This window comes from Fundulus heteroclitus, unplaced genomic scaffold (assembly GCF_011125445.2).
Source record: "Fundulus heteroclitus isolate FHET01 unplaced genomic scaffold, MU-UCD_Fhet_4.1 scaffold_46, whole genome shotgun sequence".
In the NCBI taxonomy this organism is placed as follows: Eukaryota; Metazoa; Chordata; class Actinopteri; order Cyprinodontiformes; family Fundulidae; genus Fundulus; species Fundulus heteroclitus.
The window spans coordinates 2,220,235-2,326,463 of record NW_023396879.1 but is presented as its reverse complement, the minus strand read 5'-3'; the positions used below and the strand labels follow the sequence as shown (position 1 = coordinate 2,326,463).

Below are 106,229 nucleotides of genomic sequence, written 5' to 3'. Positions count from 1 at the left end.
TAAAACGTCCCTGAAGTGACAGTTTTAGGTGTGGCTGAATATTGTTTAACCACCGTACTGTAGACGCACAAAAAGGGAAACTGAAAAACAACACGTGAGTCACAGTTCAAAATATTTTCTTTATTGATCGTGTGAATGTCGTTAAAAAAACAAACAAAAACACAAAAAAAAAAAAAAAATATATGGTACCTTAACTGAAGTACAATCGTGGTAATGCGCTACACAACAAATTCAAACAAATACATTTATTTAAAAATATTTGGGCTCATTTTGTCCATGTTATGTTTTTTTAAAGCAACTGAATAATATGTAAAAAAACAAACAAAAAAAAAAACACGTTGACCGACTTCCAGTGTTAATTAGTTGGAAAACTAATTCAACTACACCACAGACCACAATTACTGAGTGTGGTGTAGATTATCTAATTGAATGTGTGCCTCTCTTGTCTTTGAAAGAGTGCATGGCTAAGAGAAACTGGTCACAGGGAAACAAGAAGTCAAAGTATGCCAATTAAACATTTCTAGACACCAATCAATTCAAAAAGGTGCAAAAAAAGGATTAAATGACATTAATTGCAGGTTGGTGGGTGATGTTTTTGAAAAATATTTCCTTTTGAATGAATGTATTCAGATTGAAGTAATTTTAATAAAACATTTTCAGTTTTACTGCAACAAAATAGATTTATTTGTGTGATTTTTATTCAACATCTTTACCAAGCATACCAAAAAATGTGGCGGTACAAATATGCAAAAACACAACATTATGCCACAGTAACCGCATAGAGGATTATTGGTTAATACCAAAGCAACACTTGTTAAAGAACAATAGGTAGTAGATTTACAGTGAGTTAACTGCACAATGTATAAAAAGGTTAATTGTGCATTCAGTAATGATAATGCATCCATAGAGAATTATTAACTTCACATCTCATCTGAGTGGCAGTTTTAAAACGTTCCTTTAGTCTGAACTTAAGTATGCTGCTGAAGAAAATGTTTCATTCTTTCCCTCACTACAGAGCTAAAGTAGCAGAAAAAAAAACAAATATTTGACCCAATACAACAACTGAGCGAGCTTGTACAACCAGATCGCAACAAACAAAGCAAACGGCATGAAACGTCACGGATGCATGGACGACCCGCTTCGTCCATCTTAGACTTCCCTGGACAGGTGCCGCCGCAACTTTCTCAGCTTTGTAATCTTTAACAGACGGGCTTCTTGTTTGGGGTGGACGCAGAGAGGCGTGGTCTTGTTCTTTACAAACACTCTGCAAACCCAGAAGAAGGTGAATGGCAGCTCAGTTTAAAGGGAAAATACAAGCTGTCTACCGATAGCATTTAAAGTCTGTAGTAGACTTACAGACGGAAAGAGGGCAAACTTGATAAAAGCAATAGACCCCACTTAAAGGCCCTTAAATGGCCATGGCTTGCAAGTAACAGGCAATAAAAAGCATAAAACACATGATGCCTGCAAAGATGCCTTAGCTTATGTCCTTTTTTACGAAATCTTTCTGCTGGTGGCTCACTTGCTGTACTTACATCAGTGCATCGATGTCACAGGCTCCGTTGCTGTACTGCCGCTCCCATCGTTCAACTTTCATCCTCGGATCTATTGGATTCTTTTTTATCCGGATGCAGCATTTTGGGATGCCAGCTGCCAAATTAGAAGACAAGGTGTTCAATGAAAAACAGCATAAAATAACTTCACATTGTGCAGGATGAAGAAGAAGAACACAATATAAAACAAGAAATTCTGAATATAGCCTAAGAGTAGATGTTTCCGATAAACTTTCATCTTGCTCTGGATAAAAAAAAAAAAAAAAAAAAAAGCATAATGATCCCAATTAGACTGAAAGCTTTATATTGCGCAACCGATGCCTGCAGGTTGTAATTAAACGGACCTGAAGTACCAGTCGAATGTTGCGTGCTGTAACGAGTATTTTATTCAAAAGGTTTGCAAAAGTGTGCTAGTTTCGACTTCGAAAGGCCAAAACTGCATGCAGGAAAGCAAATCACAAAAGATTTAAATCCACGCTTAATTAAGAAAATGCACCTAATTATTAAACCGGGTTATCAAGGAGCTGTTTCCTTTTTTTTGTTTTGAGTGCTGATCAAAACAAAAACGCTTACCGTGAGTGAAGGTGATGGCCAAAGCACTCAGGAGGACAAACGCAAACACCACCTTCAGATTGATAGCCGAGCAACGAAAGAAGAAACTCTCTGTCTTCACAGCAGAAACACTCAGTATATATATATACTGACATGCACGTACAGTGCAAAACTACTCCAACCCCCCCACCCCACACACACACAAACACGCGCTCAACACCACCCAGTAAGTCTTTCAATTTGCTGCTGAAACAACAAAAGACTGCATAGCAGAGATGATATGCGGAGGGTGGATCTTTGATCAGGACGAACCCTATAATTTCTGAGCTGGAATAGATAAACTGCTGACACATCACTGATGTGACAGGCTTGGGACAAGTTGGATTCTCATGCCAAATGACATCCTGACAAATGCCACACCTGCAGCAACAAAAGAAATGGAAGAAAAAAAAAAAGTCATTTAGTTTAAACCGAAACTGAGTGAGGTCGTTTTCCCAGCTGTGGGTTTTCATTTGAATATTAAAAGCAGCTTTTGCAACTAAATGCTGCTCAGTTTAGAGAAAATTAATCAGTCTGAGTTCCCAGTTACGTTTTATTTCCTCTGAAAATGTTGACCTCTGCGCTGCTTCTGTGATGAATCGTCGCTGAATCGCTGTTCATCCTGTCCGTTGTTCCTAGAAGTTTTCTTATCTTTTCATTTAGATCAATGCACTAATTAATGCAGCAACAGTGCATTTACATGACTGCTGTTAATGGTATTTATAATGTCATTCATGTATGATGTAATACTTTTAAATTGTGCATGACTCCAATTGGCAAAGAAGGGATGAAAAACAATTTAAATGTGTTTTTGACCTCAAATCTTTCATTAGTTTTTTTTAAAAGACTTATTACAAATTGTGATATAACATTTCTTGCAGTTTCGCCCACCGAAGGTACAAAACATTATTCCGTGCTGCGATGTATTGTACCATGATTTATTGCAAAAAAAAAAAAAAAAAATACAATATAAAACAGTGAGATAGACACAATATGGTACGGCACAATGAAATGTGATCTGACAAACCACAATAAAATTCAAATACACAGTTCAATCTTCAAAAACATGTTACTGATTTGGAGACTTGCTCAACAGAGCAGAAAACAACACGAATCTCATTTTAAAAATACTTTCTTTATGCAGGTTGTAATAATGCCACAGTACGATACAAATATACGCTGCCTAAACTCAAGCAGAAACAGTAATATCCTATACTACATATACACAGAACAACAATTTAACTGTATTCAGGGTTACAGGTTGATATATATGGTAATTAGTTAAAGTACAAGGGCTGAAAGGTTAAGCATGATGATGCATCCCAATGTTTACATCATCTTGCATCTTTATCTTGGAAAGCCATCAGAGAAATGTAGTGAAGTCATTGGTATAAAGTTGATATACATTGTAGTTCCTAAATATTTCCTCTATAATAAAATTAAGTATGCTGATATTGTATCAACAATGTTATTATCACTCATAGAGTTGAAGTAGAAGAAGAACCCGAATATTATATATTATTCACATAAAACAACTGAGAGAGTCTGGAACACCAAAACTCTTAAACATCAAGAAACATCATGCACAAACAGAAAAAAAAGTAAAAACAACTTAGGATTTCTCATTGTGCCGTTTCTGCGATTTGTTCATGTGCCATTTCAGGAACTTCTCGTGTTTGATGTGAAGACATGACGGCGTCTTCTCGCCCTTCATAAAACACTCTGTAAACCAAGAAACAAGGATGATGTACAGGTGAGTTTGTTTTCAATAAATCTGTCGTTCCAGACACAATCTTGAGCAGTTAGCAGTGTAGTCAGATGCCCCTGAAAGACAGCCGCTCGCTGAATAGTCGCCTTAAAGCAGAGCGCATAATGCATGCGTGCTTTTGTGTGAATAATCTCGGCGCGTTGGTGCTATCATCTGAACTTTTCTGTGAGCGGGTCATTGCTGCACTAGACACGAGAGCGTCGATGTCACAAGCTCCGCTGCTGTACTGCCGATCCAATCGCTGTATCTTCCAAAGCTTTCTAGGGTTCAACTGTCTTGTTCGGATGCAGCATTTTGGGATGCCAGCTGAGAAAAAGGACACAGTAATGACTGAAACACATCACAAACTAGCTTAATACTAAGCATGATTGAAAAGAATAACAGGAAAACAAAGAAAGAAGCAAACCAACTTTGTGCTTAATACAAAAAAAACTAGTTGAAAACCTATGAAAATCCTGATCCTGTTGGGAGAGTTGCCACCCACGGTTGTAGCCTGGAGGGTCTACTTAATTGGACCAAAAGCATCAGTTAAATCTTGCCATGTCGTAACCGCAAGAAAAACTTCACAAGCGCTCTTTTTTAACTCTATAAAAAAAAATGCAAGCGCCTCAGTCTACACTCATTCAAGAGAAGCATGTTATTGCTAATCAGATAAATGGGACTTGTCATCGGATACTGGTCTGACTTTGCATTAAAGTGCGCGTCTTACCGTCAGTTGGAGGTGGCGGCCAAAAGCTCAGGCAGACAACCAGGAGATGACCTTCGATCCATGATGGCAGAGCTACTGTGGGCAGATACTCTTCACAGCCCTATATATGCACATCACAACTTGCACGCGCATGTGCACAACATCCCCACGGGCCACCCAATAAGCCTGTTTCGTTTAGAGCAGCAGCTGTGAAACTATAAAAAGCTGTAGAGCGGTGACGATGTAGTGGAGTTTAAGTCTTTTATTAGCCCAAATCCTTCCACTTCTCAGTTGGATAATAAAAATGTTGATGCTGGATTGATGCATATCTAGGGAATGCTCCACAGGCTTGGAAAGTTTATTGGACAGCACCCAACGGACTGTCTTTGATTGAAACGATGGCGCATGACAGCCCAACAAAAGCCACACAGCAGCAACAAAACAAAGGGTGGAGGAATAATGGACAGCCGTGAATCATTTTGTTTTAACAAAAGCACGGAAGAGGTAAAGGGAGCCAAAGGATCCGTTGCAAGGAGGCAGAAGAGAACGTAAATGGGAAATCGCCAATATCCAGTCTGTCCTGTGTCCGTCCATCCCTGTGTGGTTTTGCTTATCTGCATAATAGGACAGGTCCGAATTACAACAATCGGGTCTGCAGGGAGGATCAGCGGGGCTGACCTTCTCTCCATCCAGGACCCATACAGGGCTAGGGTGAAGGAAAAGGGCAGCTAACCTCTCTGCAGACCCCACCCATCCTGCACACAAATTACAAACTCACAACCTCCCTTTTTTTCTTTTCTTTACAAATTACAAGAAAAAAAAAAACCATTGACTAAGAAAAACCACATACCAGATGTCATATTTTATGGCAAACATCTGCACGCAGTGAGCCTCTAACCTGTGGAGTCAAAGTCCTTCATTGTGCACACAGTCATGGCCAAATAAAGCTGATTCTGAATATTTTAGGTCGGTAGGCAGTGTGTGTATGCGGTTTCCCTCTTTGGAAAAAAACTGCTGTCTTAGCTCCCACATAATCTGTTTTTCCCTTTAAACATTTCTGTAAAAAACGGCAACAACTAAAGTGTCGGGATACTATGGAGATTAGGGATTTACTGTCTGCCCGGGCGACTGAAAAAACTTAGCATTTCCTTTGCATCGCTTTGAAGGATGCTGTAAGTGGTGAATCAAAACGCTCAGCCTCAGTCTATATAAAAGAAGAGAAGATATTCAGAAATGTTCGCAGGTACTTCTCACCAAAGGGGAAGGCGACAGCAAAAATGACGGCTTGAGCCCAAACAACTAGAAACACATGTTAGAGCATACAGAACAGAGGAATTAAAGACAGGGCACACAAGGCAAAGGACTGGGATTGAAGACAGAGCAGAGACACAGAAAGCACAGAAGCTCACACTGACCCAGGAGTACTTTCTATGTTAGAGAGACAGAGCAGAGACACAGAAAGCTCAGAAGCTCACATTGACCCAGGAGTACTTTCTATGTTAGAGAAGACAGAGCAGAGACACAGAAAGCTCAGAAGCTCACATTGACCCAGGAGTACTTTCTATGTTAGATGGTAATAGAGGATGATCTGCCTCCCCTGATGATGTCACAGCTAACAGAACGCCAGACCAGGTGTACCTTCTATGAAGAGAAAATGACAGAGAACTAAAAGCTGAATTAACAACAAGCAATGCAGAATGGAGAACATCTGTGCTGAAATCCGGCAGAACTTGGAGTTGAGGAGTTGCTTTGGGGTCCGGTTCGCTGAGGTTCCGGTTCTGGTTCCGAGCTCCGTTCTAGTTTGATCACAACTGACCACCTTCATCTTCATCAGCTGTTCATCCAATGAGCTGCAACTACCCGTCCACCAATCAGGGGGTCCGCTGCTCTGCAAACAGGAAGTAACCGCAGCCGATTGGACAGAAAAACAGAGATAACTTTAAAATAAAATATTCTAATTATTTAAATTAAAACAAAACAGCTAAAAAAAAGTTTTCAAGGAATTTAATTCAGCAGTTCAGGAAAAATAAGCATAAAATGGTTTCAAAGGAAAAATTCACCTGAAATGAAACCAGACAGGAAGTAAACTGATGATTTTAGATCAACATGTTTGAGTCCACATGTGATTCTGGACCGGAACCAGAACCAGAACCAGAACATTTCAGTTCTGCTCAGAACTCCCAGGAAGCCTCTGGTTCTGCCGGGTTTCACTGACAGGGACGGGCCGGGAGACGAGGGAAGACGTGGAGGAGCCGGGAATTGAACCGCAGACCCGCAGCGCCTCCTCCTGGCTGAGGTTCCTTTCCCAACGTTCCAGTTCTCCTGCTGCGGTTCTCCCTCACATCAATTATCACGCCGCCTCTTCTGGCTCCGCTCCCTCTTGGCACCGGTCCGGTTCCGTGTTTGGAGCGTTCTTGGCACGGAGCCGCATCCCAGCGAGGTCTTGGAGACAGATGGGGGAGAGGTGTCTTCCTAAGACTATTCTCCTTCCTCCTCCTCACTCAATCGAATTCATCAGACTTCTTCCTTCTCCAAGAAGAAGAGGAAGAAGAAGGAAATCTTCTCCTCCTCCTCCTCCTCCTCGAGGAAGCTCCGAAGAAGAGGTACTCCTCCTCGGAAGAAGCTCCTCTTCCTCCTCCTCCTCTCCTCCTCCTCTTCCTCCGCTCCTCCTCTTCCTCCTCATCTTCCTCCTCTTCCTCCTCCTCTTCCTCCTCCTCCTCCTCCTCCTCCTCTTCCTCCTCTTCCTCCTCCTCCGCCTCTTCCTCCTCCTCCCTCCTCCTCCTCCTCTTCCTCCTCCTCTTCCTCCTCCTCCTCTTCCTCTCTTTTATTCAGACAGGCAGAAGCAGGGAAACCCAGAACATCTGGAAGGACCCGATCTGCTCCCAGGTCTGGACCAGGAGATGTTCTGGGTCCGGCTCTCCTGCTCCTCTGACCCCCTGGTGGCGGCTGGCCCGGTTCTGGCCCGGTTCTGGTTCGGTTCTGCTGGCTGCCCTCCAGCCTGGCAGCAGCTCGGTGGGAGCAGGTTGAGAACCCCCCCTCCTGATTCTGAGCCCAAACCCACATGGTCTCCATGGCGATGTCCAAGCAGAATTTTTGGGTTTCTGCTCACGCGTGATTGGCCGGCTGCTCTTGTTGTTCAGTGGAACCAGAACCCGGTGGAACCAGAACCAGGTGGAACCAGAACCCGGGTCACGCGTGATTGGCCGGCTGCTCTTGTTGTTCGGTGGAACCAGAACCCGGTGGAACCAGAACCCGGGTCTTGTGTGGATCCTGAGGTGACGGTGTTCTGATTAGAACATGCTTCACTACACAGAACTGATCTGACCCGTTTCCTCTCTGAATGCTGGTGAAGGTTCTGGTTCTAGGTGAGAGGTTCTGGTTCTGGAGTCCAGCTGCTGCCGCAGGGTGAGGTTGTGTTCTGTTTGGTCTCAGGCTGAAAATGGACCCGACCCAGTTCAATCGCAGCTTAAGGTTCCCCCAGAATGTTGGGCTGACAGTGTGAAGGTGGTTCTGACCCGGAGAACATCAGAACCTTTTGGATCAAGTCTCCTCAGCTTCACATGTAGACAGCAGAAGGTTCTGACCCGCTGCTCTCCTGGGAACCAGGTTTCTGGACTCAGGAGCCCTCTCCTGGTTCTGGATGTTCCTCCGTGGTTCTGCTGGAGCCCAGTTTCTGGGTTCTGGATGTTCCTTGTGGTTCATCTTCAGGGCAGGATGCAGTTCCAGCCCAGAGGCTCTAGATGGCGCCGTGAGCTGCTGTTCTCCGCGGTCCGCAGCGCCCTGAGGTCTCCTGCAGCTCGTTCCTCATGTTCTCATGTTCCACACATTTCTTATGTTCCTCATGTTCCTCATGTTCTCATGTTCCTCACGTTTCTCAAGTTCCTCATCATGTCTTCACGTTCCTCATGTTCTCATGTTCCACACATTTCTCATGTTCCTCATGTTCTTCATGTTCTCATGTTCCACACATTTCTCATGTTCCTCATGTTCTTCATGTTCTCATGTTCCACACATTTCTTATGTTCTCATGTTCCACACATTTCTTATGTTCTCATGTTCCTCACATTTCTCAAGTTCCTCATGTCTTCACGTTCCTCATGTTCTCATGTTCCTCACTCTTCTCATGTTCCTTATGTTCCTCACATTTCTCATGTTCTCACATTTCTCATGTTCTCATGTTCCTCACGTTTCTCATGTTCCTCATGTCTTCACGTTCCTCATGTTCACATGTTCCTTATGTTCCTCACATTTCTCATGTTCTCACATTTCTCATGTTCTCATGTTCCACACATTTCTTATGTTCCTCATGTTCTCATGTTCTCATGTTCCTCACATTTCTCATGTTCCTCATGTTCTCATGTTCCTCATGTTCTCATGTTCCTCACATTTCTCATGTTCCTCATGTTCTTATGTTCTATGTTCCTCACATTCCTCATGTTCTCATGTTCCACACGTTCCTTACATTCCTCACGTCCTCATGTTCCTCATGTTCTCCATGATTCTCGGCCATGTTCACCTGAACCCAGGTGTTCATAGTGACCCTACCTCCTCCTGGTGGTTCCGTCTGGAACCAGAACTCTCCTCCGGAACCAGAACTCTCCTTTGGAACCAGAACCTTCTGAGAAGCGCCACACTACGCCTGAAGCGGGAGAGCTGCTGCAGTTCTGTGGGCCACAGCAGAACCCAGGCCCGGTTTCAGGTTCTGGTTTCTGGCAGCTTCACCTGGAGCTCCACAGGTGGAAATGAATCAGAACCATTAATGGGTTCTGATGAAGATTAAGGCCCGTTTAATGGCTGTAATCTGGCTCAGTTCTTCTGACCCAGAACCAGGAGCAGCAGAACCATCTACCACTGCAGGTCCATAACAGAGGTTCTGCTCACCGGCTGGACCGACCTGCTGGTCAGTTCTGCAGCACCGGCTCATTTCTGAGGAACCGGGCCGGATCTGCAAAGGTTGAACCGATTCTGGAGGACCGGATCAGACCTACTGGACAGAGTGGGTTCTGCGGTACCATTTGGTTCTGTTCTGATTACCTCCATATGGATGCAAACAGCAGAACTCAGTTTGGTTCTGCAGAGAACTGGGATGGTTTGATTTAAACAGGAAATCTGGACCGGGTCGGTTCTGTAAGACTGAGATGAAACAAGGTTCACGTGACATCAACCCAAAGGTTCTGCTGAGCCCAGTTTGTCAGCAGCAGAACAAACCCTGGTTCTGTGCAGGAGGACTCCGGTGGTCTCCATCGGTACCGGCTCTGACCCGTCAGCTGGAAGCAGAACCCGGCCCAGAACCCAGTCACTGCGCTCCATCCAGCCTGCAGCTGACCCAAAGCTGCTGAAACGGACTCTAACCGGGTCCAACTGGGTTTTAGTTCTGGTTAGCCTGATGGTTCCAGCCAATCAGGGAAAGGCGTCGTGGTTCTGATGGACCAATGATGACCCGGTTGATTCTGACCCTAACATCCTGTTCTGATCCAGATTGACATCTGGTTCTGATGGTGCTGTGGTTCTGATGGTGTCGTGGTTCTGATGATGCTGTGGTTCTGATGGTGTCGTGGTTCTGATGGTGCTGTGGTTCTGATGGTGTCGTGGTTCTGATGGTGTTGTGGTTCTGCTGGTGTTGTGGTTCTGATGGTTGTGTGGTTCTGATGGTGCTGTGGTTCTGATGGTGTCGTGGTTCTGATGGTGCTGTGGTTCTGATGGTGTCGTGGTTCTGATGGTGTCGTGGTTCTGATGGTGCCGTGGTTCTGATGGTTGTGTGGTTCTGATGGTGCTGTGGTTCTGATGGTGTCGTGGTTCTGATGGTGCTGTGGTTCTGATGGTGTCGTGGTTCTGATGGTGCTGTGGTTCTGATGGTGTTGTGGTTCTGCTGGTGTCGTGGTTCTGTGTGGCCCGCTGGACTCTCCTGTTGGAGCCCCAGAGGAAGAACCAGCTGGACCTCGGGTCCAAACTCTGGTTCTCTCAGGTCCGGTTCTGATAAAAATCTGGAGGGTTAAGGTGGTCCAGACGGAACCGGCAGAACCTGCATGTGGAGCTGCTGCTGTGGCCCCTGGTGGCCCCTGGAATAAGCTCCGCCTCCACCCTCACAGCCAGACGCTGATTGGTCCAGAACCCCCGAACTGTCCCGAACCACTAATTTAGATATCAGCCCAGGTTCGGCCGGCGATGACTAACTTTGTGGAGTTCTGGGATTCCCTCTGCACGCCGTGGTGGTTCTGTTCCACCCAACTGGACCGGAACCGGTTCTGATCCAGTTTTCTCACCCACTTCACGCGTGGTTCGGCTTTTGTCCGCTTCGCTGCTCCTCCAGCCGGACCCGGTCCGACCAGAACCCCAGCAGCCGGTCCTCCCGGGCCGCGTGTGCGCGTGGTGGAGGAGGAGGGGGGGCACGCTGGAACGCTCGTGCACGCGCGCGCACACAGCAGCAGGATACTTGTGGCAGCGCGCGCGGAGATCGATGCTCTTCGCGATCGATCCGCGGCGCGTGTGATCAGTCTGTGGCCGCACGCGGAGCGACGCAGTCCGCGGAGGAGCAGCGGAGGAGTCCGGCGTTGGAGCAGGAGGAGCAGGAGGAGCAGGAGGAGCAGGAGGAGCAGGAGGAGCAGCAGCGTCCCGGACCGTCTTCCCCTGCTGGACGCGCTCTCACGGAAAGCAGCTCCCGGCTCGTCCGGTCGTCTCTCCCCGCTCCCGGCAGCGCTTGTCCCGGGAAGGACTCCGCCGCTGCGCCGCTGTCTCCGGAGCAGCGGGGAGCTGCGGCGCCCCACGCCCGCCGCGGCGCACCGCCGGGCGGCCACAGAAGTTCTGGGGCCCGCCTCTGTACGCGGTTCTCTGGCTCAGTGACATGCAGTTCGGAACCGTTGTGGATCTTTGTGCTGTCCGTCAGAACCTCCGGTCCGTCTCTCTGCGGCTCTAACGGGACTTTAGCGGCGTGGCCGGAGATGAGGTTGGATCGTGGGCGGAAAGTTGTGCGCTCCCCGGCGGAGGGCCTCCACAGGTCCGGACTGTGACCCGGGGCGGGTCCGAAGTTCAGCTCTGCCCGGAAATGTGAAGCGAAGCGGGCAGAAGGAGGGCTCCGCTTCCCCCCCACTCTCACTGTCTCACACTTTCTTTTTCAGTTCTTCACGCGCACACGCGCACTCACACACACACACACACACACACACACACACACACACACACACACACACACACACACACACACACACACACACACACACACTGGAGTTACAGTAAACCCCCCCCCCCCCTCCACCCCCCACAGCCGCCGGGTCTCTGCGCGCCGCGGACAGATATGTATTCTCCGCTATGCCTGACCCAGGTGAGTCCCTCTACCTGCTCCCCGGCGGAGCTCCGCGGCTCCGCTCCCCGGCGGAGGCTGCGCTCAGGCCGGCGGGGAGCGGCCAGCCTGCCGGGGCTGCGTAGCGCCCAGTGGCTCCAAACTTCTCCGGCTTCTGACGCGTTCTGGTTGGGTTTATTTCACCGGGTGTCCCGGTGCGCGGTGACCCGGGACTCCCCCCCAGGTTCGCGGCTATAATTAGGGGGACGCTGGTCTGAGCAGAACCGTGATTTGGACTCTTACGGCGCGGGTTCTCTGGTGTCTTTGGTCTCTGTTGATTTCAGGAAGCAGGGAACCCGGGATTGTTTATTCCGGGTCAGTTTCCGGCTCCGGCGGTTGTTGTGCGGTAGGATGCGGGTTTGCCAGCTTTGCGGCTCTGGATGTTAAATCTGTGTTTGGGCCTTGAGGCCTGAAAGAGAAAGTGAGAAATGGCAGAAATGATTGTTTGTGTGAGAGGAGCTGAGGTGACTCCCACACTTCATCCTGAATTTAAACTGCAGGGTTGCATTCAGGGTCAGACGTTAAAACCCGCACTGAGAGCCGCGGAGGTTTTATTCTGCGGCCTGGTTCTGCTCAGAGAAACGGGACCAGCTGGAAATTAAATCCTCACAGAGAGCCATTCAGTCTGATTTTATTTTTATTTACAGCATCAGACGCAAAGATTTAAATTGATCCACTTCTGTGGATTCATTTCTAATGTGAGCGCCGGCTTTAATAACTGCAGGAGTAAATTTACTCCTTAAATCCCAAATAATTACTCCATGTGGATTTCTAATAATTTGCAGGGATCAGGTTTATGGATGGAAGCGGTGATAATTCAGGACGCCTGAGGAACGCCTGAATAAATCTGCCCGCATGGGTTTTCCTCTCGGCAGCAGCAAACAGGAGCATTAATCAGATTATCAGCCTGTTAAACCAATAATCTGACTGACTCTTAGTTCCTGCTAATCCTCCTCAGCAGCCGTCACCAGCAGACAGCATTCAGCGCAGAACGTTTTATTCAGCCGCTGGATGGTTTACAAGTGGTTCTGATGGGAACCGTCACCTTTAAACCTTTTAGTCTTTGGCTTTTACCACTACTTTACATTTAGATTTGTTTCTATTATTTCTTTTAAGTGTTTTGATGCATTATCGTTTTTATTTTATCTTTTTAATGGATGTGTTTTAGTTTGTTTCAGCTGCTGGCTGTTTTTAAGTGCTTTATTGATAAAGGATGTTATTTAAATTAAAAGTAAACCTGACAGGAATTTTTTTTTCCAGATTAGTTTAAATTCTTCATTTAAATTAATATTAAATTAGCAGGCCTATTCATCCACCAGGATTTAAAGTGAGAATAAAATCAAGTGTTGATCTTTGGTTGTATGGAGGTGACGTAATCAGTTCCTGTGCTGCCACTAGGGGGCGCCATCGCCCCGTCGCTTCTGTGAAAAACGTAAACTTTCTTCGCAGCAGGTTCTACCTTTTGTTCTGTTAAACAAAACGCTAAATTCAGCAGGTTCAACGTGGCAAATATTCGGTATTTCTGTGGTTCTGCTGGTTTACCCGAGAAAACCGAGGAACGTCCTGCATGAGGCTGAAGTCTGCAGCAGCCTGCAGACCTGCGGCGGTCCGGTACCGGACGCTAACCCCCTGTGACCCGCTGTGACCTGCTGACATCTGGGGCTCAGAACCCTGCAGCTGTGGCGGGTCCTTGGGGTTCTGCGGTGTCAGTGGGAGGAGGATCAGTGATGGCGCTGCTGCTCCGGACCGCTCACAGCGGCTCGTTAGAGAGGGAACATAGAACCCCTGAGCCCGGTTCTAAAACCGTCATCTACAGAACCAGAACCACCTCCTGCCTGCGCTCCAGCATCCCCACAAACTCTTCACAGAACCAACAGGGCCCAATGATGCTCAGAACCATTAAATTGGATCTAAAGTCATCCAGTGTGCTGCAGGAATTAAAGCCTGATTTCCTGCTGGTTCTCAGAGGTTTTTAATTTGATCTGAAGCCGTTTGAATAATAATCTGTGATTTTATTAATAGATTCCTGAAATAGTTTTCCTGCAGTTGTTTTTCCAGAAGCCCTAATTGGGTTTTTCCTGCCCCGACCAGAACCACTGAATGATGTGAGAGAAAAGCCGGCGGTGATGAAATGTCAGGTTTTCCAGAGGATTCCAGCTTCTCGGCGGTTTCCTGGCAGCGGCGGGGAACATGTGCGTGGGGATGGGTGAACGTGAGGCGCAGCCACGGATCCTGTGGGATCTGGGCGGCAGCGGACAGGCGGGGTGTGAAACGGCGCAGAGAGCAGGTCAGGAATGCAGGAATGTGGCTCCGGTGAGCACCGGGGCCCGCGGAGCGCTGAGGGACGAGCTGAGCTCATCGCTGCCGCCCCAGGACTCGCACACATGAGCAGGACGAGGAGCGCCGGCGCCTCGGTCCTGCGCAGAGGTTGGAGAGCTCAGAGAGAAGCTGCTGAGCTGCTGGAGGCACTTTTGGAGAGAAAGCCGTTCTCCTGGAGCGGCTCCAAGAAGAAACAATGTGCCGTATTCAGGCCCAGAACGGGGGGCGGGGTGCAGCGCTGCAGCTGGCGCTCCTACCAACGGCCCCCAGATATCTGAGCTCCCAGCTCAAAACTCACTCAACATCCTGCTTTTGTTAGTGGAAACTGAACCCGCTGCAGAACCCGGGCCCGGTTCCTCTTTCACCTGCTTTCAGCGGAGAACCCGCTTTGGGTTCTGCTGGCTGCTCTGCTGCTGATCGGCAGCGTCCTCCTGGATGAATCAGTCTGGACGGATTTCTGAGCTCATCCAGGATGCCGAGCCGCGGTTCTAACCGAAGGTTCTGGTCCGTTAAAGTCCGCTGACGAAATCATCAGTTAGAGATGGTCGGCCTCACAGAACCTGCTGATTCAGCACAAATATGCCCACATTTACTCATTCAGGAGAAAAATAAATCTGTTTAGATCAAGATCAAAGACGATTTATTCTCCTTAAAGTTTAATTTAAAACGGTGAGAAATCCACGATGATGCAGTACCGCTGCTGCCCACCAGGGTCAGCTGCAGGCGCCGCTGCTCACCTGGTTGTGTAGGACAGGTGTGTGTAATAATTCTAACAATTATTATTGATTTGGAAACAACCAAACACCAACGTTAGGTTTTATAGTGAAGGTGAAGAAATTGTTTCTATTTCTGGGAAGTGAGTGAAAACGGTTCAATAAAGATCAAATCAGACGTTTAGCCTCATTCAACCTGTGGCGGGTCGGCGTGTTCTGGACCTTTGGGTCAGAGCAGCTCGCCGCCTGCAGGATCACCACGGTAACAGCGTGACGCTTCAGAACCGACCCCCAAACCCGAGCAGTTTTCTGTAGATTAGCTCCGTCTAACCGGGCCTGTGCGGCCGACCTGGAGCTGCCGGTTCTGTTCCCTTTCATCCATCCTCACCTCTGTTTTCAGTCCAGTCAGCTGCAGATGTTGGAGCCGGACCTTTAGGAGAATCTTTAAGGAAATGTTTGAACGGTTTTCCTCAGACTGAACCTATAATCCAGGATATTCCAGGGTAATCTAGGCTATTCCAGCATATTCTGACGTTTCTCCCCCATCAGTCAGGGTGGACGCCCGGGTCACAGGAAGCTGCCGTTCTTCCTGTTTCACCCAACCTCCTGACCAATCAGATTAGACTCTGTGTGTCTCTGTGACCAATCCCAGCTGCCGCTGTCCCTCTCACTGTCCCTCTCTCCGTCCCTCTCTCCGTCCCGCAGGATGAATTCCATCCTTTCATCGAAGCGCTGCTGCCCCACGTCCGGGCCTTCGCCTACACCTGGTTCAACCTGCAGGCCCGCAAGAGGAAGTACTTCAAGAAGCACGAGAAGCGCATGTCCAAGGAGGAGGAGCGCGCCGTGAAGGACGAGCTGCTCAGCGAGAAGCCGGAGGTCAAGCAGAAGTGGGCGTCCCGCCTGCTGGCCAAGCTGCGTAAGGACATCCGGCCCGAGTTCAGGGAGGACTTTGTTCTGACCGTGACGGGGAAGAAGGCGCCGTGCTGCGTTCTCTCCAACCCCGACCAGAAGGGCAAGATGAGGCGGATCGACTGCCTGCGGCAGGCCGACAAGGTGTGGCGGCTGGACCTGGTCATGGTGATTTTATTCAAAGGGATTCCCCTGGAGAGCACGGACGGCGAGCGGCTGGTCAAGTCGCCGCAGTGCTCCAACCCCAGTCTGTGCGTGCAGCCGCACCACATCGGCGTGTCCGTCAAGGAGCTCGACCTCTACCTGGCCTACTTCGTGCACGCAGGTGAGTCTGCCGGGGCCGTGTGGGCGGGGCCAGAGGGACCGTGTGGGCGGGGCCAGACGGTCCGATGTGGCGGGGCCAGACGGGCCGGTGGGGCGGGGCCAGACGGGGCGTGTGGGCGGGGGTGTCCGTCCGGACCTCACGGGTCCGCCTGCTGCAGCGCGTGTGAGAGACAGCTCGGTTCTGCTACATACGCCCGTTTGGAACCAGAACCGGACCAGGCAGGCTGGATCAGGACCGGTTAGGATTTGGTTCTGAAGGTGTTCCATCTCTAGAACCCCTGTAGTGGGGTCAGAACTCGGGATCAGGACTGATGTTCTGAAGGCCGACACCTCGGACTGGATCAGTGTGTTCTGCAGGTTCTGATGGATCTTTGAGCAGGTTGTGTCTGCAGCAAGGATTCGGTTCTGGTTCCGGCTGTTTGGACAGTTTGACAGGAAAAGTCTGGATGTTTTCGTGGACCTGAACCGGGTTTAATGTCCAATTGTGGCTGATCCGGTCAGGCTCAAGAACCTTTCCAGAACACCTGATCGTCTGCACCTTATGCTGCAGGAACAGGAAAAGGGGTCAAAGGTCAGCTTCCCTAACACAATCAGGGGTCAGAGGTCAGCAGGGAACAAGTCAGTCTGTGTGAGTGTGTATTCATGTAGTCATCCGCTGCTGAAAGTAGTTCCTGCAGTTTGTCTAGGAGCCGTTTGGACTCGTGTCGCCTCAGTGGACCCGGCTGATCCCAGACTGTGTGTGTGTGTGTGTGTGTGTTATTGTGTGTGTGTGTGTGTGTGTGTGTCATTGTGTGTGTGTGTGTGTCTGAAGACCCAGTTCTCTCTGAGCTCTTAAACAGATTTGAAGCTTCGTTTCTGGACTAATCACAGAAGCTCTGACTGACCTGCAAACTCACACCTGAACTCTGTCTAACCTGCAGCACACACACATCCTGGTTTAAAATACAAAGTGAGGACCCAAACCTAACAGACACTTTAGTGAGGACCAACAAAAGGTCCTCACTTTACTAGTAAAATGGGCCAGAATGTTCTCACTCAGCTGCCAGAACAGGAACACACACACACACTGACTTTATTTTATGAACCCAAAGCTTTCCTCTTCAGGTAAAAGTCAGCAAATATTTTATCCTATGTTACATTTTTATTTTTTGCTTAAATATTTTTTCTAAATGTTTTTTTCCTCACTTTACTTGATTTTTAAACTTTTCAATTAAGCATTAAACTAAAAACTCTTTAATTACATTTTTATTTGTCTTTTTACTGCCATTATAATTTATTTTTATTAGTTATTTTAAACATGTATATTTACTCCTTTAATTATAGTTTTTTTTCCAATAATGATGCTGTTGTTTTCCATTAGAAATATATATGATTATTGTAGTTTTGTAAGTTGGGGTGTGTGTGTTCTTGCATTTGCAGATGAGTGAGAACCTTTCTAACTCGTTTTACCAGTAAAGTGAGGACCTTTTGTTGGTGCCGGCTTTTTTTCTGGGCTGGGGGTCTGGTGTAGCACAAAGGGTCTGTTAGGTTTAATTTATAGTTAGAAGAGACGGTCCTCACCATTATGCTTTGCATTAAAAACACGGATGTGTGTGTGTGGTGGAGTCAGGGGTTGATCTGCTCCTGCAGGTCCTCCTGACTCTTCTTCTCCTGCTGCTCTGCATGTGGAGCTGCTGCGGTTCCTGCGGTTCCACAGAAACACTCCCACCCCACCACCAGCCACACTCCCTTTATTCCCGTCAGACCCAGAACAAGGCAGGCTAGAGGAGATCAGAGGACCAGGCTGTCTGCTGTGAAACTTCAGCTGAAGGACGGTCCAACAGTTCACAGAACAGAACCGGTTTGGATCCTCAACCTTAATACAGATAGAAAAATAATTCATTCCATTCTCGGTACCACAACAACGTAACATGAAGGCCCACAGCTATTTCTGGCCAACAGCCAAAATAAAAAGATTATTTAACTTTAATTTCGTTAATTGGGTCAGAACTAGGGCTGAACAATTAATCGCATTTTCAATATAATCGCGATTTAAAAAAACGCAATTTCCAAATTGCAGAGTCTGCAATTTTTGGTTATGTAACAATTAGTGAATCAGACGCGTCCTTTAGGTGTTGGTAAAATGTTTAAAGTGGGTTTGCCTCCACATGGAAGGGAAGACAGTTGCAGCAGTGAGATAATCTAATTTTATTACTTGTTTTAGAGTTTATATAATCATACATAGCATTAAGTACAGATCAATCAGTTTAATACATAGACTTGCTTGTTGGTTGCACTTTATGTTCAACAAGGATTGATCAATTAAATTAAAAGCTGTTTTCTTGAATAATATTCTGATTTATAAAAACATTAAAAGTTCTTGTTTTAAATAGTCCTTGTTTACAAACATCTTTATTTAGACGCCATTTGAACAGACCACAATTGTTGCTTGTGGTTATTGCAGAAAAAAGTCAAAATTGCAATTTTTGTTGAAATATATTTTCAACCAAACGCAGAACGCAATCATTTCTGCTCCGAGTTTAGATGCTGCGGGTCTTTTAGTAACTAATCCACACGGAGAGGAAACAAATTGATTTGTTGTTTTGTATATGTTTAAAAACACATCATAAATTAAACTGGGGAAAAACAAATTGCATTAAATCGCAATATTAAGATAAAAAACTGCAATTAGATTTTTTCCAAAATCGTTCAGCCGTAGTCAGAACCGGTCCATAGAGCAGAACCCAGCCCTCGTTTAGAGAAATATTCCTGTTGGTGTCACTCCTCTGCTAAAGCAGTAGAGCAGATAAATCTAATATTATCCTACATGGAACTATGTAGCTTTGAGTCAGGCGTGTAATTTTATTATAATTACTCTTAGCGTGTAGCGTGGTTCAGCATGTTTTCCTGTCCGCCTCACAGGGAACGATCCTCTGATCTCCTCTGTGTTCGTCCTTAACGAGGCTGCCGTGGTTCTGGCTGAACCGGACCTGCTAGCAGAGCTCCAGCTTCCAGCAGCAGATCCTCGTAGTTCAGCGTCGCTGCAGCGCTGCGGTCCAAGACGGACCACGTGTATTTTCATCCAGACGCAGAAGAGTATCTTTGAATAATTCACCTTTTTAGTATCCATTATATCCAGATGTGGATTATTTTGCCGGCTGTAGCCCTCTGGGTAATGTAGTCACTTTTCTCCTTGGCTGCTGCTCACCTTTCTGTCCTGTCATGTAGTGAAAGCAGAGTTTTTAAAGCGGTTTAGTTCTGAATCAAGAAGTTCTGTGAAAGTTTGCATTTTCACTGCAAACTTGAGTGTTTGTCACCTGAAGTGATCAGATGTTTTCACTGAGCTGAGAGCTGTGTGAGGTCAACAGGTTCCTGAAGGCTTTAAACAGCCCCGCTGCTGCAGTGTGTGAAGCAGGACAGCTGCGAGCATCTGCAGGGAAACGCATCACAGATGGTGCAAACAGAGACGCTCCTGAGCGCCGTATGGCAGCAAGAACACAGGAAGGAGGAGAAGAAGAACAAACCGGGTCGCCGTTCTGAGCGCCAAGCTGTGCAACGTTAAACCTGCGCTTCAGATCAAACTTTAATGCTTTTCCAGCCGAATTAATACGAAAACCTGCTGCTCTGTTGGACATTTTCAACCCGTGGAGATCACGTTATTTTTCATAATTATGTTTTATTAATATATATTTCATAAACATTTACATTTTCTATCTTAATTTATTGTTGCATTTTCTTTGTAATTAAATATTGTTAGAATTAATGTTTTTTAATAAAGCAAAAAAAAAGGAAAAAAGCCAAATAGGTTATATAAAAAAAATAAACTTTGGATGGATAAAAAAACACATCAATGAATGAAAAATTACATAAATCAATTTTGATATTTTTAATGATTTTTCTAAACTCAGATTGTTAATTAGTTCCAAAAATAGCTCTCAGTAAAATCAAAGGAAAACGTTTTTAATGTTTAAACCTTGCGGCTCAGATTGGTGCTGAGAGGCTGGATGAGCCCATCACTGGATCCGGTCTGCATCCAGAACCCTGGACCAGAGACCTCCATCGCTGCTGGGAAGGTTCAGCAGGTTGGACCCTGAGCTGCCGGGTCAGAACCGAACCTCACGGTTTGGATCTTACTCCAGGGCCGACCTCCTCCACCGGAGGAGACCCAGACAAAGCTGGAGGAGAGGAAGAGGGAGGAGTCTTCATCAGCCTGAAACAGCTTGTTGGTGTTTGGACCGTTATCAGTTCAGCTGCTGGGCAGCACCACCACTCTGTGGTTCTGTTGGTGGCCGGGTCAGTTCTGGTGCTGAATGGTCTGGGCGGGGAAGGGGGGGGGGGGTCTTCTGGACGATGGTGCAGATGCATTTAGAGGAATTTATCATTTTCTGTGTCTTAGAGAGCAAAAGCATTCCTGCTGCGGTTTATAAAGTCCTTCTGAAGATCCTGGGTCATAAGGTTCTCCGTGGTTCTGAAGATCCTGGGTCATAAAGGTTCTCCATGGTTCTGAAGATTCTGGGTCATAAGGTGCTCCGTGGTTCTGAAGATCCTGGGTCATAAGGTGCTCCGTGGTTCTGAAGATCCTGGGTCATAAGGTGCTCCGTGGTTCTGAAGATCCTGGGTCATAAGGTTCTCCGTGGTTCTGAAGATCCTGGGTCATTAAGGTTCTCTGTGGTTCTGAAGATCCTGGGTCATAAAGGTTCTCCGTGGTTCTGAAGATCCTGGGTCATAAAGGTTCTCTGTGGTTCTGAAGATTCTGGGTCATAAGGTTCTCTGTGGTTCTGAAGATCCTGGGTCATAAAGGTTCTCCGTGGTTCTGAAGATCCTGGGTCATAAAGGTTCTCCGTGGTTCTGAAGATCCTGGGTCATAAGGTTCTCCGTGGTTCTGTTCTGGTGTCTCAGGGTCCGTGTCCTGGGACTGAGAGCTGGGTCAGAGGGCCATGAAGAGGTGATCCTGGTGCAGAACCAGAACTCACCTGGGGACACCTGGGACACCTGGGACACCTGGGGACACCTGGGACACCTGGGGACACCTGGGGACACCTGGGACACCTGGGGACACCTGGGACACCTGGGGACACCTGGGACACCTGGGGACCGTCCAGCAGAAGCTGCCCAGCATCTCTGAGGAAGGAGGTGGACCTGCCACCCTCTCACCTCCAGGGGTTGGTGTTGTGGTGCCGTGGTCCGGTTCAGATCGTTTCTCACTCACCTGTGGATCTTTGGCTCAGGTGTGAACCAAGCCTGTACCTGCTCTGATCCCCTGATACGTGCTGCTGCTGCTGCAGTGCCTTTGAGCATGGCAGCGTGACCTCCAGGCTCCTCAGGGACCGTTCACAGACTGATGATAGGAGCACAGCCTGTCCTGCTGATAGGCGGGGTTTCCAGAGGACGGCTGCAGGGGTCGGACTCTGCGGCTTCCTGCTAATTAAATCCTCTGCTGTCCGTGAGACGGAGCGAGTGACGGGCTGCTGACTCTGCACAGGTAGACCCCTCCTCTCCTCCTCCTCCTCCTCTCTCCTCCTCTCCTCTCCTCTCCTCCTCCTCCTCTCCTCTCCTCTCCTCCTCCTCCTCCTGTCCTCCTCTCCTCTCCTCCTCTCCTCCTCCTCCTCCTCTCCTCTCCTCTCCTCCTCTCCTCCTCCTCTCCTCTCCTCCTCTCCTCCTCTCTCCTCCTCTCCTCCTCTCTCCTCTCCTCCTCCTGTCCTCCTCTCCTCTCCTCCCCCTCCTCCTCCTCCTCTCCTCTCCTCCTCCTCCTCTCCTCTCCTCTCCTCCTCTCCTCCTCCTCCTCCTCCTCCTCCTCCTCCTCCTCCTCCTCTCCTCTCCTCTCCTCTCCTCCTCTCCTCTCCTCCTCTCCTCCTCCTCTCCTCCCTGCCAGGTGCGTTCCTCCTGGCCGGTCCGGTGCTGCCGGGGCACCTCGGGCCTCCTCGTGTCCAAGGAGAGCGACAGAAGTGCTGCAGAGCTTTGACTCTGAGACGGACCCTCTGCTGACAGGACGCTCTGCAGGGACAGGCCCGCATATGAACTGGACCTAAACTGATCCGGACCTGAACTGGGACCGGTTCTGGACCAGAACCCGGTATTAATCTGGACCCATCTGTTGATTCACGTCTAAGAAACAGATTTAAACCTGATTTAAAATAGTCCAGCATCTTTAACCCGCAGCTTTTACTGCAGATCAGAACTTTTCATGTTGGACCTCACCAGGCTTGATCGTCTCTGAAGTCATGAGATCATTTCTGCAGGTTCTAATGAGTTCAGGACCGTCAGAACCAGTCTGGCTGCTCTTCTCTCCAGAACCAAGATGGCAGCAGGACTTGCTTTGAGACATCTAGGACAACGTCCTCTGGACAGATGAGACCAGAGTGGAGATGTTGGACCACGATGGACAGAACCGTGTTTGGAGAAGCTACAGCCTCATACCAGCGGTGAAGCACGGTGGTGGAGGGGTGATGGTCGGGTCTCCTTCATGTCCAATCAGCTCAGCGTTTCCATGGCGACAGGACGGGATGAGGTCCGGACCGTTAAATCCGACCATGTGACCAGGCGCTGGCCGTGGTTCTGAACTCGTGGAAAAGAGTCTTTATTCTTCTGTGTGTTGATCAGGAAGCTTGATTTCACTTTTAGTTCCCTTTGCTTCTTCCTCTTCATGCCGTTTTATGGGTCCGGTTCTGGACTGAAGGTCCAGTTTGTGCCTGATGGAACAGACCAAATGAAAGAACCACGGGAAATAACAGAACCCCACTGCTGCTGAAGGTGGTTCTGGTTCTGTCTATTTCACTAGACTCAAGCTGAATGCTCAGGTTCTGGTTCAGGTTCTGGTTCAGGTTCTCCTTCCTGTGAGCAGAACAAATTGCTGCTGTTTGGCTCAGTGTTCTGGTTCTGGAATCACTGAGCCCTTAAATCCGGGCCGAGCCGCAGGATTACATGTGATGCTGGAGGCTGAAGTCGGGCCGGCGCCGCTCCGTGTTCAGCACTTATTAGAACTGGACTGTGCAGCTCTGCGTCAGAGTTCTGGTGTCTGCTCCGGCGGGTCCGACTGTAACCCGGCGCCTCGGTCCTGGTCCGGTGGGAGCCTGGATGCAGCAGGAAGTGACAGCCGATAAACAAAGACGGATGCGGGTGAAGAAGAGCTGCTGACTGGGCGCCCCCCCCCCCCCCCCCCCCCCCCGGGCCCTCTGTTCCAGGCTTGGTTCTGGTCCAGACTTCCTTTTACTTCTCCTCCCACTGACCGCCTGGGAGCCGAGGTCACGCTCTGACATCACTTCCTGCAGCTCAGACTCAGAGCAGGACGATGGCTGCGTTTGGGCCAGAACTTCTGTAGAACCGGCCCAAGGTTCTGTACAGAACAAATAAAAACGGCTCAGACACAAGAACATAGAATACAAATAAAAGGAAACATCAGCAGAACCTAGAGCCGGCAGAACCAAACATCAGCAGAACCTTAACTCCCCATCTGAGTCCAGTCTCGCTCTCAGAAGTTCTTTCAGCAGGCGGGGCGGCTCACTGGGCGACGCTCCGGATCCACCGGACCGGTTCTGATGAGCCGATGCTCCCTGCTGTGGTGTCAGGGTGGCTTTAGGTCCGACGGTGTTCAGATCTGGACCGGTCCCTGGGATGCTGCTGCAGACGGACTCAGAGGCATCGGGTCAGAACCTCCAGCTTCTAGCAGAGGCTGCAGCATCCTGTGGTCCAGATCTCCTGCTGCTAGTGGAGCTGTGAGGGGAAGGAGGAGATTGTTCTGGTTCAGAACCGACCCGGGGGGGGGGGGGGGGGGGGGGGGGTAGTCGCCTGGCCCAGCGGCCCAGTTCTGATCTGATGGGTTCTGATCTGATGGGTTCTGATCAGAGACTGGTTAATATTGTGTGTGTGTGTGTGTGTGTGTGTGATTGTGATATTGTGTGTGTGTTATTGTGTGTGTGTGTGTTATTGTGTTATTGTGTGTGTGTGTGTTATTGTGTTATTGTGTGTGTGTGTGTTATTGTGATATTGTGTGTGTGTTATTGTGTGTGTGTGTGTGTGTTATTGTGATATTGTGTGTGTGTGTGTGTGTGTGTTATTGTGATATTGTGTGTGTGTGTGTGTTATTGTGATATTGTGTGTGTGTGTGTGTTATTGTGATATTGTGTGTGTGTGTGTGTGTTATTGTGATATTGTGTGTGTGTGTGTGTGTGTTATTGTGATATTGTGTGTGTGTGTGTGTGTGTTATTGTGATATTGTGTGTGCAGATCAATGCAGTGGCTCCTCTGATAACTGAACACATGGATCCAGGTGACACATCTGTTCAGGCGCCTCGTTGATCAGGACCTGCTCTCTCTCTCAGACCCGTGAAGACGAGCGTTCTTTGACGTTCTGCTCCTTCAGACGCTTTGAACCGTTAAATGTTTATCAGGATTTTCCTTCAGGGTCAAACGTAGACCCAGAGAATCAGAACTGAAGCCCGGTCAGGCTGCTGAAACCTGGAGCGTTCTCCAGATCGACCCGGGTCCTTTCTGGGGTTCCCCAGTAAGCCTGACTGGTTCTGCTGCAGATGTTCCTCCTGGAGGTCCAGTTGGTGGAGTTTGATGGACAGATGTGGTGAATCTGGCTGAAAGAACCAGATGTGCCTCAGCTCTGGTCATGTTTCCATCCACCGGTCTGGATCAGATTAACCAGGCTAAGCGTGATGCCGTCAGAATCTGACGTTATGCATGGTTCTAATAAACAGGAGGTGAAGCTTGTAAACTAGCAGGACCACAGGTTTTAAAAAAGGAGAGAGGTTTGTAGAGGTCAGCTTGTAATTCCACGTGTGTTTTGGGAATATCTGGGAAGAAGGTGGGAACAGCTCTGAGGTAAATGTCCGCTATGTCAGAACTTAGTCGCTAAATGTGTTTCCAACAAACGAGCTTAAAAAGGTTTTAGCGAAATTAAGGAAGTTATTTCATATTTTGACATTTCCGTCAAGCTTTTCTAAAATGGGAATAAACGTTGATGGAAACACGGCTAGGGGAGGAGTCAGATCAGGACGCCTCACTTTGATTGGGTGATGGCGATCGTTTTCCAAGGTTCTGCTGAGCAACGGGTTCTCCGGGCGTCATGTGGACCAGAAATACAGAAGCTGCAGTTTGGGTGAGAACCCGTTTGGACTCCTGGTGTTTTGCATCTGGTTTTGGTGGTTCTCCATGTGGAACAACAGAGCATATCTTCATTATTCCTAATAATGGCCAATCAGCTGCATGTCGATCTAGCACGTTGTTTTCAGCCCTCAGTGCCCGCTGGTTCTGGCAGAACCTGAAGAACTGCAGGTCCATCTGGACAGCGGCAGGTTGTGTGTGTGGGACCTGGTAGAAGCTGTGGTTGTTGCAGGACCCAAACGCAGACAAGCGCTAGAAGATGCATGTTTGAGTGAATGATGATTTATTATCAACAGACTATAACAAAATAAACTCACCAACTGAACAGACAACAGGCAGGCAGAAAGAAAAAGGATCTAAGATCAAGAGTAAAATAATTAAATCCATAATGAACAGAATACTAAAGAATGACAAGATGGAACTAAACGTACAGACCAATAAACAACTAAAATGATTAAAACCTGAAAGAATGCACAATCCCCAGGAACCTAAAACTATAAATAGTCAAACACAGAGAGGTTGTGAGAGTAGCACGGGGGATTGCTGAGGAACCGGCACCTTCGTTCTCTGAGAGCAGAAAGGCAGAACCTGGAGAACGTCTGGAAATGTCCACAGACAGATGTGAGTCAGAATAAAAGAGGACTGGTGTTTGTTCTGCTCAGATGAAACGTTCCTGATAAGGTTCAGAGATGGTCAGAGACAGGTTCTAGTAGAGATCATTTTCAGCGTCACAAGAACAAACCAAGAGAGTTCAGACTGTTCCTTCAGTTTTCTGCAGATGTGAGGATCAGGACGGCCTGCAGAGGTCCGGCAGGTTGGCCGTCTGCTGGGATCAGCTCAACTCATCCTGTCAGGGTTCTCAGGTTCTGGGTTCTAGGGTGCAAACAGAACTCTGGCTCTGATGATAGAGAGCCTGCTCTGCATAATGCATGACATGAGTGTAACCACAGCTTAGTGCAGGGAGGAAGAGGAGGGTGCCAGCGCAGCGTCAGACGAAGCAGCTTCACCGATGAAGAACGGTTTATCAGAGCGTCACCACGGTGGTTCTGGTCTGAGGCTGAGCTCAGGAAGCCGATCTAAGCAGAGGAAAGTGTGAAAACTCTATTTCTTTATTTGTTTTTATTTCATCCTACGTTCTGATTGGCCAGCAGCTGCCACTGGCTCCGCCCTGTTTCTGTGTTTTGGTCCCTGCTGAGCCGGACGGTGTGCACCGCTGACGACCCCGCGCTGGTTGGTATTCCAGGCGGAGCTGTAGATACAGTATAAACACGCACACTCACACACACACACACACACACACACACACACACACACACACACACACACACACACACACACACACACACACACACACACGGCCGCCTCTGCAGTGCTGCTCTGTGAAGGGCAGACCTGAGATCAGCATTACTCTGATTGTGAGTGTGTGAGTCAGTGTGTGTGAGTGTGTGTTATTGTGTGTCAGTGTGTGTGTGTGTGTGTTATTGTGCGTCTGTGTGTGTTATTGTGCTTGTGTGTGTGTGCGTCCATGCGGCCTCATAAATAATTCCTCTCCATATTGCTTTTAAACGATAGCATCCCTCGGCCGGCCCGGTGCAGAGCGCTGCTCGTCTATAAATGATCCTGTCAGGACACAAACGCGGGGCCATTATTAAGCAGCGAGCGCCCGTCCAGCCTGCCCCATGCAGCCGCGGCCCCCTGAGTCCTGCATGGACCCCAGAGACACCCTGGGCCCTGCATGGACCCCAGAGACGCCCTGAGCCCTGCATGGACCCCAGAGACGCCCTGAGTCCTGCATGGACCCCAGAGACGCCCTGAGTCCTGCATGGACCCCAGAGACGCCCTGAGTCCTGCATGGACCCCAGAGACGCCCTGAGTCCTGCATGGACCCCAGAGACGCCCTGAGTCCTGCATGGACCCCAGAGACGCCCTGAGTCCTGCACGGACCCCAGAGACACCCTGAGCCCTGCACGGACCCCAGAGACGCCCTGAGTCCTGCACGGACCCCAGAGACGCCCTGAGTCCTGCACGGACCCCAGAGACGCCCCGAGTCCTGCACGGACCCCAGAGACACCCTGAGCCCTGCATGGACCCCAGAGACGCCCTGAGCCCTGCATGGACCCCAGAGACGCCCTGAGCCCTGCATGGACCCCAGAGACGCCCTGAGCCCTGCATGGACCCCAGAGACGCCCTGAGTCCTGCATGGACCCCAGAGACGCCCTGAGTCCTGCATGGACCCCAGAGACGCCCTGAGTCCTGCATGGACCCCCAGAGACGCCCTGAGTCCTGCACGGACCCCAGAGACACCCTGAGCCCTGCACGGACCCCAGAGACGCCCTGAGTCCTGCATGGACCCCAGAGACGCCCTGAGTCCTGCATGGACCCCAGAGACGCCCTGAGTCCTGCATGGACCCCAGAGACGCCCTGAGTCCTGCATGGACCCCAGAGACGCCCTGAGTCCTGCATGGACCCCAGAGACGCCCTGAGTCCTGCATGGACCCCAGAGACGCCCTGAGTCCTGCATGGACCCCAGAGACGCCCTGAGTCCTGCACGGACCCCAGAGACACCCTGAGCCCTGCACGGACCCCAGAGACGCCCTGAGTCCTGCATGGACCCCAGAGACGCCCTGAGCCCTGCACGGACCCCAGAGACGCCCTGAGTCCTGCACGGACCCCAGAGACGCCCTGAGCCCTGCACGGACCCCAGAGACGCCCTGAGTCCTGCACGGACCCCAGAGACACCCTGAGCCCTGCATGGACCCCAGAGACGCCCTGAGCCCTGCATGGACCCCAGAGACGCCCTGAGCCCTGCATGGACCCCAGAGACGCCCTGAGTCCTGCATGGACCCCAGAGACGCCCTGAGTCCTGCATGGACCCCAGAGACACCCTGAGCCCTGCATGGACCCCAGAGACGCCCTGAGCCCTGCATGGACCCCAGAGACGCCCTGAGTCCTGCACGGACCCCAGAGACCCCCTGAGTCCTGCATGGACCCCAGAGATGCCCTGAGTCCTGCATGGACCCCAGAGACGCCCTGAGTCCTGCATGGACCCCAGAGACGCCCTGAGTCCTGCATGGACCCCAGAGACGCCCTGAGCCCTGCACGGACCCCAGAGACGCCCTGAGTCCTGCACGGACCCCAGAGACGCCCTGAGTCCTGCATGGACCCCAGAGACGCCCTGAGTCCTGCATGGACCCCAGAGACGCCCTGAGTCCTGCACGGACCCCAGAGACGCCCTGAGTCCTGCATGGACCCCAGAGACGCCCTGAGTCCTGCACGGACCCCAGAGACGCCCTGAGTCCTGCACGGACCCCAGAGACGCCCTGAGTCCTGCACGGACCCCAGAGACGCCCTGAGCCCTGCATGGACCCCAGAGACGCCCTGAGTCCTGCATGGACCCCAGAGACGCCCTGAGCCCTGCATGGACCCCAGAGACGCCCTGAGTCCTGCATGGACCCCAGAGACGCCCTGAGTCCTGCATGGACCCCAGAGACGCCCTGAGTCCTGCATGGACCCCAGAGACGCCCTGAGTCCTGCATGGACCCCAGAGACGCCCTGAGTCCTGCACGGACCCCAGAGACGCCCCTGAGTCCTGCATGGACCCCAGAGACGCCCTGAGTCCTGCATGGACCCCAGAGACGCCCCGCTGCCCTGCATGGACCCCAGAGACGCCCTGAGTCCTGCATGGACCCCCAGAGACGCCCTGAGTCCTGCATGGACCCCAGAGACGCCCTGAGTCCTGCATGGACCCCAGAGACGCCCTGAGTCCTGCATGGACCCCAGAGACGCCCTGAGTCCTGCACGGACCCCAGAGACGCCCTGAGTCCTGCATGGACCCCAGAGACGCCCTGAGTCCTGCATGGACCCCAGAGACGCCCCGCTGCCCTGCATGGACCCCAGAGACGCCCTGAGTCCTGCATGGACCCCAGAGACGCCCTGAGTCCTGCATGGACCCCAGAGACGCCCTGAGTCCTGCATGGACCCCAGAGACGCGTCCCCAGACCCAAAGCGGGCCTGCTGAGGCCTGAAGGTCTGCTCAGTGACCCGTCTGGGGCAGTTCAGTCCACACGGGTCGGATCCACCCAGGAGGCGTTATCAGAGGAGGCAGCTGCACACCAGAGCTTTCCCACTCAGCCCCTCCTGGAACTGGGTTCTTCTCCAGATGTTTGCTATCACATCCTTCACATCCTTCCAGAAAGGATAGCGGACTTCCAACCAGTCCGCTATCTCCTGATAAACTTTAAGAGCCTCTGGACTCCAGGGCCAGAATTGTGTTCCAGGACATAGATCTCCTGCTGCTCCTGCAGAGAAGCTCCACATCGTGAGAGCATCAGAGCTGCTGGAGGTTCTGGAGACATGGAGATGACCGGGATCAGTCCTGGGACCCGAGTCCATCTGCTGGGCTTGGAGATGAAGGCTGAGAAGGTCCAGCGGTGGAGTCCTGTCAGGTGGTCGGTAGCTCAGGTCTGCTGCTGGTCTCCTTCAGAGAAGTGCTGAGAATCACTGGAGGGTTTGTTTTCTGGAGAACTTCCTGTCTCCAACCTGTTCTCCAGCTGTTCTCTGTCTCCTTAACAACCTCCATGTGGACCCAGCTCCACGCCTCCTCCTCCTCCTCCTCCTCCTCCTCCTCCTCCTCCTCCTCCTCCTGAAGCGGAGCGGCTCAGATCAGCAGCAGTGTTGTCTGTATCGCTGCGATCTGAACCGCTGCAGCCAGACCCCCCCCCCCCTCCCCCCCCGCCCCACCACACACCCTGCTTATCTCACATAGTTGTAGGAGGAGGAGGAGGAGGAGGAGGAAGAGGAGGAGGAGGAGGAGGAGCTGAGCAACATGAAGCCGTCTTTGTTGGGACGGAGTTCTGTAGGAAAATGATCGTCCCACTGAGGAGAATCAGCATCGTGTCTGCTAGCGTCCCGCCAGAGTGTGTGTGTGTTATTGTGTGTGTGTGTGTGTGTGTTATTGTGTGTGTGTGTGTGTGTGTGTCTGTGTGTGTGTGTGTTATTGTGTGTGTGTGTGTGTGTGTGAGTGAGTGCAGCTGCCGTCTCTCTCCTCCCTTCATTCCTCCAGTCGGCAGCAGTGAAGCCCCTCAGGGTGGAGGCAGTGGGGGGTCAGAGGACGGGAACATGGAGGCCTGTGGGGGAGGGGGGGGGGGAGACGGGGGGGGGGGTGTAAGCATGGCCACAGGCTCTGACAGCCACACAGGAAGGAGATCACAGGAGATCCGCCCACCACTGCTACCCCCCCCCCCCCCATGCTGATCAGCTGATTTTCTGCATCCCTTTAAACTCACAGTCTGTGTGGTTATGCCCCCCCCCCCCCTGTGTGGTTATGCCCCCCCCCCCCCCCCCCCCCTTCAGGGACCCAGGCAGTAGTCTGGACCTGAAGTCTGGGTGCTGCTTCTGTTGGTTCTGAAGAACCCGGGTTCTGGAGCAATCTGGACTTTCTGTCTCTGTGTGATGATGTCATCATCATGAGGTTCTGCCGCCTCTCCAGGCTCGTTGCGTAACTTCAGAGGAAACTTTGACACTTTTTTAATAACCAGCTGGACCTTTGGACCACCTGGACCTCTGGCTTCATCTGGTTCTGGCTTCATCTGGTCCTGGTTCTGTTCTGTTTGGACCGCTGGGTTCTGCACAGACCTCCCTGTAACGATCGCCGTCAGCCTCTGATGCTGCAGATTTATTCAGCACAGCATGGTCTGTCAGCCTGCAGAGTATTTAAAACCTTCATCAGAGGCCGTTTGATCTGCAGATTTATGGGCGACCCGGGTCAGAGCAGGTTAATTAGCCGCCATCGACCCGGAGTCAGGAGGCAGAACCGCACAGAAACACACGGAAACGCACACCTGAGCCTCTGCTCCCAGGCACACTCACCTGAAGGCCCGTCAGGAGCAGGTGGGTCTCAGGGGGGTGGCTGGTGAAATGCATCCTGGGGCTTGTAGTTTGCCCCGTCTCTGCCGATGAGACAGTCCGTCAGCGGGAAGCTGCTGCGGGTTCGGTGCTGCGTTCAGGCGCAGCGGTAAATCTGAGCGGTGCGTCTAGCGTGGAGGGAGGTGTCTGGAGCCCTGCAGCGCCTCGCTCCAAGGTGTGTGTGTGTGTGTGTGTGTGTGTGTGTGTGTGTGTGTGTGTGTGTGGGCCTGCGGTCGGCCGGTATTCATTATTTAGTGAGAGCTATTACTGGGGATAAGAGGCTGCTCTCTCCTCTCTCTCAGGAACGTATCGATCGCTTTAATTGCCCCAAAGATTGTCAACTCTTAAGATAGATATTAAAGCGCCGACGAGGCTCTGCCAGGATGCTCTGCAAATGGAGCTAACAGCCCTGAGTGTGTTGGGGGGGGGGGGGGGGGCAACACGTCCCAGACCGCCTGTCGAGCTGAGAGGTCTCACTCCGACCGATCGATAACGCGCTTGTGAACACGCAAGGCGATCAGACAGGAAGTCCGTTTTCATGTCTGAATGGAACCAAGAGCAGGGATCTGATTGGCCGGGGCTTGTCACGTGTCCTGCAGGTGGGTGAGGTCACCTGAGGCCACCGTCCCGCCGAGGTTGCTGTGACAACAGATTGAACCAATCAGCAGTAGAAGAGGGATGCAGGCCCGTTAAGGGCGCTCTTGGTTCTTGTAATCATGACTTTAACGCTTCAAGAAGGAACCGGACCGCTCCAGAACTCCTCCTGAGTCCGGTTCTTGTTTACTGCCCAGAACTCCTCCTTAGTCCGGTTCTTGTTTACTGCCCAGAACTCCTCCTTAGTCCGGTTCTGCTTTTACCGCCCAGAACTTCTCCTTAGTCCGGTTCTGATTCACCTTTCTGGTAAGAGTTGCTCAGCATTAATTTATCATGGCCTCATCAGCTGAACAGGAGAATGAATCGTTTCTATCTGACTCTCTGACTGAATCGTTTCTATCTGACTGACTGAATCGTTTCTATCTGACTCTGAATGAATCGTTTCTATCTGACTCTCTGACTGAATCGTTTCTATCTGACTCTGACTGAATCGTTTCTTTCTGACTCTGACTGAATCGTTTCTATTTGACTCTGACTGAATCGTTTCTTTCTGACTCTGACTGAATCGTTTCTATTTGACTGACTGAATCGTTTTTATCTGACTCTGACTGAATCGTTTCTATCTGACTCTCTGACTGAATCGTTTCTATCTGAGTCTGACTGAATCGTTTCTTTCTGACTCTGACTGAATCGTTTCTATCTGACTGACTGAATCGTTTTTATCTGACTCTGACTGAATCGTTTCTATCTGACTCTCTGACTGAATCGTTTCTATCTGAGTCTCTGACTGAATCGTTTCTATCTGAATTTCTGAATGAATCGTTTCTATCTGACTCTCTGACTGAATCGTTTCTATCTGACTCTGACTGAATCGTTTCTATCTGACTCTGACTGAATCGTTTCTATCTGACTGACTGAATCGTTTCTATCTGACTGAATGAATCGTTTCTATCTGACTATCTGAATGAATCGTTTCTATCTGACTCTGACTGAATCGTTTCTATCTGACTCTGACTGAATCGTTTCTATCTGACTCTAACTGAATCGTTTCTATCTGACTCTGACTGAATCGTTTCTATCTGACTCTAACTGAATCGTTTCTATCTGACTGACTGAATCGTTTCTATATGACTCTGGCTGAATTGTTTCTATCTGACTATCTGAATGAATCGTTTCTATCTGACTCTGACTGAATCGTTTCTATCTGACTCTGACTGAATCGTTTCTATCTGACTCTAACTGAATCGTTTCTATCTGACTCTGACTGAATCGTTTCTATCTGACTCTAACTGAATCGTTTCTATCTGACTGACTGAATCGTTTCTATCTGACTCTAACTGAATCGTTTCTATCTGACTCTGACTGAATCGTTTCTATCTGACTCTAACTGAATCGTTTCTATCTGACTATCTGACTGAATCGTTTCTATCTGACTCTAACTGAATCGTTTCTATCTGACTCTGACTGAATCGTTTCTATCTGACTCTAACTGAATCGTTTCTATCTGAGTCTGACTGAATCGTTTCTATCTGACTCTGACTGAATCGTTTCTATCTGACTCTAACTGAATCGTTTCTATCTGACTGACTGAATCGTTTCTATCTGACTCAGCGTCTCACATCGTCACATCATTGCTTCAGTCACTGAGGCTTCTGAGCAGCTCCCTCAGCACAATTCATCAAACTCAGGTCTGGACTTTGACTAGGCCAGTGCAGAACCTTAATTATTTTCTTTTTCAGTCGATCTTTCGTAGATCAGCACCTGTGTTTGGGACCATTGTTCTGTTTATGAAGCCGTTAGAACACGTTGGTGTACAGAGAACTTCACGGTCCACTCAGCCCACAGCATCAGAACCTTTGCTCAGATGCAGCCAGGAAGAAGAAAAGCCCAGACAAGTGGAGGTGGCGCCACCTTCAGGCTGGGAATGACTGTGGGTCATGTTTGAGGGTGGGGTGAAGCTGTGTCTACAGCCATGAAGACGCTGGACCAGTGAAGCTTGAACTTCACCAGATGATCTACATTCCACCCTCACCGCTGACTATAATTAGGAGAACCCATCAAACCTGATCCAAAGGTCGGTTCTGCTGGACTGCTGCTAGACTTGTTGTTTCCCAACCAGCGCAGGACATAACCTGCTTACACGCTGATCCTCTGCCATCACAGTTTAACCTGATTACTCTGATTCTCCGTCCTGAGTGAGTCGGAGCAGGATGAGCAGCGTTTTCCTGGAAGAATGGCTTCCCTGCCTTTCTGGTCTAAAATGGTTCTGAATCAAACTAAAAACAGAACGGCGCTCAGAGATTAACCTGCTTCTGGTCACAGGTAGCCTCCGTCTTCCTGTAGCGGCACGCCTTCAGCGCCCCCTGCTGGTTATCAGAGGAGTCAAACTGGATGATTTGGAACTTTTCTGTCCACTGGTCTCTGGTCTTTTACCTTTGATTATGAGTTTTCATGTCATTAAGAACATTTTGTTTTCATGTTAAAGAAAACAGGAATGATAAGATGATTATGAAGATAATTTTCTGATTGCAGAACGACGTGGAACCAGAGCCTCTGGTTCTCTGCAGAGGTTCAGGAGTTGTTGTTACAGCTCCACTTCCATGTGGCGTTCCCCAGGGATCCCTACTCAGTCCTGTTACCTTTCAGGACCCATCATTTAAAAACACGTTCTTTCAGTTCTATGCAGATATTAATGATAATCCTCGTTACTCATCATTGTACCACCCAGAGAACTGTTCCAGCAGTGGGCTACCACTAGGTGGCAGTCTAACGTCCTGCTGCCGTCTCCGTTTCTCTGACCTAACCCGTCTCCAGCCTCAGTTGATGCCAGACTTTCCATCTGAACTCAATTCAGGCTGAGAGCTTTGTGTTTGGATCAGCTGACTCCTTCAATCAAACCCCAGTTCTTCCTTCCAGTCTGGGTCCTGATCCATGAGACGACCAGGGGAGGTTCTCCTCCTGTTTCAGTCGGCAGAGGAACCAGGAGGAACCTGGAGGAAAATCCATGAGTTATTCAGCGGTGATGTTGGATTGAATCTGGTACCCAGGGTGCCAAGGCGCCAGCCAGCAGGGTTCTCCCTCAGATGGACCTGACCTCAGATCCTTCTGCCCTGATCTCACCTGTGTGTGTGTCAGGTGAGGCTTTCAGCAGAAGGTTCTGTTCAAGGAGAACCTTCTGCCGCTTCCCTCGGCTGACATGGACGAAGAACTGGATTTAGCTGATTTAGCTTCAGGAGGAACAAAGAGAAGACCTCAGAACTTTGCTTCACAAAGTGATTGTCAGAGGTTGGTTGAAGGAGAACCGAGGAGAACTCTGATGCAGGACCTGGTTCTGGCAAAATAAGGTTGTTTCCATTTAGAAAACAAAAAATGTGGAACAGTCGTGCTGTCCCAGGTTCAGATTTGATCTTAACGAGCACCAAAGGCTTATTAAGTTAATTACTAAGATAAAACCAGCTGTGAGAACATGAACATGAAGGCTGGACAGCAGAACCGTGGTTCTGGGATCCTGGTGCTTGGGTCCATTAAAAAGTTCTGCAGGCGTTCTGGGCTTCCCGTTAAAGCTTCGTCACAATCCGGCTAAACTTTCTCCAGCGGACCTTCAGGCGGTCTTTTCTCTGGAAACTCCTCCTGGCTGAGTCTGGGCCGTCTGGAACGTTTCAGAGTGACCTTGCAGCATTCCCCCCCCCCCCCCCCCCCCCCCCCCCCCCACACACACACACAGCCTGTAAGTGCCGAGGATAATTTATATCTAAAATGTGTGTGCTGGGGGGTGAGAAATGGCTGTTTCCATCTTTAGGTGGCCGGGGCTCTCCATTACTAAGATGGGCTGAGTCACCGCTGCAGGAATAATAATCAGCCCCCCCCCCCCCCCCCCCCCCCCCCAGCCTCTGATCTCATGATGCAGCAGATTACTCCTCTGACTGCTCCCTGCCTGCTTTATCAATGCTGCTGCTGCTGAGCGTGGGCTGGACCTGCTGCTGGCCCGGATCAGAACCAGAACCGAGCAGATGTTTGGACTCAGGCTGCTTTGGTCCGGTGCTGCAGCAGCAGAACCTCGGTTCACTTTGGTCTGATCTGAAGAACATTTATTTATTCTGACCCATCAGAGGGCAGAACCGGGCCAGTTCAACCTTTTCTGGGTTCTGTTTATTGTAATTATTCTATTCTAAATCTATCTACCCATTATTTCTGCAGTTTTTAGCCGTTTACCACCAGAACCTGTTTGTGTTTGCAATAAAAATGTTGGGCAGAACTTTAAAGGCTCCAGAGAACCGAGCCGCTCCAGATCTGCAGCTCAGAGCTGCTCTGATTGGCTGGTTGATTAAATCTGGAAGCTCGTTAGGGTCGTTTAGTCCTAACGAGTGAATCAGGTGGAGCTCAGAGGAGGTTCTGGTTCTGATGACTCGGGCCCTGATGACAGAGGATCAGCACAGTTGAACACTGGAGGAGTGAAACCAGCTGGGAGGAAGAACCCAGGAGGTTCTGGTTCTGACAGCCTGGGCCTGAATGAGGGGGTTCTCAGCCCCATTCTTTGGGTTCCGGGGGTTCTCAGGCTCCTCAGAGGAGAACATCTGGGAGGTTCCTCTGGAGAAGACCTCCACAGACCTCCTGGTTCTGATGGACTCGGCCCGTTTTAACAAGGCAGAGCTGCTTCTTCCTGTTTCTGGCAGATTTTAAAGGTTTCCCTTCGGTTCTGCTGCTGCTAACAGGCGGGCCCCGGGGCCCCTGCGGCTGTACAGATGCTGCTGCAGATGGGACCCCGCTACCTGCCTGCCCCCCCCCCCCCTCCTGCACCTACAATCCATAAATATCTCATGTGCTCAGCTGTCGGCATTAAACATGCACACCTGGAGCAGACGGCGGTGCCGTGCTCCTGCGGGTCGTTAGCGCGCCGCTGATGGAGGCTGTGGTTCTGGTTCTGGTTCTGCTTCGCCTCAGAGGAGCCCAGCTCGTGATGCGTTCACTGACACTCAGATCTACGCACTCCACCACAATCAATGGTTTGGTTTCCAGGCTGGTGACGTTTGTTTTTCACTACTTCTGGTGTCTGCATGTCTGCCGCTCTCTGCTTTGGCTTTGGATCAGTAAATATTAGCGCCGCCCCTCTAGTGACCACGCTGGACGCCGTTCTCTACTAGAACTTCCCTCATGTTCTCTCAGTTTGATTTAATGTCTCTGTTCCTGAACGGTTCTTTCTGAGGCATTCCTGCCTCTTCTAGACCCGAAGAATCACCATGAACTGTTCCACAACCTTAGTGAACCGTTCTACAACCTTAGTGAATCGTTCCACACTTCAGTGAACTGTTCCACAACCTTAGTGAATCGTTCCACACTTCAGTGAACTGTTCCACAACCTTAGTGAATCGTTCCACACTTCAGTGAACTGTTCCACAACCTTAGTGAACTGTTCCAGAACCTTAGTGAATCGTTCCACACTTCAGTGAACTGTTCCACAACCTTAATGAACTGTTCCAGAACCTTAGCGAACCGTTCTACAACCTTAGTGAACTGTTCCACAACCTCAGTGAACCGTTCCACAACCTCAGTGAACCGTTCCAGAACCTTAGTGAATCGTTCCACACTTCAGTGAACTGTTCCACAACCTTAGTGAACCGTTCTACAACCTTAGTGAATCGTTCCACACTTCAGTGAACTGTTCCAGAACCTTAGTGAACTGTTCCAGAACCTTAGTGAATCGTTCCACACTTCAGTGAACTGTTCCACAACCTTAATGAACTGTTCCAGAACCTTAGCGAACCGTTCTACAACCTTAGTGAACTGTTCCACAACCTCAGTGAACCGTTCCACAACCTCAGTGAACCGTTCCAGAACCTTAGTGAATCGTTCCACACTTCAGTGAACTGTTCCACAACCTTAGTGAACCGTTCTACAACCTTAGTGAATCGTTCCACACTTCAGTGAACTGTTCCACAACCTTAGTGAACCGTTCTACAACCTTAGTGAATCGTTCCACACTTCAGTGAACTGTTCCACAACCTTAGTGAACCGTTCTACAACCTTAGTGAATCGTTCCACACTTCAGTGAACTGTTCCAGAACCTTAGTGAACTGTTCCAGAACCTTAGTGAACCGTTCCAGAACCTTAGTGAACCGTTCCACAACTTTAGTGAACTGTTCCACACCCTTAGTGAACTGTTCCAGAACCTTAGTGAACCGTTCCACAACCTTAGTGAATTGTTCCACACCCTTAGTGAACTGTTCCACAACCTCAGTGAACCGTTCCACAACCTCAGTGAACCGTTCCAGAACCTCAGTGAACCGTTCCAGAACCTTAGTGAACTGTTCCACACCCTTAGTGAATCGTTCCACACCCTTAGTGAACTGTTCCAGAACCTTAGTGAACTGTTCCACACCCTTAGTGAATCGTTCCACACCCTTAGTGAACTGTTCCACACCCTTAGTGAACCGTTCCACAACCTTAGTGAATTGTTCCACACCCTTAGTGAACTGTTCCACAACCTCAGTGAACCGTTCCACAACCTCAGTGAACCGTTCCAGAACCTTAGTGAACCGTTCCACAACTTTAGTGAACTGTTCCACACCCTTAGTGAACTGTTCCAGAACCTTAGTGAACCGTTCCACAACCTTAGTGAATTGTTCCACACCCTTAGTGAACTGTTCCACAACCTCAGTGAACCGTTCCACAACCTCAGTGAACCGTTCCAGAACCTCAGTGAACCGTTCCAGATCCTTAGTGAACTGTTCCACAACCTTAGTGAACTGTTCCAGAACCTTAGTGAACTGTTCCACACCCTTAGTGAACCGTTCTACAACCTTAGTGAATCATTCCACACTTCAGTGAACTGTTCCAGAACCTTAGTGAACTGTTCCACACCCTTAGTGAACCGTTCTACAACCTTAGTGAATCGTTCCACACTTCAGTGAACTGTTCCAGAACCTTAGTGAACTGTTCCACACCCTTAGTGAATCGTTCTACAACCTTAGTGAATCGTTCCACACTTCAGTGAACTGTTCCAGAACCTTAGTGAACTGTTCCACACCCTTAGTGAACCGTTCTACAACCTTAGTGAATCGTTCCACACTTCAGTGAACTGTTCCAGAACCTTAGTGAACTGTTCCACACCCTTAGTGAATCGTTCTACAACCTTAGTGAATCGTTCCACACTTCAGTGAACTGTTCCAGAACCTTAGTGAACTGTTCCAGAACCTTAATGAACCATTCCAGGTTCTTTCTGAACTCTCAGACAATCCTAAATCTGTTTCTGAACAGATTCTTTTCGTCATTCTTCCAGAACCGTCCCTGATAATCGGGTTCCTTTCCGATTCCTCCGTTCGCTGTCATACAGTCCTTCGTCTATCCTCCTCCTCCCCCCCCCCCCCCCGTGTGATCAGCTGAAAGCCGTCCTGGGTGGACGTGGCTGGCTGGGTGGGTGTTCAGTGGGAGTGGGTGATGCGGCCGTGGGTTTGTGTGCTGCTGGTCGCCTCCAATCGTCTTTTTCTGCTCCTAATTCCAGCTGAAGCTTCTGCTGCTGCAAAGCCATTACCATTGATTTTCTGCAGGATGGGATTGGACTCGCGCTCTCCGACCTCCTCGTCTTCATCGGCATTGTCTTCCTCCCCGTCTTCCTCGCTCGTTTGCTTTTCCTGAGACTTTATTAAAGCGGCGCAGGCTCATCTTCATCCTGCTCGGCTGCAGAGCGGAGAAACTCTTCTTCATCGCATCAGCCGTGATTTGACTGCGTATGCGTTCGGCTTTCAGGCTCCGCCCCGCCCACACACTCTGACCTCTGACCTGTCCTCCTCGCTGCCGTTCCACTCAGAGATCCTGACGGCCGCATTCCATTCCCTGTCTCCCCCCTCCTCACCCCTCCTTCCTCTTCCTCCTTCCTTCCCAGCATGCCTCAGTGAGGAGTGAAGGAGCGATCCGTTCTGATTGTCTGAAACTCGGCTTTAGAAGACAGCTGTGGCGCGGCGCTGGGACCACGTGTTGGACACGTTGGACATATTGATGTGTTGGACGTATTGGACATGTTAAGGTGTTGGACATGTCAGACGTGTTGGACATGTTGGGGGACACGCTGGACGTGTTAACGTGTTGGACGTGTCAGACGTGTCAGACGTGTTGGACATGTTGGACACGTTGATGTGTTGGACGTGTTAACTGTTGGACATGTCAGACATGTTGGGGGACACGCTGGACGTGTTAACGTGTCAGACGTGTCAGACATGTTGGACATATTGGACGTGTGGGACATGTTAAGGTGTTGGACATGTCAGACGTGTTGGACATGTCAGACATGTCAGACGTGTCAGACATGTTGGACGTGTCAGACGTGTTGGACGTGTCAGACATGTTGGACACGTTGGACGTGTTGGACATGTTGGACGTATTGGACATGTTAACGTGTTGGACATGTCAGACGTGTTGGGGGACACGCTGGACGTGTTAACGTGTCAGACATGTTGGACATATTGGACGTGTGGGACATGTTAAGGTGTTGGACATGTCAGACGTGTTGGACATGTTGGACATGTCAGACATGTCAGACGTGTCAGACATGTTGGACACGTTGGACGTGTTGGACATGTTGGACGTATTGGACATGTTAACATGTTGGACATGTCAGACATGTTGGACACGTTGGACATGTTGGACATGTTGGACATGTTGGACATGTTGGACATGTTGGGGGACACGCTGGAATCAAAGCTGATTTCTTTCTCAGTCCTCAGCGTCAGTCAAACTCAGACAGATGTGCAGCTCCGCAGGTCGTCCCGTGTTCAGTGCTCAGACTCCAGCAGGTCCAGCTGTTGGGTCCGCCTGAACCTGCAGCAGGGCTTCACCTGGTGCAGGTGTGAGCGTGAGGTCATCTCAGGGCGGGGACCTGAGGGACGGTTAATCAGAGACAAACCCGACCAGCGCGTCTCTCCTGCTGGCAGCTCTAATAATAGTAAAGAGGACGCTGCATCCAGAAAGGATTAGCTTCTCGTTTGATGTGGTTCCACTTTCTGCGCCTCAATGCGATTCCCGTCTTGTTTGTTTCAGCAGGAGGAGGAGGAGGAGGAGGAGGAGGAGGAGGAGGAGGAGGAGGAGGAGGAGGAGGAGGTGCAGCATGTGCTTCTGGGCTTTCCTGCATGTTTTTGTCGTCTTGTTGCATTTTGAGTTGTTCGATGATCTCAGCTGAAAGCTGCAGAGATGCTGCTGCTGGTTTCTGTGAGAGTCTTCCTCTGGGAGAAAGGAGGAAGGCCGGAGCGTGATGGGGGGAGGTCTCCAGAAGGAGGGGCATCAGGAGGAGACTCCTCCTGGATCAAAGGTGGTTTACTGTAGCCGGGAACCCTGGAGTCCGGTTCTGTAGGTCAAGTTCTCTTTATGGAGATGGTCTGGATTTATCCGGCCCTGAAAGTAGAAGAAATACAGAAACAAGGCAACGATCCAGGTGTTGAGACATCAGCTGCCCCCCCCCCCCCCTGCTCCTCCAGAACCTCCTCTGAGACAGAACCCCCCCCCCCCCCCCCCCCCCCCCAGACTGAACATGATGTAGATCAGGTCTACTTCAGGTCTGGACGGCCTCATGGCCCAGAAAGGATCTTTAATGTATGTAACTGTTTCTGTGTGATGGGGCGGTTCTGGTTCTGTTATTCTGGATGTGAACTGGACGCTTCGCCTTCAGATGACTGGAGTTAAATCTGATGTTCCTCAGGTCTGAAGGTTGACCTCAGAAACACCAGGGAAACCAGAAGGTCTGCAGGCCGCCCAATGACAGCGCAGTTAGCCAGGCTCCGCCCACATGGCCCTGCAGCTGCAGGCCGCCCAATGACAGCGCAGTTAGCTAGGCTCCGCCCACATGGCCCTGCAGCTGCAGGCCGCCCAATGACAGCGCAGTTAGCCAGGCTCCGCCCACATGGCTCTGCAGCTGCAGGTCGCCCAATGACAGCGCGGTTAGCTAGGCTCCGCCCACATGGCTCTGCAGCTGCATGTCGCCCAATGACAGCGCAGTTAGCTAGGCTCCGCCCACATGTTCTAAACTGTTTCTAAATCTGAAACACTTCACCAGACCTTCAGATTTCCAGAGTAGAACCTGCAGCAACACGCGACCACAGAGCCAAGAATGACGCTGACACGATGGATCAGTGTCGGCGTGGATCATCTTGACCAGCAGGAGTTTAGAAATGTCGTGGATGTCGTGCAGATCCCGAATCTGGTGGTGTCTCCTTCATTTTGCTACTTCTGACCTGGATCTGTTGAACTAAAACCTGTTTTTATTGATTGCATAATTAAAAGCAGTTCTGCAGCTTCCGTCTGGTCCATTTAAATCAGACCCGTCACCACTGCTGCTCATTGGCTGGCAGCAATCACATGGCCACGTGGCTTCTGAGTTGAGTCTGTGTGTAAATCTCTCACCACGATGTTGTCATGGAGGCACGGTGACATAAACTGATTCTGAAAGCTGGAGTCCGGTCAGGGTCAGGGGGGAAAAAGAGACGAAAAGAGACGAAAAGAGACGAAAAGAGACGAAAAGCAAAATTTCTGTAACATCCATCATCCATCCATTCCTCCATCCATTCCTCCATCCATCCATCCATCCATCCATCCATCCATCCATCCATCCATCCATCCCTCCATCATCCATCCCTCCATCCCTCATGCCTCCATCCATCATCCCTCATCCCTCCATCCATCCCTCCATCATCCATGCAGATCTTTGAGGAAACAGTGAGAACTGCGATCTGATTGGCTGCTGGTCTGTTCTCGATATTCAGCATCTCTCAGTGATCAATAATTTATCAGCATTGATCAGACTGCAGATGAGAGAGAGAGCGAGTGAAAGAGAGGAAGAGGAGGATGATGGAGGGAGGAATAACAGGAGGAACCACCTGAGGGGAGAAGAAGTCAAGGTCACGACATGGAAGATGAAACTTTTATATTTGAGTCTTTTTAAATGTCATCAATAACTCATCGGCTCATTGATTCACAGAATGATGGCATATGACACAAGGCATTATGGGAGTTGGAGTCTGTTGAAGACCAGTTTTTTTGGGCTCTTCTAACTTAATGATTTCAAACTTCTGACCTGATGAAACTTGACTGATTATATCTTTGGTTTTGTTCTGAAGCTTTGATGAACAATGAAGGAAGACTCTGTGGTTCTGGACAGTTGATGTCAGGTAGACGTATCTTCAGCATCGGGTCGCTTTGATTCTGTCCGGGTAGAAAAGCATATTTATCCTGATTTATCCTGATCTCATGTTTTCATCCTCAACACCGGGCTTTTATCACCTTCTGGGCATTCCTGTGAGTCCCTTCGGTTCTGACCCATCAGACTCAACGGTGGAACCGCTTCAGAACCAGAGCCTGGTGGTTCTGATGGAGTCCAGCTGGTGAGCCCAGGGATGTCCAGGGTGAGCCTCCAGATAAAAAGGTTTTCTGCTGACGAAAACAAATAATAATACAAATAATATGCTAACAGTCAGTTGGGCCATGTCCGTCATGCAAAGGTCAGAGGTCAGCCACGTCCCAGCTTACAGAAGCTGCAGTAATCTGGGAGTAAACTGGGAGGTCTTTCACTGTTCACTGTTCTTTCACTGTTCTTTCACTGTTCTGGAGGGTCTGGAGAACGTGTCGGCCAACAGAACGTGTGCAGCCAGCGAAGGCGGGAGCTCCTTTGTTGTGGCAGAAACCGCCGAGTGGCTTCAAGAAAACAAACAGCGGCTCCAAAATGGTTGCCAAAGCTTTAACATGGCTGCCAGACCCCCCCCCCCCCCCCCCCCCCCCCCCCCCCACACACACACACAAAGGGGCAGAGCAGGTCCCTGGTGTTACTGTGCGACAGAAAACGCTGGTGTGTGAGACTGAAAACATGAAGATATCAGTGTGTGTGTGTGTGTTATTGTGTGTGTGTGTGTGTGTGTTATTGTGTGTGTTATTGTGTGTGTGTGTGTGTGTGTGTTATTGTGTGTGTGTGTGTGTGTGTGTGTGTGCGTTGCCGTTGGCAGCGGCTCCTTGGCAGCGGCGGCGGCTCGCCGGTCCAACAAAGATGTCGGCTGCAGGGACGAAGCGTCTCGTTGGCAGCAGCGTCTGCCGGACACAAAGCTTCGTCTGTTTCCCTCTTTTCTGTTTAAATGTAATGAACGGATTGAAACGCTCACTCTGCAACTGTCTGAGGGGGGGGGGGGGGGGGGGGGGGGCAAAATGGCGGCTGCTGATAGCGCTGAAATGGAGGCAGTAAGCATAGCGTAGCTTAGCGGTCAGATGGTGAGACGGTTGGGCCTGCAGGCCTGCCAGGAAACAGAAAACACAGGCTGGAGAACCAGAACCTGCTCCAGCTGGAGAACCAGAACCTGCTCCTGCTGGAGAACCAGAACCTGTTCCTGCTGGAGAACCAGAACCTTTTCCTGCTGGAGAACCAGAACCTGCTCCTGCTGGAGAACCAGAACCTTTTCTCCAGGCTTAGTGCATGCGCCACACGTTGGACTTGTTTCAGGAAAACGTCTGGATTGATAAAAGGTAAAACACTGAGATGGATGAAGTTCTGTAAGGTTCTTCAAAGTTTCTTTGAATGAGAGTTTTTCAGCGATGGAACAGGAACACCAGACTGAGAGAAAAGCTTTCTCTCACAAGAGAAATCATATTTCTCCAATTTTAGCTTCCCTTCATTGGCTTCCTGTTAAATCAAGAATATAATTTAAAATTCTCCTTCTAACGTATAAAGCCCTTAATAATCAAACTCCATCATATATCAGAGCTCTGATTACCCCGTATGTTCCTAACAGAGCACTTCACTCTCAGACTGCAGGTCTGCTGGTGGTTCCTAGAGTCTCTAAAAGTAGAATGGGAGGCAGATCCTTTAGCTATCAGGCTCCTCTCCTGTGGAACCAACTCCCAATTTTGGTCCGTGAGGCAGACACCCCGTCTACTTTTAAGACTAATCTTAAAACTTTCCTTTCTGACAAAGCTTCTAGTCAGAGTGGCTCATGTTACCCTGAGCTACCTCTATAGTTATGCTGCTATAGGCTTAGGCTGCTGGAGGACATCAGGGTCTATTTCTCTCTCTCTCTTTCAGGAGGAGTGAATGCTGCTTGGAGAGACTTGATGGTACCTGCTGGGTTTCCTTAGAGAGGAAACTTGGAGGATCTGTGTTGTGAACTGGAGCTATATAAATACAATTGAATTGAATTAAAATTTGAATAATTTAGTGAACCTCCTCTGTGATTAGTTGGTTTGTCTGCAGGGCTGAGACGGCAGCCAATCAGAGACGAGCGCCTGAGGCATTTTCCCGGTGCTGGTTTAATGGTTCTCCTCAGACATGGAGAACCTTCCAGGTTCTGAACCTGGTTTTCAGCACCGGGAACGGTCTGGCAGGATGAGATGATCCTTAATTGTGCCGGAACCAGAACGTGGTTGGTGTTTCTGACCACTTCAGATAAGTTCCTCAGTTTGTTTCTGGTTCTTCTCCTCATGAAGATCAGCATCACAAACTGAGACCTGCTGAGCTTTCACAGCTGCGCTCCATCAGCAACTTTCCCCTCATCCAACAACAAGAGAATTTAAAGCTATAATTGAAGCAAAACCACATGTCATGGGTCGTCTCAGTCAGATCAGGGTTCCTGATCAGGGTTCCTGAGGTTCTGCTCTGATCCATCTGGACCTGAGCTGTGCAGACTTCAGGAAAGGGATTAAACACTGATTAATTCTGCCTGTTCCGCTGGTTTTCCTGGTTAATTGGTGGAATGGACACGTGATGCCGTGTCTGCAGATGGTTGAGGGTCTGTGTTGGAAACACCAAGAACCCCCCCCCCCCCCCCCCCAGAACCCCCCCCCGCTGGTTGGGTGGTGTAGGCAGACAGTCCGGTCTGCTCCCACGCCTTATTAGCATATTTAATTAACCTGCTGACTGATGAATGAGGAGAGTGTGTGTGTGGAGTGGGTGGGGGGGTAGTGTGTGAAAATGCCCCCATCCCCCCCCCCCCCCCCCCCCCCCCCCCCCGTTGCCTTGGTTTCCGGCTGATGCTCTTTGTTTTAAGCTGCTGAAGCAGGATGACACGGTGAGCGGCATGCAAAACAAGGCTGATAAATGCTGCACTTTGTCCCTGCTGGGGGGGGGGGGGGGGGCAGAGCTGGGAGTTTAAACAAAGCACGCAGCCTGGTGGTGATCCTCTGTAATTACAGGATTAGGGACATTAAAAGTAGGGAGCAGGCCGGTTCCTCCTGGTCTGTGGGAACCAGAGACCCCCCTGCAGCTCTCAGCCCCCCCGAGTCACAGCTGCAGGAGCACCAGGGCTAATATTTCTTTCTCCTCCAGTATTTTATCTGCAGCACAGCCGATCGATGCCGCTGGAGCTGTTAAATCATTTTCAGGAGCGGAGCTGCTCGCTGCAAGCAGAGCTGATTTATCCTGCATGTTCTGCCCTGAAACTTTTCTCTGCAGAAATCCTCTTCCTGGTTCCTCTTCATGGACAAGAAAGAACCGCTGATTCTTCTTCGGACTCAGAAAGAACCGCTGAATCTTCTTCAGACTCAGAAAGAACCGCTGAATCTTCTTCAGACTCAGAAAGGAACCAGTGATTCTTCTTCAGACTCAGAAAGAACCGCTGAATCTTCTTCAGACTCAGAAAGAACCGCTGATTCTTCTTCAGACTCAGAAAGAACCGCTGAATCTTCTTCAGACTCAGAAAGGAACCAGTGATTCTTCTTCAGACTCAGAAAGGAACCGCTGAATCTTCTTCAGACTCAGAAAAGAACCGCTGAATCTTCTTCAGACTCAGAAAGGAACCGCTGAATCTTCTTCAGACTCAGATAGGAGCCGCTGATTCTTCTTCAGACTCAGAAAAGAACCGCTGAATCTTCTTCAGACTCAGAAAGGAACCGCTGATTCTTCTCAGACTCAGAAAGGAACCACTGAATCTTCTTCAGACTCAGAAAGGAACCGCTGAATCTTTTTCAGACTCAGAAAGGAACCGCTGAATCTTTTTCAGACTCAGAAAGGAACCGCTGAATCATCTTCAGACTCAGAAAGGAACCGCTGATTCTTCTTCAGACTCAGAAAGGAACCGCTGAATCTTCTTCAGACTCAGAAAGGAACTGCTGATTCTTCTTCAGACTCAGAAAAGAACCACTGAATCTTCTTCAGACTCAGAAAAGAACCGCTGAATCTTCTTCAGACTCAGAAAGGAACCGCTGAATCTTCTTCAGACTCAGAAAGGAACCGCTGAATCTTCTTCAGACTCAGTTCCTGGAATGGTTCAGGTGTGGGTCAGTGATTCTTTCCCACTGAACAAGCGGGTCGGCTGTGGTTCTGCTGATGAAGCTGCCAGTGTGCGGTCCAGAGGCTCCTGCAGAACTTCTCAGCTGTTTCGGTTCTGCTGAGAACACACTGGAACAGATCTCCTGTAGTGGGACGGTCCACTCTGGTCACCCGGTACGCCGGTCAGAACCCGGGTTCAGAAATGGACTCGCTTCATGGAGGGGTTTGGATCAGAGGGTTAAAGTGTGGAGCGCTGGGTTCCAGCTGTGGGACTTTAATCCAAGCCTCCTGTTGACTGCGTGGTTCTGGTTCTGGTTCTGGTTCTGCTGCACTGAGCTGTACTGGTTTATAACTTCAGTCTTAGCATCCCTCCACTGGCTCCTTGTTAAATTTAGAATCCGTTTTAAATTCCTTTATCTGCTTTTAAGAACCAGATGGGCCCTTCCTGTTTATCTGAGCCGCTCCATCCTTACATACCTGTGTGTGTTCTAAGATCCGCTACCAGGAGCTTTATCTGACCCAAAGTCTCTAGAAGTGCAGAGGAGACCCAGCCTGGTGAGGCTCCATCGTCTGAAAACACTTTTTTCTTTGCCTTTAACCCAGAGGGAGTTTTTTCTGTGTTTTAATTGTACTTGTAGTTTTGTTTTCTATTTGTTTACATCATGGTGAGTTTTCTGCATATATTTTATGTATTTGTTCTTGGCGCAGCTCTCTGGTCAGCTTCTCTGTTGATTTTAACGTGCTCTAGAAATAAAAGGGTGTGAAAGATGCACTAAGCTGGACCTCCCTGTCAGCCACTGGCTTCTGGTAGCGACATTAAATCTTATGGGTCTGACCTTCTGACTGACGGCTCTGCTGCACGTTTCAGCTGATTGTGTCTAAACGGTTCAATCCAAATGTTCTTGGTTTTTAATATGAATACATTTCGGTCCGATCATGAGGTGTTGTGAGGAAGAGCAGAGGAAGCTGAGGAAGAGCAGAGGAAGCTGAGGAAGAGCAGAGGAAGCTGAGGAAGAGCAGAGGAAGCTGAGGAAGAGCAGAGGAAGCTGAGGAAGAGCAGAGGAAGCTGAGGAAGAGCAGAGGAAGCTGTGTCATGCAGACCAGGTCGACACATTCAGGAAGAGTTTCAAGCTTTTTCAACAGACTGTCCACATGGACAGCCTGTCACCAACCAGTGGCAGGAGATGGGGGTTCGTCCTGCAACTGGCAGGTTGCCGGTTCGATCCCCCGCTCTGACCGCTGCAGGCGGTGGTCAGAGGGTCTGAACTGTGGCCTCCTCCGTCAGTCTGGGCCAGAGCAGCTGTGGCTGCCAGCAGAGCTCACCACCGTCAGGGGGGGAACCACTGATGCATTCTGGGTGCGGTAAACGCGATTTACCAACCACTATACTCTTTGTCAGAGGAGACTTTATCTATTTTCATCTCCTTCTAAGGACTAAATGCTGTGAAGCTCTGAGAACGAGCGTCTGTAACAGATGGAGAACAGTCTAGAGCCGGATTAAGTCGGGCTTTACGGGCTAAATCATACCATCATCGGCATAAAGAGGAGCTTTAATAAAAACGGTAAAAAGAACATTAACCAAGATGGAACCTTCATTATTTCCACAGTTGGTCAGCAGATAGTCTGTGGCCTTGGTTCTGGATCAGGTTCTGGTCCTGCTGCTGAAGATGAGAGCAGAACCAGGTTGTTGGTTCTACTGCTGCTGGTCAGAGAACTGAAACCATCCGGCTGCTGTTTGTCTCACAGCTCCTCTTGTCTCTTTCTGTTTCCCTCCAGAAACCAGCCAATCAGAAAGCCCCAATCAGGCCAGCGAATCAGACATCAAGGAGCAGCCAGAGAACGGTGAGTCACGCCACATCAGCACGCTGCTATAGACACGTGCTGCTAGATCCAGTTTACCTGCATGTTCTCTACGTTCTTAGTCTTAGTGAGGACTTCAGAACCGGGTCCATGTTCTCTACGTTCTTAGTCTTAGTGAGGACTTCAGAACCGGGTCCATGTTCTCTACGTTCTTAGTCTTAGTGGAAGGACTTCAGAACCGGGTCCATGTTCTCTACGTTCTTAGTCTTAGTGGAAGGACTTCAGAACCGGGTCCATGTTCTCTACATTCTTAGTCTTAGTGAGGACTTCAGAACCAGGTCCATGTTCTCTACGTTCTTAGTCTTAGTGAGGACTTCAGAACCGGGTCCATGTTCTCTACGTTCTTAGTCTTAGTGAGGACTTCAGAACCGGGTCCATGTTCTCTACGTTCTTAGTCTTAGTGGAAGGACTTCAGAACCGGGTCCATGTTCTCTATGATCAGTTCTACTAAAGATAAACATGGATTAGTTTCTCCAGATCCTGCTGAGACATCAGTCCTTTAATCCTGGAAATGTTCTCCAGGTTCTAGAAGGTCCACTTTGTCTTTAGATGGAGGTTCAGGTGTGAGTCCATCACTACTCCCAGGTTTCAGGCCTGATCAGTGGTTCCTAGCTGCTGACTCTGGTTCGTTCCTCTTTAGGTCCAAAGATAATAACTTCAGTTTTGTTTCTGTTCCGCTGGAGAACGTTTTGGTGCCTCCATGCATTGATTTGTTCTAAGCATCCTTTCAGTGCATGGATGGTTCAGACTCACCTGGTGATGTAGAGCTGAGCATCTTCTGCATAGTGATGGTAGATAATCTGATTACTTGTTATAATCTCAGCTAGTGGGAGCGTATAGATATAGAACAGAAGGGTTCCCAGGATGGAACCTTGGAGAACCCCACATGTGACTTTTGTCTGCTCTGATGAGAAGTTACTTACTGACACAAAGAAATCTGTATACACACGTTATTATAGACACAAATGGTAATTCAGTTCAGTTTTATTTATATTCACACATCACATCATCTCAAGGTTCTTTCCAAAGTCAGCTTCCATCAGATCCTCCAGGTTGGTGAGAAAGTTTCCTCTCTAAGGAAACCCAGCAGGTTGCATCAAGTCTCTCCAAGCAGCATTCACTCCTCCTGAAAGAGCGTAGAGCCACAGTGGACAGTCGTCTGCATTGTTGATGGCTTTGCAGCAATCCCTCATACTGAGCATGCATGAAGCGACAGTGGAGAGGAAAACTCCCCTTTAACAGGGAGGAGAACCTCCAGCAGAACCAGAACCAGGCTCAGTGTGAACGCTCATCTGCCTCCACCCACTGGGGCTTAGAGAAGACAGAGCAGAGACACAGAAAGCACAGAAGCTCACATTGACCCAGGAGTACTTTCTATGTTAGATGGTAATAGAGGATGATCTGCCTCCCCTGATGATGTCACAGCTAACAGAACACCAGACCAGGTGTACCTTCTATGAAGAGAAAATGACAGAGAACAAAAAGTTAAAAGCTGACATAACAATGCAGATACGTGTTACATGTTACTACAGACATGTTTGCCGTTCTGATCTCACATTCCTGAGCAGATCTCTGTGCGTGTGACGGATTTCCTCCTGGTTGTGTGTGTGTGTGTGTGTGTGTGTGTGTGTGTGTGTGTGTGTGTGTGCGTGTGTGTGTGTGTGCGTGTGTGTGTGTGTGTGTGTGTGTGTGCGTGTGTGTGTGTGTGTGTGTGTGGGACCTTGACCCGGGTTCAGCTACGTGCCGTCAGCCACAGCTGAGAGTGATTATGCTGCCGGGGAAAGCGAGGCTTTTTCTTCCTCGCTGCGGATCCTGGTTCTGGCTCTGCTCCTGTTCCTGTTCTCTCAGCTGTTGATGGATGGCAGTTCTGCAGAACCGTCTGTAGGATCTGCTCCCAGAAGCTCTTCAGATGAACTTCTGCTCTATCAGCGGGGAAACACGTGACCTGTAGTCCTTTACTTTGACGTTACTGGCTGATAAATATTTGTTAGTTGTCTTTGTCTTTACGTGCGTTCAATCAAAGTTCACAGCACCAATGTTCGTTTTCTCCTATAATCAGAAGAGTGATTTATTTCCTTTGCAACGTCCATTTATCTTCCACTTCCATGTAGAATAAACCTTCTAATCAGCAACAGCTTGAGCTTAAATAAGCCATACATGCCTTTGCTGTAATCAGAACATAAATGAAATTCCCCCCAGTGGTGAGAAAGGTAAGGAACCAGAACCAGGACCTACACCACCCTCCTGTTTTAGGCCAGGTGACACCACCCATCGTGATTCACGGTAAAGCTGTGAACGCGTCTGAGCCTCTGCCCACAGCAGGAATGAAGCAGCCATCTTTGCAGCTGTGACGGCACATCTGGTGCAGATGCTGGCTGCTGATTGGCTGCTCCAGCTGACATCAGCGTATTACCTGGCCCATGGCCTCACCCAGAACCGTCTGCTGCCGTTTGGGTTCTCCGGTCCTGCAGAATGAGAAACACGTTTTTCCTTGAGAGCTGGAAAAACGTGTTTCTCATTCTGCGCAGGAAGTCTCAGCAACCAGGAACCTCAGGGAACGCTGCAAAGTCAGGAAGCATCTGGACTTCATTATCAATCCACCAATCAAACTGCGTTTGTACGGCGCTTTACAGCAGCTGCCTCTGAGACGAAGCACTTTCCAGCAGTGCAAGAAATACAAAGTAGAATAAAGGAAAATAAAAGCAAAGCAGAACAGAAGTGTCAAGTTTTGGCTGCTGGTGAAGTGCAGATAATGAAACTTAGACCAGCTACGTTAAATCAGCGCTTGAACTAACCTGAGGACCGCGCCCTCACCTGAGGACCGCGCCCTCACCTGAGGACCGCGCCCTCACCTGAGGACAGCCGACCCTCACCTGAGGACCGCGCCCTCACCTGAGGACCGCTCCCTCACCTGAGGACCGCGCCCTCACCTGAGGACCGCGCCCTCACCTGAGGACCGCTCCCTCACCTGAGGACCGCGCCCTCACCTGAGGACCGCGCCCTCACCTGAGGACCGCGCCCTTACCAAGCCGTTTTCTGTGATCCACGTCGTCAGCAGCCACTTTAAGCTTTAACCCGGCCAGCAGCAGTCAGCGTCTCATAGAAACGGAGCGCGGCTGCAGGAAACCTGTTTGCTCTGTGATCTGAGACGTTAGCTTGTTAGCACCATCTGACCGTCAGCTCTTCTGACGGAGCTGGCTACTAAAACCCAGACTCCCAGATCCGTTAGGATGCAGGTCCCTGTTTCTGGGAGGGCTGCTGGTGTCGCCTCCTTTCTAAAGGTCTGAGGCGGCAGCGACAGACCCAACGCTCGTACCAAAGCTAGTACGAGCTACTCAGGCTCCGCCCCCACCAGCCGTGCTCCGGGCGGATGGCTGTATGAAAGTAGGCCTCCGTCACGTCCATCTGGTGAATCGCCTGAGTTGATGGGACTTAAAAGCTTCCTGAGCGTTAGCATTTTTTTTTCTTCAGAACGACGAGATAACGGCTGTACCAACCTTTGATTAGAGGACCGCCCTTCTAGCTTCTTTCTGCAACAAGATGATCATTTCCTCCCTCAGGCTCCGCTGCTTCAGGTCTGACCGCAGCGTTCAGGTCACCGGTAACACAGCGTGGTTTTTACCAAAACTGTAGGTGCTAACAGCGGGCTGACTGGCAGGGTTTGGGCTCCAAGCTGAGCTAAGCACATTACCTGGTAGGTCTGGATCATGGCCATGGAGCTCCAGCTCCACCTGATGGACTCTGCTTCACTCGCGATAGCGTTGTGCTGATCCAGAACCACAAAAGCCAGGCGCTAGTACTTTAAAATTAGGGCTTAGCTGACAGACACGCTCACCAGCAGCTAGCTAGCCTGACTCAGAGGCGTTCTTAGAGAGGGGAGGAGCTAAGAGTTAAGATATATGGTGTGGGCGGAGCCTACCGGTCCTCGTCATCACGTCATCTGCATAGCAGGACGCTGTTGATAAAACAGAGAACACACGGCCCAGTGGTATAAAAACCGCTTTAAACACCTTAGCAGGTATAAAGTCCAATGAAGAAAAGCTGATTTAATGCTCCGCAGCATCAGAGAGGAGAGACAGAGAAACCTGCAGGGCCACCGGTGCCACAGAAAGCCAGGAAAAGAATATAAAGATACTTTAAAACAAACGGGGGGGGGGGGGGGAAGGAACAGGTCCCAGAGTTCTAACAGAAAGCTCATGGGTGAAAAACTGAATAAATATTTCACAGGTAGTGATGGAAACATCAGAAATGCCCTGTGGAGAACTACTAACAGAGTTAATTTGGTTAACCAGTAAAGTTGTTGTGGATGAAGTTCCACAGATAATGAGATTATTTCACCGTCTTACATGATCTTCTGACTGCTTCATTTCATTGTTGATGGTTCTGAACTGTGTTTCTGGATTGCACTGTAGTGAATCCAGTCATTCAGGATGTTGATCTGTGTGCCTTTAACAGTCGTTGAGGTGACATTAGTTTTAGTTTGGTGCTGTGGAAAGAAACTAAAGGAAGGTTTTTCCTCCTGAGCTGAAGAGCCGTCAGCCGATGCGACTGGATCTCCTGCTTCCAGCTTCCCTGCTGCTCTGCCTGGTCCTGAGTCAGTGTCCTCTCCTCCTCCACAGGTCACCTGGGATTCCAGGACAGCTTCGTCACACCTGGAGTTTTCACCGTGGCCGAGCTCGTTCGGGTCTCTCAGAGTGAGTCCAGCGCTTTCCTTCTCTTCTTCACTCTCATTGGTCAGTTACTGACAGCTGATCTGATGGACGTCCTGTGATTGGTTCCAAGTTAATGACCGTACACAAATATTATTATTATTATTATTATTATTATTATTATTATTATTATTATTATTATTATTATTATCGTTATAATAATAATAATAATAATAACAATAATAATAATAATTATTATTATTATTATTATTATTATTGTTGTTGTTGTTGTTGTTGTTATTATTATTATTATTATTATTATTATTATTATTATTATTATTATTATATTATTATTATTATAATATTATTATTGTTATTATTATTATTGTTATTATATTATTATTATTGTTGTTATTATATTATTATTGTTGTTATTAATATCATAATATTATTATTGTTATTATTATTAGTAGTATTACTATTATAATTATTATTGTTGTTGTTGTTGTTGTTGTTGTTATTATTATTATTATTATTATTATTATTATTATTATTATTATTATTATTATTATTATTATTATTATTATTATTACTGTTGTTGTTGTACCTCTTCCAGCAGCCGGATGCTTCATGAAAGTCTGACATAGATAAACTGTTTTGGGCCAAATATAAAGACTAGGGTCTAGGTACACGGTCTTGAGGCACTCCGTTGTGTCTCAGAGCTGCTGACCACCAGTTGTGTTGCTTTAAAACAAGCAAAAAGTTCATGATAACTTTGTCACATTGAAGCAGCTTCAAAACTTCAGAAGCTTTCACACAGTGATCCAGTTAAACTGGAGAGGGTTTGATCACTTTAGCTCCATGTAGACAGGAGATGTCCCTGCAGCTGCTCCTGAAGCTGAGACACACAATAACACAATAACACAATAACACAATAACACACACAAACAATAACACACACACAAATGCATGGACAGCTTTTGTTTTTGTGTGTGTTGCGTGGGTCAGCACATTTGCAGCGATGCGGCTCTGAAAGAATCACTTATGGATTAGAGTGCAGGAGCCTGCATGGTGTGTGTGTGTGTGTGTGTGTGTGTCTGTGTGTGTGTGTGTGTGTCTGTGTGTGTGTGTGTGTGTGTGTGTGTGTGTGTGTGTGTGTGGGGGGGGGGGGTGACAGCGTGACAGCAGCGTCGGTGTCGCCGCTCATGAAGACGAGTAACAGAGCTCCAGTGAAACCGGGCAGCTCTGACTGCAGCGTCGTCCCTCCAGGTTCTGACTGAGGTTCTGAAGGTTCTGTTTACTCAGACCCACGGTTCTGTTCACGCTGACCCAGTTCGTGTTCACGGTTCACTCCAGGAGAACTCTGAGCTGCAGAATGGACGCCGTGTTGACGAGCTGCTGTCTCTCTGCTCACACAGAGGCTGAGGTGTGTTTGGACCTGCAGGATGCACACGTTAAAGTTCTGACTGGTACCGGCTCCTGTGGACCGGGTCAGCCCAGAGGGTCCGCACGTCTGTTCCACACCGAGGAACCAGCTGGGAGGCAGGCGTCCCCTCCTCTGCTCTGTGGGACTTTACTTCCTGCCACCTGACAGAACCGAGCCCTGACCCGGGTCCAGGTGGCGCCTCACCTGGATCAGGTCCAGCAGCAGCGTCTGATGCTGCTCCCTGAGCAGAGAACACGCGCTGAGAGGGCCTGCAGTCCAACACGCGCGCCGCCGGTGACCTTGGCGTTGTGCAGCCATTACACAATTCACTGGCAGCCAATCGAATCTCTCTCTGTCGATCAATATCCTATTAAAGCGCCACACAAAGAGCGAGCGCGTGTGAGCGGCGAGCTGCTGCTGCTCGCTCCGGGTCGGTTCTGCTGCCGGGTTCTCCCGCTCCACCATCCCTCTGCCTGCAGCTCACAGCCAGAACTTCCTGTTTCTGTCTGATGCTGAGGAACCTCCACTCAGACAGAAGGAACCGGACCAACAGAACCAACAGAACCAACGTTTCCAGGCCTGAAAAGTCTCTGGATTCTGCCCTGAGTTTTGTCTGTAAGGCGTTTCCAGCCACCCTGACCCTCCTCCTTATTATTGAATAAATGTTTTTTATTAGCAGTGTGTTTGTCACAGCAGTTAAGCCCCTCCCCTTTAATTTACTGCTGAACTAAAGCAGCGCTCCTTCTAAGCAGTCTGACTTTCCTGCGTCTGGCAGGCTTCAGCGCGTATTCTCAGGTAATCCAGAGTAGCCATTAGCAGCAGCTATCCTTCACAGCCCACTGCGCGTTTATGGCTCCTATTCCTCTATTTCACAGCCTGGTATCTGAGCTAGAAGGATTTTAGTGACTAGGAAAAATTAGTCCAAAGGTGTTGTTTAAGTTGCACCAAGGCACCTTTAAAAAGCAATAATAATAATTCACAAACCAAACACAAAGACCATGTACAACCATTAAAGAACTCAGTGATGAAAATGACTCTAATAACTGAATCTACGCACAGAATGTAGAACGTTATGTGCTTCTTTCATTAAAATGGTTTGCAGGGTTAAGTATAAACAGATAAAAATAGAGCTTATCTAGCTACACTACCTCTCCCTGTTCACTGGTACCAGTAACTCTGAGAGTTTCCTTTATGCCTATCTGGTCTGAGTCTGCCCTCACCTGGATGGGAGGCACCGGTCCTCCCTCCTGATCCAGGTGCGTCCTGCAGGCCAGCCCACCTTCCCCGTGTGACCCGTAGGAGAGGTGTGAGAACATTTTGTACCGGCAGCAGCTCATATAGGCACGTCTGGCACAGGCTGGGACCTTTTTGGTCAGGATTGTGACAGAAGCTGGTCGCTGACTGGCAGGAACAGAGCAGGCACCTGTGCAGGTAACCTTGCAGCTTTCTGACAGGAGCTTACCTGCAGGTGCAAACAGGTGTCTCAGGTGTCTGGTAGAGAAGGTCAGGGATCAGCGGCGTCTGAGGGGCAGCTGGAACCGTTAAACTGGTTTAACCCAGGTAGTGAAAGGCTTGTGGAAGAGCAAACTGTGGGACAGTCAGGCTTTTTCTGCTGATCGGCTCTTTGTCTTGAGTTGTTGGGGTTTTTTCCCCGAGTTGCTGAGGGAAGGAACCCAACCTGGAACCACAACGTTACAGGACTGACAGGTTGATGCTTTGCAGTGTGCAGCATCTGGCCATGGCTCCAGGTCCCCTCCTGCCTCCTAGCTTCTGCCTCCTACCTCCTGCCTCCTAGCTCCTGCCTCCTAGCTCCTGCCTCCTAGCTCCTGCCTCCTAGCTCCTAGCTCCTGCCTCCTAGCTTCTACCTCCTGCCTCCTAGCTTCTACCTCATGCCTCCTAGCTCCTGCCACCTAGCTCCTACCTCCTGACTCCTACCTCCTGCCTCCTAGCACTTAGCGTCGCTTAGTGACGCTTTGCAGTGTTTAGCGTCGCTTAGCATCACTTAGCGACGCTCTGCGACACTTAGCGACGCTCTGCGTCACTTAGCGACACTCTGCGTCACTTAGCGTCACTCTGCGTCACTTAGCGTCACTTAGTGTCGCTTAGCATCACTTAGCGTCGCTCAGCGTCACTTAGCGTCGCTCAGCGTCACTTAGCAACACTCTGCGTCACTTAGCGTCACTTAGTGTCGCTTAGCATCACTTAGCGTCGCTCAGCGTCACTTAGCGTCGCTCAGCGTCACTTAGCGTCGCTCAGCATCGCTTAGCATCACTTAGCACCGCTCAGCGTCGCTTAGCATCACTTAGCGTCGCTTAGTGACGCTTTGCAGTGTTTAGCGTCGCTTAGCATCACTTAGCGACGCTCTGCGACACTTAGCGACGCTCTGCGTCACTTAGCAACACTCTGCGTCACTTAGCGTCACTTAGTGTCGCTTAGCATCACTTAGCGTCGCTCAGCGTCACTTAGCGTCGCTCAGCGTCACTTAGCGTCGCTCAGCATCGCTTAGCATCACTTAGCATCGCTCAGCGTCGCTTAGCATCACTTAGCGACGCTCTGCGTCACTTAGTGTCGCTTAGTGTCGCTTAGCATTGCTTAGCGTCACTTAGCGTCGCTCAGCGTTGCTTAGTGTCGCTTAGCATCACTTAGCGACGCTCTGCGTCACTTAGCGTCGCTCAGCGTCGCTTAGCATCGCTCAGCGTCGCTTAGTGTCGCTTAGCATCACTTAGCGACGCTCTGCGTCACTTAGCATCGCTCAGCGTCGCTTAGTGTCGCTTAGCATCACTTAGCGACGCTCTGCGTCACTTAGCGTCGCTCAGCGTCGCTTAGCATCACTTAGCGACGCTCTGCGTCACTTAGTGTCGCTTAGTGTCACTTAGCGTCGCTTAGCATCACTTAGCGACGCTCTGCGTCACTTAGCGTCGCTCAGCGTCGCTTAGCATCGCTCAGCGTCGCTTAGTGTCGCTTAGCATCACTTAGCGACGCTCTGCGTCACTTAGCATCGCTCAGCGTCGCTTAGTGTCGCTTAGCATCACTTAGCGACGCTCTGCGTCACTTAGCGTCGCTTAGCATCACTTAGCGACGCTCTGCGTCACTTAGCATCACTTAGCGTCGCTCAGCGTTGCTTAGCATCACTTAGCGACGCTCTGCGTCACTTAGTGTCGCTTAGCATTGCTTAGCGTCACTTAGAAGTCGCTCAGCATCACTTAGCATCACTTAGCGTCACTTAGCGACACTTAGCGACGCTCTGCTTCACTTAGTGTCGCTTAGCATTGCTTAGTGTCACTTAGCATCGCTCAGTGTCGCTCAGTGTCGCTTATCGTCGCTTAGTGTGACGCCGCTCTAGTGTGACACCTGTAGGGATGTCATGTAAATGTGTCGCTCAGACATGTTCACGCTCAATGTACAAACCTTAAGCAAAAGAAATCCTAGAATAATCGCAGTGCTGTGAAAACAAATATGAAGGAACCCTGAGAATCGAGCCGTGCTCTACACCCTTGAATCAAACACAGTCTGCACTGCAGCGCCTGATGCCAGCTGGACCTGGAGCTGCTGGGAGCGTGCACGTAGCCAGGGGCATGCACGTTGCCAGGGGTGTGCACGTAGCCAGGGGCGTGCACGATGGCACTGACACAGATCTGACAGTCCTCTCCTGCTGGGGGTGGATGTGAACTCACGGGTGGAGCTCACTGGAAGACGGATGACCCACTTGGCTCGGAGAAGAGACGGATGAACCTCCTTCCCCCTGCACTCTGTTGCCCTGGGCAGCACACACACCTGGTCAGGTGCCAGCAGCAGATGGGCCCTGCAGCTCGACCTCAGCAGAGACGTTTGGCTGTGTTCATAATAAGCATGGCAGTAACGACCGTAGATCAGCAGCTTCACCGACACAATTTATACTAGAGCACAGAACCAGTCTGGACCCGGGACACAGAGCTGGAGAAAAGATGGAGGCCTGATGGAGATGGAGTGGTGCAGAAGAAGTGACCTGAGGCTGTGGCTGCGTTAAGCTGCTGGCAGCGTGCAGAGCGCCCTCTGCAGGTAGCAGAGGGCATCACAGAGACAAACATCTGTTCTGCAGCTGCAGCAGAGGAGCTCTGAGAGGATTCCTCTCTGCAACAAGTGATGTTCCTCAGGGAACCATCTGGAGATACAGTGATCCACTTCAGCCACTGATTGGTTCCCGCTGTTTTCAAACTACAGTTTGCTCTGAGAAGAAGAGGAGCCTCAGCACAAAACGGAGTTCTACCGCAGAATGGCTGGTTCGATTTATAAAAAACAACATAAGGAAGCGCTAAACACATAAACACAGTAATTCAGTAACCGTCCCACAGCATGAATGTTTGAAGCATCATTATTCTGATCATTCTGGTCATTTTACTGCTTCATCTACCTGGTACTGATGCGCTCTCACCTGTCAGCGTTTTACTGGCATCACCTGCTGGTATAAAGCTGGATCTGGAGAAACGACGACAGGAAATGGAGGAAAAGGTGGAGGAAGGAGCGCAGCAGCTCCTCTCAGCTCTGGGAGGAGAACAGAGGAGAGTTGAAGGTGTTCCTGGTTCTGCTGAGGCGACTCTGAAGCTCTGCTGCAGATCAGTCTTTCTCTGCTTTTACCTCCAGCCTGGAAAGTGAGGAGGAACTTTCAGCAGAACTCTCCCAGCTGATTGGACAAGGCCACCCCTAGTGCTCGCCTACCAAACGGTCGGTTTCAGCCAATCACGGTAGTAAATGAAAACGTAGCAGCAGCTGCAGTGAGAAACCACAGCAGGCTGAGCAGGTCGAGGCGCTTCCTGCTGTTCTCCCAGACGTCGTGGATTCTGACCAATCAGAGGGGAGCAGCAGCTGCGTCCTCCTGCGCCGCCATGTTGGCTCAGCCGCTCCTGCTTTCATCACAGCTGGCATGTCCCGCCTTACCGATAATCCTGCAACGTGATTGGCCCGAACCGTTGTTGGTGCAGACATAAGCAGCTGAAGCCAGAGCAGGGCTAGATGGATTCTCGTGTCTGTTAACGCGTAAATACTGCGAGGTTTCAGCTAGCAGGCGATTTTTGGATCTCGCTACACAGCAGCTAGCGCTCCATAAAGACCGTCGTTAGCAGCGGCGCTGCTTTCTTCTTTCATGCTCCGTCTCACTGCCATCTGCTCTTAATGTCGGCTCTCTTTGATCAGCAGCTTTCTAATAATAACCCCATTATTTAATTTTTCTTTTTTTTTACCAAAACTTTATTGAACTCTCCTAGAAACAGTTACATTCTCCATTGCTTCGTAAACAGCGCCCCTCTGTGACGTCTCCTGGTATCTGCGCCTGCAGAACCGTTCAGACAGAACGTAGCCTGAGGGGCTAAACGTCGTCCTCACAGCGGTCTGTAGGAGCCCAACATGCTCTGTGAATTTACCTGAACCAGGTAATCAGGAGAAATTCTCAGATTTTTATTATTTTAATCCTTCCTGTGAAGTCCAGATGAATCCGTTCAGCTCCAACCTGCAGTTTCACCGCGGAAACATGAACACGACTGCCTCCCTCACAGGAGAGCAGGCTGTGTGTGTGTGTGTGTGTGTGTGTGTGTGTGTGTTATTGTGAGTGTGTGTGTTATTGTGCGTGTGTGTGTGTGTGTGTTATTGTGTTATTGTGTGTGTGGGTCTGCAGGGCTCAGAGTGATAGATAGATGGAGTGAGCTCACGGTGCTGAGCTCAGCAGAAAATTACCCACCAGGTCCTGTCACTCCTCCTCCTTTCTTCCCATCATGCTCGGTGTCAATAAAGCAGTGGGGGGGGGGGGGGGGGGGGGGGGGGTAGACGGATGTCCGGGTTTGAAGCTGAATGCTGCCTTTGTTCAGCAGAGTTCACTAAGTGAAGCGTCTGACAGCGAGGAGACGAGTCTGTCGCTGCAGCAGGAGGAGAGCTGCAGAGATGAAGGTTCTGGTGTCAGAACTCTGGGTGAAGGCGGTACTCGATCACTTTGGTCCACATCTAGGTTCTGTGTGGTGGAGCTGAAGCTCTCTGATCATGCTAGTAGATCTTCAGCTTGGTTCTGATCTCTGGGCTGAAGAAGCTGGACTCCTGGTTTCTATCAACCTGGTTCCTGCAGCATGCCGCCAGCATCTGCTCGCACCAGCGGGGGATCCTGGGCTGGAGGGAACGTCTGGGGAACGTCTGGGGAACGTCTGGGGAACGTCTGGGCCCATGACCTCCACCTGGAGGCGGTCCTGAGAGATCAGAGCTGGGTCTGCAGCACCGTCTGTGTTGCTCTGGTCAGAAGAAGGAGACGTTCTGGGTTTACTGCTCCAAACCCGTCTGTGTAAAACAGCAGCCGTGTTCTGTGGTTCTGAGAGACGGACCAGGAGCAGCAGAACCAGATCCAGATGCTAGCAGCTGAACGCAGCTTCCTCTGAGGGACGGAGGAGCTCCAGGGGGACTTTGGAGCGGAGCTGCTGCTCCTCCAGAACCTCCAGAACCAGGACGGGTCAGCTGAGAGGCTTCATCTGATCCGTCCTGAACAGCACCGGGTTTATCGGACACGTCGCCCTGACCCAGAACCAGCAACAGGACGGGTACAGCTAGACTAGAACCTGGTTCTGATGAGACCCGGTGTTCAGATTAAGAGTTAAGAAATAACCTTTAAGCAGCGATTAAACACAGTTTTCATTAAAAACGGTTTTATTGTCCTGATGTCAAACTGGAGTTTTCATTGGCTGAGAACCTGAGACATGTAGATCCTCCAGGAGAAACTGGTCGATCTCTAGATGTTCCTGCTGAGAAGATACTCTTGATTTGTCCTGGTGGACCAGTTACATCCAGAACGTTATCTGATGGAGGGATGGAGGACTTTCCAGCAGTTCTGGAGGATCTTCTGCTGCTGCAGATTCCTAAAGTTTTTATTTCTTATTTCTGATTTTCTCTTCAGATCCGTGTTTTTGAAAGACTTTCAAACGGGGCTCATTTTCCATCCAACACCTAAATCCAACACCTAATCTCTCTAAAACCGACATACAAATGGTGGTGGAGGTGGGGGTGGGGGGTGTCTAACCTTGAACACCTGAACAACCATCTCACCTTTGCTAATCTTCAGAGGAGCCGTCAGGAACATCCCCTGCTGCTGCTCCAGCGTCATTCTTAGTTTCTCAAACGGGTTAACGTTGACAGCTAGCTCATAGCGGCTAAGCTAAGCTAGCATTAGCTCATAGCAGCTAAGCTAGTGTTATCTCATAGTGACTAAGCTAAGCTAACATTAGCTCATAGTGACTAAGCTAAGCTAACATTAGCTCATAGTGACTAAGCTAAGCGAACATTAGGTCATAGCGGCTAAGATAGCGTTAGCTTATAGTGACTAAGCTAAGCTAGCGTTAGCTCATAGCAGCTAAGCTAGCGTTATCTCATAGTGACTAAGCTAAGCTAACGTTAGCTCATAGCGGCTAAGGTAGCGTTAGCTCATAGTGACTAAGCTAAGCTAGCGTTAGCTCATAGCAGCTAAGCTAGCATTATCTCATAGTGACTAAGCTAAGCTAACGTTAGCTCATAGCGGCTAAGGTAGCGTTATCTCATAGTGACTAAGCTAAGCTAGCGTTAGCTCATAGTGGCTAAGCTAGTGTTATTTTATAGTGACTAAGCTAAACTAACATTAGCTCATAGCGGCTAAGATAGCGTTAGCTCATAGCGGCTAAGATAAGCTAGCGTTATTTCATAGTGACTAAGCTAGTGTTATTTTATAGTGACTAAGCTAAGCTAACATTAGCTCATAGCGGCTAAGGTAGTGTTAGCTCATAGTGACTAAGCTAAGCTAGCGTTAGCTCATAGCAGCTAAGCCAGCGTTATCTCATAGTGACTAAGCTAAGCTAACGTTAGCTCATAGCGGCTAAGGTAGCGTTATCTCATAGTGACTAAGCTAAGCTAGCGTTAGCTCATAGTGGCTAAGCTAGTGTTATTTTATAGTGACTAAGCTAAACTAACATTAGCTCATAGCGGCTAAGATAGCGTTAGCTCATAGCGGCTAAGATAAGCTAGCGTTATTTCATAGTGACTAAGCTAGTGTTATTTTATAGTGACTAAGCTAAGCTAACATTAGCTCATAGCGGCTAAGGTAGTGTTAGCTCATAGTGACTAAGCTAAGCTAGCGTTAGCTCATAGCAGCTAAGCTAGCGTTATCTCATAGTGACTAAGCTAAGCTAACATTAGCTCATAGCGGCTAAGGTAGCGTTAGCTCATAGTGACTAAGCTAAGCTAGCGTTAGCTCATAGTGACTAAGCTAAGCTAAAGGCTTCCTGTGAGCACACAGACGTCCGCAGCAGCTGTCTGGAAAGAACCACGCTAACTTTAACTGCGTAACAGAACTCGTTCACCTTTAGTAAAGAAAGGAACGGCTGCCTCTCCTCTTGCTGCCTTCTTTCTTTTTCTGTCCTGTCTTTCTGCGTATTATGCCCTGATTTATGCCTTTATGCAGGATGTCCAGACTCAGCTCGTTCAACCTGACCTCACTGATAGACTCAACCATTTTGCTCCTCCAGCAGAGTGGAGGGGGGGGGGGGGGGGGGGGGCTGTGACATAAAGCTCATTCTGCTGGTTGATGGTATTGTTTGAAATAAAATATGTAGTAGTTGGAGGGCCCGGGTCCCTAGTGGGGCCCTGGGTAGTCAGGTCTCCCACGTGGCAGAACCTGCTGCTCCTCCGGTTCTGTAGGTCCTCATTAACAACTGTGTGTTCTGTCTGTCTGTCCATCAGCTCCCATTGCAGCCGGAACCGGCCCAAACTTTTCCCTGGCGGACCTGGACAGCTCATCTTACTACAGCATGAGTCCAGGAGCCATGAGGAGACCGCTACCCAGCACCTCATCCTCCAGGTGAGCACACCTGTCAGCTCTTCACCACCAGAACCAGGAACCAGAACCGATCCTCATTGTTGCTCAAACATGTGTTACCAAACTGAGAAGCTTTCTAACTGCAAACAGCACCAGGAAGTCCTGTTTGCTGCTCCGCACATTTCCTCCTTCTATCTGACGGGATGAGGACCAGGTTAGAGGCGGGGTCAAGCAGACCGGCAGCCAATCAGAACACTGGGGGAGAGCGCAGCTTCTCACCTGGTAATCCAGTCCAGGTCGATTTATCCACAACTAGAGCAACTTCAGCAGCTGCTGATGGACGTGATGATGGTCTCCACCCCAGGAAGTGCTTAGGAGTTCTGATCCGACCCGTTTCTGTCTCAGTCAGAACCAAAGAGTCCCTTAGATCATCCTCCATGTTTTAGACGCGTCTCTCCTGAGGTCCAGAGGACCAGGAAGGTCTACATGCCCACATGCTCGTTATCATGTCATCATTTGAGGCTCAAACTCATGATTTGATCCTTGAGTTGAACTGAACCCAGTGATCCGGGTCATTTTAGGACTGTGTGGGTCAGAGCCGGTGGCAGGTTGGCGTGAGGGCGGCGCTCCGATGGCAGGAGCAGCTCGACCCGTAGGAGGCGCAGCCTGCTTTGTAAAAACGAGCCACTGGAGCCACAAAGACCCAGAAAAAGAGTATAAAAAGCAAAGGTTGCATGAATTACTGCACACTTTCACACCACCTCAGTGCTTGTGTTTGCTGCGTACGCATGCTTCGTGCATGAGGCCCCCGGTCCTCCAGAACCAGAACCGCTGCTTCTGTCAGAGATGAAACACTTTGAAGCTGGAGAGACTCTCAGATCTGCAGGAAGAGGAGCCTGCAGGTCCAGGAGGATTCCTCTCTCTGCTCGGCTCTCAGGGTTCTGCCTGACCTCTGCTGTTCAATCGATGCGGTGGCAGGAGTCTGTCGGCTCAGCCCTGCGGCTCTCTCTCTCTCTCTCTCTCTCTCTCTCTCTCTCTCTCAGCGGCTCTGAGACTCCGCCCACTTCCCCAGGGACCGCCCACACAGGGAGCTCCCAGCCTGGGGGGCAGATCTGAGTAGAAACAGTTGCTGCTGTCAGAAAGCCTCGTTCTCACAGAGCAACACACACAGCGCTAAATGGACCAGAGCCGGTTCCACGTAGCGTCCTGAACAGAACAATCCCCAACAGGTTCTGTCTCAGGGTTCTGCTGGGTTCTGCTGGGTTCTGCTGGCCCTGAAACAGTGAAACAGAGTCCGGGTCTGCCTGGTTCTGGCCTCTGAGCTCAGGTGCTCCCAGAGCGCCGCAGGGCTTTGAGAAGGACCAAGCTGTGGTTCTCTGGGTCAGACCGGGCCAGACCGGGTCAGACCGGGTCAGACCGGGCCAGACTGGTGTTCTGATTGCCAGGGGCAGGACTAAAGCAGAGTCCAAAGCAACTGGATCCAGGCCAGTCTAAAAGGAAAGCCCGGGTCACAGGGTGAGGACTGGATCGGCACCACTGGGCTGTTTCTCCCGGTTCCAGTGAGAGGTTCTGTTGGTTCTTAGCTCAGGGGTCTGGATTATATTTAAGCTGTGGTCTGTCTGAAGCAGAACAGCAGCTGAAGTCCAGTAGAGCTCATTTAGCTCCACAAATATCTGCTGTCATTTCCCACAAACATCAAAGTTCTTCAGTTAAAAACTATAACATCACGTTTTTAAGTGTTTTTTAGAACCTAAATTGAGAAATAAAATAGTGGTTCTTTAAAAAGTAGAACGCTTTAGCAGGTATTTAATAAAAGTATATATTAAGTTTTTGTTGAAGATCAGGAACAAGTTTATTTTAGCTGCACTGGCACCTGTTTGGACTGTAAAGGCTGTGGAGCCTTTGACTAGGCCGTTCTAACCCCTGAAAGGCTGCAGGTTCAGGAGGTTCTCCTGCTGGAAGGAGAACCTCCTGAACCTGCAGCCTCTAACAGGTTCTGCTCCAGGATGGTTCTGGTTCTGCTCTGACCTGCTTCCCACAGCATGATGCTGCCTCCACCGTGTTTCCTGTGAGGACGGTGTGTTTCAGATGTTAGATTGTAAAATGTTGATGCGTGAGTCGTTCTGCTTTGTGCTGATTGGTCGGCCAGGTGAGGCAGACGTTAACGTGTAGCAGAGCGCTAACGGGTCTGCCGGTTCTGTCTGTGTGCAGCTCGGCTAAGAGGATAAAGTGCATGGAGGAGGACGTGGACAGTCCGGGCGAGGAGTCCTACTACCCGGGCCAGGGCCGCTCTCCGGGCAGCGGCAGCCAGGCCAGCAGCTGGCACGACGTGGAGCCAGGTACGCCGCCGCCACCAGCCGCACCTGCTTTAATAACCGCCATCTAACCCCCACTAACCCCCATCGGCTCCAACCTGAAGCTGCTGCAGACCACAGGTGCTGCCAGGGGATGTGGGCGGGGCTTGGAGCGGTCACCTGTGTGTGTGAGAGAGAGAGAGGCTGAATTAGCGCTGATTTCACCTGAAACACCTGAAGTCGTCAGGGGGCGGAGCCTGCATCACACCTGAACACACCTGGCAGGACGCCCACAGCACGGCGCAGGAACATTCGCTTTTTAGTTTTAGTTTCAGGGGCGCTTTGCTGTTCCTGTTTGTGTTTAGCAGCAAATTACTGATTTTCTAATTCTTTCATTCTAGTATTTTATATTTACAATTATATCCAACATATCATATCTTTATGTTGGATATAATTCTTTACATTTGCCCTTTTAAATAAAACACTAACATAATAAAATACCATACAGTACAATTTCCATCTTAAAAGAAAAGATATTTTAAAAAAGGTAAATTAAATATGTTACAGAAAGCTAAAGAATTCCTCAATATTATCTAAAAGTATTCTCTAAATCAAAAGCAAAGAATAATAATGCGGATTAAATGAAAGTGTCCTGGTGCTTCTCCACCCGTCTCTCCCTTCTTCCTCACTGCGTATATTTATGCTGCTTTTCTTCTTCTTCTCGTTTCTTTCCTTCCCTCCTTTCCTCCGTGTCGCGGTGGGAAGCTGGATATAAGCTGCGTGGCTCTCTAGCTAGCTCATTCATCTCTCGACAAGGTAAACACCAACATGGCTTCTTCCTCTCTGTCTCCGTCTGTGTGACCCGCCTCCTCCTCCTCCTCCTCCTCCTCACCTGGTGATGGACGGATAGGTGTGGATGCTTTGTCTTTGTGTTGTCTGCTGGACCCCACCCACCTGCCTACACGCCGCGTTTCTACCCTTACAGTCAGAAATGTACCTATTCTGGGTTATTTAGCTGTCGTAGGAGGAGAAAATGGAGTCATCATTTCTGTGGCTTTTATAATTTTATAATTTCCTCTTGTGACAACTAAATAACCCAAATATTGCTGTTTATTTCTGACTGTCACATAACAACACCCCATACCTGCCTCACCTGTCTGCCCCGCCCACCTGCCAGCATGCAGATGACATCATGGTGGCTGCTTATTGGTCCGTGTGTTTGGAGGCGGTGTGTGTGACTGAACCTCTGAAGGACCTCCAGCTCAACAGGTGGAAAAAGGTTTTCTCATCACATCTAAAGATCCTTCTGGCTTTATAAAACGTTTCCCCTCCTCCTTTAATCTGTCCCCTCTGCAGAATTCATCCACAGGTGTGTTTTAAACGTTGGGTTTTAGTTCATGGATTATAAGAGAAGAGAGAGAAACTCCTTTATTGTCTCACAGTGGGAAAAACCCTCAGTTACACTAAATCAGCTAAAGCAACAGAGAATGAGTTTATCAGGAAGGCAAAAATAAAAATACAATAAAAACAAAGTATGGCACAATTATCAATAATACACCATATTGGTGTGAAAAGGCATGGAGCCAGGAAGTAACCGGCCCGTTTCCATCGTCCATAACGATGTTTGTCACGTGTGTGACGTCCAAATGCCCGGGAATCATCGGTTATTTTCCCAATAACTGCTTTAGCCTGTAACCTCCTGTAATATCTACATTTATAATAAGATGTTAATGTTGAAACATGCAGGAAGGTTTACCTGTTTCACCTGCAGATATTTTAGGACCATAAGGTACGCTAGAACATGTGTAACATCACTCCTCTCTGTGCGTCTCTGTGGGACCAACAAGTCAACCTGCAGAGGCTCGTTATCAATAACCTTTGTAGAAAAGTAAATGAGCAGCAGGAGGAACACAGATGGAAGATAACAGAACAACAGAACAACAGAACTGCAGAGGAGGACGAGTGCATCCAGCGCCGTTCTACTAACAATTACCCGGCAGTCAGCGGTGTCACAATCACTGATTAATCCAGGCGATCAGAACATGAAAACGACAATAATACTGATAAATTCCTTAGTTTCATTCTGTAGCTAACGGCAAAAACATCTAATTTAACTTTACATCCAGCCATCTAGAAATTCCCTCCAGATCCAAAAGAGTCTGCAGGTTCTGGTCCTTCATGCTAAGCTAACCGCGGCTAAGTCCTTCTAGTTTTCTTCTTCTTCTTCTTCTTCTTCTTCTCTGATCAGCGAGAAGCCGGAACAAAAACCAGCTGAAATAAAATTGAACCAGACTATTTTAAAAATGTAAGAAGTGGAAGTAAAGCGTCAGCTTGAAAAAAATTACTGCAGTAAAGGATAAATAAGCAACATTTCTACTGAAGTTACAAAGTATTTATACTTTGGATGGATGGATGAATGAATGGATGAATTGATGAATGAACGAATGGATGTATGAATGAATGAATAAATTGATTAATAAATGAATGAATGAATGAATGAATTGATGAATGAATGAATGGATGTATGAATGAATGGATGAATTGATGAATGAATGAATTAATTGATGAATGAATTAATGGATGTATGAATGAATGGATGGATGGATGGATGGATGGATGGATGAATTAATTAATTAATTAATTAATTGATGAATGAATGAATTGATGAATGAATGGATGACCTCATCGGTTATGCCATCACTAGACGCCACCTTGTGGTCAAACATGTGAAGTTACGCCCTTCTCTGCTCCTCATCTTCATCGTCGTGGTTCCTGCCAGAAATCCCGTCTTCCAGCTTAAAGATGTCAGAGAGGTCCGGTTTCTGCAGCACCGGCCCCTCTTCCCCCAGAACCGTTCCCCCACACCTTCACCGGCCCATCAGTACCGGGCCTCAAGGTGAGGTCCAGCACAAGTCCAGAACCTTGCAGCCTCCCCCTTTACCCCCCCCCCCCCTCCTTCCCCGGCTGAAGTAAGACGTGAAAGTAAACACTCCCCCATCGTAGACCCCCACCCTGGTCGCCTACCCCTCCCCCCCCCCCCCCCCCCCCCCCCCCCACTGCTAGTAGCTCCTGTTGGGCTGATTTCTCCTCTTCTGATTGGGGCTTAATGGATGAACAGAAGTTCCTCCTTAAGAACCTGAGTTGGTTTCAGCATAAAGAGCTGTAGGGAGTGATGATTCTGTTTTAGATCCATCCAGGACCCAACATGTTCCTCCTGCACCCTGTAGATCTGTGATGTCAATGATCTCCATCACTTTAGTTCTCATGGACTCCATGTGGACCTTCTGCTTCTGTTTTCTGGTCCACAATCCAGTTTTGCTCATTCTGAGGCATTTGTTCTCCTTCTAAGGGTCTGACCACTCCATCCGTCCTGGCTCCGTCAGGTCTTCTCCATCCTCACCTACCCGCCGCCCACCTCCTCTACCTGCTTGGCAGGGGACTCGGTCTTAAAGCGGACATTTCAGGCTTTTCAGTTCTTCTTTCACATTTATTCCTTCAGCTGTGGTCTATAAAATATGGAACAGCGACGCGTTGGTCTGAATTCCTCGTTAATTTACCCCAACCTTCCCCCAGACGCTCCCCCCCCCCCCCCCCCCCCCCCCCCCCACCTTCAGGTCACAGAGCGCTCCACTCCTCCCCATTCAGCCATTTTTTTAGTCTGCAGGGGAGCGGTGTGAGGAATTGTGGTGTAAAACCCAACAACCAAACATTTCCTCTGATCCACTCAGCATCCTCCAGCTTGGACCAGTGAAGCCCTCAGAGAAACACAAGTGATGAAAATGGTCAGCTGGAGGTCCAGAACCTGGTTTAGCAGCTCTGCAGCAAATATTGTGACACAATTGTTGAAAACAGATGACAGAGAAAGCTGAACGGAAAGGAAAATATGAAGCAAACTGAATCTAAAGATATCTACGGCGCTCCTGGAGAGACTAGATTCAACCTTTCTGCTCTTCTAGACTCCAAGGACACAACAAGAAGGATTTAGGGGCTAAAAAGGAGGATTTCTCCAGATAGGCTCCCTTTAAAGTAATCTAGCAGCAGGAGGAGGAAGAGGAGGAGGAGGAGGAGGAGGAGGAGGAAGAGGAGGAGGTAATCTGCTAAGTGGAACTAATACGAGCTTTTCTCTGAGTGCTGGACAGACGGTGCGCTGATCGACTGAAACACAAACACTCCTGCTGTGTTAGAGGAGAGTTCTTCTCTGGAGAACGTGCAGGGATGAGGTTCTGGGTTCACAGAACTGTAGGCGGCGCCAACAGAACCTGTGTTCCTTTTTAGAACATCGTTTTATCTTCGCAATGATGTGAAACTGGGACATCCAAACACCCGACATGTGATCCGGATGCGCCTCCTGGTTCTGGAATAATCCCGGTTCTGGAGGGTGGTACTCTCCTGGACCAGCCAGACCATGAAAGATTGGAGCAGAACTGGAGCAGAACTCCTGATCCGATTCAGATCTGCTGACAGAACCAAGACTCTTTGATCTTCAAAGAGCCAGAAGCTCGGCAAGCTTTCCTTGGAGTCTTCTTATATTTTTCATTTTGATTTTGGTTTAGGAACAAAAGAAAAGGGGATTTAACTTTTTGATTAAGTCCAGATTAGTTCCAGATTAAAGCCGGGTGCCAATTAGTCCCAATACAATCCAGTTCTGATTGGCCCAGTTTACCGGGTTCCTGAAATAGGAAATCATCTAAATCCATCAGAGCCGTCTCACGTGTGATTGGTCAGCTTGGCGTCATGTGACCCAACATGAATCACCTCTGAGAAACAACGACACAGAAAACACAGAAAACACAGAAAACACAGAAAACACAGAAAACACCCGAGGTCCGTTCAGTTTGAGCGTGTGTGAGTGTGTTATTGTGTGTTATTGTGTTATTGTGTGTTATAGTGGGTCAGTGTGTGTGTTATTGTGTGTGAGTGTGTTATTGTGTGTTATAGTGGGTCAGTGTGTGTGTTATTGTGTGTTATTGTGTGCTATAGTGGGTCAGTGTGTGTGTTATTGTGTGTTATTGTGTGCTATAGTGGGTCAGTGTGTGTGTTATTGTGTGTTATTGTGTGCTATAGTGGGTCAGTGTGTGTGTTATTGTGTGTTATTGTGTGTTATTGTGTGTTATTGTGTGAGTGTGTGAGAGCGCTCTCCCATCCATTCGGTGATTACAGTAACACGCTCTGAGGATTGTCAGAGTGATAAATCACAGCCGACTTTAAGTGAATTAGTGCAGCAGCTTTAACTCTCCCTCCATCCCTCCATCCCTCCATCCCTCCGCCCTTCTCTTCCTCTCTCTTCTAATATTTCTAATGTCTCTCTATCCCCACCCGCCTCACCCCGAGTTCCTCCTCCTGCTCCTCCTCTGAGCTACACACATCACAGGCTCTAACGAGACCAAAGCCACTAACGAGCAATCAGACCCGATTAGACCAATCAGGTTCTTAATTAGACTGGAGAGGAGGAGCAGCAGGAGGAGGAGGAGCGGGAGGTTTAAAATGTGGAAATAAAGATATGATGGAAGTTGGATGGAGGCAGAGCGAGACTGAGCGCTGCTGTGGGCGGGGCTTAGCGCTGCATGCTCATTGGTCCATCTCTGCTGTCTGTCCATGGTCACTGATCTGCACGTTGACCTCCCTCCCTTGTGATAACCTTTAAATCTGCTCCCCCCACTAACCTGCCCCCCCTCTGTCTCCCACAGCGAGCCCCCACGCCCCCCCCTCCAGCCTCCACTTCTCCTCCTCCCCCATCCTGCAGCAGCCCGGCTCCTACTTCTCCCACCCGGCCATCCGGTACCACCCGCAGGAGACGCTCAAAGAGTTCGTCCAGCTGGTGTGCCCTGACTCCGCCCAGCAGGCCGGACAGGTGGGCCTCCTCAACGTAAGCACACACCTTGACACACACACTCAGAGCGAGGCGGGGGCGGAGGCGGGGGGGGGGGGGCGTGTGCTTCAGGCTGCGGTCTGACAGCCGATACGTCTGCGTCTAGACATGGAATCGATGCGCAGCACCAAACACACACAGGCCTCTGCTCGCTCTGCACTGAGCCGCCGCTCCTGGTGGCCGCGTCCCATTTCCTGCCACGCCGCCTTCCACAGACCCAGCAGCTGATGCTGGACCTGGAGGTTCTGCAGGAGGTTCTGCAGGAGGTTCTGCAGGAGGTTCCTGCTCTGACTCTGCTGCTGTTCACCTCCTCCATGCCAGCTGAGCTCTCTGAACTTCCTGTAAACAATCATTAAACCAACATCATTTTCCATCGATTCAGATTTACTAGTTGACTTTTATGCATCGTCTACAATCATGTCACAACAAATAGTTTCTTCATCTCTATTTTACCAGGTCAAACAAAGTTAAATCCAATAATATAACAAAGATTTTAATATGTATATAATGTAGTAGTGGAGATAATGAAGGGTGACTAAATCTGAATTCCTGGACGTTTTACCATTAAATATCTTTCCATTTGCTCTTTGTTAACCATATTTAAAACATTTTCAGGACCTTAAACTTTGTATTGAGTCAGTTTAAACCCTCTTGGCTCCTCAGCGTGAGGCTAACCTCCGTATTAAACTATTGTGCAGGACAGGCTGCAGCCGTTTTCGCTGCTCCTCTCTAGTCTTTACATCTGACCTCAGTGTAGGCTTCAGCAGCGCCTCTAGCCTCTCCTCTGCTCCTTCTCCTGTTTAACGTTCTCGCTGCATATCTCCTGGTCAACACGGTCCTGGGCGCAGCTTGCTGGATGTCTCTGCGCTGCTTTTGGTTCATTAGCAAAGTGCAAACGGAGAGGAGTGGACATCTCTCTGCTCCGACTGCAGCCGGGTTTGCAGGACGAGGCAGCTGCTGTCTGTGAGACTGACTAGAGAGGAAGGGAATCACGGCTGCCTCCAGCAACTGGAGAACGAATGGAGATCTCAGGTCAACTCGCATATAACACAGAAAAAAGACAAAGTTGCTGTTTTGAAGATGAATAAATCGGTGGAGCAGGGGTGTCATCATTTATTTGGACTCCTCAGAACCAGGAAACCCGGTCAGATTCACCGCTGTTGCCTGACCAAGATGGCAGCTGAACAAACAGTGACATGAGCAGCGGTCCAATCAAACAGATGTTTCGGCACTTTGACATTTCTAATGCTGAGTCAGCGTCCAGATGGGTCCAATACTCACAGTTCTGGATTTATCTTCAACACTTTGATTTAATTGAGGAGAATAAAAATAATTCTAGATTTCTCTTCAGTACAGTTGCCAAACTTACCCAGAGCCACAGCTCTGTTGATCCATCCATTCCCTTAGCTCTTAGCAGTAATGATTTTATGGGATTCTTCATAAATAAAATTAATTCCATTAAAAATAAAATAATTGGCATCCTCCCAAACATGATTACCTCGTCCTCAGTAAGTGAGGCAGCGTTGGAGGAATCCTTAGAACCTGCGCAGTGTCTGAACTGTTTAGAAGCAGTAGAGCTTTCTGAGCTATCTAAAATTTTAGCTTCATCTAAACCTTCTACCTGTATGTTAGACCCAATCCCAACCAAGTTGTTTAAGGACATATTCCCTTTGATCAGTGGCACTATTTTAGACATGATTAATCTATCCTTAGTAAATGGATATGTACCACAGGTTTTTAAAGTAGCTGTTATTAAACCTTTACTTAAGAAACCATCTCTTGATCAAGATGAGTTAGTAAATTACAGACCTATATCTAATCTTCTTTTCTTATTTAAAATTCCTGAGAAAGTAGTTGCTAATCAACTATGTGAACATTTACAAAGTAATGACCTACTTGAGGAGTTTCAGTCAGGCTTCAGAGCTCATCATAGCACTGAAGCAGCTCTGGTGAAGGTCACTAATGATATTCTCATGGCCTCAGATAATGGACTTGTGTCTATACTTGTCCTGTTAGATCTCAGTGCTGCATTTGATACAGTTGATCACAATATTCTCCTACAAAGACTTGAGCATACTGTAGGGATTAAGGGAAAAGCATTAGGCTGGTTTAAATCTTATCTGTCGGACAGATTCCTGTTTGTTCACATTAATAATAAATCTTCCTCAAACTCTAGGGTCACCTGTGGAGTACCACAGGGTTCAGTCCTTGGACCAATTCTCTTTACTATATATATGCTTCCCATTGGCAAAATTATCAGACTTTGTTCTAGACTGTTTATGTGTTTTTTTGTGTAAATACTGAACTGTCCCTTTAAGAAGAGGGATCATATTACTCCAGTTTTAGCTTCCCTTCATTGGCTTCCTGTTAAATCAAGAATAGAATTTAAAATTCTCCTTCAAACGTATAAAGCCCTTAATAATCAAGCTCCATCATATATCAGAGCTCTGATTACCCCGTATGTTCCTAACAGAGCACTTCGCTCTCAGACTGCAGGTCTGCTGGTGGTTCCTAGAGTCTCTAAAAGTAGAATGGGAGGCAGATCCTTTAGCTATCAGGCTCCTCTCCTGTGGAACCAACTCCCAGTTTTGGTCCGTGAGGCAGACACCCCGTCTACTTTTAAGACTAAACTTAAAACTTTCCTTTTTGACAAAGCTTCTAGTCAGAGTGGCTCATGTTACCCTGAGCTATCTCTATAGTTATGCTGCTATAGGCTTAGGCTGCTGGAGGACATCAGGATCTATTTCTCTCTCTCTGCTGAGTTCTCCTACTGCTCTCCAATCTGCATTGTTTGTTGTTATTTCAGCTTTTAACTTTTTGTTCTCTGGCGTTCTGTTAGCTGTGACATCATCAGGGGAGGCAGATCATCCTCTATTACCATCTAACATAGAAAGTACTCCTGGGTCAATGTGAGCTTCTGTGCTTTCTGTGTCTCTGCTCTGTCTTCTCTAAGCCCCAGTGGGTGGAGGCAGATGAGCGTTCACACTGAGCCTGGTTCTGGTTCTGCTGGAGGTTCTCCTCCCTGTTAAAGGGGAGTTTTCCTCTCCACTGTCGCTTCATGCATGCTCAGTATGAGGGATTGCTGCAAAGCCATCAACAATGCAGACGACTGTCCACTGTGGCTCTACGCTCTTTCAGGAGGAAACTTTCTCACCAACCTGGAGGATCTGATGGAGTCTGACTTTAGAAAGAGACTTTAGATGACATGTATTGTTCAGTGGTGCTATATAAATAAAATTGAATTGAATGAATTGAATTGAGCCAATTGGCTGTTACCAACTAGAACATGTTCAACTAAGATGATCAGAACCACTCAGTGAGTCCAGGTTCTGTTTTCTGTCTCTGCTCCTGACTCCTCTCCCTCCTCTTCCTCAGCCCAACAGCAGCTCCCAGGGGAAAGTCCACAACCCCTTCCTGCCGACGCCCATGCTGCCTCCCCCGCCACCTCCCCCGATGGCCCGGCCCGTCCCGCTGCCCGTCGACGCCAAGCCGCCCTCCACCTCCTCCACGGAGGGGGGAGGCAACTCCCCCTCCTCCCCCAGTGAGTTCCTGCAGGCTACAAACATCATTATCTCCACATTTGCTCCATGATCTGAGCTGTGCTGGGTCGGGTTGGCTTCAGGATGTTCAGATAACTGCTGACGTTTGGCACCAGCAGGCCGAGCTGCAGCCAAAACAGCTAATCCTGCTATTGCTCCTCCACATTTACACCCAGATGTGTCGTTCAGGTGCTTTCTGACCCAAATCTTCTGCTAAACTCTATCAATAGGAAGCAACTCCTCATCAGTTGCCTTTAAAGATTGATTGGTCAAATGATCGCCTGGGCGTTGTTGTTTTTTAATGAATTACATTTCAGTTTAAACATGAAATAAATCTGATTTTCTCTCCTGAGTGGATGTCAGAGTGGATGTTTACCTGTCACGCTCCGCCCACCTCGGTACTCACCTGTGTCTGTGTGTGTTCTGCAGCGTACTCCACCCCCTCCACATCTCCGGCCCAACGGTTCGTCAGCGTCGGGCCCCGGGACCCCGGCTTCAACCTCCCTCAGCAACCTCAGGTAAGACCGGACTGCACCGGGAAAGTCTGCTGGCTTCTTACCAACGTGGCTCCAGGTGGGACCACCAGGTCATTGGTGTGTGTGATCACTGCTGATAACACCAGCGCCCCCTGTGGATCAGATCAGTCACTACAAGCCGATGCAGCATCCTGAATCTACTCACTTCTAGAGGAAACATGGTCCTGGTTCTGGATCTTAGCAGCCAGCCTGTTCATGAGAACACCTGATGAACTCACCTGGTTTGGAGGTGATTCAGAATCTCAGGAACGCCTCCAGGAAATGAGGATAACTGATCCGTGTCTGTTTAAAGCAGCCTCTACCCAGGCTGATAGGACCAGAACCTGCACAGAATATATCCAGAGCTTCATCTAAGTAAAGGTTTGCATGACAAGAACAGGAGGAACCGATCCACGTGGGCCACTGTTCCACTGCCGCCGTAAATGAGAGAACTCCTGATGTTCTCTCATTTCAGGCTAATGCTGTGGTTCACCCAGGAAGGCTTCCTCAGTTCCTCATGGGTTCTCCTCTTTGGATTTCAGAACCAAAGTGTCAGTAAAACTGGGTTCAGTCTGCAGACGCATGAAGCCAAACAGGCAAAATCCTGGATCTCAAACATCAAAAACGTAAAAATGCAAAGTTGACAAAAACAATTCTGCAGCCAAATCGTTGCAGAAGTTCTGCATTGTGATGTCATCAGGCGCCAATCAGGGTTTAGCGTTTTTATCCAGCTACGGCTGAAGCAATAGCAACTGTTTTTCCAGCAGGAAGAACGATTAGCAGCAAATGTTCCTTCAGAGGTTTATCTCAGGAAATCCGTCTGGTGAAGAACTTTTAATCGCTTCAAACACTTTCTGAGGTCTAAACCAGCAGAAACCGTTTCTTTCAGCCGACTCTGGTGTCATGGCGACTGGTCAGCTGATCAGTCATGTGACCGCTCTGGCGCCTTTGTCTCTGAGTTGAGATTTTAGGGTCAAAAAAGTTGTGATAGAAACACTGAAAAATATTCATTTGGGATATTTCTCGGTCAGTGAGGGCAGCATTTTAATGGTGTGTGTGTGTGCGCGCGCGTGTCCGGGTCAGGCTGTGTTTGTCAGCTGATTTATGGAGAGTACAATGATTGGTCGGCTGCGCTTTAACTCATCTCTCTCACACACACAGATAACAATGAGCTGGGAGTCCTCTGTTGACATTTCAGACATGCTCCATCGCTCTGGTGTGTGTGTTATTGTGTTATTGTGTGTGTGTGTGTGGTGACCTGCAGTGAACGTGTCTGTCGATTTATCGATCCTGTCACAGGCCAGCACACACCCTCTGAGAGGCCGACGTGGGCCAGGTGTTTGTCTCTGAAACAGAGCCGCTTATTTATTTATTCCTCCTCTGGCTCCATGAGCTGCTGCTGCTGCTGCTGCATCCTCTCGCTGTGTGGGAATAATGAGCAATTCCTCAATTCCAGAATCAGAGGATGAAAACTTTTGTTGCTAGAAGCTTGGGTTGGTGAAGGTTACTAGTTATGTTTCCATCCGTTCTATCGTGCGAATTCTGAGAAAAGGTTTAAAATGTTGCAAAATAGAAAAAAGAAATGTTTCCATCTACAGGCGTGGCGCGAATTGGCGTTACGCATGGCATTACATCATGTCGTTACACATAGCGTTACAGCATAACGTTACAGCATGACGTTACACATGGCGTTACACATGGCGTTACACATGGCGTTACAGCATAACGATACAGCATAACGTTACAGCATGGCGTTACACATGCCGTTATGCATGGCGTTACGCATGGCGTTACACATGCCGTTACACATGCCGTTATGCATGGCGTTACAGCATGGCGTTACAGCATAGCGTTACACATGGCGTTACAGCATAACGTTACAGCATAGCGTTACACATGGCGTTACAGCATAACATTACAGCATGGCGTTACGCATGGCGTTACACATGGCGTTACAGCAAGGCGTTACAGCATGCCATTACAGCATGCCGTTACACATGCTGTTATGCATGGCGCTACACATGGCGATACAGCAAGGCGTTACAGCATGCCATTACAGCATGGCGTTACACATGGCGTTACAGCATGGCATTACAGCAGGGCGTTATGCATGCCGTTATGCATGGCGTTACACATGGCGTTACAGCATGGTGTTACACATGGCGTTACACATGGTGTTACAGCATGCCGTTACAGCATGGTGTTACAGCATGGCGTTACAGCATGGCGTTACACATGGCGTTACAGCATGGCGTTACAGCATGGTGTTACACATAGCGTTACACATGGTGTTACAGCATGCCGTTACAGCATGGTGTTACAGCATGGCGTTACAGCATGGCGTTACACATGGCGTTACAGCATGGCGTTACAGCATGGTGTTACACATGGCGTTACACATGGTGTTACACATAGCGTTACACATGGTGTTACAGCATGGTGTTACAGCATAGCGTTACACATGGCGTTACACATGGTGTTACACATAGCGTTACACATGGTGTTACACATAGCGTTACACATGGTGTTACAGCATGGTGTTACAGCATGCCGTTACAGCATGGTGTTACAGCATGGCATTACAGCATGGCGTTACACATGGCGTTACAGCATGGTGTTACAGCATGGCGTTACACATAGCGTTACAGCATGGCGTTACACATGGTGTTACACATGGTGTTACAGCATGGTGTTACAGCATGGCGTTACACATGGTGTTACACATGGTGTTACACATAGCGTTACACATGGTGTTACACATAGCGTTACAGCATGGCGTTACACATAGCGTTACACATGGTGTTACAGCATGGCGTTACACATGGTGTTACAGCATGGTGTTACACATAGCGTTACAGCATGGCGTTACAGCATGGCGTTACGCATGGCGTTACAGCATGGCGTTACACATGGTGTTACACATAGCGTTAAACCATGGCGTTACACATAGCGTTACACATAGCGTTACAGCATGGTGTTACACATGGCGTTACAGCATGGTGTTACACATAGCGTTACAGCATGGCGTTACAGCATGCCATTACACATGCCGTTATGCATGGCGTTACACATGGCGTTACATCATGTCGTTACACATGCCGTTACACATAGCGTTACAGCATGGCGTTACAGCATGCCATTACAGCATGCCGTTACACATGGCATTACAGCATGGCATTACAGCATGGCGTTATGCATGCCATTATGCATGGCGATACACATGGCGTTACAGCATGGCGTTACAGCATAGCGTTACAGCATAGCGTTACACATAGCGTTACACATGGCGTTACAGCATAGCGTTACAGCATAGCGTTACACATGGCGTTACAGCATGGCGTTACACATGGTGTTACAGCATGGCGTTACACATGGTGTTACAGCATGGCGTTACACATGGTGTTACAGCATGGTGTTACAGCATGGCGTTACACATGGCGTTACACATGGTGTTACACATAGCGTTACACATGGTGTTACAGCATGGTGTTACAGCATAGCGTTACACATGGCGTTACACATGGTGTTACACATAGCGTTACACATGGTGTTACACATAGCGTTACACATGGTGTTACAGCATGGTGTTACAGCATGCCGTTACAGCATGGTGTTACAGCATGGCATTACAGCATGGCGTTACACATGGCGTTACAGCATGGTGTTACAGCATGGCGTTACACATAGCGTTACAGCATGGCGTTACACATGGTGTTACACATGGTGTTACAGCATGGTGTTACAGCATGGCGTTACACATGGTGTTACACATGGTGTTACACATAGCGTTACACATGGTGTTACACATAGCGTTACAGCATGGCGTTACACATAGCGTTACACATGGTGTTACAGCATGGCGTTACACATGGTGTTACAGCATGGTGTTACACATAGCGTTACAGCATGGCGTTACAGCATGGCGTTACGCATGGCGTTACAGCATGGCGTTACACATGGTGTTACACATAGCGTTAAACCATGGTGTTACACATAGCGTTACAGCATGGCGTTACAGCATGGCGTTACACATAGCGTTACAGCATGGTGTTACACATGGCGTTACAGCATGGTGTTACACATAGCGTTACAGCATGGCGTTACAGCATGGCGTTACAGCATGCCATTACACATGCCGTTATGCATGGCGTTACACATGGCGTTACATCATGTCGTTACACATGCCGTTACACATAGCGTTACAGCATGCCATTACAGCATGCCGTTACACATGGCATTACAGCATGGCATTACAGCATGGCGTTATGCATGCCATTATGCATGGCGTTACACATGGCGTTACAGCATGGCGTTACAGCATGCCATTACAGCATGCCGTTACACATGGCGTTACAGCATGGCGTTACAGCATAGCGTTACACATAGCGTTACACATGGCGTTACAGCATAGCGTTACAGCATAGCGTTACACATGGCGTTACAGCATGGCGTTACACATGGTGTTACAGCATGGCGTTACACATGGCATTGTTTCAAGGTAATTGTTTTTGTTTCAGGGTAAATTCAGAATATTTGCAGGTAACCATTTGGATAAAATTTTGAGTATTCCAGCATAAGGTGTTTCAGGGTAAATCTGGGGGCTATCAAGGTACATTTTGGATATTTCAAGGAAAAACATTTGGGGTAAATATTTTTAGCTTTCATGGTAAATGTTATGGGTTTAAGAGTACATTTCCAGGGTAAATTTAGGATATTTCAGGAGCAAATATCTGGTAGATTTTTTAATTTCCCAGGGATCAGATGAATTGCAATGTAAAATGTTGGAGTAAATGTTTAATGTTTCAGGGATTATTTTGGGAATTTCAAGGTAAATATTCAGGGCAAATTAAGGGTGTTTCAAGGTAAAGTTTTGGGGTAAATTTTGGATATTTCATGGTAAATTTGGGGGGATTAAATGTAAATCTTCAGGGTAACTATTGGGTGTTTCATGGTAAATTTTCAGGTTAAATTTATATTTCAAAATAAGACATTGTGGGTGTTTCAGGGTAATATTTTGTTTCAAATTATATTTTCAGTGTAGATTTAATGTGTTTTGGGGTAAAATTTAAATATTTCAGGGTAAATTCAGGATATTTGCAGTTGACCATTTGTGGTTAATTTTGAGTATTCCAGAGGTAGTGGAATACCAGGATGTTTCAGGGTAAAATTAGATATTCCAGGGTAAATAACAGATTTTCCAGAGTGAATTTTCTGGGTAAAACTTTGGGGTAAATTTTGGATGTTTGAAGGGTAACTCACCACCAAATCAAAGTTTTTGGCCAATAAACTGTTAATTTGGTCTTAGAGAGCTGTCTACATATCCTGGTCACATTATTTTGAAAATGTAGTACATATTATTTGAAATCCTGCTTTTGTGTCTAAAACCGTCAGTGTGGCGCCCTAAGGTTAAAATTTGGTTCTGTCAGGGTAAAAATTTTGTTTAGAGTAAATTTTGGGTGTTTCCAGGTAAACTTTCAGGGTAAATTTTTGATGCCTTCAGATAAATTGCTAAGGTAAATTGTGGATGTTTCTGAGAATAAACACCCATAGGGTATTTCAGGTTAAAGTTTTGGTTTTTCAGGGCATATTTGGGTGTGTCAGGGTAAAGTTTTAGGTTAAATATTTGATGTTTCAGGATAAATTGTGTCCAAAGCAGGACCCAGGGCAGTCCCTGTTGTGAGGGCTGAAACCATAAACAAGTTGGTCCAAAACCTTTCAAAACAATGTCCAGAAGACACCCCCGTCCTTCGTCTTTTCCAGGCTCTGGCTATTGTTGTCCAGGAGATTTCACGTACATCCCCGTCCAAACTGGGTCTTTTTTTAACACAATTAGGCCACTTTAAAAGATCACAGGAAGGAAAAGGTGGAGAAATAAGGAGTTTTGGACAGGATATCTAAGTGAGACCAAACAGGAAGACGTTTTCTGGTCCTCCAGTGCAAGACAAGCATAAAACGGCTGAATTACAGCTGTCAGAGAAATTCTGGCTGTCTGGCCGGCCGGTGAGAGTTTCATCTTCAGAGTCTTCTCAGGACAGAGGTGGTGGTGGTGGTGGTGGGGGGGCTGCTGCAGTGCTGGGGGGAGGGCGAGAGACACCAACACACAGCGGGAGAGAGAGAGCGGGCCAGAAAAGTCCCCGCGTCAGCAAGTTGTATTGATTAAAAACTAACCTTCCAGTCTTCTCCTCTATCACTGCACGCACACAGAGCAGTAGAATTACAACGAGTCAGGAGCAGGAGGGTCTGGCTGCACGGCGGCCTGCAGAGCCTGCAACACACACTCAGGAACCCACAACACACACTCAGGAACCCACAACACACTCAGGAACCCACAGAGAGCCACAGACACGCGGAAACACGACAAGCGAAGGCTTTCTCCCCCCGTGTTTTATTAAACTTCCTTTTATTTTCAGACACATTTCCTAAACTCTGCCTCCATCTCCAAGACTGCGTGTAGATGTGTGCGTCTTCACTTTAAATCGATACCGTGTGTGTGTGTGTGGGGGGGGGGGGGGGGAGTGATCCAGAGAGGACTGCTGAGGAAGAGGAGTGAGGATGATGAGAAGGGAAGGGTAGTAAAGTAAGGGGAGTGTTTTAAGGTGGGGGGGTCCTTGGCGATGGTAGTCACGTCCCAGGCCGTCTGGTTGTCCCGGCAACCAGACATGATGTAAGACGTGGACGAACTTGAACTTGGCGTGGCAGTTAGAACGATGAGGGAGAGATTGGTGAAACTGGAACCGTTGGCGATCAATAGCAGCCGATCAGAGATATCGCACACAGACGGGTCCGCAGCAACGCCCCGTCCCTCTGAAGCTCGGCGGGGGCCGCTCAGGGGCCCGTCTGGGATCCAGGGTCCCTGCAGGCTGCAGAGGTCACTGCAGCGTAGACAGTTTTCCAGCAGCCAGACGTTCAGGAATGTTCTCAAGATGTCTGGATCGATAGTTCTTCAGAAGCTTTTCTTTGGGTTTTGGCTACTTCTCCGCCAGAGTCAGTCCTTCTCCTGAAAAGACTGTAACGCCTCTTTCAGTTCTGGCCATAATGAAAAAGGTTTAGGCTCTGAAATGATTAAACTCTACTCTTATGATTAAAACACACTACAGCCTCCACAGGGCATTACTTTGGTCCACTCTTCTTGGTTATTTGGGTTCCTGCTCAGCTCTCTGCCCGTTACTCCGGCTCTATTCAGCTCCGCCCGCCTCACCAGCATTTTGATTACAGCTTTTCCATTCCTCCTCAGGAGGTAGGATGAGTGGAGTAGGGCTGACCGCTGTTCACTAATTAGCAGAGGAGAAACCAGAACGTTTACCTTACGGGGAAAAGTTAAACATCGATGTTTAGGCCCACCATGAATGGTGTAGGTCTGACCAAAATACAGTTTTACTATTTACAATCATGAACCTAGCCTGAAGGAAACAAAAGGAAAATGACACATTTAGCTTTGTAGACGCAGACGGCTGCGCTGGATTTAACAACCTTAATCAGATCCTCAGCGAGGCTTTCTCTCATTTTACCCGATGCTGGCTGTCGTTTTCCTGTCTTCTGTCTCCTCCTCCTGGGCAGGGCCGTGACACAAAAGATCAGACAAAAAGAAATCTCTCATCTGTGCAGTCTAGCTTAATGATTAGATTTGCATCACTTTCATATACAGAGAACGCTCTGACGTTTTGTCCCTAAAGAGTCTGGTTGAACAATGTGTTGGCGGATGGAACCACCATGTGTGGGAGGAAGGCAGAGAACCGCTGCAGCAGCCGCTAACACACCGAACGCTCCACAGAATCAGCACCGCCTCAATATCCAACCACGATAATTCTCTGCGGTCAAAGTCTGCGGTTTTGCACTTTAAAGTCCTTCTAGTTGTTCCTCATGAAGCCCTAACTTTATCCTCCATGAGGCAAACTTTGGAGTAGATCAACACATTCTTGTAGATACAAAAATACAAACATTGTTTGTATTTCTTTTTATTTATGTTTTTATTTATGATTTATTTACCTTTTTAGAGACAGATCAAGCAGAGTCAAGTGGAGCTGAAATGGAAAAATGCTTAAAGGTCCCACGAAAACATTTCAGCCAGGACCTGGTGTGTACTTTGACTAGGCCGCTGCCTTGCTGCTCTTGTTTTCAAGCCTTTCTGTTGTAAATCTGCTGCTTGTTTTGGATTATTGTTCTGCTGGAGAACCAGTTTGGGCCAAGTTTCATCTGTTGGACAGACTGACCCAAGTTTTACTCTAGAAACCTTTGGTCTACTGAGTAGAAGGTAACGGGGAGGTTGCCAGGTTCATCCACCACCAAGCTTGATGGTTGCCATGAGGCGTTTGTGCTGATAAGTAATGTTTGGTTTTCTCCAAACATGGTTCTGTGCGATTGGTAGACATGTCTACTTGGGTCTCATCTGAGGACATTGTTCTTCAGTCAGACGCAGCTTTGCAGGCCTCCGTTTGTTTGTGGATAGACGCAGTAATGATAGACTTGATAACGTCTGGAAACAGCCATAAAGCTCTCTCCACACTGATGGGCAGCTCATTTCTTTTTCTACTGCGGACCTGTAGAGTCCCCCAGGCTCCGTCCTCGGTTCTCAGCTTTCTGTTCATCTAGAACAGGGGTGTCAAACTCATTTCTATATGGGGCCACTTTGGCGTCATAAAGTCATTAAAAGGGCCGGTAGCACGTGTAGAGACGATACTTTTCATTTCATAATTTTATTCCAGTTCACATAGAAGTATAAAAAAATGCACAGTAACATAAAAATAGCAACCTTAGGCCCAGTTTATACAGTTTATCTGCAAGAAAAGTTGATATTGGGGTGAGTTACACTTACAGGTGGCACAGCTTTAGCCACTTTGTACACTTTAAAAGGATATATACCTCTACTTTATTACATGATATGCTTTTTTTTTTGGCTCTTGAGGGCCGGATAATTTACCTTGACGGGCCGGATTCGGCCCACGGGCCTTGAGTTTGACATCTGTGATCTAGAAACTGAACACAATCCACAAACACAGTAATGCAATCTGCTCCTGAGAACCTGTTCACACTCCTAGAACAGACCTGAAGGTCCGTTCATGAGCTGTAATATGAACATCAGACAGAATCGGATCACATCTCTTACGACACAATTTGTTCTCTGTAATGTCTAAAAATAACAGTCTGTAAGACGGACAATAGGACTCTTTGGTTCTAAGAAGGACGATGATACAGCTCTGAGGTCCTCGTCAGGTCTTCAATGGAAATGTTCCTCTGACTCTTTGGTTTTCATGTAAAATGTGCCTCTTCCTGAAGGCTGACGCTCAAATTAAACCATTTTTCTGCTGCAGATTGCATCCTGGGTGCAGGTTAGAGGACTGGCGCTCTGCTCGGATGTTAACGCCTCTCTCTGTCTCCACAGTGGTACCTGGGATAAGGACTCCTGAGTTGCCCCCACCCTCCTCTACAGTAAACTACTGCAGTCTCCTCCTCCACCTCGGACACCAGCTGTGACAGAAAGCCCATCTCACCTGTCCCTGGTCAACCCTTTGCAAGTCCTGCAGATCCTGGCTCCACCGTCAAACGACTCGGCATCAGCATGGCTAAAGCGGATCAAACGCACCCTCTCTGAGAATTATTTGTCCCAGAATTCCTTGCAGGCGCTTGGTTCATGTATCTGTAGTGCTGGATCTGAGCCTCGATCATTTTTCCCTGAATCCCAGATCTAAGGGGGAAGGAGGAACGGCCCGCCGGGTTCTGGGAAAGTGATCAGACTGAATCACAGAAATCCCTCTTTGGAGGAACTACCTATCAAATCACTTTTTGCTGTGTGAACTTTCATTGTTTTGAAGCTCCCCATGTAGCCCCCCCCACCCCCACCCCCCCACCACCACCACCTAGTGGATACCTGCAGCCTGGGACTGGTGGGAAGGTGTTGAAGGAGGGGCTGGGGTGTCCCTGGCTCAGAGGCACCAGCTGAAGCATCCCTCCTGAGGGGGACGCCGCCTCTCCAGCTCTCTCTGAGGACATGGACCACTTTGACGGGACGAGCTCAGAGATGCTGCGGCATGAACTAAACACGGGGTCTCAGGCGGGTGGGTGATGAAGGCCCATAGCCAGCTGGGTTTGTTGCTATGTTTCACCAAGCGCTTGTTTCTCTGGAGGCTTCGGCTTCATGGCTCATTGGTTTTGCTCTTTTAGCCACCATTTCCTCTTCCTCCTCCATCCATCCACCTGTCTGGGTGACGGTGCTGCGTACGCAGGGTGGGCCAAACCTTCAGGGTCTGAGGTCAAGCAGGCAGTGAGGAGAGAGCCATGTCTCTCAAACCTAACAGTGAAATCAAGAGGAAAAGTGCAATTTTGTTGACTAGCTGTGGGATTATTAAATATCGTATATCTAAATGTATATTTTTCTTCTAGTCCACTCACACCTCTGGGACTCTAAAATACTGGGGTAGCAAAGCAAACAGCCCGCAGCCTTGGGTTAACCCGAAATCCTGACCCGTTGACAAATAAGGGAGCCACGTTCACTTTGATCGTTGTTTTGTTCTTTGTTCCTCTGTTAGTTTGATATGAGAACCCCTTAAAGAGATAACTGTTTTTTAAGCATCTCGTGCAGCTAAGGACTGATTTTTACTCAGTTATTAAAAAAAAACGCCAAGCGATTAATTTATTTTACTGAGCACTTCATTCTGCTTCAGGAAAAACAAACGTCTCATGAAGCGAAATCAGAAGAATTTAGACTTGAAACAAATCAATTAGGCAAGATAATCTGCCCGGTAACGGCTCACGATTTGATTGGCGGGGTCTTCCAGGGGCCCCGTCCAATCACAAGCACTTGGTCCTGCAGCCAGCCAATAGGCTGTGAGTGTGTAATCGGAGGGTGTGGCTTGTTAATGAAAGACCTTAACTCAGCTCTTCTTCAGTTCGTTTTTTCTTTCTTATTCTATAAATATCTATAAACACACAAACAGACACATTAAAAAAACACGAGTTTAAATGAAAAAGTGTTTAAAAAGAGTAAAAAAAAAATCTGCATGTGTTCGTGTTAGTAACAGTCTTTTCCATAGATGATGTAGTTAGAAACAGACAATATATTGTAAACATTCACAACATCAGGTGCTTCCCAGCAGCCGTCGCTTAGTTTGGTCCCGTCCAGTCCAGTCTGGTCCGGTTTAATCCGGTTCCACCCATTCTGGTCTTATCCAGTCTGGTCCCGTCCATTCCGGTCTCATCTGGTCCGGTCTCATCCGGTCCATTCCGGTCTCATCCGGTCCATTCAGGTCTCATCCGGTCCATTCAGGTCTCCTCTGGTCCGGTCTTATCCGGTCCATTCCGGTCTTATCTAGTCCGGTCCCGTCCATTCCGGTCTCATCTGGTCCGGTCTCATCCGGTCCATTCCGGTCTCATCCGGTCCATTCCGGTCTTATCCGGTCCATTCCGGTCTTATCCGGTCCATTCCGGTCTTATCCAGTCCGGTCCCGTCCATTCCGGTCTCATCTGGTCCGGTCTCATCCGGTCCATTCGGGTCTCATCCGGTCCATTCCGGTCTCCTCTGGTCCGGTCTTATCCGGTCCATTCCGGTCTTATCCAGTCCGGTCCCGTCCATTCCGGTCTCATCTGGTCCGGTCTCATCCGGTCCATTCCGGTCTTATCCGGTCCATTCCGGTCTCATGCGGTCCATTCTGGTCTCATCTGGTCCATTCCGGTCCGGTCTCATCCAGTTGATGTGGCCTGTGCCTCAGTTGAAAGCAGACTTGATGAGATCTGAATTGGAGGGATTTTTTTTTACCTTTCTTCTTCTTGTGTGAATTTTCCTCCTGATCCGAGATGTTGAGGCGGGCCAGAGGAACCCTGTGGAGACGGAGTTTGAAGGGTCAGCAGAGGTTCTGGTCCAGTTGGCAAGGTTCAGTCAAATGAGCAGCGAAGGTGAGGAAGATACAGAGGAACGTAGTTATGGTGACGGCTTTAGATCATTGGTGCTGCCAGTGGGTGGCGCTGCAGGCGAATTCTCTTTATTTAGGAGCAAGTTGTCTAAGTTGAGTGAAAGCAGCTCCTGTCTGAGGATCAGAAGTTAACATCTTTCAGTCTTTGTGTCGTCTGCTCTGTTTCTGTTGGAAACGTTCATCCAAAGCGGTCCAGGTCCAAACCAGAGCCGGTTCCTCCTGGAGATGTTTGAACCTCTGATCCAGACGCCGTGTGGAGGATTACGGAGCAGCGAGAAGTCCTTCCCATCACCCCTGCTTCAGCCTCGGTCCAAAATTATTCATACCCGTGATACGTTTGAATTTATTTCTCTCCTGTAGGTAATATTTTAGAAACATAACTACATTAGAATAAAAACTACTGATCCTCATCTCAGGTGTCGATGGAAACAGCATCAGAACAATCAGAACTGAGAATGAAGGTGTTCTGCTCATCTGACTGACCTTTGACCCTCCTGGTGGATTAGTTCACGCTCTTCCCGTTCTTCTTCTTTCCAGTGACTGACATCTGCTGCTGGAAAACGTTCCATGTTTTCCTGTTTCCTTCCCCCTGATTGTTCTCAGTTCCCACATCTGAGTGATGACGGTGTAAAATATGCAATGTCTGCTTGCACTCACAGATGAATTCTGTCCTTTTTATGGTTACTTTTCCTCTTTCTAATCCAAAGTCAGAGCAAACGGGCCTGCTGTGGTTCTGGCCCACTCAACCACCAGACTTCCTCGGGTTCTTGTTTTGTATTAAGCCCGCCCCAAACAAGCCCTCCTCCTCCTCCTCCATCCCGGCGAAGATCGCTTAGCTCTCCAGTAGAAGAAGAAGAAGCTCAGTCCGGTTCCGTCCGGTTCCGTCGCGTACGCCGCGGTGATGGTTGAGTTGTTCCACTTGGGTCGGTGCAGTTCTCCTGTATTCCTGCCTTCCCTTTAGCCCAGAGTTTGGCATTAATTATCTGCACTAAATATATATAATTAATAAAAAAACAGCTTCTAGGTCTTTAAACAATCGAAGGGAAAAAAATCTAAACGTTGCACGGACATTTTATAAAGTGTCAAAAAAAATCAGCCTAGCATTAATCCGATTTTTGGGCTGAGTGTACGATACGAACTAAATTTGCACCGTTTTTAAAGAAACAAAAGTGAGCGTGAAAGCAATAGTTTGGGCAGCGTCTTCCGTTCCTGTTTGTCTGTTGATTTAGTTTGTTCTGCAGCAAAGGAGGATGGAGCGCCTCCTACTGGCCAGAGGGCAGTGCCGCAGGGCCTGACTGAGAGACATCTCTCTGCTCTATGGTTTTATTGATTATACTGATTTAAAGCTGCCCTATTTTATAATGCAGGACTTTTGTAACAATGACTAAATGAGGAAACTCTCGTGTTGTGAATTTTCTGACTGTTTGTATGGAGGCCACGTTATTAGAACGGGTTTGGTTTTCTTTCTGGAAACTGGATTTAAGTTGAAAACTTTCCTGTTTCCTTCTCTATCTTGTTTTCCTTTTTTATGTATTTATGGACTTTTCCTCTGTTAAATTAGCATATTCCTGCTCTTCTAAAGTCCAGGGTGCTGTGGTGATCCGACCATTGTAAATGGGTGTTACAGTATGCCGTATGTTCAGTGTTGATTAAGCTAAATTTAGTCATTCTGAGGAGAAAAATGACTTTTTTATGCATTTGAAGGAGTTTAGTTTTTAGGCAGGAGACAATGACATAGCCAGCCAAACGATGCCCCGACTATAAATGCATCCAGGCATCTTTTTTTGTGTTCACCATTCCATGCAGAAAAATAAACAGCTTGATTATGCAACATGATTCTTTTTTTTCCCATCTGTTTCTTTCTTCACCTCCTCCACCACCAGCTCCCGCTCTAGGTCCATCCGCTCCTCCTCGGCTGCTCGGCGCCGACGTGCAGCCGAGGAACGACGATGCAGGACGGTGTGATCGGAACTCCTGCTCCGCTTTCCTCCCAGATTCAGAGCTTTGATTCCATCAGGAATCCATCGTTCTAACGATCAGTAAATCTTCTCTTTAACATTTCCATTAGAGGATCAATGGTTCGACTGAAACAGCAAACCAGATCAGAAAATACTGCTGCTGCTGCTGCTGCTGCTGCTGCTGCTGCTGCTGCTGCTGCTGCTGCTGCTTGGAAAACCGGATCAGATTCTGTACCTGATTAATGGAAACGAGCAGCAGCTCCGATCACACCTGAACTGGAGATAGAAACATCTCCACCCTGAGGATGAATAACTGAAGCTGCTGAGACCAGAAGATACCAGCCAGCACCCCCCCCCCCCCCCCCCCCCCCCCAATCCCTGGTGATGAGCAACTCTGCTGGCTAGTCAGGAAACAGGGTTGGACAGTGCTCACAGTTTTTAAGCTTCTCTCACAGGACACAGAATCCCTCAGACTGGCTCAGCAGTGGGGGGCAGAACAGCCAGAGAGAGCTGATGGAGTCCAACCCAGGCACTGATCTCATCCCCTCAGACATGAAGCTGCTCTGCACCTCTAAAGAATCGCTCCATCACTGTAGCGGTAATCCCTGATCCTGCAGAGGAACCGGGACAGGGAGGTATGCTGGAGCCATGCTTCTGTCATGTCCCCCACAGCCAATCACAGCGCAGCGGTCTAGTCTGCATGAGAACTATGCACTGACTTACAGCCTTCCCGTGGATGAGGTGAGGCTCACATCGGAGCAACCCTTCCAGATCCCAGCTTCCACGGAGCAAACGCCAGAAGACTGAAACCCAACCAGCATATTCCACCATATAATGAAAAGATCAAATGTAGTGCCTGTGAACCTGTATTATACTGACACCTGTTTGTAACTTCTGAACACCAGTAGCCTTCGCTCTGTCAGGTCTCTGACTCTAGCTGATGTTCAATAATCACCAGATATAACTGCACTGCATGCTCTTCCATAATCGCCTATTAAGCTGTTACAGAGACTAAAGTAAGAAAAAATGACAAAAAACGACTTTCTGTCCATCCTTCACCAATCCTCCTCTTCATCAACACATCATCTGCAAGAGACATCTGAACAGCGTTTAGATCTGACATGTGTCCATCATGACCAGTGTCACAGGACAGAGTGACAATAGACAGGTGTCTCACTCTGACAGGTGTCTCACTCTGACAGGTGTCTCACTCTGACGGGTGTCTCACTCTGACAAGTGTCAAAATCTGACAGGTGTCTCACTCTGACGGGTGTCTCACTCTGACGGGTGTCTCACTCTGACAAGTGTCAAAATCTGACAGGTGTCTCACTCTGACGGGTGTCAAAATCTGACAGGTGTCACACTCTAATGGGTGTCTCACTCCGGTTGGTGTCTCACACTCTGACAGGTGTCTCACTCTGACAGGTGTCTCACTCTGACAGGTGTCAAAATCTGACAGGTGTCTCACTCTGACAGGTGTCACACTCTAATGGGTGTCTCACTCCGGTTGGTGTCTCACACTCTGACAGGTGTCTCACTCTGACGGGTGTCTCACTCTGACAAGTGTCAAAATCTGACAGGTGTCTCACTCTGACGGGTGTCTCACTCTGACAGGTGTCTCACTCTGACGGGTGTCTCACTCTGACAAGTGTCAAAATCTGACAGGTGTCTCACTCTGACGGGTGTCAAAATCTGACAGGTGTCACACTCTAATGGGTGTCTCACTCCGGTTGGTGTCTCACACTCTGACAGGTGTCACACTATGATGGGTGTCTCACTCTGACAGGTGTCTCACTCTGACAGGTGTCAAAATCTGACAGGTGTCTCACTCTGACAGGTGTCACACTCTAATGGGTGTCTCACTCCGGTTGGTGTCTCACTCTGACAGGTGTCACACTCTAATGGGTGTCTCACTCCGGTTGGTGTCTCACACTGACAGGTGTCACACTATGATGGGTGTCTCATTCTGATGGTGTCTCACTCTGACGGGTGTCTAACACTGACGGGTGTCTCACTTTGACAGTTGCCACACTATGATGGGTGTCTCACTCTGACGAGTGTCAAAATCTGACAGGTGTCAAAATCTGACAGGTGTCTCACTCTGACGGGTGTCACACTTTAATGGGTGTCTCACTCCGGTTGGTGTCTCACACTGACAGGTGTCACACTATGATGGGTGTCTCATTCTGATGGTGTCTCACTCTGACGGGTGTCTAACACTGACAGGTGTCTCACTCTGACAGTTGCCACACTATGATGGGTGTCTCACTCTGACGAGTGTCTCATTCTGATGGTGTCTCACTCTGACGGGTGTCTCACTCTGACAAGTGTCAAAATCTGACAGGTGTCTCACTCTGACGGGTGTCAAAATCTGACAGGTGTCACACTCTAATGGGTGTCTCACTCCGGTTGGTGTCTCACACTGACAGGTGTCACACTCTGACAAGTGTCACACTATGATGGGTGTCTCACTCTGACAGGTGTCTCACTCTGACAGGTGTCACACTATGATGGGTGTCTCACTCTGACAGGTGTCTCACTCTGACAGGTGTCAAAATCTGACAGGTGTCGCACTCTGACAAGTGTCAAAATCTGACAGCTGTCACACTCTGACAGGTGTCACACTATGATGGGTGTCTCACTCTGATGGTGTCTCACTCTGACGGGTGTCTAACACTGACAGGTGTCTCACTCTGACAGTTGCCACACTATGATGGGTGTCTCACTCTGACGAGTGTCTCATTCTGATGGTGTCTCACTCTGACGGGTGTCTAACTGTGACGGGTGTCACACTATGACGGGTGTCTCATGCTGACGGGTGTCACACTCTGACGGGTGTCACACCCTGACAGGTGTCTCACTCCGGTTGGTGTCTCACTCTGACAGTTGTCTCACTCTGACGGGTGTCTCACTCCGGGTAGCGCTGACTGCTCTGAGCCATCAGCCCTTGAGCCTTGCATGGTTTTAATCCGACAATCTTCCAAATCACTGTTACCATCAGCAAACACCCAGCTGGTCCGCTCCACACTCTCCCCTGCATTCATTGACCAGCAGACTGAGCCCCCCCCCCCCCCCCCCCCACCTACCACCACCCTATCCCCCTCCCTGGGCTGTTTCCTGCAGGAGTACCAATCGATGGCCTCTGCATTTTTCTGCAGCACTCAGCATTATCTGGGGCTGACTCCCCACCTCCTCCTCTGCATCTACCCCCAGGGCTGGGCTTTAAACGAGCTGCTGCTCCTCCAGGATCAGAAGGCTTTAAAGAGAAAGAGGTAGCAGCACCTGTGAGTCGCCCCCCCCTCTGCCTCCCACTTCCTCCCCACCCGGTCCGGACCAGCTGGGGTCGATCGTCTAGCTCACCTCCAATGGCTCCTGCAGCCTGTCGATGCAGCTCAGCTCTTTGAAACTCAACAGTTTCTTCGACTCGTGCGTCTCTTTCAGGCAGAAAACTTTGTTGATGACCAGACTGTTTTCCTAAAGGGCGATGCCACTGACTCTGCAGGCTGCCTGTTTCTGTCTTCTTCAAAGTATTATTTAGTGAAAAGTATTATTTAACCGGCAATAAGGCTGTAATAGACTCCTATAAACTAATTATTTACATATATTTACCCATACGTGTATTAATAACAGGGTCATGGCTGCATTTTATCACATTTTATATCCAACATCTTTCCTGACAGGAATAAAAGGGCCTGTTCATTGTTAGAATAATATTTCTGTCACATTTCCTGATGCAGTGAAATGTTACAAATGCCACTATCTGTTAAATCCTACATTTTACAGTTATGACATTGATCTCAGCTAATGAAATGTACATGGCCTCCATGATTTTTAAATGGCATAACCAAGTTATTACTCATCCATTTCTAATCACAGAACGTTCATGGTAAAGACATTATAAGGGTCTTATTGCATGTGAAAGAATGCATGGTGCAGCATTTATACCTTACCAGAGAATCCTCATCATCTTTGCAAATGTCTGACTTTAAAACTATTTGGCTCATAGATTCTTCAGAGTAAACATTTTGGAGGTTTTCTACAGAAAAGCAGCTTATCTAAATCTGAACTCTTAAATTTCAGTTTTCGTGTTAAATGTCTTAACCTGGTAAAATCACAATAATCAGCCCTGGATGTTGGCATTGGCGCGCTAATACTGAAAAAAAGAAAATCTACCAGAGCTTGTGACGTCAGTAGACTTATAACATTAGTGACTTTTGCATAATAAGAACTAGAAATGAGTAAGACTGAAAATCAAAATAATTGTATACATAAATATTTTCCTTTCTAGTCCCCCTGAGGGGAAATGTGTCACAGTGTTTAACACCGTCCATTAGGGAGCAGAGTGCTGCCGCACAGGGAGCAATCTGTGGTCAAGAGTCTCACTCAGTGACCCAGACTGGCAGACTGAGGTTCGAACCGACAACCTTTGCTGTCTCTCCTAGATGTAAACGCCCAGCTCTCTGACCTCTTGACCACCATGTCCCAGAAACGGACATTAGCATGAGGCCTGCTAACACTAAATATCAGCTATGCATCTGTGGAAATTAGCTGTATGCTATCATTAGCATCAAATGCATAATTGTGAGTTATTTTAATTAACACTAACTGAAACTCATGATAATTAACTGTGGACTTAAGCGTTAGCTTTGTAACACTTTTTTGTTGATGGCATTAGCGGAGGCTACCAAACAAATACAATTAGGAATAAGCTTTAGATTTAAGCATAAGCCTTCTTCTACTAAATTATTCTTCAAACATCATATTAATTAGGTGTGGACATGAATCTTAGCAGGCTATCTATAAATAAAGTCACAATAATTAGCGATGGAAGTCAGTGCTGGGTTGGTCACATAAAAGGAAAACGCATTAGTCTGAAAACACCAATCAAAATCACAATTGCTGGTAAACATTACAAATATTTAGGTCTAGTAAATAGTTAATATTGGTTGGTGGGATTAGTAGTAATCAGTAGCACTGTTTAGAAATGATAAAATAGCTGTGGACATTAGTTTTAGCACTAACAATAAAGAAAACCACATTAACTAGCTGCCAGCGAGGGTCTCACTGCTGACAGGAACATGCCTGTCTCACGCTCATTGCATGAGACTTGAGAGTTCTTTTAATATCTAGTACATACTTTAGCTACAATAAATAGTAATTAATTGTAACACAAACTAATTATTATATTGATTACCGGTAGACAGTGTTCGTTTCTAACACTAAAGAAACACATTACTGTGGTATGAATGGCAACTTGCTTGTACTTGTATAGCGCTTTAACTAGTCTGACGACCCCAAAGCGCTTCACACTACATTCAGTCATTCACACCCTGACGGTGGTGAGCTAGCTTAGCAGCCACAGCTGCCCTGGGGCGGACTGACAGAAGCAAAGCCGCCATGCATCGGCGCCACCGGGCCCTCTGACCAACACCAGCAGGCAATGTGGAGCCTGCTTGCAGCCTACTGCTGACTGTGCCGCCTCCTGCTAGCACTAAATGGAATGACAATACTTAGCCGAATGTTAGCATTAGCCTGCTAACATTGCATAAAATCCCGGTGATTTGCTGTGGACATTAGTAGCATGCTAATTAGTAGTAGTAAGTAGTACTAGATGGGATTAGCCTCAACTTGTTAGCATTAGCATTAGCTTTCAAACATAAGTGCCAGTCACAGCTAACTGTATAGACTTTAGTGAGTGTTAGCAAACAATTAGACCATAAAGACGCTAAACATTTGAAATTCAGTGCTGCTCTAACGGTACAGCATGCAGTGAATGAATGCAGAATTCAAACAAGCTTTACGGTTAATTAGGAAAATATAAATGGAAGGGGACTCAAACTTGAACACCCAAAGCAGTGGCATTGCCCTTAAGGAGAATACAATAGAATAGAATAGAAATGTTAGCATTCTTTATTCCACACTGTGTTGAAATTTCTTGGTAAACTGAATCCAGGGATTGGTTTTTACAGTCTTTCCAAACTGCCCTCCTGTTTTCCAAGCTGTTGATGTTTTTAAATGTTTGAACCAATCACCAGTGAATAATCAGCTTTCAGGAATCGTCTCGTTGCCTTTGTCCTGGTGTCCTGGAGGTGGCGCTAAGCATTGCTAACAACGACAATCTTTGGGAAGGAGAGCTTTATAATCCCCCGAGGGTGGCTGGAAGAGCCCTGCGCCCCGGAGCAGTACAAGCCACACATTCGTATCCCATCATTCCCTGTTTACTGCCTGAATTGCCATGGAAACCAGCTCACACATTCAGTCCCTCCCCCATCATCTTCCTCACCTTCATCCTTACCCGAAACTGACTGATACCTTGTGCCTCAACAACAAGGCGGAGCTTTGTGCCGCCACACCAACCTGGTGTCACCTGCTGTTCAGTGTTCCATTAGTGGTGTTGTGGTCCATCCTGATGGTTCGGAGTTCTTCTGGGTCATTCTGTCTTTGTTTGTCCTCTGGTTGTAGTTTCTGTTGACCTGACGGTCCATCACTGATACCATGTCTACTCAGATTCAATTTACTGGAAGCAAGATGTGCGTTTCCTATGCAACCACATGAAAAATAAAGATGCTAAAGCTGAGTGGACCCAGACTCCTTCACTTTTATCATGTTTCCCAAATAAGGGGGGAATCTCTAAACTCTGGTTGATGCCAAATGTGACTGTCTAGTCTGCCAGAGTGAAATATTTTAGAAAGGCCATTGTGTGTATATCCATGAGGTTCAGATGCCCAATAATTTTTACATGTATGAGGAATTTGCTTTGTTGACATTTGGTAGCCATAAGTAAAATTAGAAATTTATAATATGGAAAACAAAACAAATGCAAGTTAAATAAGAACAGGCAGTAATAGTTAAACTATTGGCAGAGAAAGAACAATGCGGCAGATATTTACCTGAGTCAGTCAGGGTTTATTGCAATGGGAGAGGATATAGTCTATATGTACATGTATGTGCACATGTATATAAACATACATGTGCACATAAAGGCACACACACATAAATGGGTGTACACTCTTGGTAGGGTGTCCAACTCCCATCTGGGAGATCAGGGTTCAAATCCGCATGGGGCATATGTATAAAGTGTGCTTATAACACAAAGGCTGGAGAAGACAATAAGGCACTATAGCATTGCTACTACGCCAGTAACCTTAGTCTGCAGGGCTACACAACAAGACTTCCATACCCACAGTCTAAACTAACAGTGAAACAGCTCGTAACTCAGCGTTCCAACATCAGCAGCTGGTTTCACGGCCAGAGACCCAGGTGGATGCTACAGCAAGGGGAACCAGATAGGGGAGTTAACATCAACCCCCCAGAGATCGGGCACCAAGCCTCAATGCTGCAAGAACAACTGAATGTGAGAACGTCTGACCTGAGAGATAAGATCATGGCTAAACTACGAGTCTGTCAACCCCGACGTCGAAGCTGAGTGAAGTGCCTCCACAGGATCTCCTAAATGATGAATAAAGCACTAAGTACAACCATCACAGTCTGAACCAATCAGCTGATATACAGAACAGCACAAGTGACCCTTGAGATGCTTGGCAGAGGTAATGTTAAGACATGGTGGACATTGTACATTATGGACAATGTCCACCATGGAAGGGAAGGCTGGAAGCCAAAATCAATGCCGCATGGAAAGCAGTAAGGCAACTGTACACACATGTATATGTGTTTGATATAATATGAAATACACAATATAACATATAGAACATACCCACAACTAACAGGTATGTGTAAAATGCAGGTTTGTGCATGGTATGAAAAGAAATCAACAATAATTACATGTTTGGAGACGTGTGGAGACCTGGGCCTTGTTGATGAGGCTACCTGCAGACGGGACCAAGCTGGTTCTGTGGTTCTGGACCTGATGGACCGCAGGGTAGAGTCAGAAACTATTTGAGTCCAGGGCATAAGGGAGGAGTCAACTGCCATCTTTCCTGCTCACCTCAGCGTCCTGGAGGCGTAGACTTCCTGAAGAGGAGGAAGACTACACTCTTGGTACACTCTTCCTGTTTGCGGTAAGACGTATTGTGTCACTTCCTGTTGTCACGGTGTGAATCGCTGTATGTTGCTCCAGACTCTCTCGCTTTTATCTTTAACCTCTTTGCTGTAACCTCTGTTTCTAACACAAAAGCACTTTTAAAACATTCTCTGTAGCTGCACATTGCGCTTGGGAACTCCTTGTGTTTCACACGGTTTGCTTTTTTGCCGTGGTAAAAGGGCGCTAGCCTAGCTTTAGCCTAGCCTAGCTTTAGCTCCACAATGGCTTCCCCATTTGCTCTCTCCTCCGTCTCTGTCTACGTCTCCCCCTATCTCCTGCTCTCTGTGTCAGATGTTCAGTTATTCCTCTGCCTCCTTTAGTGATAATGGTACTTGTAATAAATGTAGTGTTTTTGTAACTTTGGAGGCGAGGGTGTCAGAATTGGAGACCAGCCACATAGACCTAGCGTTACTTCACTTAGTGGTTCTCCAGCAGCAGCACCCGACCAGCCGGGTAAGCAGGCCGGCTGGGTGACGGTTCGTAGGAAGCATAGCTCTAAATTTTAGCCCCCAGGTCACCACCAACCCGTCTGCGTTTCTAATAAATTTTCCCCACTCAGCGACACACCCGCTGAGAAGCCGACCCTGATTATTGGGAGCTCAATAGTCAGAAACGTGACACTAGAGACACCAGGGACCAGTGACGGCTGGTGAAAAAAAATCTTGGTGGGGCTGGCCAATAGATTTCCCTGCCTAAACCAGTACATGCATTTAAATTAAAAGTCGGAAAATTACTACGATTCCACAATAAGTATTTAATTAATAAAAAAACATTGTTCACAAAGGATTATTTTCGTGGTTTTGTCTTATTAATCCTTTTCACAGACTCATGCCAGAGGGTTTGCATACATTGTACATGTACGTATATTATTACGAAACAAACGTTTACGTCTTGACTTAAATATATATCCTAATTTTTTATTTATATAATGATTTAAGTAGAACAATGACCAGTGCAAAATTAAGTTGTATTTACCGGAAATTAAGTGTAGACTGCAAATTCTGTCTTGGTATGATGGCTCCCACAGTCGATTGGCATCCTGCATCCTTTTCATTGAAAATATCCATTTCTTTCTTCGTCCCTCGGTAAACGGAAGAAACGTACATCCGACGATTTGGAATGCCTCTCTGTGCAACCGGGAGCACAACAAGTTGTAGGCATTGTTTAGATTCCAAAAATAAACTAAAAGTACGCTTTAATTCACCCGTTTTGTCACGCTGCTAAGCGAAAACAGAACTGTTTTGCCCATAGATATGGATAATATTATGGATATTATGGATATCTATGGTTTTGCCGACCACCGTGACCCGGATGTAGCGCGGATGTAGCTTGTGACGTCACGCGTGAAGTGCACCTATCACTGTGCAGCTAGGGCTACGACTCCAGGACACCCGGTCACGCCGATCGGAGGTCACTAAAGTTGGTGTTGCTTCGGTTTGTGAGTTTGCTAAAACAATGTCGGACTCTGTAAATTTCTCTGGTCCCCTGCCTGATCTGATCAGTGATGACATGTTTAGCCGCATGTCGTCATTCAACCGCTGGTTGTCTAGGTGGTGTCCTGAAAACGACGTGGGCTACATTGATAACTGGAGAACTTTCTGGGGAAAACCTGGTCTGATCCGGAGAGACGGCATCCATCCTACTTTGGATGGTGCAGCTCTTCTTTCTAGGAATCTGGCCGGATTTATTAGTTCTCCTAAATGCTGACAACTCAGGGTCCAGACCAGGAAGCAGAGCCGTAGTTTAACTCACCTCTCTGCAGCTTCTGTACTGTTACCCATCCATTATCCTATTGAGACGGTGTCTTTCCCACGGCCAAAACTTAACAGATCAAAAACTGATACGGATCACTTTGAACCAAAAAATAAAAGAATTACATGTGGTCTATTAAATATAAGGTCTCTCCCTCCAAAGACTTTGTTAGTTAACGAATTGATTTCTGATAATCAGATTGATTTGTTTTGTCTCACAGAAACCTGGCTACAAGAGGACTACGTTAGTATAAATGAGTCAACTCCCTCCAATTATTCAAATGTCCACATTCCCAGATCTGTGGGAAGAGGAGGAGGAGTGGCAACTATCTTTCAGTCTGATTTATTAATTAGTCCCAGGCCAATTAATAACTACAGTTCTTTTGAACATTTAACCCTCAGTTTCCCTCATCCAAACTGCAAAGCAATAAAACCTCTTCTGTTTGTTGTTTTGTATCGTCCACCAGGCCCTTACACTCAGTTTTTGGATGAGTTGTCAGATTTCTTATCTGGTTTGGTGATAAATACTGATAAGGTTATTATAGTGGGTGATTTTAACATTCATGTTGACACAGAATGTGATAACCTTAGTGTAGCCTTTAAAACTATATTCAATTGGTTTTGCTCAAAATGTGCATGAACCGACGCACTCTTGGCTTCATACTTTAGACCTTGTTCTGACATATGGCATTGATTGTGAAGAATTAACAGTATTTCCTAACAACCCTGTCCTATGTGATCATTTTTAATAACCTTGAGTTTAATCTAACTGAGTTCTCCACCCCCAAAAGAGGGTTCCATTATAGTAGATCTTTATCGGACAATGCTGCATCAAACTTTAAAGAGTCTGTCCCCCTTTTAATATCGTCAGTATTGCAGAAATGCCCTGTAGATGGCAGCAATGTTGTTTCTTCCCATTCACAAATAGATGTCTTTGTTAACAGTGTGACTTCCTCATTGCGTTCTGCATTAGACAATGTAGCTCCCTTGAAAAAGAAGGTGATTATTCACAGGAAGTTGGCTCCCTGGTTTAATTCAGAGCTGCGTTCCTTGAAGCACAATGTTAGGAAATTGGAGAGAAAATGGCGCTCTACACACCAAGAGGAATCCTACTTAACCTGGAGGGACAGTCTATTGTTGTATAACAAGACCCTTCGCAGAGTTAGAGCAGCATATTTTTCATCATTAATTGAAGAGAATAAAAATAATCCTAGATTTCTCTTCAGTACAGTTGCCAAATTTACCCAGAGCCACAGCTCTGTTGATCCATCCATTCCCTTAGCTCTTAGCAGTAACGATTTTATGGGATTCTTCATAAATAAAATTGATTCCATTAAAAATAAAATAATTGGCATCCTCCCAAACATGATTACCTCGTCCTCAGTAAGTGAGGCAGCATTGGAGGAATCTTTAGAACCTGCGCAGTGTCTGAACTGTTTAAAAGCAGTAGAGCTTTCTGAGCTATCTAAAATTTTAGCTTCATCTAAACCTTCTACCTGTATGTTAGACCCAATCCCAACCAAGTTGTTTAAGGAGATATTCCCTCTGATCAGTGGTCCTATTTTAGACATGATTAATCTATCCTTGGTAAATGGATATGTACCACAGGTTTTTAAAGTAGCTGTTATTAAACCTTTACTTAAGAAACCTTCTCTTGATCAAGATGAGTTAGTAAATTACAGACCTATATCTAATCTTCTTTTCTTATCTAAAATTCTTCAGAAAGTAGTTGCTAATCAACTATGTGAACATTTACAAAGTAATGACCTACTTGAGGAGTTTCAGTCAGGCTTCAGAGCTCATCATAGCACTGAAACAGCTCTGGTGAAGGTCACTAATGATATTCTCATGGCCTCAGATAATGGACTTGTGTCTATACTTGTCCTGTTAGATCTCAGTGCTGCATTTGATACAGTTGATCACAATATTCTCCTACAAAGACCTCATATGTCAGAGCTCTGATTACCCCGTATGTTCCTAACAGAGCACTTCGCTCTCAGACTGCAGGTCTGCAGGTGGTTCCTAGAGTCTCTAAAAGTAGAATGGGAGGCAGATCCTTTAGCTATCAGGCTCCTCTCCTGTGGAACCAACTCCCAGTTTTGGTCCGTGAGGCAGACACCCCGTCTACTTTTAAGACTAATCTTAAAACTTTCCTTTGTGACAAAGCTTATAGTCAGAGTGGCTCATGTTACCCTGAGCTACCTCTATAGTTATGCTGCTATAGGCTTAGGCTGCTGGAGGACATCAGGGTCTATTTCTCTCTCTCTGCTGAGTTCTCCTACTGCTCTCCAATCTGCATTGTTTGTTGTTATTTAAGCTTTTAACTTTTTGTTCTCTTTTTTCTTCATAGAAGGTACACCTGGTCTGTCGTTCTGTTAACTGTGACATCATCAGGGGAGGCAGATCATCCTCTATTACCATCTACCATAGAAAGTACTCCTGGATCAATGTGAGCTTCTGAGCTTTCTGTGTCTCTGCTCTGTCTTCTCTAACATAGAAAGTACTCCTGGGTCAATGTGAGCTTCTGTGCTTTCTGTGCCTCTGCTCTGTCTTCTCTAAGCCCCAGTGGGTGGAGGCAGATGAGCGTTCACACTGAGCCTGGTTCTGGTTCTGCTGGAGGTTCTCCTTCCCGCTAATGGGTGGTTTTTCTTTCCACTGTCGCTTCATGCTTGCTCAGTATGAGGGATTGCTGCAAAGCCATCAACAATGCAGACGACTCTCCCTGTGGCTCTACGTTTCTCCAGGAGTGAATGCTGCTTGTCGGGACTTTGAAGCAATCAACTGGTTCCCTTATATAGGAAATTTTTGACCAATCTGTATAATATGATTGATTTGACTTTGTAAAGTGTCTTGAGATGACATGTTTCATGAATTGGCACCATATGAATAAAATTGAATTGAATAGAATTGAATTGAATTGAAAGACTGCAGCCAATCAGCGCAGAGCCAATGAGACGCTGCAGCCCAGCTTCATTCCTGTAGGTGGCAGCAGAGAAGCAGACAGTGATGGAGGAGGTGATGATGGATCCAGTAAAGGTGCACCAGCACACCATGGTTGTCTTTGGCAGGCTCTTCAGCTGCTGCAGGAAGTTCATCGTCTGCTGGCCGTTCTTGGTGAAGTTCAGCTCCCACTGGAGGTCCTGAGAGCTGGTGGAGCCCAGGAAGCAGGAGGAGTCCACAGTGCTGACTGGGGGGTACACCAGGATGATGGTGGGGGCTGTCCTCTTTCTAAAATCCAACCATCTCCACCGTCTTCAGAACTTAGTCACCAGGTGGTCAATGTTCCACCTGTAGGCAGACTTGTCCCCCTGAGGTGAGCCCAGTGAGGGGGGTGTCATCTGCAAACGCTCAGGGGGCCGGAGCTGCAGCTGTCGGTGTGCAGGGAGGAGAGCAGCTGAGCTGCAGGGGGTCCAGGATGGAGTTAAGGTGGGCCAACAGGTCTGAAGACCTTTAGGCCCTTAGGCCTGGGTTCCTTGGCTCCTTGGTTCCTTGACTCCTTGGTTCCTTGGTTCCTTGACTCCTTGGTTCCTTGGGGCCCGGGATGATGGAGGAGGCTTTGAAGAGCAGAGATGCTCTTCTCTGATCTTCTTCCTCAGTTCCTTCTGCACAGCTCACGGTTCCTCCTTCCTGACCTAATCCACAGGCTAAGACATCTACGCAGCACCACAGCTGCAGGAATACACAACATGCTAAAAGTATTCACATCCCTGGAACGTTCCACATTTTGTTCCATTTCAAACCCAAACTTCACTGTTCCGTGTTGCTTTTCCTCCACATGTGGTGTTCTACCTCTAACCCTGAATTAAACCTCTCCAGAACGTTCTCTGCCGGCTCTTCCTGATGCTGGTTGTTCTGCGATGTTCTCCAAAGGAGCTCTGAGGTCAGAAACAGAACGGCTGCAGTCAGACATCAAGAGTCTTTATTATGGACCCATAAAGAAATGTTGCTCAGAGTTCACACAGCAGGACTCTCCTGCTGAAGCAACTGGTTTTATTTAGGGGTGTCATTGAACAGGGGGGTGATTACATTATGCACTCCAGAGTTTACAGTTTTAGTCAATGTTGAAAACCTCGGATCATTTTCCTTCCACTTCCACTGTGATCTTCACGTGTCATCATGTCAGAGGGAGAGATGCTGGTTGCATTTGTTGCTGTTTGTTCAGTTTCTTCACACTTCTATCTGATCGTACTCCTCCTCCTCCCCCTCCTCTTCCTCCTCCTCCTCCCCCCCCTCCTCCTCCTCCTCCTCCTCCTCTTCCTCCTCCTCCTCCCCCCCCCCCACCACCCATGGGTCCCTCCCACGTCTCTGTGTTCTCCAGCAGCTCCTGCAGCTTTGCAGCATCAGCATGATTCCTCTGCCTCCTTCGATGGACTGAGACCGTGTTTGATTTCTGAAGTCGGTGGTGAGGATCATCTGGAGCTCTGCCTCACCTCCTGCTGTCATGAGCCGTGTTGTTGTGGTCTCACCCCCCCCCCCCCCCCCCACAGGTCTGGGGGGGGGGGGGGGGGGGCGCCTCACCCTCGACTCTCAGGTTTCAGACGAAGACGACCGCAGAGGAGTGTGAATAATTCAGCCCACCGCCACTAGCAGGCATCAGCTTTCCAAAGTGCCCCCCCCCCCCCCCCAGTGACCTGATCTGCCCCCCGCTGCAGAGGTCACAGTGAGGATGAGAGACAGCGGGGGGGGCAGTCACCCAGAACCGGATCAGCTGCTGAGGATCATGTGACCCCGGCTGACCAGGAAGTGATGAATCAGAAAGAGTTCCTGATAGTTCCTCCTCCTCCTCCCATGAAGAACCAAACACAGACAGGAACACGAGGAACACGAGGAACCTGCTGGACCGGAACCAGCAGTTCTGATCCGATGAGATCCTGCAGCCGTTTAGGTTCCTGTTCCAGTCAGCTGCTGTTCTCCAAGGTTCTGTTAGATCTTTCTGTCTCAGGGTTCTGTTAGGTTCAGTTCTCCCTCTGCTCCTCATTCTCAGTGCTCTTCATCCTCAGTGCTCCTCATCCTCAGTGCTCCTCATCCTCAGTGCTCTTCATCCTCAGCGCTCTTCATCCTCAGTGCTCTTCATCCTCAGTGCTCCTCATCCTCAGTGCTCTTCATCCTCAGTGCTCCTCATCCTCAGTGCTCCTCATCCTCAGCGCTCCTCATCCTCAGTGCTCCTCATCCTCAGTGCTCCTCATCCTCAGTGCTCCTCATCCTCAGTGCTCCTCATCCTCAGTGTTCATGTGAGCGCTGGTTATTTCCAATAAAGCTTTCATTATTCATCACGTGCCATGACTGACTCAGAGAAGGTGAGGGCAGCAAACACGGCAGGTGGAGGCAGGTGAAGGCAGGTGGAGGCAGGTGAAGGCAGGTGGAGGCAGGTGGAGGCAGGTGAAGGCAGGTGGAGGCAGGTGAAGGCAGGTGGAGGCAGGTGGAGGCGCTGACGGAGAGGATGAAGGCGTGGAAAGCCTCCTGTCAACTCTGCTGGAGGGTCTGATGCTGTCTCAGGTGATGCACACCTGCAGAACACCTGCAGAACACCTGCAGCCTTCCTCTTCAGTCTTCTGGTGCAGCAGACCCGTTTGTCCCAAATAAAGGACGACACCTGGCCGTCTCACCTGGAGGACACTGAATTTGTCCACAAGCACAGAAACAGAGAAAGAAACTGAGCAAAGATCATCTCCAGCTGCTGATGTTCAGGATGGAGCTCAGGTTCTACAGCAGCACCTTAACGACTTAACGAAGGGCCACAGACACGCCCCCCCCGTTAATACCAATCAGAGCAGAGCATTAAGGCTCTGCTGCACGTCCCAAACCAATCAGCATCCATCAGGGAGCGCCGCAGATCAATAACCACGGAGGCTGAGCCGTGAGGAGAAGCTGGTCTGGGATCTGCAGGTGTGGTGGGACCAGGTGAGTCTGAGGAGAAACCAGGAGGCCAGACATCTTTGTGCTGGTTTAAGGTTCTGATAGAAGCTGGACCTGCGGTACCGAGCGTTAAAGGTTTGACGGCCAACTGGTGCAGAGATGAACTTCTTCTCTGCCACGTTCCTCCAGCCGGAACAACGTTCTCACGTTCCTGCTGGAGAACCTGGTGGCTGGAGCAGAGAACATCTGGAGGTTCTCCTGTTATAAGACTTAATGTGTCCGTTACTGAGAACCTTACACCTGGAATAGGTAAATAGGGAAATACTGCCACTGAGTTTAGTTCAAATAACATTAAATATTATTCAGGAAAATAAACTAAACTGATAAAAGGCTAAATCTGACATTATTGGCTATAAACTTTTGATTCGTTAAACGACCCAGAGCTCCATTAAAGGCCTTCCAGAGTCACCTGGTCCAGGTAGAAGAGTCACCTGGTCCAGGTAGTAGAGTTCTACCAGACAAGTTCTGCATGGACCGGACCCAGAGCGCTGCAGACAGGGGAACCAGAATCTCGTCTACGGCAGCGCTGGTTCTAGCAGCACTGAGGGCTTCTACCTGGACCAGGTGACTCTTCTACCTGGACCAGGTGACTCTTCTACCTGGACCAGGTGACCCTGGACCAGGTGACACTGGACCAGGTGACCCTGGACCAGGTGACACTGGACCAGGTGACTCTTCTACCTGGACCAGGTGACCCTGGACCAG

At 48.4% G+C, this 106,229-nt stretch overlaps 1 protein-coding gene across 4 annotated transcripts; it reads left to right on the top strand.

Annotated features, from left to right (window-relative positions):
- Positions 1-11,819: 11,819 nt before the first annotated feature.
- nfia (nuclear factor I/A) lies at positions 11,820-89,694 on the top strand. Of its 4 annotated transcripts, XM_036131775.1 has the most exons (12): positions 11,820-11,918; positions 15,674-16,202; positions 48,789-48,854; positions 53,492-53,566; positions 63,663-63,780; positions 65,950-66,077; positions 66,798-66,848; positions 68,812-68,928; positions 71,720-71,898; positions 75,277-75,442; positions 75,870-75,958; positions 85,335-85,447. In XM_036131775.1, exons 1-12 carry the CDS (start codon positions 11,892-11,894, stop codon positions 85,347-85,349), a joined length of 1,560 nt encoding a protein of 519 aa, XP_035987668.1. In that variant the 5' UTR covers positions 11,820-11,891; the 3' UTR covers positions 85,350-85,447. The 4 variants fall into 4 exon arrangements, with proteins under 4 accessions (XP_035987668.1, XP_035987666.1, XP_035987665.1 ...); XM_036131773.1 differs by lacking the exon at positions 68,812-68,928 and having other exon boundaries at positions 71,720-71,883; positions 85,335-89,694; XM_036131772.1 differs by lacking the exon at positions 68,812-68,928 and having other exon boundaries at positions 85,335-89,694.
- Positions 89,695-106,229: the final 16,535 nt, after the last annotated feature.

What these genes read in the sequence shown, in the direction of transcription:
- nfia (XM_036131775.1), top strand. Translation starts at nt 11,892, where the DNA reads ATGTATTCTCCGCTATGCCTGACCCAG. An exon ending in CCCAGCACCTCATCCTCCAG is followed by an intron (nt 63,781 to 65,949) that starts GTGAGCACACCT and finishes GTCTGTGTGCAG; the next exon opens with CTCGGCTAAGAGGATAAAGT. An exon ending in CTCATTCATCTCTCGACAAG is followed by an intron (nt 66,849 to 68,811) that starts GTAAACACCAAC and finishes GGTTCCTGCCAG; the next exon opens with AAATCCCGTCTTCCAGCTTA.